Source organism: Stigmatopora nigra, chromosome 2, assembly GCF_051989575.1.
Source record: "Stigmatopora nigra isolate UIUO_SnigA chromosome 2, RoL_Snig_1.1, whole genome shotgun sequence".
NCBI lineage: Eukaryota > Metazoa > Chordata > Actinopteri > Syngnathiformes > Syngnathidae > Stigmatopora > Stigmatopora nigra.
Genome location: NC_135509.1, coordinates 16,087,204 through 16,231,382, shown reverse-complemented (window position 1 = coordinate 16,231,382; position 144,179 = coordinate 16,087,204). Strand labels below are relative to the sequence as shown.

Below are 144,179 nucleotides of genomic sequence, written 5' to 3'. Positions count from 1 at the left end.
ACTTGTTTTTCTAATTATCAGACATATTTTTTAAGATAGACAAGTAGCTTTACTTTCAAATTGTCTTCAGAGCCAAGAGAAAGAAAATATGAGACATGAGCGGAAAAAGACAAATACACGAATGATTTGGACCCTGGTTGGATGATATCTGTTTCACCAGAAACTATTAACCGGAGCTGTTAGGTAAAATGGAAAATGTGACAATACTACTACAGCTATGTTAAGATAAAATGATTCCGATTGTTTGAGGTCTGCTTTGGTTATATTTTTTTAGATACATCTAAAATCAGGCAGCACGTTGGAGCAAGTGGCTAGCGTGTCAGCCACACAGCTCCGGGGTCCTGGCTTCAAATCCAGGTTGGTCCACCTGTATGGAATTTGCATGTTCTTCCCGGGCCTGCATGGGTTTCAATCGGGTACTCTGGTTTCCTCCCACATTCAAAAAACATGCATGGCAGGCTGATTGGACACTCTTAATTACCCCTAGGTATGAGTGTGAATGGTTGTTTGTCTCATGTGCTCTGCGATCGACTGGTCACCAATTCAGGATGTCTCCCCCCTCTGGCACGGAGTCAGCAGCGATAGGCTCCAGCACCCCCCGCGACTTTAATGAGGATAAAGCGGTTCAGAGCATGAGATGAGATGAGGCATCTAAAAGCCAGTTTACACCCCCTGCATTATAATTTAATGTGCTTTGAGAGAGCACATCGTACCGCCAAATGGTCATTGTGCCAGGCGCATCACCAAGGACACATCTTTACAATCCCGTAGCACCTAATTTGTTGCATATGGTCTGCCAAATTCACAAACAGGTGTGTCAAAGTCTTGCCAACTCAAGATATGAAATTTACTGTGCCGTCTATGAAGATAGATTCTAAGGATCTTGATGATAATGGGATAAATGGGCCGTTTCATTAAATGAATATCTATATTTTTTTATAAATGAAAGAAGATATTTAATGTGCAGGTTCTGATCTCTATAAATTGTTTGTTGACCATTTGTGTGGTCCTACTGTGAATATGATCACACCAAAGCTACTTATTTCTTAAGATGGGAAACACAAATGTAGTCTCGTTAACTCCTCATTAATTGTTATCTTGAAGATATCAAACAAAATGTTGTAAAATCTACTAAACATTGTTAGTAATGCAAGGACACAAATAAAATCGCTCACCTTTCCAATCTGTTTTGTGGTATTGTCTGTTTTTTCCATCTGCTGCCCTGATCATCATCATTGTTCTTCATTGTTGTGATGGGAATTTTTAATTTTTCATTGTTGATGTTTCTTGTACTAACTGATTTTTTTCAGTTTTTCTCCTCCATCCTGGTGACAGCCATTTCATGGCTCTGTGTTTACCCTTACGGAGGGGCCTCAGCAGTTTCATTCAATGCACAAAAGGGATCGGCAATTTTCGTATAAATAGGAAAGGTCTTAAAGGATCAAGGAAGATAAAGTAGTAACACACTGGGAGAAGGAAAATAAAAGCCACTACCATTAAAGGGGACAAAATGCAGGCCATACACTCTGAGCCAGACTGCTGAGAGCACTTTACAGTTATATATGGGGCCATGGTTCTCCTTTTGTTTCAGAGGAACTACAATCAAAAATTTGATACAGAGAAAACCAACGTAACTGCACGATAGAACCCATATGACATATTTCATTTTGTTGTTATTCCATTCATGTTCACAAATCTGAATTTTTGCGTTCTCTTTTTCTTTTACCTGCGACAATAACCGACCAACTCCCACTTAGCTTCCTCTGTGTGTTACACCCTGTGGCTGTTTCTGCCAGTGCAAAATACTGGTGAAATGATTGAAGAGCTGTCCTGTACATCAGGGAGGTTTGTGGGGCCTGTCCGTGTTCTAATCAATCGTGCAGCCTTGCCACACAGGTAGAATATCAAACAGGCAAACCCGGAGGAGTGGAAGAAAGAACGACATGGTTGAAAAACCTCAAAAGTCATAGAACACGATAACGGACTTAAAAAGAGAGACATAATTTGATGAGTAAGGTTACTTGTTGAAGGAAAGAGTTCATGGCTAAATAGTTAAGAATCGAAAGGTACATCAACAAAAAATCAAATATAAAGACTCAGATAGATCAATAACTTGAAATTGTAGAATAAAAAATATTTTCTCCAAAGTTTACACTGATGATATCAAATTGGAAAAATGTTGACTTTATCATGTGATAAGTCAGAATTCAAAAATGAAAGTAGACCACAGGAAGAAGCCCTATAACTAACAATTTCAGAAAGAGTTTTCCATACAGCTTCAGACTGGAGGCAGAATCACCATCACAAAGTCCAAGAAAGATAGCGCTTGACACAGAATTGGTAGCTTTCACTCCATTTCCATCAGATCTCAGGAAACTACTGAATGGTAGATATGTATTTACGCCTTTTAACTCTATAAAACAGCTAGCCTTGTTTCAGTTCCAATGCCTTTGTCAACAAGTCTTCATGGGAAACAATTCATTTCTGCCTTGGTAAAAGCAGTCTTCAGTAAAATGTTTATCTCAATCAACAAAATATTCATTTGCAAAGTCTACTCTCTTGACATACTCAATTCAGTCTTTGTATGCAGTGTTCGTGTACCAGTACCAAACCATTGTTCCCTACCTAACAGATATTAACTAAGTAGGTATGTAAGCTTTATTCATATAATGCCTTTTTTAGTGAGCTGGGATAGGCTCCACCACCCCCCGTGTCCCCTGTGAGGATAAGGGGTGCAGAAAAATGAATGAATGAAAGATTGAAACTGGGATTAAAACGTTGCTTTGCGCTTATTTGATTTATTGTACAAACAAAAAGTTATACCTCAGTGAAGTCCGATCTATGTGATAAATACACCCTCATTCTCCGAGATGGTTGGATAAGTTACGTGATTAACAAGAGTTATGTTCAAACCAATTTACTTGATACACGTTTTAAAAGAGCATCATACTACAACAATCCAAGAACAAATCTTCACGAAGCTGTGAGTAATCCCAGCACATCTGATAATACTTACTACTGAATGAAATATTTTTTGCTAAACAATGATTCAAAATACAAGTGGTTATTTCCTCTAAGAAGTTATTGATAGTCATACTTGAGTGATGTGTATGGTTTATTCACCTCCTACAAAATCTAAAGTCTAAAATATCTTGTATGGATGAAGTTCCGTGAAAACTGATACTAGACTACCATGCAGTAGATAGATTGAACTCTATGCAGCAGCCATGATCTTTTTATAGATGGAACCACTCAAAAGGAACACTCGGCATAAGTACATAGCTCAGTGTAATGAAGGCTGACACCAGATGGGAATTGGCAAGCGACCCTTGAGACAGGTCAGTGACAATTCACAGACAGCAAATTGTGTGGACAGCATTGATTAATGGGCAGGACACAGCTCGTTATGGCTTTTCAGTGTCATCCAGCACCTTCACTTTGCTATCGTCTCTTACTGTGCAAATCAGGTTTCTGGCCAAGATAACAGTTGACCAAATGACCCCAGTCTTTAATTAATGGCACCATAGATCTTGTTTGCGAACCGTTTATGTCCCAAAGGAGGATTTTTATGTCAGTGTTAATTATGGCATGAAGTACCAGGGTAGGGTTTAGGCAGTCAAAAATACGTTATGAAGGGGCGTCATACTTTATGTACAACCCCAACCTGGAGAAGTGGCTTGCAGTATGTCATACTTTGATCTTTATACTTGCTTCCCACCTTAAAACTCTAGTTTACTCGCTGCACGCCAATCCAAACTAAAAGAAAAGTGTACATCTAAATTGTAACAATTAAAAATTAAGTTTATTTTACCTGGATGGCCTAAATCCAAAATATGTTTGCTCCTACAGTAGAATTTCAAACACTGCATCTAATATTTACCAAGTAGAATGGTAACCGTGTGAACCATATAGAAAGGGAAAAATTGGTCAGAGTAATTTATTAAGCAAAACAAACACAGGTTTGTTTTTTGTTTTTGTTGTTGTTGGTAATTTAACTGCTTTTTCAAGGGAATGGAAAAAAGGCCCAAAGTAATTTATTTTACTATTATTATTAAAAAAAAACACACACACAAATGTAGTTTTGTTTTTTCTTTGTTGGCAATTTAACAGCTTGAAAATGTACAGTCCCCACTTATTTTTCTCTTCAGACCACAACAGCAGTCTCCTGTTTGACTTTGCAATTCTCACAAATTTATCTCTGGTCCAAAATTAAAACACATAAATTATCAGAGCTGTTACCTTCAACTTGTGTAGCTCAGGAACGCCACCCCTGCATTGCTGGGGGTGTTTAAAGATGATTTGTATGATTTTGAAATTTCATAAGAAACATCTGTTTTGCCACACAGATTTCATTTTTCATACTTTGGCATTGTCTGCCACTGTGCCAGGTTGGACACAGCCAGAAGGAACTAGATTGAATGTACTAATGCAGTAGCTTCAAGCCCAGATATTACTTAAATCAGATGAAAATGTACCAGTTAAAAATCTTTCCATCATTGAAATGGCCTTGTCAACCATATTTTGCTTAGATGGATGATCTGATCAGAGATAGATGGGGTAGTACCATTTTACTTTGATTAAGATGTTTGTTAATTGCTTTCCTTCCCTACGGAGGATGACAATCACGTTCAAATGACACTGGACTTCAAAGGCAAGCCTTAGATAGCATGCAAAATTTAGTGAGAAGGAGCATTGCCATTTACTAGAACTCCCCAGGGAGCTGCTATGGTTGGAGGAGATGGTGCAGACGAATCAGTGAATACTGATGCTAAATGACTGCTAGCTGCAGAATTTCAGAGCGGAACAGATCGAAAAGAACAGTCGCTATAATATAGTTATTTAATTGTACATTATTAAATAAAAGCTAATTAAATGGTGCTATCACTTGCGCTTTTAAAACGGATGATTGAAAGGCAGAACAGAGCAGATGAGGGGGTGGCAGACATTGCGTGTTTTATTTGCATCATTTATTTTCTGAACTTTTTAGCCTCATGAGGTTGGTAGTTAGAGCTCGAGCCTATCCCAGCTGACTACAAGCACCAGGCAGAGTGAATTGGTGGCCAACCAATCGTAGGTCATATGGTTAAAAAAAATTAAATAAAATAAAAATAAAAGCACATTGCAGATTAACTTTATTCTTTTCACTGGGGCAGCATTTAGGGTACAATTAATGGTTTGTTCACACGATGTCTTGTGTGAAATGTCAATCGTGTCTAAAGTGCATTCCATCGGAACAAGTAGACCGTTCTTCTGTTAGTATCCCTTGGCCAATATATGCATACATTGCTGATGTGTCTGATGTGCCCTTGAAAAAGCACACCTTATTTTTGGGCAATGTGTCTGTATTTTGACACTTTTTCAGTGCAATTGAATGACAAATGTTTTTTAAGGTGTGGATATCAATGTATTTTGTTCCAATATGGTCATTTTCAGCCCTGATTGAGATCTTCACTCCACTTTAGCAGTTATTTGGAGGAAAGTAACAAACACGTTACAAGGCCAAAGAAAAAAAAGAAAACATTTTTATTTTCTGTTTTGGCTTTGTTTTACCAAATTATGCAAATTTTAGGATTGCTGTTTGCAGAATTATACAAGCACAACAAATGCACTACCACATGCTCTGCCACAGAATCATGGCCACACTGAAGAATGTTTATGATTCATGTTAACATCAATAAAATCCATAGTGCAGATGTCATTGAAAAATATGTCTGACCTGTTGTCCACAGCATTGACACAGAGTCTATAACAACTCTTTATTAGGTTATTTTATTACCGCTACCAACAGCTGTGACAGCTCAAGCAGTGATTGAGTTTGGCTTGTTTTTACTACAACCTCTGCAAACTCTTGACACCTGATTTCACTGAGAGATATTGGATTTGAAACATGGAGGACACGGGTCACCAAACAATACTTGAGATTGTCAGAGGATTTAACCTAAACAACTGGTTTGAAAAATACTTTTGCACTCCTTTGCACATGCTTTTGACAACAATCATAATGTTTTCCAACTAAATTGTCCTATTTCAAACATGGATAAATGGTCCTATTTCAAACATGCAAATTATGATTCTGACCAAAATAAAAAATAAATCATTTTTTAGAGGTGTTTCTCATTTTGGCTTAATTAGATTATATTTTTCTTTTTTGAATGTCATTTTACATGGTTTTGCATGGAAATCAGTATATCATTTTAGATCAGTTTTACACTTCCCTGGGCACATTCTAATTAATAGGTAACTGGCTGACTAAATTTTGATAACTTAAATGTCTTTGCTCTTTTTGACTCTTGGAGAAGGAAAGTGTCAGTGTGCAAGTGTCTATATCGGAAAGACTGTATTGATCGTTTGATGTTGGGGGCCAGAAGTATTAGAGCCATCGGGACACAGAATTAATCAGATGTTCATCAGTGAGACACAAGTGTGTATATTATTGGGAATTAAAGATTGCTTATTTACTTACCTATTTTGGAAAAGATAACTGTAAAAATATAATTAGGTGATTTCATTTCATCTGGTTGCTGTGTAAAGACCTCCTTTATTAACCCACTGTCTATAGCTTAAATTCATTCTATAGTGACAATCTAGTAGCCTATGCAACCTGTACGGGTGTTGAAGTTAAAGTGTCCTCACGGAATTTTTTGCCTGTGCAAAGTATAGTAGTTGCACTAAAGAGACTATCAAAGTAGCAATGATCAGTCTAGAGGACACAATAAAATTTGGATAGGTAATCATCTTGCTGTAAATGGCCAATCTGTTGAGTGAGGTGAGTCACAGAGAGTAATCGTCAAATGCAGGATTATAATCAAATACAAGGTTAACGAGAGTTTGATGGAAGCATATGTCTCATCCACAGCAGTTGTTTTGCTCACAATAACCAAGACCATGAGTTAATGGTGCAGGACCAATAGCAGCCTAAAGAAAACACGGCCATTTCAAAATGAAGTCACTCATGCACCTGTCTAACAACATCAGCCTAAATGCTAGCCCATCAACTATTCCAGTGATATGTGTCCCTAGATGCCATCTCTACCTACAAAGTACTAACACAGGCCCTTGAGGTGGCCTTGGACTACACAAAACCTGGGTGTTTAATGACTGAGGAGAAACATGATGCTCAGGCCATGTCATGGGGTGATTGTTTGGCTATTTCTTGTCTAGTGTCAGCATTCAACAATCCGCTCAAATGCCTCCTGACTTCCACATGAAGAAATTAGCAGTGCACATAAGCCTTTCAATTGCATTCAGAAATGTTTGATATGTTTCGTTTGATCAGGCTGCCAACAGCAACAGTTGTTATTATACGTGACAGTGGAGTGATTCAATACCTTGTTGTTGTTTTGTTGTTCTGAACCTTCCATTTAAAAAAAACACCAATATTTTGACGTAACATTATCTTTCCACAGGCTGATGAGTGAGCAACATACCCATTTCATTCTTACCGACAGGTAAGAATTAACTAAGCATGTGTGGATGATTGCATCAATAGGAAATTTTCCAAATATGGCTGATTTATCCTGTAAGGACTTGGGTTGAATGTGTTCTATGAGTTAATGGGCTCATGAATTTATTAAATACTGTATCTTCTGTGTTTTTCTCAAACATAGGTCCCGTCACATGGTTGGGGATAGAGATAGTGTGGTATCGCTTTCTTTTGGGGGGAATTTTCTCCTTTTTTTTACAAATTAAACTTGAGAAAACCATGATGTTTTCCTTTTTTCTTTAGAGTGTTACAAAACTGAGCATGTGGTATTTTGGTCTTATAGCCATTTTTTTTATAATGTTTGGACCGAACTCAGCAAAGATAATTTTTTGTGGTGTGTGGCAACCCATATTTTCTCACTTCTGTAGTAAAAGCATTGATGTGCAGCCAGAAGAGGCCTGTCCTCCTCTGCCATCAAGGAAATAAAAAAAAATGTAATAATAATATATAATAATAATAATAATAATGCTTCAAAGAGCCATGGTGCGTAAGAGCAAACCATACTAAGCTTTTATTTTTTGGAATGGAGCCTTGCATTATTGAGCATTTTCTTTGTAAAAAATGATTATATTATCAATGATTATAATGACTTTCATCATTAAAAAAGCTTTGTAATTGTTTGGCATTGGATTTATGTTTTTCTAATTTTAGTCTTTTTTGTTAACTTGCTCAAAATGCATCACAAAGAAATTCCAATGTCCCTTCCTGACCTATACCTGTGCAAATGGAAATTTTAAAAAACTATTCCATTTCATACCATGTTAAATGTGTGTGAGAGTGTGCATGTGTAAGGGTGTGCGTGCATGTGTGTGTTGTGTTTGTACATCCATATCTTTTTATTTATACAATTTAACCCACTGACCTCATGAGGACAGCATGTGTTTCTTTTCCTACTTGATAAAATAGGAGTTTTCCCATTTTATGAAAATGTTCCAAAACATAAACTAAAAATATAAAACCAGGGTAATAGTGTGTCTGTCGGCCAAACATTTAGGTCCCAGATGGCTCTTTTTTAATGTATAAATAAATATTTGGATTAGAATCACATTTGCTGATGAATAAGCTAAACATCGTGCAAGCAAAATAAGCAAGTTTGAAATTTTGGATATGGGGAGTTGCACCAATATGTTCATTGTTGTAAAATGTCTTGGTCTAGAATGGATGAGTTTGGATTTGTTGTAATAATAGTGTTTTTTTCCACTGCTGGCATAATGTTACAACCTATATAATAATCATCATACATACATGCATATGTACATTATCTCGATGGCCAACACTGGAAAAATTACCCCATAGTCACTTGGACCAGTCTTATGCCAGTACATGCATTTTCCTAAACCGATATTATTCACACCTTTGGGGTGAATGTGCAAGTCTATTACAAAGCCAGTTTGCTCACAGGAGAGAATGTGCACAAAGTAGGACCAATGAAGGTTGATGGCATTTAATTTATTGCGTCCTAAAAAACTATTGTTTGCCGTTCTATGCAGTATTATGGTCGATAAGTCACGCTATAAAAAGGTTAATGCTGGTTTTTACTCAGATGATAAATTGATATAATAATTATCATCAGAGCTCAAGTGCTGCAGGTTCTTAGCCACCTTGTTTACTTGAGGAAGCTATATCCTTCTTGAAACTTTTTTTATTTTTCAGGTGGAAATGCTTAGGTTTTGCATTGCAACTTTCTTTACAAGCAGGACAGAAGGGAGGGCACAATTTGGAATAACAAACTAGTGGCCTTGAGTGAATATGTATGGCTCTGGTGAGCATGGTTCCATTTGCGTTGCCTCCAACCTGGCGTAAGCTAAGGTCAATTGAAATGTCTAACTGATTGGCAGCAATAAACTAAATTATAATATCTTGTATGACTTCCAGTTCATTAGGTTTTGTTGGAGTGACCACATGATTGCTGTCTGTGTCAATGCAGTAATATCCTTTGCATTTGTTACATTACATAATGAAACCACCTTTTTTTGTAACTCTAAACCAACGCATTGCTTTTGAGGAATCTTTGACAACCATATAGTTATTGTATGAGTGTTATTGTGTTTCTTCCATGGCTAAATGTTTTGCTAAACATATACCCTAAATTTAGTCTTGTTATAGTGTTTGAAATTATTCTAGAGAAGCTCTGCATTCTGGAAATAAATTAGATGTGATTCTTCACTACACTTCGGCATAACATACTTCACATATAAAGATAATTCCGATTGTCATAATAGTCAACAACCTTCCAAAACAGCATCAATTTCACCAATAAAACACAGAACATTGTTTCTTCTAGTGTTGCAGTAGTGCTGACAGTGTATGTGTGTAGTCCAGAATTTTATGAGGTCGTAAGAAGGAAGAAATTCATACTTTGAGCTGTTGGGCTTATCTGATGTTTAGGGCAAGACTGACTCAGCCATTTTATCACAATGCTATTGTATAGTGAAAAGATTTTTTCCCCTGAAATTCCCAGAATGACATCAAGGCAAGTCAGCACCTTTCAAAATATGGTGCTATGCAAATGTATAATTAAAGAAACATTATTTGACTGCATTGCAATCCTATGGGCCACGATTAATCCTGGAGATCAATGTTTTTGATCATAAAATGCAGTTCACTGCAATTTATGTCAGTTTGGGCACATTATCACAGAGTAGCACACGTTACTATTTTTCTCCTCGTCACCCAAAAATACTTTTTATATTAAAATTATACAATTATATTTTTTGGTGCAAATTTCAATGCTTGTACTTATTTTCAGACTATTTTTGTCAAATACTGTAAATATTGCATTCAGATATTTTGTCTGACTGACGACATACAGTAGACATCATTGCATTGCACTGACAATCATTGAAGCATCCTGTGGAGTGGTAGATTCACCTTGGGCATACATAACTGCTTCACAGGGGGTGCTTTGGGACACCCTGAATCTGCGGCCAGCCAATTGCATAGCAAAAGGAGAATGACAACCATTCACACTCGTACTCATATCGAGAGGCAATTTAGAGTGTTCAAGCACCCTACCCAGCATATCTTTGAGATGCGGGAGGAAACTGGAGTAGCCAAAGAAAATCCAGGCAAGCTCGGGAGAACATGCAACCGCTAGGCTTTAAGATGATTGGCGAAGAGATTCATAAACAGGAGTTTACATATGGTAATTGATATTGAATTACTGATATGTGAGGTACAAACAGACAATGTGCTTTGGCTAAATGTCTGTAAAAGTTCATATTATAAAAGAGGTCCCTTACAGTGCCCCCAATGACAAGATTTCCTAAAGCATACTGCTGCTGAGTTGGAATTGATCCAATGCTGCCTGCAACAAAGTCAGGAAAATATACCACAACAACATTAGTAACCCTTCTGGAATCACCATGTCACAATCACTATCATTCAACCAATAGCAAAAAAAAGAATGATCATCTGACAGCATGCATGAAAAATCAGGTCCAAGTACTGAATACCCGCAGTGAGTACACAGTGTATATCTGGCATCAAGCTCCATAAGTGACAGACTTAAGTAGATGGGAATATCTGCATGCGTTTTACCTCTTCCATGCATATGCCCAATGTGAGGCATAAAACCGGCTTCCTGAAGCTCATATTGATGCCAGCAATTAATGTCAGCAGAATTGTGGTGTATGGATCCATGGCCCTAAATCACACTTTCAACTTACCGTAAATGCTTTGATTCAGTTGATCACTCTGTGCAATCCCTAAATTAGCTTTTTAAATGTCTTACTGTCATAAAGCTTTCACTTCTGGATATATTATTAATCATTACACAGAGCCCTTTACCTTACGCCCTACAGAATCCCTGTTGCCATCAGGATTACTGCTCCAACGTCAATTTGACAATAGATATAAGCTTAAATCCACAATTCCTTCAGATGTTTCGCTATGATTCAAATATCCAAATTTACAGGAGAAAACAGTATGATCAATTTGGTAACCTCAGGGCATGATAAATGGAGCTATAAATGCCAGTTGGTGTCCATTTGGCATTGTATTGTTTGAAACTCAGGTAAAATAAATTTGTGATAAATCTATGTGGCATAAAATTTGGACATGGGTGGCCTGGCGGATAAGTGGTTAGCGTGTTGGTGTCACAGTTCTGTACTCTTTGGTTTGATCCCAGGTTGGTCCTCCTGTGTGTGTGTCCTCCATAGGCTCGCATAGGTTTTCTATTCGTATGGTGATTACGTCCCACATTCTAAAACCATGCATGGTTTGAACACTCTAAATTTCCCCCATGTACGAGTGTGAGTGTGAATAGTAGTCTGTCTCCTCATGACCTGCGATTCTCTGGCCACCAATTCAGAGTGTCGGCCAACTTCGTACGCGACGCCAGCTTAGATAGGCCCCAGGACCCCCCACAACCCTTGTGAGGATAAACAGTTCAGATAATTAATGAATTACATTTGTAAGTTTTAAAACATGCAAGTGTCTTGTATTGTTTGAAGTGTAAAGTCACCATCATGACACTCTATTTTATGCTTCAAAAAGCAGAAACATTCTCTGCTTCCTTACATGAATTGCTTGGGGTTGAAGATGCACTTGGATTTTTGCTTTTCCATTTTCCATTTCACCATCATGGAAGAGAGCCTCCCTGTTTGCTCAGAAAGCCAATAAAGTGTGGCATTGGGCCACCCACTGCTGTGACAAGTCTAGAATGAAAAACACTCAAGAGCATGACACATAGAGCTGCTGCTACCCGTCAAAAGGTTGTCTTATCGTTGCGATGCGGGCCATGACCACTTGAGTGAAATGGGTGGAGAAACGCTGCAATACGTGGAGGAGAAAATGTGTCTGCTCTGGGTTTTTTTTTCTTTTGGCAGAATAGTGAGGAGTCGAGGCCAAAGTGGACGCATGTGGGTCAACATGTCTGTACAATTTCATAGTTGAGGTACATTTATGTAACCAAAGAATCTGGTGCCAGGTGCCTTGGTCCATACAGTCCCATTTAACTTGCACTGCAAAACTTGAAATGTGACAAAATTTGGGCTAACGTTAACCATCCCCTCCCTCATATTTCCCAATTTTTTGTCATGATAGTAGCGCCATTTGTTCAGCCATCACAGCAACACAACTTGGCCCAGAATTTGTATTGCATATTTATATGACAGCTTTGGAGATAGGGAAACAGATAAGACAAACAAAAAAAATCAAAGAGAGAATGATCTGTCAGAAAGATTGTCAACATAACAGGAAACTTTAACTGGATGTCTTTAATTACACTTATTTTGGTTCAGCACATTTTTCTATTCAGTTGTATGTTTATTCATGAATTTCTTCTTTCATTTTTTACAGTCGTTGATTAAGTGACATGCCCACTAAAGAATCCCTCCATATGACCATATCATTCATGAATATTGTCACTGTTTCATATTTTACATCTGGTCTGAAAGGTTTTATAATGCAATAAAAGTCACTGGCTAATCTTGGTTGATTTATTGCAGGCTACACAACTTCAAGTTAGTTGGAATTGCAAATGTCATTTAGACTTCAGCCTGCAAAAATTATAGCTTAAACTGTCATGTTTAATTCCCTAACAGTTAACCATCACTATCAATACCATTTGGTGGTGGCCTTGGGCACTGTGATGGTCTGGCAGCAAAATAATGTATACATCAATCGGATAAAGAGTTTGATGGAAGACATGGGTGAGTAAAAATCATCAGGCGTGTTGCCATTCGAATTTACAATTGGTTGACAGCAGTGTAATTAGAAGATGCTGTCAGACTTTGATGAAGTCATCCAGTCACATTAAAGTTGTAAGCCTTTGCAGTATGATATATGCAGAACAGAATTTGGTAGGTGTGACAGCCAGTCATGATTATAAAATGCATGTAAATTCTGTTTTGAACTGCAATGCTGCTAATATCCATTCTGCCTGGGTCTGTCATTTGCATTTCCATTTTTTGCTGATGATCATGATTTTTGATATCTTGCTCAAATTCCAAGTTTGTACCATACACCGTGATATTGACCCTCACGGCTGTAGCATCAGGTAAAACTAACATTACAAGATATTTACGTTATATGGATCAAATGGATCTATCCTAATTCGGTTTTACTGATTTTGGAAATACTCAGTGCACTATAATCAGAAAAATGGATAATGAAGGACCTTTGTGGAGTCAAATTAAAGTGTAGCTTGGATTGCTGTTTATTGTTGCCAGGGTCATTCATTGCTTTTGTTGTTGTTGTTGTCTTTAAACCTGATTTGGTGTTTACACAGAGTTTTTTCAGGTATATACAGTGAATGTAAACACTATCTGATATGGGTCACTTAAAAGTAAACCAACAGTATGAAAAAAGTCTAATAAGAATTGTGCATTATTAAGTTTGCAAGGCTACTCATAGTTATGTAGCACATACAGTTCATTGAATAATGTTTTTATGTCACTTTACCTCATTGTTTCTTTGTCTTCTCTCACCTCAGCACCCTCACGACCCTTGTGAGGATCAGCAGTACGTAACATGGATGAATGTCCAGTTGCATTATAGTGAAAAACTTGCACATCAAAACAGTTTCAGTATTTTTAAGGCATTCCGATTCACCATTCTGGATGGGATGTCCAACCGGCTGAGCAGGACGGGTTGGGGGCGTGAATAAAGACTTACTGAACAAAATTGTCAATGAAGATTTAGGTCAGCATTGCAGAAATTCAATCAGATTTTATTAATAGTAGTAAAATATGTGCATGACACAGTGATCTACAAAAACCTCCACATCAAACAGCACAAGGAGTGCAATGTTCCAAATCTCCGTGAATTTTCCTTTTAATAGGTCCATAGTAATTGTCCAGCACTCGGGTCAATGACGTGAAGTAATTGCCAACAACCTCTGCTCAGTCAGCACTGTTCCCCTCTCCTGAGAGCCCACAGGGCCTATGCCTTGCATCCTGGTGTTTGGCCCTTGGGTGGCCTCTCGGTGACAGTGAATGTTCGAAGAGGTGAGATTCAATTCACAGCGCATCGGATTGCTCCCATCTGTATGAGGTCAAACTTTTTGTCACACACCCATGGGTCAGTGTTTCCTTTGTCCCCTTTCTGGTTGATCTCCCCATTGCCTCTGCAAGCTGCTGCTCTGGTAGTACAAACCTGGTTGACATCAGCTGGTATTTTCTGCCCACCCCACGGCGTTCTCTGGTTGCCCTGCAATCCTTCACAGCCGTGCAGTTTTGACATGTCTTTATATAAAAGTCATACATCAAAGGTGGAATTTCAGTAGGTTGAAAAGTTGGAAACTGTGGCAAAGTGGAAGACAAAGTAAAAACAAAAGACAAAGCCTAACTTGATATTTATGTGTGTTCATGGAATAGTGTGTGTCAATGTAGTTTATATGAAAGTGTGGAACTTCAGTTAATTTTATCCATCCATAAGTATTGCTTTGGTGATTATATTTCCTAGTTACCGGGGAGCAGCAAGAGGGAACATAAACCCACATTTATTTTTTTTATAATTGGAGAAGCATTTTGATAAAACATACAAATAAGTTAAACACCTGGTTTGCACACAACACCATCGTATAATGGAAACAATGGCGTTATTGAATAGTTAACATTTATGTACCTATAAATTTCAGCATAATAATATAGTCACAGAACGCATGTTAGAAATAGGTGTAAATATAGGACGATAAAATATTAGCATTCGTAATCACGCCAGTGCATATTTTATACATGTGACAAAGAAAATTACTAAACAGTCAAAAATAGAATGTGTCCTGTTTAGAAAACTAATTAAAGAGCATTTAAATATCAGCAGAGTGAGTGTGAAAAATAATTTGCTCTTATCTTCTCAACGAGAAGTCCATAACATAACTAAAAAAAATAAAGAAATTGCTTAAAAGTTGGAAATATTTGATGGTAGGGGATTGGATGAGCTTGCTAAACACCCTTACACGGCACATTTGTTAATTTGCACACCTACAACCTCTTCAGGGTAGTGCAATTACCGGGTGTCTTATGTGTCATCAATGCTCCAGCTGCACGCAAGCTACAGCCCTCTCCCGGGGCCCAACCAGAGGCAGGCAGGGCCAGGCCACTGAGGTCCTGGCGTGAAATGTTTTTTAATTCCTACCACTATCTGTCCCACACAGATTTGTCTTTCAGAATGCATGAATTTTTCAGACTCACAAAAGTAGTATTTAGAAACTCGATAAGCACATGAACTCAAGGAGAACATGAGCTGTGTTAAACAAAAGCATATAATTGCAAAATAAAAAAATACCAACTTCAGCAACATTGAGTTAATATGCCAGTTAATGCACTCTTCTATTCTTGTCTTTTAAATTTGTAGGCACCGTTTTGGCATCGAAAATAAACATAGACTAGCATAAAAAGGCCAGGGGAATGAAGAAGAATGACTACATGATCACCATATGGAGCAGGGGTGGGCAAACCGATCTTGGAGGGCCGCTGTGGGACCCAACATAAAAAGTTTAACCAATGAGGCAAGAAGCACGTGACTGCAATCCACTGATTGCACTTCTAAGATTGGTGTAAAGGTTTCCTCTTATAAGTTGGAATGGCCCAGCTTGTGGAACGAGAACATGGTCAGATATGGGTACAAATATTCTATGCGCCACTTCTGAAAGACCTATCGACGTAGGTGAGCTTGGGGGAATGGAAACAGGGTGTGAATCTTAGGGTGTGAAAGTTCATCAGTTCAGTGTGAGCGTGTGAAGCCTATAGATTTGCTTCATCCGCGGAAAGGCCCAAGATAACACTTGTTGACTGCAATCTAAAGGTTGACAGATTTCCAGATTCTATGATGTGCAATTTGCCAAATTTCGATGCCTTTTTTTACCTCTGGCATTCTAATTGGGAGCCCTGCCAGGGAGGAAGTCGAGCATCGAATCCAGGCTGTAAAAATAGTGGTTGGCTAGGGTCCTCCCGACTACAACTAAAGTGAATCCCATGATCGTAACTCTAATCAGATAGGCGTGTTCCACATTTTCGAAGTGCAGGTTCAACATGCACATCATCATCCATTTGTTCCAGAAATCATGTACCCGGCTGGATAAGCTATGTTGGGACAGACAGGGTACGCTTCTTCTGCTCTCTTAGCCTTGAAAAATGGTCACTGAAGTTCGCTGAAGGAACGTGTTACAAATTCCATACTTTTTGGTCCGAAGAAAAGTGGCATGGAGGGAAGTAATAATGATGCAGCTCTAAAAGCGGATGCTTTCTTTGGGCAGAGAAGAAATCCTACTCAATGCGTACCTTATCAGCATTGTTTTTGTTGACGAGTCTCTGCTTTTGTTTGTCAGTAAAAATAGTCTTTCCCTAGACTGCGCTTGAAAAAATGAAATTTAAGCTGACAGTATGAATAATTTAACATAATGGCTGATAATAAAAGTTAACCGGGAAAAAAAAACTATAAAGGAGAGTTTTCCCATTGTTACCCAAAGTCATGACTTCAATGTACAATGTTCTTCTTCAGTTAACGGGGGAATGTATTGAGCATCCAGTAGGAATAAGATGTTTGGTTGGAAAATGATAAGGGTAAAAGAAAATCCGTTCATGCATCGTGCAGATAACAATGATAAATGGGTCTTTCACTCACACAAACATTTTAGTCTGATTTATTTGAAAGCATGCAATGCTTTTACAAGCCATGGAGAATGATCGCTGAACCTCTTCACTGCACAACACAAGTGAATGATATAGTTTCACACATCCTACACAACGTCTAGAAAGCACAGAACATCTTCATCCCCTCTTATCAATCTTAATTTTTTTCCTATGTGTTCCAAAGAGTGTTAAGTGTCATTTATCCACTACGGTACTCAGAGGAGTAGACTCTTGCTTTATTTTTAACTAGATGCACATACCTCACATTTGCTACAAGGCAACAATTACACATACAAGTGGTTTGCTTAACTCTTCTTATATTAAATTAAACTACCATCAATGCTACACAATTTTACTGTTTGGATATTTCTTGTTAGTGGATGGAAAAACTGTTGTAGTAATTGTAGTGTTGTAGTGTTTCAAACTACAACATTAGGTGTGCCATTGTGAGATCAGATGAGGAAAAAACCAAGGAGATGCATAAAATGAGAGAAAGGAATGGTACTGACATTTCAAACTAGAATAATAAAACAGCAAACCCAATGGTGTAAATGCTGTACTTTTGGCAACTCTGCTGGGGATCAAAGTATGATATGGTATTTGCTCTAAATAGAGTGGTTGGCAGTGGAGTATTGGGGAGCTTTTGTTTGTCCCTTACCTTATTTTTCAGAATACACCCCAAAAGGGTTGTGCTGTCAAGTGCCACGGGATCATATTGATGTTAATTCATAGGTTGACAGAGACAGATCAAGGGAAAAATGTGACTTCCTGCCGAGTGCTCGCTGGTGCTACTTCCCTTACTGTATTGTCTCCTCAGAAATCACAGCTTATTCCAAAAGCAGCATCTCAGCATGCACAGTGTCATTTTTCTGATGAGCATTTTATTTTCATATCCCAGTTGCCAGTGTTGACAGATGATGAGAAGATGTGTCTGGAAAAGTGGGGGTGCGTGCTGTAGGAGCTGCCCTTGAAGGAAGTATTTATGTGTGAACTATTCCCTCTCTGTTTTCCCTCTGCACATCTGAGAGGACAGGGCAGTAGTTCAAACATAAACACACACTTGTGTGCATTATATACACAACGAAAACCATGGACACACTGTATACAAGGCTAGTGGCAACACAACATCTTTGTGACGAGTTGATACTGGTATGGCAGAGTCAGGCCAAGGTCACAGTCTCATTTCTTTATTCCCTTAATCCCCTATGTTGGTTGGGTGAGAGGCCTGCTAATGGCCAACACTCTCCAAAATGGAAGCACAGTGTTGACATGAACTCTTGACACTCCCAAAAACATTTGCCCTATGAAAAGAGTAATGCATGTGTCCTCTATAATCAAAGGGCATGGTTCATGAGGCTCCAACCAAATCCATCTGAGCGACATTGTTAGTGTAACCAAAGATTAGGAAATTACAATGTGGAAAAAAGTAGAAGCACCAATCAAGTTCACCTTATCTTCATTCAAGGGTTAACTAATTGGCTTCACCTCCCAAACCTTATTTGATTAAAGCATTCAATTGAACATAGCAACACATCAATCTACACAAAAGACAGACATCGCAATTTGTTCCAATTTATATATTAATTAATCTATCATTAACAATATTATCCCAACTTAATAGACAGTTCAAAATTTATTTTTAAAGATATAAGCCCTAAATGACAATAAAAATGTCTTAAAAGGTTTCACAAGCATGACAATATCAGCAATTACAATATTATCTTATCTGAATGCACAAAAGGGCAAGGAAATGACCCCAATCCACAACAGGCGAAAATAGGAAAACCTGGTAAGGGCTGGCAGATACACAGATGGCAATTGTAGGGTGCAAGAATGGTGAAAAGGTGTCCTCTTGATGTGTTGGGATGAAAACCTGCATCCACTGGAATCCTTTGTAGAATATGTACTTTGCCCACCCCTGGGGTATAAGCAATATCAAAAGAAAGTCCATTCACTCTGAAACATCATAGTTAGGATCTCAGTAGAATGATCCTTGATATGACCAAATGCCAGAGTACATGATACATTTAAATATTTGTGGCAGGTCAGTTTGCTGAGAATTAAGAAGGAAATGAATGGATGGGAAATAAATGTTATATAGTACTATCGTATAAGTTTGCACCAAATTATTAAAAATTTAATTTATCGAAACTGCTGTGGAATGTATTCGGGGAGAAAAAAATCGCATGGCTATATTCTCCAATACAGAATTGCATGCATGTTGGCGCAGATGGATCACAGTATATTAGAAAACTGCATTGTCAGTTCAAACGTGCAGTCATCAACGGTGGCATAGCTTTTGTATTGTGATTACTTACATGTCACACAATTCACAGCTCATTATTTTTTTGTTACATAAAAGAAATATTGCTTATCGGCCAATTCTGTGGAAATGTGAGGTGCGTAAATAAGAAATTCTCAGTGTTCTCAGTCCTCAGCTCAGCAATCTGTCCTCTTCCTAGGTGAGAAGAGTCAGGCAGCCGGGAAAATGGTTTAGATTAAAATGGGGTAATGGCACATTTGCTAGGCCTTTTCTGTCAGCCGTGCGAGCAATTTAAGGAGCTGCAATACTGGCAACCTCTTAAATTGCCATACACAAGTTAATATTTCATTGCATGCCACGAAATGGGGATAGAGAGGAAAGAAAATGTACAGGGCAGAATCTCATTCTTCTCAGCAAATCTTCAAGTGTTGGTCTCATTCCATAATACTTTCTCCCCACTATTCCAAGCTTTCAGCAGCCATGATATCTGCACCCACTGATTAGGGAGTCAGACATATTTCATTTTTCATCATTTATTATAAGAATGTCCTTCTTAAATTTTGGAGAGAAATGTTTTTAAAAATAGATAAATTAAACTCCCTGTAAAGTGAAAAAATCCTGTAAATTTTAAATAACACATGACAGACTATAGTTTGCAAATTCTTCAAATTTGAATGATTACAAAAAGCAAGGCAATAATAAAATGAGAATTACAAATTTTATGAAAGTAAGACATTTTCTCTATCATTTAACTGTGGATAGGTACTATTGATATGGTTTTGAGGCATAGAGCCCCGAAGCCGGCATAAAGATAGCTTTACTCCTGGTGATGTCTCTTGATGTTTCTTTATTGCAATTCACCCTGACAGAGCGAAGGCAAAACGGGAGTCATGTAGGCACTTTAGGGAAGTTGGTGCGAGGTTCGAGAGCCTTGGAGTTCGTTGGAAAGGTCCAAGACAGAGGTACAGCATCCGTGAGTTGAGAAATGTGGTTGTAGTTGTAATCGTGGTTTCTTTTTGCTGCCTCTGTCAACACCTGAACGAATCTCTTTTTCCACCCACCACATCTTCACCTCTGCCTTCACCCAAGGCTGGGTGACAGAGCCTAGAAGTGGGAAAGAATGAAACGTTCTGATCGACTTAAACGCTGAGATTGAATCCTGTGCTTGCTAAAATTTTAAGTGTGTGTGTGTTTGTCTGTGCACAGGCCGATGTGTGCTGCTCAGTTTATTGCATCCAAAGCTCATTTGTTTGTATTTCAAACCTCATTTCAGCTCAGACGAACCAGTTTTCACATCATGGCTGTCACTGACCCACTTTAACTCTCTCCCTCTAATATAACCCCCACCATACCGTTCTTTTGATCCATTACTGTTACTTTGCACTGACTGAATGAGATTTAATGGAATAAGCCGACAAAGAAGTTCAATGAGGAAAATATAAGGTCTTCTATACCGCTGAGTTACTACTTTCCTCCATCGCTACAGGCGCTGCTGTGCCACACGTTTGCATGATAGTGCTGTGCTTGACACCACTCTGACAGCACTCAACACATCAGAAAGACTTAAGCTCATCTGGCCCGTCAAGGGCATAAACATTGGTTGTTCAAATTTAGTTGAAGAGGTTGATGTGAAAAGAAAAATACCTGAAGAGATTACGTACATATTGATAAAGTGGACTAAATTCACAACAGATTCCTTTTGGGGCTTCTTTTCCAAACAGCGTGGAAGTAGAAATGATTACTTCGATCCAAATAGTGCTTGTAGCTCATTGCTAGAATACCTTGTAAATATATACATACTAAGTCTTTAATTTCCTGTATTGATTGCAAGTCAAGCTTCATTTTTGTGCAAACAATTTCTCTTGAGAGCCTCAATTACGGCACCGCAGAGGATGGTGTAATATACAGTATTGTTCAAATATTGAACTAAAATTACATTTGGCGCAATACTTCAAATGAAACATTTCTGTACACTATAAACTAACTGTTGGAGAACACTTGTAAATGCTGTTTTGGATGCAATCTCCTTTACTAAATAACCATTTAATCTGAAATTTCAAAATGAAAAAAATGTGTGTTAAATGTGTAGCTGTAATAACTATACTTCTTATCTTACCTTCTTGTTATGTACTTTGCTGTCTACTAAATTGGGATGATTTGGGGTTTGTTGAGTCTCTAGTGCTTTTCATTGGCCTGCAAAGTTTTATAAAATCACTGTAAAAGAAATTACATTTAAGTATTTGTTCTGTGATCAAAATATGTCAATTAGAATTTTTATGCTTTTGCAAATACCCTTTTCATCTACTCTATAGAGTTCCATTACGCGGGTCTCAAAACGATTCAAGAATCCCAAAAACAAGTTTTCTACAATGTCATGGTTTCAGCGGTCAGTTTCAACTGTGGGCAAAATGGAATTGGAAACAACAGCCACAGTTCTAATTAATGAAATAAGTAGCACAAAAAGGAAAAAAAAGAATGAATCAAAGATAAGCAGAGGCGAAGGATAGTGAGAGCATTCAAAATCAACGCACAGACCATCTTCAAAGACCTAAAACGTGACTCTGTTGCAGATGGCGTCATTGCGCATCGTCTTACTATTCAGTGAACTTAGCGCAAGGAGGTGCTCTTTGGGATAGTAATGCCATAAACAGTGGTACTATGCTGAAGCGCATTTGGACAAGCCATCTTAATATCGAAACAAGTATTAAGAATTAAAAAATATGTATTAAGAAAAATAAATAAAATTATTAAAAGTGAAAACTAAAATATAATGATTAGAACATAACAAGGGACGGAGAATGAGAAACACAGCATTCTACGAATAACCCATGTTTCTCATAGTACAAATTTGATGGTGCTTCCATCATGCTGTTTAACCAGTGAAGGTACTGGCTTTTTTGATAAAGTTGAAGGTCGAGTGGATACCTCCAAATATCAGTAGACTGTTGAGAATTATGTTCAAGAATCAATGACTATGTTGCACTGGGGAGGGATACTTCAAAAAGCAACAGCCTTGAAGACTACTCAAAATCTATGAACACATTCTTGCAGAGGAAAAGTACAATGTTCTGCAATGGCAATCACAGTCCTCAAAATGTTATTGAAAACCTTTGGTGTGAATTTAAGTGGGCCTTCTATGATCGGCCATTCATTTTCTGAACTGCTTTCTCCTCACAAGGGTCGCGGGGGATGATGGAGCCTATCCAAGCTGACTTTCAGGCCCAAGTCGGGGACAGCCTAAATCGCAGACCAGCCAATTGCAGGGCACGCACAAAGAGACGCACAACTATTCACACTAATACCTAGGGGCAATTTAGAGTGTCCAACCAGCCTAAGATGCATGTCTTTGGAATGTGTGAGGAAACCAGAGTACCCCGGAGGAAACCCACGCATCTAAAATACCTTCAGTAAGAATCCAAACCTTAGGATCTATGAAAAGTCTTTGTTTTGAAATGTGAATTGAGCCACCTTTTGTTATAGTGGTTCACTCACCTGTCTTAGGGGCGGGCAAGCGTCGGCTCAATTCCTGCTGGTGGCAGTACGATTGTGAGTATGAATATCTGTCTGTGAGAACTTCCAGCTGACTGTACTTCTAAAGATTAATTAAGGAATGTCTTAAAAAATTATTAACAGTGCCGAAAACATTTAACACTATATATACTTCACAGTGTAGATTATCCATGCCTAGTTTCAGACGTGCAAAGAAAAGGAAAATGGCAACACATTTTATGAACTAAATGCTAATCCTTACTCCCACATTCTTGTATCTGAATTTCACTCACTTTGTTTAATTCATTCGCAATCCACAGTCCATACTTGTCCTCTCGCCCACTCACCTATTCCCTACCGCCCCTCATTCATTCCTCCACCACTTCTAGGTATAGCGATAGCACAGCACTGATGTGTAGTAACCTGACTGTGTGTCATCCATTATTCCTAGGCGAGAGCACATTAAAGATTCATCTTTGCAGCTCAACCTCAAAGGAAAGACTGCGACCCCTGGTATAGCTACTGAATTATGGAGACCGCCAATAAAGTTGTTTGCGTTTGATGTCATTCTCAGCTTTCTCGTTCCCAGGTGAATCTGGACAGATGGCATACGGTCACACAGCAGTCATAGAAAACGAGCAAAGCTATCACATGCTGAATATTCTTCTTCCGTTTCTTCTTTTTACCTTTGCTACATTTGAACCCATGTTCTTTGCATTCCTATCGCTGTCCCACTGGCTCCCTCTATTTGTTCCTTAAAAGTGTAGTATGAAACACACTTGGGTCTGACTAAAACAAACTAAAACTTCCAAAGAAAACCATATCTTTGAACTGAGGTAGATGATGAAGCAAATATATTCACAAACAATCATTGTCGCTGTTGTGCATACCAAGTACATTTCTACCACTGTAAATTTCTCTCGAGTTATCATTTATTCCCTCCCTCAACCAAGCTGAAAGGAATTTACAGCCTCAGTAGCTGAGGCCATTTTTACTGCATATGCTCAATATTGAGCAGCGGGCTCACCTTAAAATGGCTGGCATTTATCTCATGCATTAATAATTCATTTACATGAGCACAGAAAGGGCAGGCACATTCCAGCAATTGACTGTACAAGGAGGCTTTTCACCTGAAGCTACATGATTAATAAAGTATCCCTCGATCCATCTGCAATTAAAACAAAAGTCCTTATTTCAACATTTGAATTACTCAATCGGAGGTTTGTTCGGACATATTTTACATTTTGCCAGACAGTTTTACAAGACACTACGCAAATCTACAATTCCAACTTGGGGACATCTTTGCTCTGTTCCAGCTTCTGGAATCTAACGAATACCCTTTATCTTTCTTTATTCGAGCCCATTGTATGTTTTAGCCGCTTCGCGGTGTGGAGGTTCACTCGGCTGACTTTGATGCGGGCTCGATTCCCGCTTCTGGCGATATGATTTTGAGTGTGTATGGTCGTTTATCTCTATGTGTGCCCTACGGCTGACTGGCAACCAGTCTAAGGTGTAGTTGGCTTTTTGCCTGGCATTAAACTGACCAGTCTATGGTGTGGTTTGCCTTGCGCCTGAAATAAACTGGGAAAATCTCCAGCAACAGCTGGAAGTAGCGGTTCAGATAAAATGATGAATCGGTTATTATGAAGTAGCAAAGCTTGGTGTTATTGAACGACATTGTTGCCAAAGTCCATGATCTTCCCACTGACACATCCAATACACTGATGGCCAACATTATCAATCTTTCAACAAAATTTTGTGAATCCCTGGTAAAGTGGCATCCACGTCTTGAAATAATAATGAAAAATAAATTTAAAATAACAAAGCTACTATTAAAAGATTCACATGACAGAAGAAAAACAAGGCTACTTTTAAAAGATTCACATGACAGAAGAAAAACAAGGCTTCCTAGTTGATTAATGAAGTGTGACCAGTCCTCAGTATGCTGATTGAGTGAGCTCTTATTCTCATGGGCTTCCAGGGGAAAAAAAGAAAGCAATACACGTCGAAGCACTGAGCATACAACTCCCAGTGGAGTTCCAAGCTAGTCCTTGTAAAAGTGCACATGTTGACTGGAGACCACTAATGGTGTATAGTTGCTGTACAGATGTGTTATGTTGGTGATTTGGAAAGTGGTGTTCTTGTCATGAGGCAAAATGAATTCAGAGTGGCAACTTCACCAGTCAAGGGCAGGTGCTTGTTGGAGGACGCAGGGTGTATGAAGAGAATGTTGTTTGGGGGGGGGGGGGGGGGGGGTGACAAGAGAAGGACAACGTATCATACTGGCGGTGAAGGGGAACAAAACAAAGTGAGAGCACTAAGAAAATAATGGCCATTTTATGTTGCTATTGCACATGAAGAAGAAAAAGGTGATAAAAAGCATTCCTAAAATAAGAAATGCATGAACATTATACTCCCGGGGGATAAGGAAGATGTTTTCACACCACTTTTTCCCTTCCCTTTTATGCCACATATACTGAATGTAACAGCATGAAAACTCATCCTCTATTAGGATCTCTCTCTCTCTCTGTCTGTCTTTCTGTCACTTGGTCTTTCTGTTCTAACGACTACTCTCATTTACAAATGTAAATATTTATGGTAACAAGTACAAAATCAACATGGGTAATATTTTAATTTGATGAATGCATTTGTTTATATACAGTTTCTCATTATTTATTATCATCAGCTACAGTATGTTACATGAATTTATAGCAAGAAATACACACTCAGGCAGACCTAGGGGGTGAAAACTCCTTGTAATTATCAGACTACTGGCATCAACACACAGTAACTGCTGAGCTTTGCCATTGGCCCGGAAAAAATGGGTAGATCCCGTAAAGTTGGCTTCTTGAGAAGTAGATCTTTGAGCAAAAAAGTATGAGCACCAATGATTTTGAGGAAAATACACTTGAAGGTTAGAAGTGTGAATTCTGCCATCTGTGATGAAAATGGCAATGTTGATTGGAAAACAATGGCAACGGGATTGAGAAGAAATGATTGGCTAATAAAACAGCTGCTGTATTTTGCGTCCAGTATCAATTTGCTTCCATTGACTACAAATGTTTGACTAAATCCGCAGTTGCAAGCGTTGATGTAATAGGTGCATGTGTGTGCACATGTGGCCATGATCGTAATGCCCATCAGGAGATGTTTCTCTTGGGGACCGTTTAAACATGCAGCTGTTCTATATGTTTTATAGCTCTGCATCTATTCAGTACCCCTGTCTGTAGAATGCAGATAAGCACAAATATCACATTTCATTTCTGCAGTACAAATACCCTAGATTGGTAAATTTGACAGCACCATCTTGGTAATGATAAAATATGGTAGCAGCAATAATATAAGACCAGCAATGCTGTCTTTTGTCTCATCATCAAGTTTTCCAATGAATCAAATGGAAATAAATTAAGTGAGGAAGAGACTAACCTCAGACTTTTTTAGTTTGTAAAATAAAACCCAAGTGCACATTGTTCAGAGAATAAGCTAGGCACACAAAAAGTGTCCCATTTTTCTTTCATACTAATACTAGACACATTCTGAAACTCAATAAACTCACTGTCATAATTTTTTTGGAAAGAACAACATACATGAATAATTGTGATCGATAAATTAAGCAGGTTTGTTGAATTTAAAAAGATATAATTCCATGAATACATGTCGATATCTTTATACTCGTAAATACGACTAAATCAAACTACATCATTTAATTTAACAAATTTTCTTCTCCATACTCAACACGAATGATTTTCCTCGATATTTTGTGGTAGGTACAGTTTACCCTTCGGTGTCCCCTGTGGTTGAGAGTGGTGGGTGGGCAGAACCACTGATTCGAGACTGAAAAGACCACCCCCTTGTTCTCCCCTAAGTTAACACATGGAAATGAAAGACAAACTTAACATTGGTCTCAGAGTAGAGCGAGCAGTGGACTTAAATCAAGTACTGGATGTAAGGTTTTCTGTCATAATTTATCCTTCGAGGATTGTGACAAAATCACATCTAGGAGAATTTTTTTAATACACTGGATAACTTTGATGAATTGTATTTTTCCAAAAAAAGCCTTGTTAAATAGTTTTATCATAAAAAGAGAAACCAATATCCCCCTTTTAAATCAAGAAACTATTGACCATGAAACTTGGAGAATCTCCAAGGTCACATGATGATGGAGGAGATTGAGTCCTTTAGTAAGTTTCCCTGACAGCTTTTAACGATTGTGGCCCACAATAATGAAACAGATACAAATGACCACACAGCAATGACACTTTTTCACTTATTTAAACAAAGAAAGGAAATGAGGGATCAAATTGTGCAGCTCTGCCAACCTAAATTTACAGAACTGGATGATAGAGTAGCCAACTATTGAGAATGGCATTAAATACAGCCTCACTTTGACAAAGTTCAAAGTCAGCAAGCTGAGCTTGGCAAACTCTGGCTCCTTAAATCAGAGCAACTAAGCCAGCTCTAAAAAGAAAACACAAGCATGGCAGCACTTTAGAAAAGGCCATACACAATTCTTCCCTAGCCAGGGCAAGAAATGTAAATGATTCATCCACAAACATCTACAGCTGTACTTTTAAGTCTACTGTTCCTTTCATGTTTTGGATGGATACATAAGCATATGCAATTAGTTTGCTTCAGCAGAAATCATGAATGGGAATTTGAATCCATCCCCACCGGTGGAGAAAAAAGATAGGTGATATTGTGCAGATGCTATGTACAGGTATGTGAGTTATATATTTTTTTAATCAATTCTTGTTCATTCTTGAAAAGAAGTCATTGGGTAGAGTTAATTTGTGATGATTTAAAAATATTTATTAAAGGTTATAAGTGGTGGTTGTTATCATGTGCTTGAAAACCAGATGCGAAACAGTTGCTCATCAGGACAAACAACCATAAAAACACACTTATTCCAACTGACAAGTTGGAGTATTCATTCACCCTACCACACAACTTTTTTGCTTTTTGGGGGAAACCGGAGTACCCAGGGAAAACATGCAAACCTTTTTCTTAAAATACCTAACAAATTTCAAACATACTTTTAAGAAAGAATTCTCTATGTCCCTCTCAGTTCCATCTATTGTAAACAGCTGGTATGCTGTCTTTTCTAGAGCACAGTAGGAGAAATAGTGTCTTTTTCAGGAAAAGAAAACCTAATCTCTGACTTTGACAATGAAGAGGCCTGATTACTTGTGTTGCTCTTTGGTTCCATTGGGGCATGGGACTGTGAGTCTTGTCCCTATAGATGAAAGGGGACATCACGAAGCTCAGTGCCTGTCATCTTACATCTGTCCTTTCCCATCCCCTTTTCTTGTCATCAACGACTGAATCATGGACAATGACTCTCCCAGGGACCCTTTACTCTAGGATAGTGATTACGCAGATACGGCTCGTGGAAGAGCAACAAATGTAGCTATTACTATCATGGTTAAGAGTATGTTTAACTCATGAAAATGAAAAAAATGAGTACAGTGTACCCTCATGATACAAGCACCCTCTCTCATGAGTTTTTTGTAATACCTGTCGATATCATGGATGACAATAAATCTTATTATGCAATATACAAGCGAGTTCCAGAAAAGCCTCTCTCTCTCGCCTAGCTTGTCCGAGAGCCTCAGTCTCCTGCCAGGTAACATGCAATCTGACTATTTTGCTTCATCTCCCTAAATGTCTTAACATTGCCCCAATAAGCATCTCTCATCAACGAAAAGTCTCATTTGTCCACATGCCACTTATATCCATTGTTTCCAGTGTCAAAGTACAACCGAATTGTTAGAATTTATGCTTACATGTGAACATTAACCATGTGCTCCAGTTTATTTACATGATAAAAGTTGTTGTATTTATGGCTACCTATGCTTTTTCTTCCTGTTTGGCCAGCTTGCATTCTCGTTATATCACTGAAAGACCTCAGCCTTCACATTAGGTTCTCATATATCCACTAACTGACCTTGTTTTTATCCTTTTGATTTCTTTTCAGATGGTTTTAACTTAAAAAAAAAGATTCCTTGCATTATCAATGTAGGTATAACATGGGATATTGGTAAATTCAATTATTTCTCATTGAGATGCATTAAAGATACGACTACATGTTACAAGCTTGGTCGTGGGATGTATACTCGTACCATGAGGTTCCACTATACACTCTGCGTTATACATTATTTTATTACCCTTAATATCTACCCTAGGCATGTGAGTTGCCAATGAGTATGTCATCTACAAGCAATATATCATTCTAGAATGTTTCAACAAAGTCAGTCATGTTAAGGCCCACCATAACTCTATATAAAAAAGAATGTACGAACAAAAATAAATCTTAATCAACCTTCTTAGCCCCCTTGTACATTCTAAGGGTGGGAATGCCTTGTCTAAAGAGGTAATGTCAAAGAATAAGAAGAGAAGTGGTCAGCCAGAGGGGACAATGGGTAAAAGCAAAGCGACTGTCAATGTGAAGAAAAACCTGGTGATTGTGTTTGGAGGTGACAGAAGCTGAAGAGGTGTTAGTATCCCAGTGCGCATGATTGGTGAGGATATTCGTTGTTGTTGTTTTTCAAATCTCTCATCTTATCCCTCAAATGTAAATTAATATCCAGGCCAGTTAATGAAAAATAAAGGTTTGATTAATATGACAACCAATCAGTTCTTTTTTTTTTTTTACTATTATATACTTTCTCAGCAGCAAAATATCCCGACAAACATCCTTTATAAGCAATCATTTGATCTAAAATGTATGTAATCTAAAACAGAATCAGATTAGACAAACTTTAATAATTGAATTAAAGAACTCAATTTGTATGAAAAATACTATTACCAATTATCCTTTTGCATTACATTAGGGCTGCTTTTGCACAATTCGTTTCTGGGCCCTAATTATATAATTGTACATTTTAATGTTTAATATCAACAATGCTTTCATTTATTTTCTGAACCCCTTATCCTCACAAGGGTTGCACGGGGTGCTGGAACCTATCTCAGCTGACTTCAGGCCGGAGGATAGCATGAATTGGTGGCCAGCCAATAGCAGGGCACAAGGAGATAGACAACCATTCATGCTCACACTCATACCTAGGAGCAATTTAGAGTGTCCAACAAGCCTACCATGCATGTTTTTGGAATGTGTGAGGACACTGGAGTACCTGGAGAAAATCCTGCCAGACCCAGGGAGAACATGCAAACTCCACACTGAAGGATCGACCTTGATTCGAACCCAGAACAGTGAGGCTGACACGCTAACCATTTATCCGCTGGGCTGCCCTAATTTTAATCATTGTGTAAAAAATGTTCATCTGAATGGTAATAATTTGAAAAGGAACATATGCATTTGAAAAAATCCATTGACCTCGGGCTAAAAGCGAGCAGTTTTACCAAAGAGGCCCTGATTAACCTCTCCAAATCAATTTTGTTCAGCTCCTCCAGGTGGATGCCAAGGTATTTCCATGGGAGCCAGGAGACATATGTCCCCAAGCAAAAGTCCCTGAGGCATCATAACTCGATCCCCTGAGCCATGTCATCCAGATCCTCTCAATCCACAGAAACAATGGCTCTACTCTTCGTCATTCCAAGATGATGATCAAGCTAATTGATACACACGAAGTGGAGGAAACTCATTTAAGATGTTTATTATCTTTGATTTCTGTCATGACCTATGGTTTGTGACCAGTACTCAGGGCAGAAATGAAGATCAAGAAAATATAATCTCTTGTATTTAGCTTCTCTTACCAACGCCAGACCGGTGATTCTATATTACTACAAATGTCACTTGAAGCTGTACCTCACCTGTCTACTTTAATGAAATCTGTCCCTGGTAGTGTGGTGCCATCAGGTCTTGGTGCAGGTCCCTTTGACATCTCTGTATTTTACCATTTTTGACAGTGTGAACAGCTAGAATTTCCAGGACTGTCACAACCATTTTTATTGTTTTCTTCACAGAGTGAGTTTGGAATCCTGACTTTGTTCAAATTTCAGGCAATACTCGGCTAGGTAAAGAGAAAGATAATCAGTATCTATCTCAGTACATCCATAAGTTTATTGATATGTTGTTTAAAAAGCTTGGCTGTGCGAACTGCCACCATCTGCGGAACACATGGAAAAATAATTAAATTGTATTATGCTTTAATCACCCTCTATTGTCACCATTTCTTTTCTTTGGATTAGAGATTCAATTCATCACTTAAGGATGGAGAGTAGCATGACTGCAGCACATTTATTACCACAATTCATCCACAATAATCAGAGACTATGTGAAACAGAGGTCCAGTAAAGATGGGCACTGTCTCGGCACTCTACGGAGGAGGGTAATTTTTTCCTGTCTCACCTCAGCGCTTTACCCATTCTAGTCTGATTAGCTCTAATATTGTATGTCAGACTCTCCATCTGTTCAAAAAGGACAAGTGATTGAAAGAGGTGCAGGGGGGCGGCGGTTGAGTACTTTTTTTTCCATTCACAGCTCTTCCACATCATTAATATTTCTTTCCTTGCAAACTTTTTGGGAATTTTATTCAGAGGCTTTTATATCTATGATAATGACAGTCATTTTGTTAAAAGGTTTTTCTCACTGCAATCCTCTTTTGGGTGGCACAGTGAAGACTGATTAGCTTGGTGGCTCAAAGTTTGGACTTTTTATCCTTACTCTGTACTTTTTCCATGGAATTTACATGTTTTGCCCATACCTTCATGTGTCATATTTAGTATTTAGATGAAGACTTTTTAGTTAGCTTCTTTTGTATGTTGTATGCACCTGAGAAAAGTCTGAACCTGACCAAAGTGAATGTAAGGAGTTGAGGCGAAACTTTGAATGTGGAGGAGCTTAGTCTTTGTGATGTAGAAAAGTTAAAGAACTATTAAAACAGGCCACGCAACAACATTTCTGAACCATTTTCATTCAATTCTTAAGGGCGCCCATTCTCCACCAGTGTCATATATTTGGGTTCAATAGCGTAAATAAATATGAAGCATATTTCTATGGAGATAACACCTTTTTTAAGACTGGAAAAGGCAAGGCAATATTTGGACAATAGGATAGTTTTTTATGCACAGTTAATTGTAATAAAAGAAAACAACTGTTTAGAGAAATTGCCAAGAAAGTGTAGTAGTTGAAGAGCTAATATTGTGGCTTCCATACAAAAGGCCAAGACTCCTAAAGTTATGAAATAATGGTTGACATTGACATTACGATGCTGGACCTAATCCAGAGGGTTGTCCATTTTTATCCCCAAGAGAAATAGGATGTCAATAGGGGGCTTTAAAAAGTCCTTAAATCATATTGGGGTAAACATTTGTACTCTCAAATAAATCTGTATATATGACAGTGTGCCTAAATTGCAGCATTTTCATTTTCTACTCAGAATTTAAGAGGTAAATTAGATTTTATTTTTCCTTGATTAACACATATTGTTCATATAAAAAGTATAAAATATACATGTGGTACTGTTTTTGTAAACAGCTAGATACCTTCACATACCCTATAAGCACATTCTAAGTATTCAATCAGATTGCTTACATGCAGTAGCTTACACTTTTCACAGCCCTGAGGGAGCATATTTGAATGCTGTCTCTGGATTGCATTACCTTGCTGCGAAACATTAATCCATGTGATATTCCTGAGGGGTTCTCTCTCTCTCTCTCTTTTGCCCAAACAACATCATCTTAGAATTCATGTGAAATTATTGAGATTTTTGAGCTAGCATACACTCTGAATTGCATTTGCTAAACAGGTAAAGAACAGTAGTACAGAAAATCTGAAGGCACCAATGTAATTTACATTTTATCCACTAATGATTAATTAAAATCCTACCAATTGTTGTAACAGCAACAGTGGTAAGTGGTTAGCATGTCTGCCTCATAATTCTGGGATCATGGTTTCATTCCTTTGTGGCTTCTTGCCTTCCTATGTGAAGTTTACCGGTTCTCCCCGTAGTTGCGTATGTATTTTCTGCATTATACGTTTTCCTCAATTTTCATCCGAAAAACATGCATGGTAGGTTGGTTGAATACTCTAAATTGTCTCTAGGTTTGTGTGTGAGCGCTAATGGCCTTTTGTCTCCTTGTGCCCTACGATTGGTTGGCCACTGACTGATTCAGGGTATCCCCCGCCTATTGCCCATAGTTGGCTGGGATCGGCTCCAGCACCCCCGGCGACCATTGCGAGAATAAGCGGAAAATACGGAAAATTAGCTGTGTCATATTGTGCAAATTTTTATAAACTAACAAACATGCCACGTTGTGAGTTCGAACACTAACAAACACCATGCCTAAGTTCAGGCCTCTATCCAAGGCTATTTCCTATGGAATTATTCAGGGTGTGGAGGCTGATTCGATTAAATGAACCTGGCTGCATGGACAATGATCAGATAACAATATACATCCTTTTTTCAATTGTATTATTTTTTTTATTATTGTTTTGGCAGCCAAAGTCAACACAAAGCTGATATTCCACCATTAAGGAGGTGCTTGAACGTTTGAAAGTTGGCAACTGTATAAAATGTTACACTACCACCACCTACAGGACTTAAGTGCAGCTCAGAAGATTTCAAAATAAAGCATGGCCTGTTCTGGTTACTATTTGATAGTAGGTTTTATATAATTATGTTATGTATTATTTTTGTATTTATATATGTATTCATGCTTCATTTTAAACGAATAATGAAGGTGTGTTTTTTTCTGGTCATGATAGAAGGAAAAAAGAAGTAAACTAAAACCTTGTATTCCTTTCCACGTTCTACTTAAGTCGTGCACTACACACAACTGGTACTTTCATGTAATGAAGTACCTGCTGTCTATATATATACCTCATGTCTCTATCTATAAGCCACTGAGAAAAGTTATTTTTTTTGATTATTGTATTTCATATTTGATTTATAAACTCTACTGTTTGTGCATGTGTTTATATTACACAAACTATATATATAGTTTCTGTGATATAAGCACATGGACAATACTGTAGAGTTTATAAATTATAAAATAAATACGAAATACAATTTTTTTTAAAATAAACTACTTTGCTCAGTGGCTTATAGAAAGACATGAGATAAATCACCCCCAGTTCAATTCAGAACAATGCAAAATTACGTTTGTGGAAAAAAATTATCTGTTTCCACTCTTTTAGAATATGTTGTAGTTACCAAACCACAATTGTTTGGGGAATGACGGTGTTTGGGCGAATACGATTTAGTTAGTGAAATTGTCTCTTGTAGCAGTGCTTGGCACTATTAAAATGATTTTTCCTACTTTCCATGCGAATCAAATGCTAATCAAAATGTGAAGTATGAAAGATGACACCAACAGGCGTTAGATAAGAAGCTAATGAAAGACAGTGGGCAAGTGGGACAGTAGGAGATTCTGCCTAATAAGTTTATTGTTCATTAGAGCATGCAGACTGCTTCCATCTTGACTTTTTTACTCTGACTGACAAGCTTGACAGCCTGTCCTGGCTTTTAGACGTTTGTCTGCCTCTTGTACATTTTAATTCATCATAGTGTCACCAAGTATATTAATTTGAAAAATGGGTTGATGTGTTATTATTGGCTGATGACGCAACCCACGGTGTGACTCAGTGTTTAAAAATAGAAGGCATTGTCTGTAGCCCCAGCAATTTGATGACATTTTCTTACGACTGAATGACTGCCTGTTGTGCAGCGCTCACAAGGAGTGGAGTCATTGTAACTGACTTTCGTTCTCACTGTTCCTTCCTGTAGCTTGTCACCCAGTAGACTGCTGAAAAAAATAACCAAAGAAGCACAGAAATCAATGAAATCAGATAGGAAAACATGAAGCTACATTGTCCTCTTACTAATATTAAATAGATGAGGGAGAAAATGAACAAAAGGAAAGTAGATTATTGTGGAAGTACGTGGGACACTGAGCTGTGGTTGTGAGTCACAAATATGATTTCCACCATAACTGATTGCCATGCATTTTTTTAATTTAAAAAAATGCAGTATTTTTCTGTAAAGACATTGTTTAAAATGTTATGAGAGCCAGATAACATTTTGCAGTATCTCTTTCAAAACGCAACCGTTTTTCTTGGCTTCTATGAAGTAAGGTAACAAAAGAGTTTATGTTAAATGTGTAAGATATGGCTACTCTAGATGAACTTGTGAAGCTAAAGTCTGTCATTATAAAGGATATCTTCCTCGGCCATTGCTCCAGTGCCCTTCATCTATTGTGAAAGAAATTACTTCCTTGACTGTGAATAGTACAATAATTGTTGGCTTTAGGCTTTCATTTCCCACATGCGTGTCAATAGTTTCATTTTTAAAAGATTTCATTAGTATGATTGTAGTGTGGTGACCTCATTTATTTGTAGCGTTAGAGAATATTAGTCTGTCATTTAGCTCAACTGCACTATATTAGAAATACCATTTTAAAGGTTCATTATGATACTGTACTGCACAAGAAATATCATGTTTAAAATGTTCTTTTCTGTTTTATAATCACCTATATTTTTTAAAAGTTTAGTTAAAATGACCGAATAAGTAATTCAACACACCCTATTAATCAATATTGAATTGGAAACAAAATCAAATGAGTAATTGCAAAACGCAACGTTGTTTCAAGTATTTATTTAAGCAATTCTAAGATACCCCTGTGACATTAGATCCAAGCATGTTAAACGCGTATACTGGTTCCATCAGGTGCTTTTTTTCTAATTTAATTTTGAGATAGAAAGGAGGAGCAGAACCAACAGGAATAAAAGATTAGAAATTGTGCCCAGCGTGTGTGTGTGTGAGTGTGTGTGTGTGTGTGTGTGTGTGTGTGTGTGTGTGTGTGTGTGTGTGTGTGTGTGTTTATGTAAATGTCTACCTTTATAGAGCCAGCAAGGACAGCAGCCAATTGGAGTAGTACAAGGAAGTTAAAAAGATAAAATATACAGTGTGGGAAGCACCTATTGTTAGCAATTTAAACTCTTCATTCGTCTTACTGCAAACCCTTGTGTCAAGACCATTTGTAACCTGCAAGAACTTGAAAGATCAGCAATCAAACAAAGTGGAAGTAGCAACACACGCAGGTTGGATCGATCTTCTTTACTGGTAGGCTACCAGAATACTTGAGTATTAAATATTATGACTAAAATGAGTCATTTATGAAAAATAATCAGGTGTCATTGATTATTAAATTATTCATTAAAACTGAAAACAGAAATTACTGCAATGTTGAGTTTTGCATTAAAAGTCAATATATATATATATATATATATATATATATATATATATATATATATATATATATATATATATATATATATATATATATATATATATATATATATATATATATATATATATATATATATATATATATATATATATATATATATATATATATATATATATATATATATATATATATATATATATATATATATATATATATATATATATATATATATATATATATATATATATATATATATATATATATATATATATATATATATATATATATATATATATATATATATACATCATTGACAATTTTAGAAATAATTATTTTAATTTGAAACAATATTTTCTTCAACCTGTAGGTAAGGAATATTCTATTTTCACCAGCAACAGCATAGCAGATCTTTGGCATTTTCACTCTAATTTGTTTTGATTATCTGGAAAAAAGCTCCACAGGGACATTGGCTTAACATACGGTCAAGCTGCACCCACAACAGCTCAATAGTGTTGAGATCCTGTGGTTTCTATTTCCAATGAAACCAAAAAAAAATTATTTCGTTTTGAAAGAACTTGGATTGTGTGAACTTGGAAGTGTGAATTTTTCATTGAAAATGGAAAACTGTCTGTGTTATCTAGTTTTGTTTCTACTTACTAAAGTTGAAGCACCACCATTTTATAAATACACTGTAATTAAGTGCACCGGAATGCATCAGGGAGATTCTTGGTAAAGCTGTTACTAGAACAATGAGGAATTGTTCATGTTGTTATTATTGCCTTTGCTAACGATCAGAGTGATTCCACTCATGTTCAGTATTGATTAAAAAAATGAGATTGTCTGCATCAGATATCTCTATTCCATGTATTCCATTGGATTAATCTAAATTTTGCAAAGTGCATCATATTACATGTTGAAAATGATGGAAATCATTTTAAAATAAAATGTTCATCAACATTACAATTTAATGAAGTTGTTTTCTCTTTTTAGAAGTACTATATATTTATTTGCATCATATACTCTGAGTTTATTTATTATATACTTAATCTCCTAATCTTTCAAATTCATTTAGCTGCCTAGGGAAAATCATTGTTGCAGCAATATGAGCGTAACTACCAACTCCACTCTGGACAGTCAGCTAATCAATAGCCACTGGTCATCTTCCGAATGTTGTCATCCTGATGGTAAGGGATATATATGATTTACACCAGTATAAACATATGACATTTGATAAATGTATGTGATGATTTTATGGAGTAATCACCAATGATTAATGAAAACTTAATATACTGTCTAAAGAGAAATATATGTCCTTAGTTCCGAGAGTGATGTCTGAGTATACCAGTAGCCACCTATGGCCACATGATTCTCAGCCACAGTTCTGGAGTAAATATCAAGTATGGGAGTGGCTGCAACAGGTTATGGATATAAACCAGATTGATGCCTTTAACATCCCCTTTCAAAATTTTGATATGGATGGTCACCAACTTTGCAACATGACTTATCAGGACTTTGTCCAAGTTGCTGGAAATATGGGGCCGATTCTTTTCCACAGCATCACACAGCTCAAGTGGGCTGGTGAGTATGAACGTCTTCGAGTAAAGTTAAAGTAAAGTAAAGTTAACAGAAAAGGAATTCAGTGAATAGTGCTATAGTTAGGCCATTATCATTTGTAAATGAAGTTGCCTTAAAAAGTGAGGTGTAATGATTTTATGTTTAGATTTTTGTGTATGGTACAATCATTATTATGTGAATAAATATACATTTTAATTGTATAGATAATTATATGCAGGGTAAATAGTAATTAAGATTAATATCAAGGAAGTCTTTGCACAATTTTTAACCTCTATTTCATGTGCAGGTTGCCACATGGAAATCGGTCAACTAGAAATAAAACCGGAATGTAAGGAATTACATTTTTTTTGGTGAACTAATTTGAATTAATAAATTTAAAAAAAATATATGTACTTTGTAAAATAATGTCATTATTTTCTGATTGTATTTTCACAGTAGACATTACCTATCCTTTTTCAGAAGACAGAGACAGTTATCCGCAAACAGGTGTGGTTAGTGTACAAATTAAATACAGTGGTACCCCCATTATCCTTCTACATTCTTTAAAAATGATCAAAGTATACCAATTTTGTATGAAATATGTTAGGTCCACACAAAAAAGAGGAAAAAAAGATAAGAACATTAATCATTAAGCCTTTTGAATGAACAGCAAACACATGCAAAAATATTTTCTATTGTTGTGGAAGGGCAAATGCATAGATGAGAAGATGAGGGGAATGTTTGGCAACTGAAAAACAAACAACGAACACATGCACGAAAACACACAACTTCACAACGTATTTATTCAAAAGACTAATTTTCTAGAGAGCCATTATGAAAAATAAAGAATAACGTTCTTTTAAGCACACTCCAAAAACAATACACTGTGTTTGAAATATGTGATGATCGAACAAGGGTCAATAGTATATGAAAAGCAAAGGGAGGTCAGCGGGGAGTTAGGAGATAGCCAATGGCAGGCCAGGTGTTGGGAGAGAGCCAAGGGGAGATGAACTTCATCATGCCAAATTCAAATTAACATACAGAAAGTCTATTTATGTTTTGGAGATGTTTTTTTTGGTTTGGTTTGTTTCAAAATCTGTGTTTGGTCACTTTGAAACATTTCCTTCCCTGAATATTTTGTAAATAGAGCAATTTTAAAGTAGAGTTACCACTGTATTTGATTTACCAAGATTCAAAATCAATTTAGTTGGCACAGCTACAAAACAATATTGATATCTGTTACTTTTTATTATGCTAACAGAAATCTGTGACTCAACAACTCTCCCCCATATACTGCCTATCCCATCGAGTCCTTCCAGCCATGGTAAGGATTTTTTTTTAACTATAAAGCATGTTTTAAATAGAGCAAGAACACAATATTGATTTAGAAGTTTTAGAAACATGTTCACATATTTATATTTTGTACTTGAAAAATGCATCAAAGTAAAAATGTCTTTTAAATCTGTTTCTCAGGAACCAAATTGTCCTGCAGTTGTCAGAATCAAGTCAAAAAACACAGTAAAAACAACATTAACTATCATTCATATACAGACAAAACTGTTGGGACAATTATTAAAAATGAAATATATTTCTATTTGAAACTGTAAGATCACATGTTGTATATAAAACTAAAGCCTTGGTATGTGGCCTACCAGAACATAGTTGCCTATTGTAATTTTCAAATATACAGCCTGTAGATATTGTCAACAATGTCAACAGTAAAACAGAGATTAAATGAATTTGTATTCCACATTATTGGATGTCGCCTACCAGAACATAACATGCTGATTGTAATTTTCAAATATACGGTATGTCGATATTATCAACAATGTCAGCAGTAAAACATATGTTAAATGTATTTGTATTCCAAGTATAAAAAATCAGATGTTGGCCCCGGTGGATGAGTGCCTGTGCATCGGCCCCACATTTCTGAGGTCTAAGATTTGATCCCATGTCCAGACCTTCCTGTGGGGAGTTTACATTTTCTTCCCGGGATTGGATGCGTATACTCCGGGTACTCCGGTTTCCTCCCACATCCCAAAAACATGCAGGTTAGGCTGGTTGAGCACTCTAAATTGTCCATCAATTCAGGGTGTCCCCCACCTACTCCCGTATGTTAGCTAGGATATGCTCAAGAACCCTCCCGACCCTTGTGAGGATACGCGGTTTGGAAAATGAATGAATGAACATCAGTTTGCCAAAGTGTTCTCTTCTCACACTTTTTGATTTGAAAACTACATATAACCTATTTATCCATTGCGTGATGATGGATTAAAATAAGTATTTATACTTCATTTATTATGCTGATCTGACAGATTCTTCATTGATGAGATCCTACACCAATTATAAGTATAGAAAGTGTAAAACTTTGGTTTAGGTAAACATCAGTGGTTGACAAGAAGATTGGTGCATCTCAGACTGAAATACTCCCTCTGTGCTTAAGAACTGAGCTTAAAGGGCAAGCTTTCATTATTTCTGTCTATCTCAGTTCCCACCCTCACCTATATTACGAGCTTTGAGTTGTGTCACCCCCCACACAAACACGCATACAATTCAAAAGTAAAAATAGCAAGAAAATAACCTTCCTCTGCAAGCTGTCTAGGATCTCTCAGAGTTGAGTGAAAAGTGTAGTAATTGCAGTGGAGCAAGGGGTGAGCGTGGGTGTGTGTGTGTGTTGGGGGGCCCATGTAGGCTTATAGTTGTTGCTCCTCCACGTTGACAAGTGCCATAAGAGCTGGCTTGGCATTTGGTTAGATTGTATCCCATTAGAAATGTTGTTTATGAATTTTGTAGTTCTTAAAAAAAGAATTACATTTTTCTGTTGCCTAATTGTGAAGACAAACATCAACAAAAGTCATTATATTCAGGAAGTACACAAAATTTCTGTTCGCAGACATTTTTAAATACCAGATCTGTTTTAGCCAATCAAATGCATACATATTTAAGATACAATCTTTCTACTTGGATGCACAAGATAAAAGTGTCATATGTGCTTTTGATGATGCTTTCACTTTATAAGTGAATGTTTTTAGTGTAATTCTATGTGGTTATCTTTCACAATAACCAAAGGCTCAAATGCAGGTGGTTAGCGTGTCGGCCTCTCAGTTCTGGGGTCAAGGGTTTGATCCCATGTGGGCCTTCACTGTGTGGAGTTTGCATGTTCTCTAAGGGGTTGCGTGGGTTATCTCCAGCTTCTCTGGTTTCGTCCCACATCCCAAAAACATGCATAGTAGGCTGGTTGAACACTTTAAATTGCCCCTAGGTTCAAGTGTGATTGTTGTCTATCTACTTGTGCCCTGAGATTGGCTGGCCACCGATTCATAGTGTCTCCCAAAAGGTGCCCATAGTTAGCTGGGAAAGGCTCAAGCACCCTCGCGACCCTTATGAGGATAAATGACACGGAAAATGAATGATTTAATGTTGTAATTATTTCAGTTACTGTTAATATGAATATGAGAGTCAAATCCCGCTCTAAGCTCAAGTTAGTACTTGCAGTTTTTACTCCTACACACATGCTGGAATGAAGTACAACTGTCATTCATTCACCTTCTTTGATTCTCTTATAACAAATACATCTGACCCCAAATTAATCTACCACCTAAATGAACAGTAAGTACCATAGATAAGGCTCAAAATATTCACCCTGCTAAGAAAATTCCATGTACTCAATGTTGGTTGTTTATTCATTTATTTAAAGAAATTATTGTCCCAGCACTTTTGTCAATTTCATTTGGTTAATAAATTGGACTATAATTCCGTTGAATCAGTTCATGAATGCTAATTCTTTTCATTCCTTTTTTTCCTAAAACAGCCCCAAGGGGGGTACATTTGTGGGAATTTGTCAGAGATATTCTTCTGCACCCTGAAAGAAATCCAGGCTTGATCAAGTGGGAGGATCGTAAGGAAGGGGTGTTTCGATTCCTTAAATCAGAGGAAGTGGCACAGTTATGGGGCAAGAAGAAAAACAACAGTAGCATGACCTATGAGAAGCTGAGTCGAGCAATGAGGTAAAACATCTCTACTAGTAGCAAAAGCATATACAGGAGTATATACATGTGTGTGTGTGTGTGTGTATGTATATATATATATATATATATATATATATATATATATATATATATATATATATATATATATATATATATATATATATATATATATATATATATATATATATATATATATATATATATATATATATATATATATATATATATATATATATATATATATATATATATTCTATACGTAGTTATTTATTATGTACATCTCTATGGTCACAGGTACTACTACAAAAGGCAAATCCTTGAACGAGTAGATGGACGCAGGCTGGTATACAAATTTGGCAGAAACGCAAGAGGATGGAGGGAGTCAGAAAAATAATATTATTCTTCATTTATGGACTTGAATAATGAAGATCTATGACTTTTGACCTATTGGATGAGTCTTGGGGAGATCTCTAAAAAAAGTTTACAATTTTGCTGCAACTACTATAGTGAAATACGTTTACATGAAACAGTAAATTTAAAAAAAAGGATATACTATTTACTAGACTGTGTTGCATGATTGTAGATCTGAAACTCCTTAAAGAAGGTGATACTGTTCAGATACTGAAATACTGGTCAGTTAAATGCCTGATACTGTATATCATGCCATTTATGGAGAAAATGAGGATCATTGACTAAAAACTAAATCATTTAACAAAGCAAAGTAAACACCATAGTTATATATAACCATGCTGTAATGTAATTTTTAAAACATAATTTTTGGCATGATGTATTTTTGTACATGTATGTAACTGTGTTTCAATGTTTTATACAACTAAATATTTCTTTGTATCTTTCTAATGTAATGCATTACAATGTGACATCTTGGTGTTGGTAGTGGGTCTATTCACAGCCATAACATTGTATTAGAATGACTTAATCTTATAGGGTTCATCTAGATAACTGTGGTATCATGGTGATAGCACAATTTATATTATGGTGTTTGGCACACAATGGTGGCCAACAAGATAACAGTCAAATTATCAGAAGGCGCTATGGTTCTAACATACAAATGTGTTAACTTATCTTAAGTCTGATTCATCGGGCTTACTTTACACATCATTTGTATATTAGGCTTGATCTGCACTTCATTTTGTTACCTGATAGCTTCAAATCTAACCACTAACATTAATGCACCTCTGACTTTTGCTATCTTGTATGGCCATCAGTGGCACATATTACACTACCAAACCTCAAATCATGGGTTTTCTGTATGTGTTATGCTTGTTATTCTAGTGGAAGTACGCACATACACTTTTCATTCCCTGTGAGGTTTGCCTTATCCTGACATTACCCATCCATTTTCTTTCACATATCCAGGTTCCCACTGCCACTTAAACCACTGAGAGTTCAGGAGACTGAAAGCTCAGTCCATTCCAAATAGTCACCTGCTCTTTAAAACCTATTCATTTCCTCATGGCAAGCAACATCTTTAAAATAACTTAAAGAGAACTCCTGACAAACGTGACAGGTTGGTGATCAATTCCTCAGTTTAATGTTAGTAACTCATCTATAATACACAATCCTTGAAAATAATTCAAAGTTCAATATAATACTAAACACAATATTTCAATGTAAGTTTTCTTTGCTGTTTACATTGCAATGTTTTTGGGTAGTGATTTATTATAATGCTGCCGGATGTAGTGGCTATTTGTAGCGAAGAACTCAAATGTTCAGCTTTTCTTTTTCACAATGAAGCTGACAATGGTCCGCCATCAGTACTGTCGAGAATGAGAAGTAGTGGGTGGATGCTCCGAAGCATAATTTCTTCCATAATTGCCCATAATTGTTTTCATTTTGAGCCAACAAGCCTGAAGTGGAAGCCCTTGAGACTCGTGAACTGGCATTAACTCACTGGGATGCTTTATTTTAGATAGCAGGTAATGTTCATTTAGGAAAAGAGTTGTACACACTGAGCGCTTTTATTTAAAAAATAATAATTATAATTTGATAGAGTCCATTCACTCATTTGTTTATTTTCCATGCCACCTTTTCTCACAATGGTGCAGGAGCCTTTTTCAGGTCACCATAGACAACTTTTCCACAAGACACCTTTTTCTTAGATCTTAAAAATGTACTCAGTTGATTAAAGTCAGTTGCTCTGTTTCAGAACAACCCCTATTAATTAAACTGTCTGCAATGGATGGACAATAATGAACCATTATGAGTCGTCAGCTGCAACATCCCAAGTTCCAAAAAATCAATTCAGGGAGATATTTGATCTTATCCACAAGCACTTTGTGTCACTTCTTCCCCCTCTCTCTCTCACCAGTACACACACACTCTAATTGAAGTAGGCATTATGCAAGAATTATTTTTGCCTGCATGCTCTCATTTTCAAAATCTCCAGTGTCAAGTTGAGTCGATTCAAATATATTGTTCAACTCACGGGATTTAGGACCCACTATTAACATCAGGTAGAATCCCGAAACTTTTTGAGAGACTTGGAATGTTTGGACATGTATAGATTTTCTGCTGATTTGGCTAAGTACTGGCAGAGGAGCGTTAGGCAGATATACTTGGCAGGAAGACCACTAAACCTGTCTTTCAAGTATGTAGAATGAATAAGGAAAAAGAAAACAATGTGTGGTGTGATGACTGCAGCCTATTCAGCTCTGATATTCTGGTTGACAAATAACGAACGCAGCTCTGCTTCTTTACACCAAACTGGCATAGCCAGAATTAAATGATTGTTAAATAACACACACATATGACATGTTAATTGGTTGATGATTAATGGTTTTCTGTTCCCAGGAAATTTGACAGAAATCTAAAATAAAACAGGTTTTAACATTTTTTTAAATCAAGAACTAGTACAAAAATCAACACTGAAATAAATATCTGACTTTCATAGAGACTCATTCACATGATTAGCTATTTTATATATATATATATATATATATATATATATATATATATATATATATATATATATATATATATATATATATATATATATATATATATATATATATATATATATATATATATATATATATATATATATATATATATATATATATATATATATATATATATATATATATATATATATATATATATATATATATATATATATATATATATATATATATATATATATATATATATATATATATATATATATATATATATATATATATATATATATATATATATATATATATATATATATATATATATATATATATATATATATATATATATATATATATAAGCAGTGTCAGTTAAATCACCAAAGAAAACATTTACAATTGTGTTGGTATGTAAATTTGCCACATACAATATGGCAACTGAACTGATTCATGTCTATGCGAATGGACAGTCTTTTTGTCCGTTACTTGCGCCTGTTTAAATGTATTTAAATTTCTTGTAAATTTTATAACAACTCTTCGATTTAAAAAGACTTGGTTCGTATGTCTACAATTATTTTCTTATTAAAAACAAAGCATTTTAGTCTATCTGAAAATAAAAACATTTTGATCAGGCATCTGCGTGTCTCCCCGAATGAGGGCATCAACATGGCAGCCTCCTTGCGTCTCGGTCGTCAAGGAATTTTACTCGGTCTTAACTTATCTAACATAAACAAATTTTTATGGAGCACGCAGTCAATACCAGAGAATACAAGACACTTTTTTCAATCGCCATGGGTCTCCGGTAAGTTGTGTGACGCTAAGCAATATCTTGTCATCCGATGACATTTAGGGTTATTATCTAACCTATTTTTTTTATCTATTTTATTATCTAACCTATTTTTTCCTCACTTCTGTGACAATAATTGCCACTTTTATGCCTCCATGCAAGACAATCAAGTAGTGACCGTAAAAACATGCAACCCCGTTTGTTTTTAGTATATAGGATGACATATACAACTCATTTGTGTAATCAAAATTAAACTGCTCTTCATCAACCTGCTACATTTGAACGTCAGTGGGTTACGGTGATTAAATTATCTTTACTTGGAATTTTTCTTTCTCTATTGCTGAAATGTCAATTTACATTGTTAGACGATCAGATCTAGTAGATGACAAAGTTGTGGCAGTCAAGACGATGTGTCACAGTTAAAAAAACAACAACAACCTTAAAAGGTCCTGGAATATAATCAGTTTCCTAAAATTAAAGTTATTGTATGTATCAAATTCCTGGACAGTAGGTGTATTCATCTGAATGAATCACAAGGGCATAAGGAGTCAAACAGTAACAACTGTGCATCTTGACATACATTCAATAATTCATCTTCTGTCCTGTTTTTTTTCCCCACAAGAGTTGCAAGGGTGATGATTTTTATCCCAGGTAATTGTAGGAAAAAGGTTGGGTTCAGCCTGAAGCCAGCCCATTGCAGTATATTATAGAGCAGGGGTACGGAACATACGGCTCGAGAGCCACATGTGGCTCTTTACATGGATCTATAAGGCTCTCCACTAATCTGTGAGGTAAAATATGGAAATCACTATTGAGAGAGCCGAGACCCGAATGCACCAATAGGAGCGTGACGGAGACACTGTGGCTTTGAGACAAGCACTAGCACCACTTTAATCATAATTTAGTTTTGCATTACTCATCTCATTAATATGGATTGATTAGCAACAGCATAAAAATGTTGTCAAAAGAAATCAGAGACTAATTGTGATTTAAAAGTGGTGAAATGACAAATAAAAAAAAATAATTGCAGATTTTCATGTATTTTTATACATATATTTTATATTTTTGTGTTATATAGCTCATGTTTCTGTTCATTCAATGAGACCCAAATTTCTAATAGTGCCGCACAAATTAATGACAGATGGTTAATTGGAAAAATTCATTGGGAACGGACTACAGCCTTTGCAGTGTATTAATATATCCAGCAGATGCCAGCACAATATAATAGAAAAAAATAAAAAAAACTGGGAAACTCTGCTTGCCAAATGAAACTTAAACTTCTCTATTTTTATAAAGGATTAAATGTACATTTCTGCAAATGTGGATATAATAATTTGTTTTGATATATTCATTGCAAAATATCAGCATATGTAGAGACCATCTAGATAAGATAGTTTAGTCTACAATAATTTAAGCATGTTTCTATTTTAAGTGTTTACAACTGGAAGCATTAATCATAGAACTTTAAAAAATATGTTTTGTTCTTTGTTTTGTGTTATCTTTTCTATACAATATTCTTTCTGTTCAGATGCACTCAATCATCTTATTTTGTGCTCTCATGTAAACTCATACTTGGTACTATTTATACACTTGAATGAAATGTTGTCTTAAAAGAGCTTCAGTAGATTCTTGATATTATACGCCAGATTCAAGTGAACCATTGCTAATGCACAATTTTTTCTTATGCTTTAAGATTTTGTGTCTGGGATCACTATGCATGAAACAAGTTCTTTCAGCTGCATAGTCATGTGATGGAAATGTTGTCTTTTCATGACATGTGAGAGCTCTTTCACTCAATTAGGATCCAGTCCCTGTTGCAGCCACTCATGAACAAACATTAAGGTCATAGTTTTGTTGGAATGGGTTTTGAAACAAACCACTGACTGGGCAACCAAAAACCACAGAAGTGTGGATAATATCTGGTCATGCTGAGCAATTCAGGCCGCTCATTGACAGCAAATATCCTTGTCAGGATTTTATTTCATATTATTATTATTATATATTTGGTTGTAATGAAGAATATGCTTTCCTTTTCTATTAAACTTGTATTAAATTTAGATTATTATTATTTCGTTGACTGAGCATGATTGCTGGTATTGGTATAGCTTTTTCAACTTTTCGTGTTTTGGTGTAGCCAATCCCAGTTGTGTAAATGTAATAACATAACTCAAAATATTATATTTTTAAATCACAATCATTCATTTTTAATGGAACACCTCCTTTGTAGTAATACACCTATCTATGGATAGGATTTTTTAAAAATATTGTTGCATTATTGATCCTATTCAAATGCTGTTATGATATTTCTGTTCAGCAGGTGTAGCCCCACTAAATGTGCAAATGCCGGCTCTCTCCCCCACGATGGAGGAGGGAAACATTGTAAAATGGCTGAAGAAAGAAGGTAAATATAACTTAATATATAGTGTAAAATACCGTATAAGTATGTTTGTGAAGTACTGCAAAATTTCCTCCATGTGAGAAAAATTAAGTTATTTGCAGTATCATTTCTTTTCTTATCTTGTAGTTGTACTTTTTTGTCTCATTAAAAAGGATTATTTTGTATTTTATAATGTAATTTACATTCTCTAAACTCTTACATTGCAGGTGAAGCGGTGGCAACAGGCGATGCACTCTGTGAAATTGAGACTGACAAAGCTGTAGTCACCATGGAATCCAATGAGGATGGCATCTTAGCAAAAATTTTGGTGAGAACAAATTCCAAAATCACAAAGGCAATTGTGTTTATAGCTATTGTTTAGGGACAGACAAAGACAGGCTCCTTTCGGTGAAACGTCTTGAGGTGCCTTAGTTGATGAGATAAACGATCTTGATGTTGTAATTTTCAACTTCATGTTGCTATTCAAAGAATACACGGGATTCAAAATACGTACTTATTTGGCACAGATATTTTTTGTACTCAATTCTGTGCAATGTATAAATAAAATAAAAAGGAAATTGCGAATAATGTAAGGTTTTAAACCACAATAAACAATGAAATTCAAATTCTTTTTTAAATTAAAATTTCACAGATCTGGGGAAGAAGCTGATGTTCTTCATTTGTGGTTGCTGTCTGTGGCTATCTAACAAGCCCATTTTGAGTATATTGAGTCAAGGTACGGGAAAGGACTTATCAAAATTCCCTAAACAGTTCTCACCATCTGAGCAGTCTTTCCTGTCTTGTGTGGTGCAGATTTTATATCACACCAATGCACACATACAGAGGATGTGTCTCTTTAGTTGCTCTGTAGAGGTTTTTCAGAAGTTCACTCCTTTGAAGCTTCCTGAGGAAGAGCCTTTGTTGGGCTCTCTTCACCTGGTCATGTGTGTAAATATGGATTTTGCGATGTGGATGCCCAGGAACTTGAATGTTTTCAAGCCTTTCCACCTCCTCCCAAGAAATATAAAGGCAGGTGTTTTCCATCCTCGGCTCTTAGTCTCCCCAATGTTTAAAACAAGGTTATTTAAGCAGGATCTCCTCTCTCTAGTGCCTCTTGCCCTTGCCTGGTATTTTCCAAAGTGCACCATGAAGGTGTTAGCTTCAAAGGTTCAATAAAACATCAATTCAATGCAAGATTTTATGATTGTGCATTTCGCAGCGTGGTAAGCTTTTAAGGCTCACGAAAACTCAATAAAAAAACGAAATCGCAACAGCCCATACTGATTGGCCTGTGCTTTTTGAGCACGACAGAATGCTAGGAGGTTGCGGTGGCCAGTTAATCGCAGGACACAAGGAGATGGATAAACATTTGCACTGACATTCCTACAAAGGGACAATTTAGTGTTCAACCAGCCTGCTCTACATGTTGTTGGAATGTGGGAGCAACCAGCCTGCTCTACATGTTGTTGGAATGTGGGAGGAAACCAGAGTACCCGGAGTAAATCCCTGCAAGCCCATACATTGAGAACATGCAAACTCCACACAGTGAGGGGCGACCTGGGATCGAACCCTGAACCCCATAACTGTGAGGACGACGCACTAACCACTTATTCGCTGGGGTGCCTTGAGAAAGAATGCTTGCAAGATATTTACACATTAAATCCATGTTGCAACAATACCCTCTGATTCGCCAAATGTCACAATTTTAGTTGGATCCACAGTAGCAATATGGGCAGAAATGCTGCAAACTACACCCCTGAGATTGTCTGCTTTCGTACGTAGTTTACTTTGTTAATCTGCTTGGTTTTGTTCATTGATTGGACCATATTAGTGCATGCGTATGCTTGTTTTGAAATCCTGAGTTAATTACAATGTGAAAAGGAACCACACCAAACAATTCGGGACCAGAGAAAACAAACTATGTGCTTTAATGTTGTGAATTGGCCCTTACACTTTGCTTTTTGTGATCAGAGATGTAAATTTCCTTACCCAGGTTTATGTGGCAGACTTGCTACATCCTTAACATGCTGCCCAGTGTCTCACGTCAGCTACCAGCTGCTCTTGGTTTCTGTCGAGAAGCTTAATAGGAAAGGATGCTTTTTTTTGGTTGCTGGTCCAAAACAAATTGAATAACCCTTCTGGTTTACTTCAGACAGTACATTATATGTCTGATGAATCATGGTTCAATGGTTCATTTTGTCCATATGTGAGCACTTACTATAAATAAAAAATACTGATCGTTTTGATCGATATTGTTTTAATGATCAGCAGCTCGCACTCAGGGAGAATTATATCTCAATTTTCAGCATAAACACTCATCAAACCACTCTTTCTTTTAACCATTGGTTTTATGTTGTTTTACTTGGGCGTTTCCCTTCTCCTAGATTCCCTTACTCAAGTCTTTCTTTACTACAGTGGGGATGGTAGTTTCCATAGCAACCACTGAAGAAGTGGGGGACGTAACTGTAGAGCCGAGTCAAAGACTGACAGACTGTAAAACCTCAAGGCTAAAAATGTGATGTGTACACTAGCTTATACAATAACCATCAGTATAGATGGCCTGTGTTTTAGCTCGACCACAGCACTATTAATCATTTAATTGTGTGTTTATAAGTACCTTTTTCTACATGTAAATTGTATTGACAATTATCTAAATTTGACCATGTTTTAGCATGCCGTGCTTTATCATATGTGTTTGGGTCATTTACTAAAATCTGAGCATACCGCATGAAATCCTAGGTTGGCCTTGGCGATTGGGATTGAGGGGATTTATCAAATACTGGCTATAGATTACCTCGTTTCATAGTACTATTCCAGCAGTGGTCCAAAGTACCATGATCAAGGATCTTAATTTTGAATTTCCTCTTGTTAGAATCATTCAGACATCTTTGTAGTGAGAAATGTATGTATTTGTATTTAATTTACTGTTGACATTATTTTGATGGTCTAATTCTGCCATTTTAACTGCTGCAGTAGGATATAAGGATTTTCAAATCACAGTTTTTTTTTAATCCACATTTTAGAAAAAGTTGGGACACTACAAAGTGTAACTAAAAACTATAAACAATGATTTTCCAGTGCCAAATTTTAATATTTTACTCAAAATACAACATAGATTGTAGGTGAATTTTTTACACTGAAAAATATGTATCAGTTTTACAAAAAAAATTCTTAAATTCCATGGTGTCCATTGTCCACAAATCTCAAAAAAGGACAGCCATTTTTGCCACTGTGAGGCATCCCCTGTTCTTCTTACAACAGTCCGGAAATGTCGGGGTTCCGGGGACACTGGTTACTCAAGATTAGAAAAAGGAATGCTGTCACATGTCTAATACATGCCTAATTTAGGTTTCTAACTGTTCAACTGCCTTTGGATTTCTTTGTCACAACTTCCTCTTTATGACATGCCAAATGTTCTCCATCTGTGGTAGATCTGGACCCACATCCCCTTCCTCCATATGATTTTGTAACTAAACCACTTCCATTGAGCAGATTTTAATATTTAAAAATATATATATATTATTAGTTAGTTTCAAATATGCAGGAGTAACAGTACATAGTGTTGATTTCCCAGGTCTGCCAAAAGCTTTTGTTTTCTGCTTTACATTTATTTGTGTCCTTTAGGAGAATATTTTGTCACACTTTCCAAATTAGTTTGGGCTATATTGCTTGACAACAAAAAGATAGGTCATAAAATTGAAACCAATGAACTGCAACAACCAGTATATTAGCCATGGCCTTTCATTCCACTGAAGTGCTATAGATTGATTGACATTGTCCAGTAGACCATGTAGGATGTAGTAAAAGGCACACAGTATATTTGGATTAGTTCCGAACAGAATCTTGAATCATTGGTGACAGCAAATAGAAAAAGTCACACATTACACCACAATTCTATTCCGTTGGTGGGTCTCAATAAATTTAAGATACAAAACAGTAAACCTTGTTATTTGTCACTTTGTTTTATTCTGATAATCCTGTTTTTGTTCAAATGATACTACAACTTAACTGCAAATGACTTTTTTCCCCTCCTGTGCTCCAGGTAGAGGAGGGAAGTCGCAACATCCGACTGGGAACTCTCATTGCTGTTATGGTGGAGGAAGGACAAGACTGGACAAAGGCTGAGATTCAACCTCAATCTGCACCTCCACCTACTTTACCTAAAACTGTTGCCACTGAAGTGTCCTCTGCAGTTCCTTCACCACCTTCTCCACCAAAAACAGTCCCAATAGAATTGTAAGTGCCATCAATCAGATGAGCTGCAGTCGCTTTGGTTTTTTACATTTTTTTTAATGATGTATTCATATGAAAAACTAGTCAGCAAAGTACAAAAAAAATGTCAGTTGGAATAGGACCGAGCTCCCGTTTGTCTCTTTCAGATGAAAACAGTGAAGTAATGCAAAATACATGTGTTTATTGCCATAATACATTGCAGAATTAATTCGGATTTTAATAGATTGAGTATTAATAAACATTGTGGCTTTATTATGCAAGCAATTAGGTACTTTTTGTTGGCTCAACTAACATTACATACATGAGATGAGATTTTCGAAAATAGGAACATCATTTACGAGAGCAAACGTCAGTAAAAGTGGTAGAATTGTAGAACAATGTAGAATTTTGACACAACATTAGGAAGGCAATGAGATGAATCTTTTAAAAGCCTTAAAGTATAACGTATCCTAATGACACATTTTCTTGCAGGTTACGACTAAGCCCTGCTGCAAGACATATCCTGGACACTCACGGTGTTGATCCAAAACTTGCCACACCTACAGGACCAAGAGGACTTATCACTAAAGAGTAGGCTTTTCAATTAGGAATATGACTCAAAAAGTTTATATTCGCTTTTTTTTACCACCTCTATATTTTTTTGGGGGAAAAAAACCATCTCTTGTAGCTAAATCTGATCAACAAAATGAATACAGAAGTGGGCTTTACTGTTGCGAATCGATTCATATCCCAAGTCCAAGACCAATTGGTCGCTCTTCAGTTGTAGTGCACAACATTATACACTCTTGATCCCACACTGCCAGAACTGCCAATGGAATATTCCACCTCACCAAGAGCGACACATGAAAATCTACAAAAATTTAAATATAGTGTTTCATGAATTTCAATATGAAACATTATTTTTTTAAGCGAAAAATATAATAGTCATAATGCATGTATCACATTTCTACGACCACCTATTAGTACCACTAAATTAATATTAAGTATGTGCAAAGCACTACTGTGTTTGTTTTTTTAACCTTAAAATATTTCAACAGTTTATCCGGTTTCCAATTTACATTAATCCTTCCAAATGTCCCTCGTATCAGTGGCATATTTGTTCTGCCGGACTTATAATCATATAAGAACAACAGAGGGTTCCGTGGTGAGGTCATAGGCAGCTGAACCAGACAAAAGGTTGGACGCATGTGTGTATGACCCCAGTGCACTGAATCGGAACTGGAACTCTACAAATAGAGGCACCTAATACATTCCCTTTCCCACTTATTTTCCTGCCAGACTCAAAACTACCGTGTGAACATCTTGCGTGGGTATTTCCAAATATTGCCCCTTTGTTTTTTCTCATTAAAAGAAACAAGTAATACAATGGTTCCCATAATTTTGACAAAACTGCCTCGGTTGAGTCTGCGATAGTGTAGACCTGCGGTCAAAGGTTTTTGCGAAACATCACCATTTTGTCAAATGAGATTGTTTTTTTTAATTTATTTTAAATTTGTCTGCATGGATAAAGCAGAGGTGGGCACACTATTCCGCAAAGGGCCGCATTGGGTGCAGGTCTTCATTCCAACCCATGAAGAGGCCACCTTTTCACCCATCTTGTGTCCTGCAAGTGCAATCAGTGGATTGCAGTCCAATGCTTCTTGTTTTCTGCAGAAATCTCATTGATTAAACTGCCTTTGCTGAATCGGTTGCAACAAAAACCTGCACCCACAGCGGCCCCCGAGGAGCGGTATACCCACCCCTGATTTACAATCAAACCTTGTGTTTCAATTACTTATCTTTTGGTTGTATTTTGTGTATCCATAGAGATGCGTTAAATCTTTTAAAGAAGAGTCCACTCTCAAAAACGGCTGTCCCACCTTCTCCAACTCCTGTCCTGACCCCAGCAGCTATTGCACCGCCGCCAGGAAGCAGGCCAAACATCCCTCCTCTTTCTGTGCCTGGAAAACCAGGCACACCGGTAGGTTTTACATTATCTTACATCTTATCTTGTCGCCCCTGATGGCTTTAGACTTTTAGAGCCTTCACTGCAGGCTTATACACTACAAGGAGTGAAAGTTTTAGTAACAGCCTTTTGGTTTATGTCAGTGTTAGATGATTTTGACTTGTTTGCAACATCCATTTTGCTGTGATATTTCAAACCAAACCACTTTCTGTTAAACATGACTTTGCTATAATGTGAAGGTCTGTGCCTAACCCATATCAATGACTCTCTTCAGATCTACCATCAGTTTACTTAAAGTTTGTCAATTGGTCATTGTGTGAGTGATGGCAGTCTGCTTGTGTCAACATTAGAATAATTATGGTCTTTTACACTGATTTCTCTATTGACTATCACGCTTGTTTTTCATGGTTTACAGTTGTTCAAAGCTTACTCCCTTTTACTGTTCAATCTTATTCCTCAGGGCACTTTCACAGAACTTCCGGCAACAAATGTCCGCCGTGTGATTGCCCAAAGACTAACCCAGTCAAAAACTACCATCCCACACGCTTACGCCTCTGTTGACTGTGACATGGCTGCAGTCATGAAGCTACGTAAAGACTTGGCCAAAGGTAAAACAAAACAAATAATTAAAAAAAGAACACGCTGATTGGAAAAAACACTTCAGAAATGAGTAAAACATTTTTAAAACTACTTGTTGCTGAAAAGTAAAAATTAAATGAATCTACCAATGCACCAAGTATTTTTTATAAGGGATTTTATCTCGTTTTAAAGGTCATGATATATAAATTCACTTTCTTGGGGTTTCCTGACATTTAGGACACTTGTAAAGTGTGTCCCAAACCAAATTCTAATCAAAACATGCAATAACTGTAGATTCCTTAAATAATCAAAATCGCAGCCTTTATTTTTTTGACTTTGTCCTGTTGTGCACCTTGTGCATTGTAGATTTAGGACCAGACACCAGATTTAGGACATAGAGTTCAGGCAGTTCCTCACCAACTGTCTTTCGGACATTGTGTCATCTTAAAATGACTTATAATCTATTGTTCTTTTTTCTTTGTCTTTTCAGATCAGATTAAAGTTTCTGTTAATGATTTCATTATAAAGGCAGCGGCTGCCACACTAAAAGTAAGTATATCTAAATGATTTTTGTTTGTTGTCCTTAACACGGTTTTAATCTGACCTTGTGTATATGTTAGTAACTAATAACAAAAGAGGGCGACCCGGTGGCTCGAGTGGTTAGCGCGTCGGCCTCACAGCTCTGGGGTCCTGGGTTCAAATCCAGGTCCGAGTTGGCATGTTTTCTCCCCGGGCCTGCGTGGGGTCCTCCGGGTTCCTCTCACATTCCAAAAACATGCATGGTAGACTGATTGGACACTCTGAATTGCCCCTAGGTTTGGGCGTGAGTGGGCATGGTTGTCCGTCTCCGTGTGCCCTTTGATCGGCTGGCCACCAATTCAGGGTGTATTCCGCCTCTGGCCTGGAGTCAGCTGGTATAGGCTCCAGCACCCCCTGGGACTCGAATGAGGTTAAAGCGGTTCAGAAATTGAGATGAGATGAGAGATAACAAATTAGAACCGTAAAATCCTAATAAAAGACAGTGGTTTTGACTGAGATGATTGAACAAAAAAGCAACATAATAACAGTGAAGCAGTGTTGTCAATTTACTCCAGAAGAAGACATCAAAAGTTGGATAGATCGTGTCAGTGATTTTAGAAATTTAAAAAAGATTATTATTTTGTTTTTATGTTTTTAGATCAAACCGGCAGACACACCCCTGATTGTGTAATTTTCTGACGCTGAGTCATTGACCGTTTGTAAGCTCAGGAAAGCTCTGCAAGTGTTTGACTATATCCTATAAGAAACATAGTAACTAAGTAATGAGCCGCCTGATGATGTGGTTGTTCATTCGCATGACTTTGGTGCGGGCATGCACGGAATTGATTCCCACTGGTGGTAGTATGATTGTGACTGCAAATGGTCGTTTGCCTCTATGTTATACGGCTGCCTGGCGACCAGTCTAGGGTGTGGTCTGCCTTTTGCGCGACGTCAGTTGGGATATGCTCCAGCAACCCTTACGAGGCTGCACGGTATGGAAGATGAATTATTTAATCTATGTGATGATCATATGCAAATTAGTTTTGGTTTCTAAAACGGGTGACAAAACCCTTTACGTAAATGTTTTATTTCATTTCCATTCATTTTCCTTTTTAGATTACGGGCATTTCACTCAAATGGAACTATTTTTGTAAGACAGACCCTAATTTGGAAAATATGGGTTAACTGACATGTATATTGCTGTTTTTGTCACACTGCCCATTTCTTTATTTATTGCAGGAGCTACCAGATGTTAATGTGAGCTGGTCAGATAACGGACCCCAGGCACTTGATTCTATTCACATTTCAATTGCTGTTGCAACTGATAAAGGCCTCATTACTCCCATCATCAGAGATGCTGGAAACAAAGGAGTTCAGGAGATCTCAGCTAACGCAAAGGTTCCGAATTTAAATCACTTTTTTTTTTTTGCGTAACACCTCCCCTCACTAGGATATTGTCACCAAAAAATCCCATTTTTAAGTTCAGATGATAAATTATTAGATTTTTAATTGCCAGGTCGAGTGTCGTGGGTGTAAGATATTTACCATTCACTAGTTCCTATGTGAATGGAACCCAAGATGCATCCGTGGCGTGACGGTCTCTCCTATTAATGAGTCACGGGGACCACGCAGTGGTGCTTCAGCCTCTAGCTTGAACTTGTGCATTACAATCTCATGTTTTCAGAACTCATGACCAACTTTCAATTTTGCATTCAACAATGAAACCAATACGAAGTATTTAAATACTTTGTTTATATTGAGATATACAATATCTGCTGGCTCCTATGCTCTGTTATGTCATGTTTTTTTTAACTGGCAAAAATCAGACCAAAAGTGTTTGTCTTCAACTTCCTGACTACCAGGAAAAAAAATGTTTTCCAATCACATTAATTTTGAAATTCCCCAATATATGTGAAGTAATTGCAATACTGTTAAAGAAATTTGGTATCATTGGAAAGCTGTGAATGTCCTCTATGGAGCAAAAAAAATAGTTAATGTGATTGGATACACTGCGTGGGAGATATTTAGCTTTAAAATGTCCTCTACAGAGGACAAATTTGAACTACTGGCAGTCAGGTTAGGTCAGATTTTCAGCACTCACTTCTTCTCAGTTTATTCCCAGCCCTTATTTTCAAACAGACTGTATGTATTTAAAAGTAAATCATCAAAGTAACTTAAGAGCACCCTTAAATATACCTTAATTAAAGCAAATGCTTTTATTGGTTCCTCAGGCCAACTGTTGGAAAAAAGTATGACATCCAATGCCACACACTTCTCTATCGTGTAATGTGTATTTTTTCCGAGGTTACACCACAGTTAGTCACACTACTATAAAACCCTGGCCACAATAATGTGTTAGTTTTTTTTTTTTTACCAGATGTCTCAACTTTCCCTCTGGGTTATTTCCGTTCCCTATCTTCATGTTTGCAATGCAAAAGCTGATGGTTTCTATTCGACTCAATTGCTCCCATTGGACAGTTTGTCATTTTCGGGACGCCATGTTCCCATTTGTTTGTTTTTTCATTGGGTTTTTTTTCGCCAGCGTTATTCAAAACAAGTTTGATACCATAATTGTTTTGTTTTTGAACTAACATTTATTCAATTTTACGACTACTATATTTAAGCATGTCTAATTTTCTTTCAATGTAAGTATTTTTAAATGTCTCATTTTGATAAATTGATTGTTTTAATTAAAAGTAGTCAGTAGGTTGTTGGTTTTTATGGACACCCAATACCACTGCTTGCTAAATAATAAATTGATTTCCAATCTATGAAAAAATGACAAATAATATATATTTCATAGGCATTGGCTCAGAAGGCTCGAGATGGAAAACTTTTACCGGAAGAGTACCAGGGTGGCTCATTCAGGTAAAGAAACCCCAGAAAAATATCTGACATAATAACATTGTTTTTCTGTGTGATCGAGCTTTTGTGTGGTGTTAGAAATTCTCGATTTTGAGTTGCCTGACGTAATTGGTGTCATCTGGTTATAAATTGGGTTTCTGTGTCAGCCAGAGAGCAATGAATACCTGTGGAGATGCAGTGCTCATTGTCCTCTTGAGGTTTGCACGTACCCTTGGGCTATTGCTCTCATTAAGTGAAAGAAGGAAGTAGCCTAAAGTGTCCGTCTTAGACTCCCTGTCAACATTAGCATTGACTGAATCTAGAACCCAAGAAAAAAAGTCTTTATATTAGGTGTGATTCAGAAAATTCAATCTAGTGTGTATTACTAGGAGATATCAAGTATCTTCCTTACTATATTACTGTTATTTGTTTAGTAATGTATATCCCAAGAATGTAGCCATATGTTACAACTAATATGTTATTCATACCTGCATACATATTGTGTCTGCTTGTTATGGATTTCTTTGTAAATGTCAAAATTCATAATTTATCAGACCGTTGGTCATGTGCCTTTCATATGCAAATAATTAACAATGAATTATCTTACTTATTGTCATACAATTATTCCACAATTTATAGGTACTATCCTATAACTTCATATTTTCCTACCAGCATCTGCAATTGCTTTTTACAATCTTTTTTTTAATTTACATTACGTAGATTTAAGTTTTTTTTAAGTCGGTATTATGTGCACTACTCTTTTGGGGGCATAGAGGCACCAAGTTCTCTCATAAATAGTCTACATCTGCAATTCAGGATATTTCTAGGAGCCAAGCGCATAAAAATACTACATTTGTTCTTTATCTATTAACATTGTAATTATTGAGTAGCCTTTTTTTCCCCTTAAGATTAGTTTATTAGGGTGGTATTTGAGTTCCAGTATAGGGTGCTGTTTATTTTAGGAATCCAGTATTTGTTTTTAGGTTTTTTTTCTTCTACAAGCAATTTATTGGCGTCTTCTTTTTCTTTCTTTTCATCTTCCACTTCCCTCAGCATATCCAATTTGGGGATGTTTGGCATTAGTGGCTTCAGTGCTGTGATCAACCCTCCCCAAGCTTGCATTCTCGCAGTCGGGAGCTCCAGGGCCCAATTAAGCCTATGTGAGGATAACCAGACACTACGCACCCGACAACTGATGACCGTCACCTTGTCGAGCGACGGGAGACTGGTCGATGACGAACTGGCCTCAAGATTTCTTGAAAAATTTCGTGCTAACCTGGAGGAACCTCACCGTATGGCCCTAGCTTGAAATATGCAGATCTCTTTAGATATGAGGCAGAAACATTCGCATTAGAAAGCCTACTTTTTCGCCTCATTACTTACTACCAAGTTTAAGTAGATGCAGGATCTCCTTTGTGCTCTTTGGCAGTCACCATGGTTTGTGATGGGTGTGTGAAATCAAGCTACTGTTAGAGATTGAGGAGGATACCATCTGCCTATATGAATAGAAGGGAACATCAAATGTGTTTGATATTTCTCCATCACAACACTCATGGGTATGTATCCATATATTTCGCCGTTCTGTCATGTCTGTACACTGTAACAATCTTAACAAATCAGGCAAATTCCACTGCAAACTTCATTATAAGTTATTGTGGTATTTATTGCACTGATATGACACATTTCCATTTCGTTCATTATTTAATGTCCAGATATTAAGGCAACTGATGCTCAAGTCCATTATGCGGACACAGTCTATTTATGTGAGATCCCCTTTATTGCAAATTAAAAGTCTTGTGATTGACCATAAATGTATTTTGGGAAATTATTTCAACATGACTCTCAACAATGTTACCACTAATACTAACAGCAAAACCCCAGATGTGTTTTAATTAGAATGAAAAGGATCATCAGGGGAAAGATTTCATAGAAGCCAATTAGGATAACCCCTCTGGCAAGCACACTGGTCAGGCTTTGCCAGCAGATGTTGATGTTTGCCCCTAGTGCACTGGACAGCTGTTTATGTACAGATCTGCTTCAGTTTGTGGAGCAATGTTTATTGGATTACACCCCTAAATAGACATGAGTGTGATATGAAAGTGGTGTGTGTTTTACTTGATTTGAATATGTTGAATGCAAACCACTGTTTTGTGTGTGTGTTTGTTTTGGGGGTTGTATTACCATTCTCCCAAGCCTTCACAGCATCTTCATACTTTGCCTTATTGTCAGTTCTTAGCTGTGAGCGATACACTAGTAAAAACTCAATCATGTGGTGAAATACATTCCAAACACATGAAGTATTTGTGTACAATACACAAATAGGCTTCTCACTTCAGTCCAACAAAATGCAGCATTTTATTTGAGGATAAATGATTATTTTCACTTGGATTTTCCCCTGGTATTTTCTCAGTGCCCATCCTACTGATATAATATTCATGCATTCATTTTCCGAAGCGCTTATCCTCACAAGGGTCACGGGGATCAATAGGAGCTTATTTCAACTTTGGGCACTAGGCATTGTTGGGAAATCAATCAACGAGACAACCATTCAAATACTATGTGTAATTTATGGGGAACTCAGCACTATATGAAAGTACCTCAGATCCAAAGTGTGTGTGTGGTGTGGTGGGATAGGGCTCTAAAGAGATACATATATTATTATTTTTATAACCTGTCATCAAAACAAGAAACAGCCTCATGACAACAGTTAGTCTCATTTTCTCTATTCTTTGAATGAGTCACTTGTTTTCTAACAAAAGTGTCTTTGTTCATAAAGTTTAACCATTTTTCTCTAATAAAATATTTAAGTGAATGATTTACTATGCTAAATTATACAGAAAAAAATCGACTTGATGAAAAACAAAAAGTATTCACCACCAGCTTTTGGTCCTGCTGAGATTTTTGATTAACTATACACTAGGTTGCAAAGATTTTGTTGGGCTCAGCAAGGAGTGTAGGTCACACTCATGGTCACACAGCGTGGAGCAGTATGGAAGCAGTTGCTTTGGCAACGATAATGGGCAAACCTGCACTTCCTTTTCTGCCCATTTTAGATTTTCAGTGATGGTTTACCTTGTGCATGTAGATGTGAATGAGACCCCTTGCCAGTGAATGAGCATCAGATCCATTTGTAGAATTTATTGCTTGTGGTTTTCATCCAGCAGATAAATAGTACTCAAAAGTAAAATGTGGTCATTTTGGTGTGGACTGTGATGTGTCATACTAGGGTGGACATTTCTCCTACTCCAAAACCAAAGAGACTTTCATTCAGTGAACATAGGACAAATACAGCATCCATAAATGATGATTTAGGAATAATTGTAACATAAATTCATTTGGGGAAGGCAATTTTTATTTATTCAAAGAATTCCTTTTTTGCCATTGAATGCTTCTTACAAAGTTAATGGCATTTCTTAAAGATTTTTCCCATTTTCAAGAGACCGCCACTATCTGTAAATCTATGCCAAAATCTCCAAATCTGCAAAATTTGGTGCAAACTGAAGCATGTTAAGCCCTCCAAAAATGTGATTCATTTTGAGCCTGTAAAATAATTATGATAATCCTGAGTATTCCAAACATGTGACACATTTAAAAGAAGAATACTCCTGCATAAAGTAACCCTACAGCATACTGAGACATGTTCTTTCTCTTAAGAGTTGCTATCCCAGAACTGGTATAAGACCTTTCCTCATCTACTACATTATGGGGTCAATGTTTTTTTTTTGTTAACATTTTTGACAGGATATCCTCTGCATTTGACATGTGTGGTATATATTGGATTTTAAGAGATGAATGAAATTATCAAGGTTATTACTGCCTGTGTTGATTCAACATGACTGGAATTGGAAGGAAGCTGGCTTGTAACTCAGGGCACTCCTTTAGGCTGTATACAGTGTTCTATGACACTGTCCAAACGTATTAGGTCTGCTGTCCCAGCGGCCAAATCCAAGCGAGCCGCTTACTTTGTTTTCATTGTACAAAGCCTATTCCTACCCTACTCATGCTGATCTAACAAAGACACAGTTGAAACCATGTGTAAGGCATTCTTTAACCAAGCAAAATCTTTACCATATCAGTCAGAATTCAAAGGATTCATGGCTTCTCCTTTTCCATTTGCATACACTCATGCATCTACAATATTTCCTACATTCTTTGTTCTCATTATGGTTGAGTTGGAGATTCATAGGAAAATACTCATCTCTCATTTTCTGAACTGCTTCATCCTCATTAGGGTCACGAGGGGTGCTGGAGCCGATCCCAACTGACTCCGGGCCGCCCTGGGAAAATAGTGTTAATTTTCTTTATCGGAAGAAAAGCTCAAGCTGGTGTGGTTTGGTCAACTGTGAGTATACTATCTTGTTATTACCACTTGCTAATTTTCTTGGATACAGGCTCTTTTCTCTGCCCAGAACAAGTATTCTTCTCATGCATTTATATTTTAAATGTATCTTGTTGTTGGTTTCACTGTGGTTTTATTATATGTTTTTGTTATAAGATTATCAGGCATGTTTAAATGTGATTATTGATTAGCATGTTAGTAAAAAATGCTGCGTATAACGAAATTGGTGGTGCTAAAATACTATTCTCCTTTAAACCAAATGATTGCGTTTGTTAAAGGTTCCCTCAAATATGAAATTGTAGCATACTTCCACATTGTGGATGTTGTGAAACTAGTGTCGATCAGTTCTCACTCACTGTGAGCTGCACAATTGCTTCATGATTACTATTGATGAACTAAGTACCTTATTTTTTGCACTCCAGGGCGCAACTAAAAGACCTACATTTTCTCAAAAGCCGTGCACCATGTATATGGGTCAATATTAGTTAATCATTGTATGAATTTCCCTTTATCGCAGCTCTTAGCTGATCCATAACACAACGCCCAACCACTACTACTACTATTCCATTCTATTATCTAGTACGCCTTATAGGAAAAACAAATTTTAAGATAGGCCATTCATTGAAGTTGTGCCTTGTAACCCGTTGTGCCTCATAGTCTGGAAAATATGTTGTCATACATTGGAATCATGCACATGCTACTTTGGTCATCAGATCTCTGCTTGTCTGGTGATTATTAAGCACAGAAGAGAGGGGGAAAAAGACACCATAAAAAGGAATGCTGAAAACGTTCCATTTGTTTCCCATCGTTCACATTTCTGACCACAGGGATGTCTGATGAGAGAGTATGTGTGTGCTTTCTCAGTGACTCGCCGTCATGGAAATGTTTGTCTTTGCTCTATTGGCTGAGTCAGCAGTCTAGTTTAGGGCTCAGTCATTCAGTCTTTGCCCATTACCACAGCTACTGTATATCTTTCCTATCATGATGTCATAGATCAAAAATAAATAAATTAAGAAAGAAAGAAAAGAAAAAAAACGGTTAAAATGGTTACTTAATCAACCTTTGCAGTAGTTAAATGTCATTGAATTTAAGTGGGTTCAAAAATTAGGTCTTGCCTGATGATGTGACAGCGATTGAGTACTTTAGTTAGTTTATTGTATAAGGGGGTTCCAATTAATCATTAACCAGCATGCAACGGCTTGTCATCATTGAAAACACAAAAGATCATTCTTTACTTTTTGAAAAATAATGAAATATAGTATAGTAAGCGGCCCGGTGGAGCGAGTGGTTAGCCTGTCAGCCTAGACTGGTTGAACACTCTAAATTGCCCCCAGCTATGAGTGTGAGCATGAATGGTTGTCCGTCTCCTTGTGCACTACGATTGGCTGGCCACTAATTCAGGGTGTATTCCCCGCCAGCTGTGATAAACTCCACCACCCCCCACGGATAAGAGGTACAGAAAATGAATGAATAAATGCAAAAGAAGAGAAAGAAATATTGCATTTTTACTGGCACAACATACATTTGTTATATACTTGCAAGAAATCTGTGGATTTTAACAAAATTAAATAATGTTGGTGATCCTGAGTGAACTGAAACAAGGAATAAAGTGTATTAGTGATCAACTTGTGTATGCTTGGCTTTTGTAAAGTGATTTAGTCACCAAAACCAAAGTTACACAATGATCTTTTAGTCATCATTTCTTTGCGTCAATGGTTTCCTCCCTGAGAGAAACCATAATAGACATTAATGTGGCATAGCAAAAGGACTTTGGTTGAATCATTATTAAATTTACTAGATAAAATACATTTTTAGATAGAGAAAGAGAAGGAGAGAGAGTGAAAGAGAGAGAAAGACAGCGAGAAAGAGAAAGTTTATTATACTACAATTTAGCCGTTTGTGCGAAAAGCAGAACACAACTTTTATATGTATCCAATGACGTCAAACATTAGACATCCTTCACTACTGGTCGATAAGGAAGTCAAAACTACAAGCATAAACTCATGCTTTGTCACCACGTGTTATGAGCTGGTTGTCCTGAAATTGTGTTGTTAGGAACCCTCTGCTGACTTAATTAGGTTTTTAGGCAGCTTCGAAATGATTTGATGAATTGCATTATTTATTGTCGTGGATTGTAGTAGACTAAGGTCATGGTAGTTAAAAGAAGGCTAAAGTTGGTGTCCTTCCACATTAGACTTTTCCAAATATATACTGTACTGTTAACCTTACTTGGTGCAATGGGTTTTAATCATTCAGGAATTTGAAGAATTGATAAATCGGCGACATGGTGTATCCCAATACTAGCTACATGCTCTTATTTGAGTTTTTTCCAATTTTGATATTTAATCTTTGTCGTTTTATCCTAAAAAAAAGTGTGTCTGTGAAATGGATATGACCAGTCCCTCATTGCATTCACCACATCACACAGCGAAATGAACAGACACAGTGAAAGGGAGCAGAGACGAGAAGCTATATTGAATTGAAAATCATGTGAGTGGTGAACAAAAGACCAGATGGGCACACTGAAACTGTTGCTGCTTGAAAAGAGAAAGCAGGGGAGCAGAAGATGGAGTGGGAGGAGGTAGATAGGCAGCCAGAGGAGAGGGAGACATCACCTTCATCTTTGTCTGTTTCAAACCGAGGAGGCAAGCAAAGGGAAGAGGTGGGGCAAATGAGGGTGTGTTCACATGAGGCACTCTTCCTCTTCTTGTGTGGGTGCAGACAGCTCTATGGTTTGCAGACAGAAAAAAGTTGGTCAAAGTCTGTATGCTCTCCAACTGCCAACTCACACACAGCAACTCCCTCATACAGAGGAGCCTTCCTTTTTGAAGTTTCTTTTTTACTCATTCAATCTCTTTCACACACATCCTGTCATCACTACAAGCTGAGGGGAGACAGGACTACCGGGGAGTTTACACACAACCTCACCTTCACTTACTCTACCGACTATCTAGACAAGGCTTGGCAAGAATGTGGACTCTTCTCTTGGGGGTCATTTTAGGACATTTGTCCTTTTGTGGGGCAGAGCAACTTCAAGGTGAGGCAACCACAGCTTCTTCCAGTGCTCTTTGTTTGAAATGAGTTACTTCTTATGCCTTTTTCATCTTTTATTTGATTTCTGACTGAATTGATGGGTAGCAATGGTGAATATCAGGATCTTAATCAGAACATGAGAGTAAAACTAAGTGCTAAAACCTCATATTTGTGCCGCTAGTAAAGATGGAAAAAAAGAAAAAGATTGCATGCCGGCAAGAGTGAGTGTGCCTTTGCTAGACATCAGTGTAGACAGCCAATGTCTGGCAGTGTGAGACTACTGGCAGACACAAAGAAAATGTGTTTTTTCTGTGTCTGTACTCACACACGTTAATGTGACAGGTAATAAAAGCTATTTATTTATGTAAATGCTAAATAATGCTTCCAGAGGCAACAGAAAAGAGTTTTTAAATCTTTTAAGGGAATCATATATGCTTTTTTCTTTTTGCTCCATCACAAAGGATGCTACGAACTACCCCCACACCCTCTGTGTACATCACATTCTTTTATTATTTCACATTTATTGCTACATTTATGCTTGGTTTTGTTGCCTCAAGCAATACATGAACTTGGTGTTGAATCACACAGGTCTGAGTGCATCTGGTTGCGTCCCACAGGAGATGCTTGTCAGGTTGTTCACAAAGACTCCCTCCGGCACCGCAACACTGAGCATTACGCTCTTAGATGAGTTGTCATTTAAAGGCAAATAAGCAGTCCCTTTCTGATGGTGTTCATGCCTGAAATGTGTGTTTTGTTACTCTCTCAAAGCTTTATTCTTGTGGAGATGAAAGAGAAACTTTTATAGTCGTGCTGTGTATTTTGTGCTATTTCTTTTGTTCTATTTAAGAGAGCTCATCATGGCAAAGGACAAAGTCTCTGAATATTATCTCTGTTGGTTGCATGTATATCATTAAGGTCAGGCAGTTGTATCCGGTTGCCAGGCTAACCCTTCATATAAAGCTCAAAGTACATTAACTGGAGGCTTTACCATCAGATCTGGTATTCTATGACATTTAACAGAAGGGGTATAGTAAGAAGGAAGTGACAGTCAACCTTTATCTATTTTACAGGCTTCCTGTTTGCTATAGACACTAATATACTTTCGAGATTATTGCTTATCGGATGAATGAAACCAGGTCTAAACCACAAAGCCTTCTACCAGTGCCTCTGATGTTTCACCATGTTTGCTTCCTTCACTAGCCAGCTTTATAGTAGAGGCTATTTTTTAAACCATTTCTTTCTATGGGCTAAGAACATGTTTTGGCATTGTTCATTGAATGTGAATTTATTTATTTATTTTTAAGAAAAAAAAGCATTTGAGTGATTATTCAAACACATGTCTTGATACAAGGAAAAATGAAAGTGGCTGGAGCAGTGTGATGATAATAACGCAGTTTAGCGAGTGGTAAAATGGGACTACTAGATATCAAATGTTGGCAGTCCTTTGCTAGATTGGCATTACAGCGTGTTGCCCTTGAAATTTGACATAGTGCCACTCATTATAGTATAAGTATTAATTGAATATATATGCATAGATATATTTCGGCATTCTCCATAAAATACCCCAGTTGTTCACAATAATTCATGATGAATTTTAATTTTCATTTTAAATAATTTACAGACAAAAAAAATGTAAGAAATCAGAAAATGAGCAAAATTATGATTCATTAAAAATTAAAATGTTCTTTTCTCTAAAAGACAAATATTTCCCAAATTGAATCATAAATAGCATCCATTTTTTGTCAGATTTCCCACTAATCACATCAGCCAAATTTTGATGGTGTGGCTGCAGTACATTTATTGATACCTGTGCACTGCAACGTTTTGGCAACAGATTAACATGCATGTGGATGGTTGTTCTGTTCGTACTGTGACATTATAGTGTTGGTACATGAATGTATATGCATCAAACATGTTTTACTAAAACGTGTGAGTCATGTAACTGCTGATAATACCATTCATTCATGATAGTGGAGAATGCTGTGGTGGTAAATGAGGCCTACTTTTAAACTCACGTTTGAAAAATGATGTTAATTTGGAAAAAAAAGTCAGTTTGAGAATGCATTCCATTCCTGCTGCAATTTTAATCCAGAATGTGACCATGAAAGGGAAGTAACCCAGAGATGAAGCATTGGGTGAGGATGGAATGTTAAACTATGAAGGTGTTTGTTATACAGTTTTTGTAAGTTGTTTGCTTTCTTAGATACAAACAGTGTGAAGGTGCTTGCTATTCTGATTTCTTAGTTTGCTCTTTATCTGTAAAATGCACATGTTTACTCAAACCTTAAGTTAATGTCTATTACTTTTACTGAAGCTTGAGACATGAGGAATGATTACTCTCTGTTTTGAATTTCATTGGGATGGCAGGCTCTGGGGCTACACAAAGACCCCCATAAATGCACCATGCATACCAATGAACCCCCCATTTTTGCTGCCCTTGATCTCCCTGGCTAGTTCTGTAAAGCCACATACTGTGGTGTTTTCAATTTACTTTCATGGACACCATGCAATGTGGCAGAATGTGTTAAGGTTCTGTCAGGTGTGCGTCAGTTTTAGTATTTGTGAGTCTACTGTGGGTGGAGGGGGGGCCATAGGAAGTTCGAGTCAAAGCAGTATTGGCAAAGAATTGTTTCTCAACATCCTCTAACAACAGAGAACTAAACTGACGGTTAAAAATGCATGATGAGCAGATATGATATTATGGAATAGTAATGCATTTTTTTCAAAAGGGCTGCATGGTGGGTTATTCATCAGCACGACACTCAACAGTACTGAGATCAAGTGTTCAATATGAGGACCTTGTGTGCCTGTTTTCTTCATATCGGTGTGAGTTTTCTCCAGGTGGTCGTTTTTAGTTTTTTTTCAATTTCTTTTTTTTTTTTTTAAACATGCATGGTTGCTGGATTGAGAAAATCAAATTGCCTCTTGGTCTGAGTGTGAATGGTTGTTTGAGTAATTGTGCTCTGCAATTGGCCGGCCATCAGTTCAGGGTTTACCCTGTCTTCTCGCTGTGGTAAACTGGGATAGATTACAGCACCCTTACAACTACCGTGAGAATAAGATATTTTTGAACAACTAAGGGATTCAATGGAAATAGTATCATGCATGTTAATGTCATCAGTAACACATTCAAGACCAAATGGTTCAAGGCATTCTATTCTTTCAAGGCCCTTATAATATTGTGTTCTCTGGCTACATCAACACAAAACCTACAAAACTATTAGATTTCATCATAAAAAAATGATTGTCTGTTGTTCATTAGTCATGAGCTGTTGCACATAACACAAACATTGTTTCTTTTCTTTATTTTTTTTTTTGTTCTTTTGTGTTGAGTTAGTTAAATAGAGAATGAACCTAGGCTCCAACACATAGTGCATAACTGGTGTCGAAAATTAATGTGTGAACTTGGGTGAGTTGTGTGTTAGCATTTGTCAGAGGCCCCACCCTGAACAGTCCCGTGTTTAACTCATGCGCATATCCGTGGAACATGGTATGCTTCCTGTGTCAAATCATTTATTCTATGAACAGTTATTTAAGAGTGCAAGAAATATGTCAAGATTGGACTCGAGACAGGGCAGAGTTGTTTTTTTGCAAATAAAATGTCTTTAATTTCAAGCCCTTGTTCTATGTGGAGATGCAAGTACAATTAATGAAAAACACTGGCACGGGTGGAAACAATAAATGATCAGCGATTACATGAGAAAGTGTTGTGAAAAGGGGTGGGTAATGATTTCAAAGTCAAATAGGAAATGAAGTCACAAATTTAGATATTTAGTCGTGTTTTCAGATAATCCACAAGTCCATACATACAGGAACCCTTCATGTTATTGGTACATTTGTTTCCATACCATTAGGTGCTGTTTTGATAAATAAACAATTCTGTAAATCTTAACTATCTTATTTTTTTCATTCTACTCACATGCACAAATATTCTTTAATGTGATTATGGCTATAGCAACATTGTATTTTCACCTGATGCAGGAATTAAGTGCCATTTATGAATATTTATGCAGTTAGGTTGGTGTGTCTTTCTGCTGTTTGTGTTATTTGTACATTATAGGTGTGCCATGTTGTGTGTGTATTCATCCCATTTCTTTTGACCTGCCCAAATTTAGCACCGTCTATGCATTGGTTTTGCAATATCCCCATTAGGTCTGCATTCAGATGCCTTTGTTGTGCTGTTGTTAACCATTTTCTACTTTGGAGGTTTGTGTGAAATGTAATTTCATTGTCCTGTATGTCAATTCTGTGCATACAAAATTTGACATTTAAGTTGATTTTGAATTTTGAATTGACATTTTCCTTTTAATTGTCTTTTGGGGAATATAAAAGTTGGTTGGTTGATGGAGAGAAAATACACACAAGCATCGGGAGATCAAAGAAAATCCTACAGAACAAGACATTGATTCTAATTATTCAAACAACAAATCAGTCACGTTTGAAGCCGATATGCTACACAATTGCCCATTAAGATGCTCTTTTGAATGGCCACCCCTGTAAATAGATATTTGTATTTAACTATGAACCCTGTTGTGTCTTATTCGTTCACAGTTAGTCCTCGCAGCTGCAGCTATGCTGGAGTGTTTATTGTTGAGGGAGAAGCTCGTCACTCTTTGAGCTTTGAAGAGGCTCAAAATTTGTGCGAACAGCTTGAGACGAAAATGGCAACTCCTGAACAAGTCCAACAGGCCTTCAACGAAAATATGGAAACCTGCAGGTAAAACCACATAATACTTTCTCTTTTATTTTATTTTTTTTGATCACTCACAATTTCCAGCTCTCTTTTTGACTTGCTCTTTGTTTACAGTGGAGGTATTTTTAATTGTTTCCACCTCTCTTCAAATTACTTTTATTTGCATTTGGCTCCAAAATGTGTCACCTGATGAAATCTTGTGGCAATCATCAACACAGTAGAATTTGTTACTGGGGTATCCACACCACAATCATGTCAAGAAATTTTATTGCAACAATTTCTTAATATTCATTCATCTTCTTTGCCACTTATACTTATATACAAATTTGATTTTTTTTTCTGTCAGGAATGGCTGGATCAGCAACATGAGCTTTGCTATTCTCAGACACAACCACCATGAAAACTGTGCCATAAACATGACTGGTTTAATTATCAGTTCTCGAAGTAACCTAGATGAAAATTACGATGTTTACTGCTACGATGAAACAGGTAAGAATATAAGCACTTATTCCTAATCTTAATGGTTACATTTTATTTCTGCCTAAATTTCTAATCCTCCTACTTTGTCTCTTAAATAGCTGGGCTTGGCATCAATTGTGATAAGGAATCTAAAGGAACTGAACAAGGTGAGAACAAACTTCTCAAATAATATGATTTCCCCTTTCAGATTTCAGATAATCCACAAGTCCATACATACAGGAACCCTTCATGTTATTGGTACATTTGTTTCCATACCATTAGGTGCTGTTTTGATAAATAAACAATTCTGTAAATCTTAACTATCTTATTTTTTTCATTCTACTCACATGCACAAATATTCTTTAATGTGATTATGGCTATAGCAACATTGTATTTTCACCTGATGCAGGAATTAAGTGCCATTTATGAATATTTATGCAGTTAGGTTGGTGTGTCTTTCTGCTGTTTGTGTTATTTGTACATTATAGGTGTGCCATGTTGTGTGTGTATTCATCCCATTTCTTTTGACCTGCCCAAATTTAGCACCGTCTATGCATTGGTTTTGCAATATCCCCATTAGGTCTGCATTCAGATGCCTTTGTTGTGCTGTTGTTAACCATTTTCTACTTTGGAGGTTTGTGTGAAATGTAATTTCATTGTCCTGTATGTCAATTCTGTGCATACAAAATTTGACATTTAAGTTGATTTTGAATTTTGAATTGACATTTTCCTTTTAATTGTCTTTTGGGGAATATAAAAGTTGGTTGGTTGATGGAGAGAAAATACACACAAGCATCGGGAGATCAAAGAAAATCCTACAGAACAAGACATTGATTCTAATTATTCAAACAACAAATCAGTCACGTTTGAAGCCGATATGCTACACAATTGCCCATTAAGATGCTCTTTTGAATGGCCACCCCTGTAAATAGATATTTGTATTTAACTATGAACCCTGTTGTGTCTTATTCGTTCACAGTTAGTCCTCGCAGCTGCAGCTATGCTGGAGTGTTTATTGTTGAGGGAGAAGCTCGTCACTCTTTGAGCTTTGAAGAGGCTCAAAATTTGTGCGAACAGCTTGAGACGAAAATGGCAACTCCTGAACAAGTCCAACAGGCCTTCAACGAAAATATGGAAACCTGCAGGTAAAACCACATAATACTTTCTCTTTTATTTTATTTTTTTTGATCACTCACAATTTCCAGCTCTCTTTTTGACTTGCTCTTTGTTTACAGTGGAGGTATTTTTAATTGTTTCCACCTCTCTTCAAATTACTTTTATTTGCATTTGGCTCCAAAATGTGTCACCTGATGAAATCTTGTGGCAATCATCAACACAGTAGAATTTGTTACTGGGGTATCCACACCACAATCATGTCAAGAAATTTTATTGCAACAATTTCTTAATATTCATTCATCTTCTTTGCCACTTATACTTATATACAAATTTGATTTTTTTTTCTGTCAGGAATGGCTGGATCAGCAACATGAGCTTTGCTATTCTCAGACACAACCACCATGAAAACTGTGCCATAAACATGACTGGTTTAATTATCAGTTCTCGAAGTAACCTAGATGAAAATTACGATGTTTACTGCTACGATGAAACAGGTAAGAATATAAGCACTTATTCCTAATCTTAATGGTTACATTTTATTTCTGCCTAAATTTCTAATCCTCCTACTTTGTCTCTTAAATAGCTGGGCTTGGCATCAATTGTGATAAGGAATCTAAAGGAACTGAACAAGGTGAGAACAAACTTCTCAAATAATATGATTTCCCCTGCCTCTGGCCTGACGTGGGCTGGGATAGGCTCCAGCACCCCCCGAGACCCTAGTGAGGATAAAGTGGTTCAGAAAATTAGATAAGGACGAGTTATATTAGTAGTGGCAGAATGAAATGAAAAGATTGCCATGGAAAATGTTTATACTTATCTGAAGCAGCTGTGCAATAGTGTCTTTATCTCAACTCTAGCTATTGTTTCATTTCCAGAAATTATGAGGGTGCCTGTTATTCAGTCCATATAAATTCGGCTCTAGCATTGAAAAAAGAAAAAAACTCTAAACCAAAACGATGACTTTGGGAATTACTTATGTCATGTCATCATTTTGGAGAACCGTTGTGTCAATGGATGCTTGTATCATATGATGCAAATCTCTCTGCACCATATTACATTGAGCATAGATGCATGACAATGGAAAGAAACAATCTCTACATTTACGACACTGAGTTGCATGCAACCGACACACTACTCTCGTGGCAAATTGGTGTTTTGCTTTGGATCATTACCTTGCTCTATGATCAATGCACTTTGTTTAGTGAGTGTATAGTTCTAGTGAACGGGACTTGACCATTGTAATGTTAATTTCCAGCTAGTATACTGTATTATTTGAATGTACAAAGCCTATCACATACAAATGTGAAAGTCAAAGTTCTCGTCTTTTATCAATCTATACCATATTGTTCCAACATGTCATGTTTTGTTCTTGTTTTTCCACATTTCTACCTTAGTCTTTCTTTGTGATTGTCCATTGTGTTTTGTTGTTGCCTCCCTCTTGTGTCTCAGGTTATCCGTTGTCTCATGTGTCACCCACCCACCTGTTCCTCATGTCTTCTTAGCCCATGTCTGTGTATTTAAGTTCCCTTTGTTTGTTCATTTCCTCTTGCGTCTTTGCCAATGCTTTGTGTGGTTTGGTACTAACTACTCAGTGCACTGGTATGTTTGTTTGATACTCTAGTCTTCAGTTTACCTTTGTATTTTTGGATCTCCTTCCTTTGTTTGCGCTTTTTTATCACATTAATTAAACATTTAGAGTTACCACTATGGCCTCTGTTTTCCTGCATTTTGGATCCGTGCCCTCTTTTCTCACCTACTCACCCGCACAATGTGACACAATGTCCCAATTCTAACCTATAGTTAGTGCTCTGGTATCCATGCTATTTACAACATTAGTTAGTTACTCTATAAGGTAAACCTAGCAAAACTCAAATCTGAAAATGTATTCAATTTGTGTCAATGCAATGGGATACAACAAATATTTATTTTAAATTCTGTATCCAATCCTGTTGTTAATAATAATAAAAAATCATTATTGGTATCAAAACACTGGTTATAAATGAACCACTATCGAGAAAAAAATAGATGATTGACTTCTACAGGGTGCATAACATTCAGTCGATATTGTATGCCAATTGGGTTGTGATGCTGAAATTAACTCATAACCCTTTCTTCTACTTTGTCAGAAACCAATTCATCAGAGGCTTGGCTAGAAATGTCTACCCCTGCAGAATTAGGACTCCCTTTGAGCGGAACCAGAATATCATCACCTGTATCAGAGGAAACCACAAAACAGCCTGCAGTGGAAGCTAGTTCACTTGAGTGGGGCAATCACCAAACTCCCCTATTCACATTGCATAACAGCGATTTGGATCAGACCACTGGATCTGGTCAGCAGCCCACCCTTTCTGAAGAAGAAACACTGCCCAACTTCACGTCTTTCATAGGGGCTGATGTAACTCAATTTCCTCCGGATGAGAAGCGAAAGGATGTTAAAATCACACCTGAAATTGAGGCTACTACAGAACTTTGTAAGTCAATTACACACAATTCAGCAAGAGTAAATATATGTGAATAGCCAGTATGCACTTCACTGATTGATTGGATATAGATTTGAAATGAATGTTCACAGTATACAACCTTAATAAGACTTGGTGCCCCCCCTGCTGTTAGGGTGTGTGGGTATGCATGTCTGAATGCGGTTTGCTTATGCCTGGAGCTTGACAAACTAAAAATAAACTTTTAAAATCCAATTTACAATTATGGCACACTTAGAAAGAGCTTTGTAATCAATAATAGGTCATGAAGAAACTTACTGGTACATTGAAATATTGGGCTATTGAAAAAAAAATAAAATTATTTGCTACGATATCTGAGATTTAACAAACTAATTGAATAGACTGACATTTGTTCATTGTTAATTGAATTCTAAATAAACTAAAACATAATTTAGATATGAAGAATTTTTGTAAACGACCAACAAATATAAGCTGCAAACTATAGTTAGAAACATTGTTGGTTAAATTGAATGACCTTTGAGTATGGCAATAGTAAAATGGTTATTTATTTTATTTTTTTTATTGACATGAAGCTACACCACATCCCCCACATGGCAGGAAAAGGATGAATGTGGTGGTGCCGCAGTCAGGCCAACAGGAGACGAATGATTCATCAAGTGAGCAGCTATCATTGTTACCGATAACTCATTTGTCTGTCCTAAAAGTCATGATATATTTTTTTCTTGATCTTTCTGCAGACTGGCTTGTCATCCTTGGGGTGTGTATAGCAGTTGCTGCTATCCTCTTTGTGTGTGTGGCTGTTGCCAAAAGAAAGAGGTACATTATTACAATTCCAACCCATTTTTCATACACAAATGTGGACAAATCTATTCCGGTTGTGTTCTTACAGCTGGTGTGGCAAGAAGCAAACCCTGATAATCAACGAGGGGACCAACGGTGGAGCAGGAGTTGTGGCCACCAGCTCCCAAGATCAGGAGAAGGAGCAAGAAATGGTGACCCTCATGAACAAGGAGAAGATCCAAGAGAATGGCAATACTGAGGAGTTCACCGTCATCACTCTTGAGGAAACGCCTGATAAGGAGGCATGAGGGAGCAGGTGGAGGCAGTGATTGGATGAGTAATGTTTTAAACTGCTTTTATTGTCAGCACTGGATGGACATGTGGTGGATGTTAGCTATTAGATATGTGTGTGTACAATAGAAATAAATATGGCACTATATTGGACTGAGGCTGCTAGGTCATGACAAACATCATGCAAGATATTGCATGTTTCAATGTGCCATATTAGTGGGGTTAGTAAGCATAGGTGTGAGTGTGATGTGAGCCAGTTTTTCTGTTTGTATTTTATGTGGTAATGACAAATAGGAGGGGTGTGGGGGGTGCAAAGGGGGTTAGGGGGGTTAGTTATATGGCGTTTGTCTCAACAGAAAGTCAATCTGGATTATAGTATTGTTACAATTTAAAGAAAATTACCCTTGGAGTAAAAAACTGGATTTGAAATAGACTAGTTTTTTTTTAAATTGAATGTATTAATGTATTTTAAAAGTCAATCAATACTGTATATGGAAATCAATGGTGAAACACAATGGTTGTTTCGCCATTGTCCATCAATGCAGATTTTTATATGTAATCATTTAAGATTTTAATTGTAAAATGATCATTCCGCTTCAATGTCACACAACACAGATGTAATTTGAGTGGTTAATTTGGGGACAAGTGGAACAAGATTATGGATTGACACAATCATTTGACAACATTATGTAAAATATGATTCTTTACACAGTATTCCTGCAAATTTTGTATTCAATTTAGCAATTTTAATTTGAATTCAGGGATTTAGAAAAAACATTTCAGGCTCCAGCACCCTCTGCAACCTTAGTTAGGATAAATGGTTCAAAAAATAAATGAATGAAAAGTTTTCATTCAAAGTCCAACATCAGACCTGTGGTTGGAAAAAAAGGTAATCTAAAGTCACTTATTTAATCCACTTATTTAAATTTAAGACAGAAGGTGGTTAGCGGATCGGCCTCACTGTTCTGGTGTGGAGGGTTCGATCGCAGGTGTGTCCTCAATGTGTGGAGATTGCATGTTCTCCCTGGGCTTGCGTGGGTTTTTTTCAGGGACCTCCGGTTTTGTCCCAAAAACATGGAGGGTTAGGCTGGATAAACCCTCTAAATTACCCTAGGAATGTATGTAAGTGAGAATGATTGTCCGTTTCCTTGTGCCCTGCGATTGGCTGGTCACCAATTACTGCCCAAAGTTGCATGGGGTACACTCCAACACTTCCCATGACCCTTGTAAGGATAAGCAGTTCAGAAAATGAATGGCTAAATGAATATTCATATTTAGCAATTGGATTTAGTTTCTGGTGGTTGCAATGACCTAAGCAACATAGTTATTATATTGATTGTTGTTTTTAGACGAGTGTAGAGATGCACAACAGCCAAAACGAGCTTTGACAATGAAGTAGAATTATTTAATTTTGTTTTTCTTCCCCAAAACAGCTTGATGTATCAGTATTTTGATGAATAACCCTTTACTTGGTCTGTATATAGCTTTTTTTATGCTGAAAGAATCTAGCCATATAACTGCCAATTATCCTTTTTATGGAGAACTTTGTACGCCCATTTAATAAAGCAAAGTCTCAATGTCCTTTTAATAAAGTAATTGTCTGTGATGATCTGAGAATGTAAATTGTTAGCCAGGAGAAAAATAAGAGTCAAAAAGACATTTTATAAAATACAGACTTTGGCTGATTTATAACAAAAGAGCTCAAGTTTTTTTGTATGTTCGTTTTGTAGCCATGATTCCAGGCCCATTATTTAATAATGAATTATGTAAATATCTGTTGCTAAATTATATATTCTAAACCTGTAAAAATCAAAAGGAATTTTAGCCCACAAACATTTTATCCCCTTGAGAAGTAGCACATGGTGGTCTAAAGTGTAACTGCACTGCCCTACTAATGACCAAAGAATGTTACTGAATCTTAGTAAAGTATCCACTATCCACTGTTCAGTCAATAATTTAATACCTCAAACTTTTTTGATGGTTTTACCTACGGGACTATACATCAAATAATTTGGAAGTCCAGACCAGAAATAGCTTACATGACATTTGATTGGTGTGCAGAAGGTGATCGCACTTTAAATATGTATCACATTGAATAAATTATGGGCATTGTACACATGATTTTTCTGAATGATGATTAAAGAGTGATAAAATATTGTGCTGAATATGACTTCTTCCTTTAATGAGTTCAAACTTGAACTTCTATACATTCACTGTAAAACTGAAGAAGCCTATTAAAGGTGAACAAAAAAATAGAACGTCCAGTTGGCTTCGCTTTACCTTTGCGGTTTACCATGACTTGGATGATTGACAATCTAGAAAACTCAATCGCAAGGCAGTAACGAAAGAGAAAGCCGGGTTTCCATGGCAGCAGGGATGGGATACAAGAGACCCTATTTGAACAGGAAATTAAGAATGAAACAAAGACACATATTGTCACAGGAAGAGAATTGTTCTATCTTTTGTGAAGCAGCATAGCAGCTCATTAGCAATGATTGACAGGAATCCATACGTTTTAACGGTCCTACTCCTCATTAGCAGTGTTAGTTAGCTGGGACCCATGCATGGCTTTGTGGCAAGAGGACGTGCAAATACAGTGTTCCCACTATTATTCAGGTAAATGAAAGAGGTAAAACTGCAGATACTACCTATTTTTCTCAGAGGGTGGTGGCCCAGTGGATAAGTCATCAGTCTCCCACCTCAGTGGTCCTGGGTTCAAATCCCAATGCCTGCAAAGATTTTCCCACAATTGTTCAGGTAAAAGTATAAGTATTAATGCCTAAGCGTTTAACTTAATAAGTCTTCAATGGTGGATGAAGCATTTTGTCCAAAAAATCACTAAGTGTTTCACCCCATTTCCTTGGATAAAACTATAAGTACTACTGCTTTCTCTTATAGGTTGGTGGCCCAGTGGTTAAGTCATCAGTTTGCCAATTCTTTGGTCCCTGGTTCAATTCCCAGTGCCAGCAAAGATTTTCCCACAATTGTTCAGTTAAAAGTATAAGTATTAATGCCTAAGTGTTTAACTTAATAAGTCTTCAATGGTGGATGAAGCATTTTGTCCAAAAAATGACTAAGTGTTTCACCCCATTTCCTTGGATAAAACTATAAGTACTACTGCTTTCTCTTATAGGTTGGTGGCCCAGTGGTTAAGTCATCAGTTTGCCAATTCTTTGGTCCCTGGTTCAATTCCCAGTGCCAGCAAAGATTTTCCCACAATTGTTCAGTTAAAAGTATAAGTATTAATGCCTAAGTGTTTAACTTAATAAGTCTTCAATGGTGGATGAAGCATTTTGTCCAAAAAATGACTAAGTGTTTCACCCCATTTCCTTGGATAAAACTATAAGTACTACTGCTTTCTCTTATAGGTTGGTGGCCCAGTGGTTAAGTCATCAGTTTGCCAATTCTTTGGTCCCTGGTTCAATTCCCAGTGCCAGCAAAGATTTTCCCACAATTGTTCAGGTAAAAGTATAAGTATTAATGCCTAAGTGTTTAACTTAATAAGTCTTCAATGGTGAATGAAGCATTTTGTCCAAAAAATGACTAAGTGTTTCACCCCATTTCCTTGGATAAAACTATAAGTACTACTGCTTTCTCTTATAGGTTGGTGGCCCAGTGGTTAAGTCGTCAGTTTGCCAACTCTTTGGTCCCTGGTTCAATTCCCACTGCCAGCAAAGATTTTCCCACAATTGTTCAGGTAAAAGTATAAGTATTAATGCCTAAGTGTTTAACTTAATAAGTCTTCAATGGCGGATGGAGCATTTTGTCCAAAAAATGACTAAGTGTTTCACCCCATCTCCTTGGATAAAATGTTTCAACACCTATGTATAAGTGGGGCACGAGTTGGTGTAGTGGGTTGCACACTCGCCTTTGCACCGAGAGAACGTGAGTTCGCTTCCCGGTGTCGGCGGTTGACTGACCAAGCAAGCGGTCGAGGGTCGGCCGAAGGCCGACCCGAGAACGCCTTTCGCACAGACAGGTCCCTCCAACATTCTTCCGAACTGCCGAAGGCAGTTCGGAATATAACCTTTTGCTGAAAAGTATGACTAAGTGTTTAATATAAATTAAAAAGATTTTTCTTTTTTTTTTCTTCTTATTCCATTTACTGACTTACATGGTGTAGTGCTCAACCAAAGGACGACAGCGGGAATCGAACCCAGGTCTCCCAGACGGGAGTCCAGTGATCTAACCTCTGCGCCAACCAAGTGACTACACTTTCCTTAGTAATCATTTGAGTGTCTTGAGAGGAAGTCCACAGAAACAACTAAGTGAAAAAGTGTCCCAACCGGGAATCGAACCCGGGTCTCCCAGACGGGAGTCCGGTGATCTAACCTCTGCACCAACCAAGTGACTACACTTTCCTTAGTAATAATTTGAGTGTCATGAGAGGAAGTCCACAGAAACAACTAAGTGAAAAAGTGTCCCAACCGGGAATCGAACCCAGGTCTCCCAGACGGGAGTCCGGTGATCTAACCTCTGCGCCACCAAGTGGCTACACTCTTCTTAGTAATCATTTGTGTGTTGACAAGAGGTTCACAGAAACAACTAAGTGAAAATATGTCCCAAACGGGATTTGAACCCAGGTCTCCCAGACAGGAGTCTGGTGAGTTAACCACTACGTCACCAAGTACCTACACTTTCCTTTGTAATCATTTGAGTGTCTTGATTGCAAGAACACAGAAACAACTAAATGAAAATGTGTCTCAACCGGGATTTGAACCCAGGTCTCCCACATGCGAGTCAAGTGACTTAACCTCTACGCCACAATTTGGCCACACTTTCTTTTGTCATTAATGGAATGTCTTGACTACAACCATATAGAAATAACTAAGGGAAAATGTTTCCCATCTGGGAATCGAACCCCAGCCTCTCACTTGGGAATCACGCGAGTTAACCTCTACACCACAAATATATGTATTTTTTTTCCCCCAAAAAATCTGCGAAGCTCTGAGTCCACCAATTAAACATCCATAGCACATTGGAATTATGTCTCAAACAAGTTTAATAAAAGAAAACAACGCAAAACAGTCAATTTTAGTTATGAATAAACATTTATTAGTTATATTTGTATATGTACACCAAAGGTACAGCACATTGAGATATGTAGAAACAGATTTCTTTTTATGTATAAGAGAGAGGAAAGGATAATATGCTTTTTTTTCTCTTTTCTTTTTTCTCGATATCGCCCCCTTTTCTTCTTGTACATCAAAATAAAAGCAAATGCTTTACAAAGAAGAGAGCCTATAAAAGTAATATTAGGAAGGCAACTTATTGTCAGGGGTGTTTCTTTCGCAAAACACATTTCAATAGAAAACGGTGAAGGTGTACTTCAGGGCCCTTTACAGCAATGTTGTTTTTCTTTTTCAGCTCAGCAAGTTCCAAGTGGGTTTTTGTGCATATTGTGCGTAGAAAGTGAAAAAAAAGGCAAGTGGGTAAAGGCAGGTTTACTATGGGATACGTAGGCAATGGCATGCCAGTCTCACTATAAATTGTGGCACTTTAACAGAGAACCTGAAAGCAGTTTAGAGATCCGTGATATGCTATTATCAGAGCATCGGGTTGAACATGATGCCTATATTGTGTATGAGAACATGCCAGTCCTCGCCATCAAACAAACATAATGGTTCACCTGAGGAACGTTGCTCAATTTCGTGAAGTGATAATTGTAAAATATGATACTTGGTCATTGAGTTATCAACTACTTGGAGCCATTTGATTCTTCACTCTACCCTACGTACAGTCACGTCACTTTTCTCACCATCTCCACCAAATAAAGTCATATTGGCCGTCGTTTACCAAACTTCTCCACCCCTCTCCTGCTTTTTCCTGTTCACACCCTCCTGTTTTTTTCCCTTCTCATGCAAATGTTGCTTCAGGATATTCAGCATTGCCACGGATCAGAACATTTATATATCTATTTATGTACAATGAAAGTGAATGCACGCTGCTTATATTGTCATGGAACAAACATTCAAAAGGCTTACATTAGATACAAAAAAAAGATATTTATACTGTATATTGTTGAGTGACGGATAAGTAAAGCACCTAGTTATTAGAGAATAAAAAAATGAACAAACAAGCAACTTAATCCACAATTTCCTGCCTATACATTTTTGTCTAATCTAGTTCTACACAGGATATAGATGATATATCTTCTAGAGGATTACATTTAGAATGTAACAGCAATAAACCTAAATTCCTACAAACCATTTCAACACTCCCCCAAAGGGAAAAAAGGGTGAAAACAAAGAACAACAACAAAACACTGTTGACTACAATATATACACAAGAGTGCAAGGAGGCACTTCAAATATATCATGCTTTTTAAGATAGAGGTGCAAAAAATGTTTCATTTTAATCATGCTTCTAAAATACCTTGAACAAATAAGTGGTCCAATGGTCATTGCAATGGTGATTGTAGATTCCTTAATGGAGATACTTTGTTCCTGAAGGTAACAAGGCCTTAACGGCCAAAATGGAAGGGGGTTTTGGAGTGTCAATCTTGTGCTCTTTACTATATTATAACCTTGATGGTTTGTTTAAGTGTGGCCAAAAGTTTACCATAAATTGTGTGGTGTGGAAGCCAACTAAGATATCATGTGCTTCAGGATTGCTATGACTCTTAAGTGGTGAACTATATTTTGTGCTTCCATGGTTTTGTGACATGCCTTGTATGTCTTTTGGATCATTGGGACGCAAACATTTTCAAGGCTGGGTTGGAGTCAAGCACAAATGAAGAAAAACAAGACAGGAGAGAACAATACAAGACTGAAAAAGACATTTGAATTCTCACTCATACGGACACACAGTCGTCCATTTGTGTTGTTGCTTCGATGAGGGCTGATGTATGAATTAATATTACCTGATCCTGGTGAAAAATGAAGAAATACGTGTCCACCATTCAGAGTATTGGCACACAGCTGCAGCATTAAGGGTTTATAGAAACAGTCTAGGGCTCTGATGGCTAAAAATTCAATCGTTGGCCTGTATTTGGCAAAACAAGTGTCTTCTCGAAGATAAGTACAAGGATCTATGGTCTGTCTCTGTTCATGTCATCCCACCTGTCACCGTTTGACATCTGTCTTTGTTTTATCCAATCAATTTGGCCCCTTACACAGATAAAGTCTTTCTTGACCAACAGGACAGTAAACATTTGTGCTGATAGTATTTTTGTACCAAAAGCTTGCCATTGTCATAATCAGAATTTGGATTGTGCTATTAAAAATATATTTTTTTATGTGACTTAGTTCATTTGAGGAAGTAAACATTAGGATTTCTGCAAATGTGTCCTTGTATAGGAGTAAACATCAAGGCCTGAGAAGCTCAAGGTATCTCTTTTAATTAAGTTGTTTGCATAATTTGAAATGTGCCACTTACCCCCAATTACATAATTGACTCAATATCTTTTTTTGTGCTTTGTCAGTCAGTCAGTCAGTGCCTTATTTCATTTCTGATTTTTGGCATAATTGGCTTTGACAAGTTGATTTTTCAAATATTCTTTGAATGCTATTGGGGTCACTAAATCATTTTGGGCAGTGATGTGCTGTTTTCATTCGAAGTTTAGATTTTATTAATGTAGCAGACGAGTAAACTGGTCTTGATATGATTGTGGCAGTTTAGGGACTTTTGCAATGCCCCACCCCACCTGTTTGGCCCCAGTAACTGACTCAGTCATATGCCATAACACTCCTCAATGCACACACACACACACACACACACATTCAAGCACACACACACACACATACAGTGTTATATCAAAGACAAAAAAAAGTCCCTTCTTAAATTATAGCGAATTTAACAGGAAATATCATCTGATTTGTGCTTTGTACCAAAGGGAATGATGTGGTATATAAGAGCCATCATCAAAACCTGCCATTTTCATTAATTCTACAATTCTGGCATTCTGAGCCAAATGATAAACATTTCACAGGTGTACTTGAGATGGTAATGAAAAGGAAGTAAAGCAAAGAAATGGTTGCCATGTTGACTCACACTATCATTATAATAATCAATCGCCTCTGAAACGCTTCAAGTGGAATGTATTGCTAGCAATAGTGTATAGTGGTCATGTGTTCTCTTCAATCCCTCCTCCAACTTTGAAGCATATTGTGCAAGAGTCTGCTAATAAGGACATAATTGTGCTCTTAACAGGAAGAGTGTGCTGCTGTTGCCTTTTCACAGTTAAGTGAATTAGTAGTATTTATCAGTCAGAGAGAGACGCAAAAAAAATAAAGAATCTTAAAGGGACTAATGATAATGACAATTAGACTACATAATAAACATTAGTAGTTCTGTTCATATGATATTTTTTTCATTCACTCTTTTTTTTTTCATCACCAGAAAGGAAAGCTTGTGGAGCCCAGGAGCAGGGGATCTCTGCACTGCCATTATTCAGCTTTCCATGGTTCCTCCTCAACGAGCGTGCACTCCGCAGCAGAGCCGTTTGTGGCTGAGGTTACCTGCAAGAAGGGAACATAGAGAGCTAAGAAACATATCTGGGAAAAATGTATTACACTCTTATGGCCACTCTGCAATTAGATTTGTTAATTAAACGAGACAGATTAGCAATTGCGCTGGGGCAATTAATTTTTTGGAAATGTACTATTGTGGAACCTTTAAAGTTGAAATATCCAGAAATTGTTTGAATTAGATGACAGTTTTATGTGAGGTGAAACTACAATATCAGAACATTTTTAAAGTTTCGCCTGTAGTTAACTTGGTGAAACTCTAGTAACAATATGAGTCTTGTGAGGAGAAATAGTGCAGAAAATAATGAATAACACAAACTGTTCAAGCTTCTTTTTTGTTTGTTTCATTTTTTCAACGTTTAAACGAAAGAAACAGATAAAAAGTGGAATATAAATCACAAAAACACTTGCATTTAAATCAATATAGAAAATGCAACAACCTACCCTTCATCATGTGTGATTGAGAAGGTAGTTATTATTTTAAATGTTCCATTTTATAGTTGTGTGTCATTTTATCTTAAAACATTGGGTTGAATTACTACATGTTAAGTGTTATATAGTTTAAAGTTTTAGGATGTTTTAAGGGCTACTTTTTAACCAGCATCCCAGTAAGGATTATGTTCAACTTTAGAGGTTCCGATGTACATGTTATATTACATTCAAACCAAAGTTCAGTTAAGTCCATCCATTTTTTGTAGATATTATGTTTCAATGAAGCCAGAATGGTGTTGAAACAAACTATTTTTCATTTTGGTTTCCACAGGCTACTGCACTTGGAATAGTTGGACAACAGAGCAAAATTAAATATAAATTATATCACTCGAAATGCACTGATCATGACTAGAATGACCTGGGGAAAGACCAAACATTCATGCGGACGCAAAACTAAAAAAAAATACCTTAATGCAACAAAAGATGTTGCAACCATAACACACTGCAGAATGAATGCATTTGGCAAATTCTATTACTCCCTATTACGCGTTCACATTTAAAAAAGTGAGCCATGCTATGACATCACTAAATGCGACCATAGAAAATTGAGATAACAAGCCTCTGGTCTGTTTGAAAGAGGATGTAAATGATCACTGTTGGTAATTTTGTAGGGCCAGTGTTACCAGGCAACACCTTCCATCCTTCAATAAATAAACAATGATGTATGGATTTAGGTGCCCATAACAGTAAATGTAGTACATGCTCCTGTACTGGTGTGAAACCCTTAAAATTCAGGTAAAGGATTGAATGTATATTGTTTTTACATTACACAATCCCACAATCCTAAACAATGGGCCAGAATAGCATTATTTTAAAAGTACTAATCTCTATGTAGTAGGTGTACTTCAGGAACACATTGTTCCTAATTATCTGCACCATTTCCCATCTTTGAATTTCTAATGCCAGCAAAAGGTGGATCATTAGAAACTGTAAATAATTAAAAATAAGCTATAATTAGATGAATGGAAGGGTCCATGAGGGATACTGAGCACAGGGGGAAAAAAAAGTCCACAAACTGAAACAGATCAGGGAGCCAACTACATATTTAACTGATGTTTCAAAATTGAGATTTGGTTAACTTTTAGTAGATGTTAGGTCTGACAAATAATTGTCCTACATTGTTCAGAGAAGGCCTTTAGGAACTGATCCAATCCAAGAAAAAAATGTAAATAAAACTGTCCAAAACTTAAAAGTAACAAATGGAACACGTGTTTTTGTTTCAGATTTAAAATTTGTTAATGGTAGCTAGATTTTGGGTGTGAAATCAAAAACTGATCACAGTTTTCTCCATATCACATTGAGTTTTGAACTTTAGGTATATATTTTCTAATTGTTGTCCAGTGTAATTAGATAACAAAAAATTGGTGAGATGGTTAGGTCATATTTCTATACATTCACAACAAAAAAGCTGCTGGTCACTACTGTAAAACCATGCATTGTCCACATGCATAATTTCCAAATTGGTGTTAGTGAGTTATAATGTATTACACGAATATGCAGTGAATTGAAAAGGAGGCAAGCAACAACATGCAACAAGAGAGATGGTTATATATAAGTCTCTAGATCAGTAAGCATTAATTGTACCTTGCACTCATCTACTACGACAGAATTGTTAGCATTTGAGGTAGGCGTTAAGACGCACTGGTTGGAATTGTTTTCATGGTGATTCTTCATGTCGTCGTAATACGACGGGGTCTTTGTCATTTCAATGTCGTCTGACTTGGCCGCGTGTGCGTCCAGCTCTTCAAGCTCCGCCTTGGACATGTGGTACACGATGCCTGCACCGTAAGAGTCCCCAACCACATTCACAGAGGTCCTGAACCGGTCACTGGGAAGAAAATATATTGGTTGGGCATAGTTAGTGGTGGTGTATTAAACCAAGTAGAGAAAATACACTTTAAACTTCTACTAAACTATTAAAGCAAAGGTAAAAAAAAACTCACAGAAGCCAGTCGACAGCAACAAGCAGACTGATGTCCTGGGTGGGCAGCCCCACAGCAGTAAGGATCAAGAGCATGGTCACTAGTCCGGCACTGGGAATACTGGCAGCTCCAACACTGGCCAGAGTGGCTGTAAGACTGCATGAATACATGATAAAAAAATATAAATAAATATATAATAAGAAGGAAATGATGAACAACCATCCCTGTAAAAGGGTACCTGATTTTTTTTTACAACCCTGAATCACATGGGCTTTCCATGGTGCTAATATGAATAGCAATGATACAACATGCCATATTGGGTGCTTCACTGAAGAAGTCCACAGATGAAAGGTGGGAGGTTTCACTAATGAGCAAGTAGAGTGATATGGTAATGAATTCTAGAGATGAAGGCCAACCAGCCTTGACTCGCATGGCTGACCCAACTGTGGATGACTTTTTTAGAAACTGAGAGAGCAGTTTTTTTTCTTTTTTGCTTCTGTCTAGTTAGTCTTTTATCCTTCTGCCCAGTTAATATTTAGGAAGTCAATTTTTCTGTAACTTTTAAAAAACCTTGAGCAATCATACGTATCCATCTGGGTGTCCAAATACGAGCAGGTCCAATCAGCTCTTTCCCTTTCCTTGAGGTATGATTGAAAGATACTACTGCCGGCTAATAATCTGAATGTCATTTCAACCCAAGGTTAACATGAATGAATGACCCTCCTCCATATAACTAAGTGTGGTTTCTGACCTCACAGTAACGATCTGACCAGGGTCCAAGTGAACACCGTTCATCTGTGCAATAAAGATGGCAGCCACAGCCTCATACAGAGCAGTTCCATCCATGTTGATGGTGGCACCAACTGGGAGTACGAAACGAGTGACTCTTCTGTCAATTCCCAAGTTCTCCTCCAGGCAGCGGAAAGTAACTGGCAGTGTACCGGCACTGGAATTAAAAAAATAATAATTAAAAATAATAATAATAATAATAATAACACAATTTTGGTTAGTCAACATTTTAAATGTATGCAAAGATGCAGAAATCATTGATCATTGACTCCCTTCAATGTTTAATGTTCAAAAATGAATCTCATCTCTCATCTCATGTTCTGAACCGCTTTATCCTCATGAGGGTTGCGGGGGGTGCTGGAGCCCATCGCAGCTGTCTCCGGGCCAGCCGCTCGCAGAAAATTAATGCCATTCAATAAATAAACAACTTGCTAAGCGACATTTCCAAAGAGAAACATAACATTTTCTAGAGGCAAATACACCTTGAAGTCAAGTTGAACGCTGGGTCAAAATGAGTCAGAAATTTTGAGTGGAAGAGGAGGCGTTAAATACTGACCTTGATGCCGTGCCAAGGGCAGTGATCCATGCCTGGAAGATGCCCAAGAAGAATTTAAAAGGGTTTTTCCTGACGATGATAAAATAGATACTCGGCAGGAAGATTGCACCATGAATTATGAGGCCAACAATGACAGTGACCATATACATTCCCAGCTGCCTAGCCACCACCTCCAAATCTTTGATGGAGATGATCTTACCACAGATTAGGCAGGCAATACCGAATGGTGAATACCTGGCGAAGAGAAGACAAGGCTTAGATACATGTATTGTCTTTTAACATAAATGCAATTGAAACTGTTTATGTAATAACACCCCAGAAATGTATTTCTCACACAAAATACAATTGAACATGGGCAAGAAAAATACAGTACATTTAGTAATATATAGAAATTTTTCAATACTTACCACATGATCATGATAACGAGTTTCATCACAATCTCATTGAGAATGTTGAAAAATTCAATCATCAGTCTGGCCCGCTCACCCATCTTGCCCATGCAGATGCCAAATGCAATGAAGAAACCAATCAGACCTGTGAAGGGGTGGGTGGGGGTTGGGGGTGCATTACAACTGTCAGTCTTTAACAATAAAAGTGGACAATAGCAGGAATTGCTATCAGAAACCAAACCAAAACAAAAAAAATTAAAACCACAGCTTCACTTTCAGACATAGTAATTTGATACAGACCCAAGACATTCATTCCACTCTTGAACTGCAGGGACTTTTTAACGATAAACTGAGGCTCCTTGGTAATATTTGCCAATAGGCCCTCCATCGTGGTGGCATTGACATCTTCCTCGATAACCACTTCCACCTTTTTAGTCACTGTCTGGATCTGAGATGGAATTTGAACATTAAATGATAATCTTGTACAGATTCAACATGTACATATGTATATTCTCACACTCTGATTTTCTCTTACCAGTGCTTACTTTGAACAAAAGAGGATGCTGTTTTTTTGTTTTATTACAAAATTCCTTTCATAATGAATACACACTGTTACTTCAATTTCAGTCACCATCTATTGGCTAATTCTTTCCTGTTCCTTTTAGCATGCATTATTTTCTCACGGACCTAGGTAATCTCCTTGGTAAAAAGTGGTGAAATAAATATCTGACATGGTCAAAAAAAAAAATGGAAAAGCTAAAATTTCAGTGTTTCCATTTAGATAGTTAGCTGTCTATTACTCTGTAAACAGAATCTGCTATAATATTTCTGTTTAGTTGCCTTTCCATTTGCAGTTGTATAATTATTCATCTGTGACTGGCTGACTACTGATTAAGTGTGTCTGGAATTGGCTCCAGCACTCCCCAAGACCTTTGCGGGGATAAGCGTTTCAGAAAATGTATGAATGAATAATTATTCATGAATGCACAGAGTTTTCCTTGATCAATTTCACCCAGACAGGCACAAGAGTACAATTCTGCATTTCAATTGTGGAACGGGGGGGATCCACAATGTTGTCCTACCTGTTGGAAACAAGCCTGCACCAGGTTTTCAGGGAATAGGTTTCTGATTAGATCAAAGAAGGCATCCAAGCTGGAAACCTCATCATTCTTCTGTCCTTCTCCAAGATTCTCTTTCAGTTTGGGGTTTCCAGGGTGGATAACCAATACTAGGATGACTCCCAAGATGGCAGCAATGACAGTGGTGGTCATGTAATAGACCATTGCTCTGGTACCCAAACGGCCACTAGATTTGGCATCCAAACCAGCCAATCCTGAGACCAGAGAAAGACGGGGCGCGAGTTGTTTTAATGCCTCAAAATAGACATGCACAAAAATAAGCTATTTTTTAATCATTTCTGATATAATCAACATACAACGTAATTTCAAACCACAAAGAGTACCTGCATGTAATAACTTTAATCCTGCATGAAGGATTTTACCAGATCTAGCTTTTGATAAAGCACACATTTTTAGTTGAACCTTTTCTACCACAGTACAACTTAGAAAGGCATCATTATAAAGGTTGCTTTGTAGCCACAAAAGTTAGTGAATTAGAACTTCATAAAAATTGTGCATTATTATTTTTATAAAGGCTACATTTTGATACAATACAAATGGACATTAACTGAGGTTTAGGTGCCTCAATTGCACAATTTTGAATGAAAATTTAAAATAACTTAACAAGGATAAATCAAACATGCAATAATTACTTAAATATATGCAATATACAATTATCAGCAATTTTCGATGGTACAATATTGTAAATCTGGTATACCTGTGATTAAACTGGAGATGATGAGTGGCAAGATCAACATCTTCAGCATCCTCATGAGGATATCACCGGGAAAGGCAATGACCATGACTATGTCAGGGTGAATTGGAGAGGCAACCCGAAGCAGCATACCTGACACTGCTCCTAAAATCACACCTGAAATAGACAGACAAGGAGAAATATTGCAGTGAAATGTCTCCTTTTGCACTAAAGCAGTCGTGACACTGTGGAGACGAGTGTGGTATATTCAAACTGTCATTGAATTAGGATAACTCAGGCATAAAATAGAAAATGAGCAATTGCTTCATCTATAATGAACCATTTCATTGTCAAGTCATTCTCCAAATGAAGTCACACAAGAAGTGACAAGGACTGATGAGCACAAAATAGAGGGTAGGGAAATGCACAAATCACGGGAGTTTAACTAATCACATTGTTGCAGAATGACTACTAGTGGGTATAATAGGACATATAGAATGCTATTAACTTATTAACCCGAGCCTTGGATATGTATACTTATAATGAAAGACATTGTTTGGAAACTTTTCTTTTCAAATAATCTAATACAACGGCCGGGCCGGCGGCGCGAGTCGTTAGCTCATCGGCCTCACAGGGGTCCTGGGTTAAAATTCAAGTCGGTCCACCTGTATGGAGTTTGCATTTTCTCCCCGGGCCTGTCTGGGTTTTCTCTGGGTACTCTGTTTTCCTCCCACATTCCAAAAACATGCATGGTAGGCTGAATGGACCCTCTAAATTGCACATTGGTGTGATGAGTGTGAGAAGGAATGGTTGTCCGTCTGCATGCGTCCTGCAATCGGCTGGCCACCGATTCAGGGTGTCCCCCGCCAATGGCCTGGAATCAGCTGGGATAGGCTATAGCACCCCCTACGGCCCTAATGAGGATGAAGCGGGTCAAAAATTGAATGAAAAATCTATTACACAGTTGTTGCAAAGAAGGCATTATGTGTGTCATAGAGGGTTGTTCAGGACGGTTGTTAATGACAGCTTTCCAGTTTGACTTTTGTGCCACCTCATTTCACCACGAGAAAATATCGAGTCCATAACTTGCCTCCCGAAACATCAATCCCAAGCCCACCACCACACTTCCTCCTCTTCAACTTCTTCTGCCAAGGATCACTCTACCCATGTGAATGTTTTATAACACACTGAAATGAAAAGCCTCCCATCTTTTGTAAGTTGTCCTCAATCCATCTTCTCGGGTAGCTGGGTCCTGCGGATCCTTAACGTGCAAGTGTTTTTTGGATGGCACTTGATTTCCTGTGCCTTCTCTTTGGCACACTTACAAGTTTCCCATTCAGGCTCTTGTGTGCCTCATGACAGATGATCAATGATACTGCGATCTCACTCCAGGCATGAGAGTAATGCCAAGCAGCGGCAGGAGACTCATGTCACATGACCTGACTCGAATCCAAACCTTAACATTTGTGTGCTTCAAGGCCAAAATTTAGATGGGAGAATGAGTACAGATTTTTAGGGCCTATTAGGGTTAAAAAAAAATAATTTGAACATAGCATTTGCTTTAATTTGTAGTTTTTAAAAGAAAAAAATAGTCTACATAATGGGTGCCCAAGTCCAATCCTTGAGGACTCCTATCCAGTCTGTCTTACATGTCTTCCTTGACCAACACACCTGAATTAAATAATCAGGTCTGTTATCAAGCTTATGGAGAGATTGCTGATGATTTGTTCATTTCATTTATATGTGCGGTTGAGGCAACAGACATGGAAAATAGACCGCTACTTTCTTGGAGTGTCATTGCTCATGGACGAAGAGTAATATAAGAAAGAATGGCGGGTTTTACTGGACTGTGCATTTTCTGTTGTTGATGTTTTATCATGTGAACCGCATTGTATGCAAGGTAGACTAAATGTTATCAAGCCAAATGTATTTCACTCTTGCTTTATCTTTAAAAATACTCTAACTAGGCAGGAACCTACCCAATCTGGAATCACTGCCTGGGATGTAGACATGCTCGCATAAATGATTAGAATTGCACCCTTGCTTTTTCCACCTACAGTATCTCTCCATATACAGTACAATGAGGGTGAGACAACATAGGTGTCAAAATCAACAGTTTTAAATGCCTTTTGTGGCTAGAGGCCTTACATTCTTTCTTCAGTGCCCTTTCTGAGTGTCAAGCTAAATCTCTGTTATATGCAGTGAGCCTGCTGTAATCGCAATAGTTTTCATGCACCAACAGAGACTATTTGGATGACTTGGTGGATGCTGCTGACAGCTTATAATTGCAACAGGTGGCTGGGAGAGGAAAGGTCAAGATATCTCACTGTCTATATAATGCAGATGGCTACTCCGACAGAGGTTACAGAGCAGAAATATGTTTAGCATCATTTTTTTTCCGGGAAAAGAAAGAGAAGGCTATTCGCTGTACTGACCAAGGACGGTGAGTGTGAGCAGAAGGTTCTTGAACAACTTGGAGCAGAGGCTGGCACATTTTGACTGAGGCCGTGCTTCTATTGGCTCTAGATGACTCTCGTGCATCCTCACCTCCACTTGTTTGGGCATACTGTTGGCACTGTGAAGTAAACATAGGACAATTGGATGGTTAAGTTTAGCAGCATGATTCAAGTATAAACATTTTCCTTAAAGCATCAGCGATCCTAGACTGACCCACCGTCAAAAGTGATTTTTGAGTGCAGGCGTATGACTTATATAATCGTGACCAATAGTACAATTTGACCTGTTTGTAAAGTTGAGAGATGCAAATGTACCGATAGCAAGCTCGTCGATAAATACAAAATTCACCAGTTATCGACAAACACATTGATTGTCAAACATTTTGTTGGCCAATACGAATCCAAGAATTGGTTCATGTGCATCTGTCAAAGTGATTGCTTCTGGGGGCCACTTTCAAAACAAAACCAACTTTGTATTATTATTTTGCATGCATTCATTCATTCATCATTCATCTTCCATACCACCCATCCCCAAAAGGGTTGTGGAGGTTGCTGGAGCCTAAACCAAATGTCTTCGGGCGAAAGGCAGACTACATCCCATCAGTCAAGCATAGGGCACACAGACAGACAGTCAATCAGGTACACTGCCACTAAGTGGGAATCGAACCCAGACTGCCCACATTAAAGTCAGGCAGAAAAACCTCTGCACCATCAGGTGGCTGCGTGCATTCAATATAAGTGAATAACTATGTCTTTGTAGAACTTTGTTGGAATGTCAAGCTGTTTTTTGTTCCAGATAATTACTATGCATGAGCTATCTGTCAGTCGTGAATATAAAAAAGATTCCCTCCTCCAGTAATTATTTTCAAAATCATAGTACTGCAGCCACTAGGGACCCATCAATGTCAGAGTTTGTGCAATATTTTTTTCCTTGGGGCTTTTGAAAATCTTAATTATCTGCAAGGTTTTGAATTTATCTTAATCTAATTGGATAAGCAGTTGGGGGGCAAGCTCGGTATAACTGAGAAAGTGACCTTAAAAGACAGCTAAAAGGAGAAAATAAAATTCAAAATACAACCTAATGGTTTCACGTCATCAAATTTCAAGGGACTACAAAAAGGATATATTATATATTATGAAATCATTGTTCACTATGACAATGCAGTAAAAAAATCAAAGCACTTTTTTTCTGTTTTTACATTAAAATATACTAATGCATTTATAGAGAAAACAGTTAAGCCACCCAAGTGTGATGATGAGCTGTCATTCCCATATTACCCTACACAGTTGCTATGGCAGCCAGCAGATGGAAGCTGGTGACAATCTGCCGCCTGCAACGTTGCAGGCTCTTAACACGATGTTTAAAACACTTGAGCCAGTTTATTAAATGCCGATAACTTAATGGTCTCTGGTGTGGCATTTTGTAATCGACAGGACACTTTATTAGTTTGAGCCGAGGCAACTATTCAGTCTTAACCTCTCCCTCTGGTCTATTGTTTGGACCTCCCAACAGCTGTTTCTTAAAAAACTAAAGACTCCCCACTTTGATTTTTTGTTGAACTTATTTACTGTTATTTTTTTTACGTTTGACATGCACGTTTGATCTCAATCATTTGCAAGCATCATGTACCTTTAGGAAGCAGCAGTTCTTATGTGATGCAATTAAGCTATCGTGATATTCTTGTCAGCCTATGGTGGACTGTAAACCTATCAGCATTAACACAAATCCAAATTTCACACCTCCAACATCTCAATGTTTGCGGCTAATTACTGCAGATGGAGAACTGCATCTGCACTCAATTTATTCCAGCTGAGAGCAACTTATTCCACATTTGTAGTAAGAAGCTAACCCCAAGAAGCACTAGATCTACTAAGAAGTTTATCAAAGAATATGGCGGGTTGCCAAGGACAGGTGAGTAAGAAAGCTGTCATTTATAAAATCTGGGGAGGAAAAAACTGGTTTTATTTCAAATATCGTAATACACTTATCTGTTTAGGTGTGTCATTTAAATACTGTTAATTATTTTATTTTGTTGGCTATGGTGGGAACAAACTTGAAGGGTAACGTTTCCCTTGAGCTGTTGATAAAACTTGTATTATAGAATTAAACCTCGCCACCTCATTTAACCACTTCTCTCCAAATATTGCAGAGTAAAAGCATGCCATTTTAGACAATAGGAGTGGCATCAGCAAAAATATGAAGTTGCCACCATTACAAAAGTAAAAGAAAATGCTTCAGAAAAAGCTGTTTCCCAAGCATTCAGCATTCATTAATGTGAGGCAATACTTATAGATGTTTGAAAGACCTTAAAATGTGTTCTAAGCACACAATGTGGCGATAATTATCAAGTTTAAGTAATACGATACGAAAATTTGCTATTTGCAATGCAGTACTGTCCCTGTCCGTTGCAAAAAAAATGTACTGTTCTTTTTGTAGGAATGTTCACAAATGCACATACATAGGCAGACAAACTCAAACATCCTTAAGCGTTGTGCATTATTGTGAGATTGACTATAGGAAGACCACCTGGGCAGCTTCCAGGCACACAGATGGAGCGTTCTGAGCTTCTCTTATTAACTTCAAAGTCAAGTGTGAAATACAGAATGAACATGCAAACAGACGGTGAAGTGTTCCCATTTAGCAGCTTGTTTAATACATCAGGAAAGAAAAGCTGAATTTTTGACAGCACAGAAAAATAGAGTGAAAAAATGAGTCATAACGCAAAATCTCATTCTGGAAGATTGATGGCAAGGCCATTAAAATCATTCACATTTATCTTGCTGTTTCTTTATTTTTAGCAAGGAGGAAAGAGGAAGGAGATGTTAAAATGTCATGGAGGTCATATATTATTCTATAATGAGCCCCTCATTATAGAAGCTATCCCACCACACATACACATGACAGCATGAACTTGCAAAAAACTACACACAATAATTACCATTAAAAAAAAACCCTTCCAAAAGTTGGAGTTGTTATTTGGTGTTGGGTTAGGTTGTGTGTTTGATTTAGTAACGCGATCTCAAAATGAAACATTTCTGATCATCGTTTTAAGGCACGTAACGTCATGTGTTAAATAAATCTGTCTTGGGTACCATCATCCATTCAGAGCATCTCATAAATCAATTATAATGCTATGCACAGGTGTTCATGCATGCCTACACACACACACTAGCGAGGAAAGGTCTCAGATGGATAAATCAATTAATCTTGGTTGAGCTCTTATTCAGGCTAATTGTATTTAATTAAGCCTCATATACAATAATGCGAATCTGACTTCTTGTGAAAAATATCATAAATTTGTATTTTAAATGGCATAACTCATGACTTTTCTGAAAATGAGAAAACCTGATGGACTTACTTCATTTCAAGTTCAGTTGAGGTAAGAGCTATGTACATAAACCAGCATCAATTCTCCAGCTTTGGTATTGAAACAATAAATCAGTTCCTGCAAAGTTACGACTGCTCCATGCAACAAAAAAGGTTTAGCAGTTGACGATAGATTCCCATGTATGGCTGTCGGCTGCAGCCAGCATAGATGTCCACCAGATGTCCACGAGTTCTTCCTAAGCTGAGGAGACGTCCGCTTGGATCAGACCACAAACAGCCGCAAGAGACTACCTGAATTGCCCCATCCTGACGTCTGTAGCCAGCCTACCACCCGCCCTGAAGCCAAGCCCCCAACTCTTGAGAGCACCATCAACACCCCATGCCAAACACACACACACATGTACAATTAAATAAATAAATAAGACTAGGGAAGAGAAATTAATACCTTATCTTACAAACAAAATCCCTTGGGACCCTCCATCCCAGGACACTTTAATCCCCACTCCCACTGATCCACCTCTGTGGAAAATGGCAATAGGAATGCCCACTAATGGCTTGATAAGCAGAGCTTGACAAGTAGACTTTTTGCTGGAAGAATTTACATCACTAATGTTTGCTGCCCTGATGGGCAGCAGATGATGGTTTATGCTTATGGATCTGTTGTGCAATAGAATATGGACTGTGTGGTAAGGACATCAAAATGTTATATCAACCAGCAAGCGCTATAGAAATGCTTATGACACTTGAAGGTAAACCATCAATTCATGTCTTTGTACATCACTAATATCTAAAAAAAAAAAAAACTGCACAAATGGCCATCATGATTCATGTGAAGATGGAGTCAAGTAGATTTCTGTCTTGTCTCCCAGCAGCATGGGACTTCACAGAGCATTCAGCAGTATCACATTATTCTAATTAGGGAAACGTGTTGGAAAGCTATTTCCTCTGCAAACAAATGGCCGGCCATACAACAAAAGCCGGTGGGATGTCATCCTTCCCGGCAATAGTTGTGTCATGAGAAATAGCTCATCCTGAATCTCTTCACGCCATACATATTCTAAAGGTTCTCTCAGGAAAAATGTAGCATTTTAATATGAGAGGAAGGGGTTAAAGGGAGACACTCCGGTGAGAAGGGGTTGGAGCGATCCCACCACCTTCTCTCAGCCAAACGAGGGGCCAGAGAAGGGATGGCAGAGGCAGCCATCTCTGCTCTTGGCCGGTACCATGTGAAGTGCTCCGTTTCCTCTCCCTTCCTTTTCAGGGTCTTTGTTTCACAAGCAAACAGTGGAAGTGGCCCCAAGTTGCCCGGCCAAGCTCTGCATCCAAACTGGCATGGGTGAGAAAAAAAAAACAGAGGGAGGGGAGTTCCAATTGGGAATATAAGAATAAAGCGACAGGGGAGGGCAATGGGCATGCTGGTTCTTTCAGGCCACTGATGTCATGCCTGTGCCCACCGTGGGAGAGCAGCGGCGAGACCAAGACGCCCCTTTCTTTTTCTCTTCCTCCACAACCTCTTTTTTCTTTTTCTTTTTTTTTTGGGGCAAGATGAATGAATCTTTCAGAAGCTAGGGCTCATTGTGAACCGTAATCGACGGCGATTATCCTGATTTTATGCTGCCTTTCCAGTGCGTGGAGGTTCCCTGAGTGCTGGCTTTGAGGGCTTTCTGCAATGCAGCCTGAACCACAAGGGGTTGTCTTGGTAACATTTTGCAGTTTAGAGAGAAGGGGATAAGAGGAAGGAGGATGCTTTCAGTCATACAAATACAGTATTAGCATGGCTAGAATGTAAAGATGACAGAGTATAATATAATGCCAAATACATACATGATGAAGTTGCACCTGTTAGTCTGTAAGTCTTGCAAATGTGTCTGGATTACAAAAGAATAGTGAGAGTTCAGTTCTGATCAAACAACTGATTATACCGTTTCCACTAACGTAAGGTTTTGTGTGTGTGTGTGTGTTTTAATCAAATGTCCTTTTTGAAAAGCAAGCACACTAAGGGAGATGTAAATGAGAATACACATTTCCCACTGGGGTCTCTAGGGCCCAATGCCCGTTCTCATGACTGGAGCGTTACAATATAATGTGAGGTAAAGACAACTGGAGCTAGGCCAGGCTCCGGATATATCTGGCCCCATTGGGCCTCACAGCTACTTTGTTATGTAGTGGGAAGAAATGGGCTCCCGTATTCTGGCTTGGAACTGTGAAAAAGAAAAATGAAGCCCCGAGCAAACACTTCTGGTTGTGCAGTGCATAGGAAGTGGGAGATAAATTCCAAAGTCTGAAGAAAGAAAAGCTTTGTCATTAAATGTTTCCATGCCACTTTTTTTCTCAAAAATTGCATTTCCCAGTAAGTGTTGCATAGTTGGTATGGTTAAGAAAATGGTTAATTACATCTGTAGGTGTGAGCCCTTTCAGGTACACTATACTCAAAAGCTACAACAGTACAAACTATATACCAATGTCCAATAAGAAACAATTCTGCCAATACAAATGGAACAAGATCACACTATGGTGTTTAAAAAGTGTTGTTAAATTATTTTCAACAACCAAGGCAGTGAAGAACTTATTCTCGTTTGGAATACCAACCAAGTATTGCATAATAGTAGTCAGTAAGCAACATATAACATAACAATATAACATGATAAATTGAAGGAGGGACCAGTGGGGTGAGTGGTTAACATGTCGGCCTCACAGCTCTGGGGTCCTGGGTTCAAATATTTGAATTGATCTCACATAGTATATTTGAAATGTGGAATACTGCTTTGATAGATAGATTTTATAGTTTACCCTCTAGCACTACTTTAATGCCAGAGAACTGACGAACTGATACACTATGTCAACTTGAACATGAGCCAAATAATTCGTACCATTCCAAAGTCAAAACAAACAACCACTTGTAACTGTTCTTCCGAGATTGTTACCAGGGCCATAATTCAGTACCATGGCCAGTGCCCATGTAGTGTTGAAGGAGCTGACCATCTTGCTTAGCATGTAGTTATAGTATCACATAGAATTATTTGTATAGAAATCCCTACTGACAAACTGTGCATGTTTATGTGTTTTTTGTTTGTTTTTCCACTCGCCGAGCTATGTGACTGGACCACATTTAGAGCCATCTTTCAAAAAAACAATACACCGCTGATGGTATTGAAGGTGTATTTATGGTGTTTTATTATCTTGTATATCCCTCGGTGTGGCTTGTGGTCTTCCCCTTTTTGTCTCTGCTGCTTCCCCTCATGTCACTCATTGTCTCATCAGTCCCTGTCTGTCTATTTAAACCCTGTGTCATTGTCAATCATTTTTCTCTTATGTTTTTTTTTTGGTAAACAATGTTTATGAAAATTTTAGTGCATGTCACCCTTGTTTCTGCCCTTCTTCCTTGCAAAGGAGTACATTTCTCTGTGCAAAACTTTAACACCCAACAATGTTTTTTGTTTTTTCATTGCTCCCATTTTTACTAGTCTAATCACCCAATCAGGCTGCATCTTGTCCTGGTGACATATGACTGCACAATGTTTCTCTACATGTCAGCATTCACTCAGGTTTCTCTTTGTTTCCTTTTGTGTTCATAATGAGGCAATCATTAGCGACACAGCCTCTGGGAATCCTCAAGCTCATGTTATCGTCTGTATTGGTCTCTCAGATATGACCAGTTCAGCTCTAATTATGTGCTAACAGCCTATTGTGCTGGAGAGAGTTTGGACTGAATTGGATAATTCCTTTTCATCTCAATGAAGTCCCAAAGACACCAAAGATTGAAATGTAATACAACCACGACCATCTTCACTGCTCTTTCCCAGTTTAGCAAATTCCAGTTGACCGCAAATGCCTTTACTGGAACGTGTGTTTGTTTTGATTTATGTTATTATGTTTGTCATTGAACCAGAATTTCTTTCATGGATTTTATATGCTGCCAGGTCTTCCAGGAAATCTTTGGAAAAATGCTTCACCTCGATGAAAACTGCCATCAATCTCTTATAGCAGTACAGATGAAAGGCCAGACGATAAAAGAAGAATCATCCATATTCATGGTTACCTTTTTTCTGCCTTGTGGAAAGTTTCCACAATGAATGGTGGTGTCCTAGTCTCTCATATTTTTTTTCTTATAGCTACCGTATGCGGCTGTTCATGCAAATACAATGCAATGCTGCTATCATTACCAAAAGGCACATCTGTTTAACATTTCTGGATCTACGGCAGTACGCTGCTACTGATGGCTTTGGCCGATTCCCCACAGGAGCTCATTAAATCAGCTAGTAAGGCAGGACCACCCCACCCCCAACTATATCACCAATATAATCCACCTCGTAGCTGAGAGGGGAATGACAGAGGATGCGGGAGAGTTTTATAGTAGGTAGAGGTAACAGTATAAGGACTGGAATGCCATCTAAGACGGATTTGCAGCCACGCATTAAGGAAGAGAGACTAATGAGGGGAAGGGCATAATGTGGGGCTACTCATAAAGGTAGGAGCCAAAGGACACAAATAAAGAAGTACTAAAAAATCTATAAAGATCAGATCAGAGCAATAAAAAGGGCAATCCGTGGACTATATAAAGAACTGACAGCTGTGTTGGGTAGCTCTGCCCGTGAAATGGCATTTTTGCACAAATCACATTTAATACATCAATACACTCACCTGCCATTACCAAAAATAGACACACAGGCAGCATGTACAAAGACTGTTTCAAACAATGAACATGTAATTGTAAGCAGTCATACATAACAACAATATGTTGACTCGTCTATTGCCATAAATCTTTGCAGGTTGCAGTTCAAGGTTTTGGCTTCATTCGGGATTTGCAAATAAGAGGACTGAGTTGGATGGATTTTCTGTTACTAATTAAACACAGGAGTCTGTTGGGACTGAGGACTGCCTGCAGTGGTAGCAATGCCAGGTTCTCCTTACACCGCCCCACAGTGTTGACACAAAGGGCATTTCTATACAGACAAGCCCTAATTATCATTAATACTGCCATTAAGGCATACATCTACACATTGACAGAAGCAGGTTTGTGCACACACACAAAGGGTGAACCCCCAAGGAAGGCACAAACCCAACTTTTTTAATATGACAGACTCACTTAAAACAATAGGAATATATTTACTGTGACAACGCAGCCCGGTGGCCTCACAGTTCTGAGGTCGAGGGTTTGATACCAGGTCGATCCTCTCTGTGTAGAGTTTGCGTGTTGTCCACTTGCATGGGTTTTTTCCAGGTACTCCGGTTTCTTCCCGCATCCCAAAAACATTTATGGGGGCCTGGCTGAAAACTTTAACTTTAGAGGCAATTTAGAGTGTCCAATTAGCCTACCATGAATGTTTTTGCAATGTGGAAGGAAACCGGAGTACCTGGAGGAAACCCACGCAGGCATGGGGAGAACATGCAAACTCCACACAGATGGACGTGACCTGGATTTGAACCCAGGGCTTTATATACAAATTCATAAAAGGCCATGGTAAGGGATAATCATTTACTGAGGATAGTCATCTGAGTTTTAATTAATAATTTGAGTCAAGATACAGAAAAAATTGTCATTTACCAAAAGCTTTCTCCATATTTTTCCTCGAATCAGTATTTTTATAAACTAGTCCCTCAAGATATCTGTAAATAATAATAATGATAACAATAATGATAATAATACCAACATTCAGCTACACACATGCCAAAAAAAATTCATTTTTATGTGTATATCCTTAGATTTCCAATGGTTTTTAACATTTCGTGATTAATTTCCTGGTTACTTTTAGTTCATTGTCATTCTTCATTATCAAAAGGTGATGTCATTTTACATAGAACTTCAGCTTCCCTCATATTTTAAGTCACACTGAAGTCACTGTAAATAATTAGCAGAGCTCAGATGTTTTAGCCTACTCTGAGGATGGTAAATCCCCTTCAGTTGAGGAGTAAGCTTACAAGATAAATTCTACAAAATCCTGGGTGGCTGTTATACTACTCTAAGTGACAAATTAAGAATTTCTGTCATGTAACTGTGGATGCATTCTTTACAGAGCAAAAGCTATTTTGAACAAAGTGGGAATTCATCAAAAGTACTGATTTATTTTTGGTAGCCGTCAAATATTATCAGAATGATTGTTTTTCTTATATTCAACATTCATTTTTACAGATCAGAACAAAATTCTAATAACTATTAGCTCATTACCTAACAGCAATATTCTTCCTCTAAACAAATTCAAAATAAAATTATATCTGGGAAATGTTATGCCTATATTACCTATGCCAATGTAAAAAAAATAAATATTCAATGCTGGAAATATGTTTTTACATTAAATTATTTTTGTAAGGTAACATGTAGCATTTACACACAAGCAAGTTGTGAAATATTAGCTAAGAATCCTTATTCTGATGGAGTTGTGTTTCTCTGATTGGAGATGAAAGGTTTATGGCCCGCATTCACATGTGTAAATGGTCCTGCTAACAGCCATGGAAGCTGTATCCGACAATATCACTGCAGAGTCATGCAGACGGTGTATCTACCAATTCATCAGATTCAATGCAAGTGTTGATGCATAGAGTCAAGCATATAAATATACATTAACAAACTGACAGGAACATCAGTGTTGCTATGCCATTATTATTTGCCTATAACCCGGTGCAATATTTAATGTGACATCACATATGTACTATATAGCTTGAGACAAAAGCGTATATCTAAGTTTTCTCTAAATTACAAGTGCAAATGTCTTATTTCATAAGGAATTGATAGTGATTCTCTGGATAGCATTATAATTTTTTGTGAATATCAAAAATTACCACTTTTCAAAATTCAAGGGCCTTTAATAAATTTAATACGGTTACATACATTTAGATACGTTTAATGCAATAATGACAGTGAGAGACAGACGGGCTGGCGGGCGGACAGGCGGGTGGACGGACGGGCGGGCGGGCGGACGAGCGGACGGGTGGCCGTGCAGGCAGAGTGGGTCTGGGTGGATGGATAGATAGATGGATATATGGATAGATATATAGATAGATATAGATATAGATAGACAGATAGATGCTAGTCCTAATTAAACAGTGAATAATGCAGTGAGCCAAAAGCTACAAACAAAAAGCCCTCTGTGTTAATCAGCCATTGAGGCGGAGCCCTTTTGGAACACGCCACCCCTACTAGAATAATGGGCCACTTTACAAGGCCTCCAAGTTAGTTCAGAGAATATCGAGCTGGGAAACCGCGAGCGTGGGGTTGGTAGGGAGGAGGGGTGATTTAATTGTTTCCTTCGTTTTTGTTTTTGCGGACCCCCCCCCTCCATCGCCTTTCACCCCGCTCGGTTCTGAAAGGGGTTTCTGACAAACAGGCAATGAAGGGGATTGTTTTGTGTTCCGGGTGAGGTAAACAAACTAGACAGTATTCTCTACTGGCTAGGGTGGTGGGGATGGTGATAGGCTGAGCGGTGGGGAACAGGACACAAGATGAAGGATGATTGGTTGAGCCTCATGGGGTAAGGGAGATACAGGGTGATGCGGCGGTAGAGTATAAATGGTGATGGTAAAGACTCTTGAGGAACAGTGTGAAAATGTGGTTATTTCAGAAGCAGTACGTGTGTATGAGTGTGTGTGTGATTGGGCTTTGGGGCATTGGGGGGATCACGGACGCAGGGGTCTCGCCTCTGAGTGTGGTCATTGTATTCAGTGCTGTGGTTCTCATGCATGAGACCCCTTAGACATCTGAAAATGTCCACGAGTGATGAAGCACACCCGCATCTGAGCGGACAAGTGGCAGCTCGGTTCTCTGCTCCCACAGCTCGAAGCCATTTACATGCTCAAGAGGAACATTAATGCCGGCCGATCCACTGAGATTGAACAAAGAGGAGCACAAACCTTGCTCAGAGGCCCATTGGATACTTAATGGAGGATTTGTGAAGGAGTAGAGGGGTGAAGGGAATGTGGGTGAAGGGAAAGCAATATTAAGACCCTAAAAAATGTAATTTCTTGTGATCATCAAAAAGATCTCAGCATAAAGTGGAGGAAAACTGTCTGTCGTTGAACTAATCATCTTTTTTGAACGTCTGTGCTCGAGACAAACATATGAAGAAACCCACTAAAGTAGAACTATTATTTAAGTTTTACACTTGTTTGAAAAAAACAATTAGTGTCCACCAATTTAGTTTGAACACAAAGGCTAGATTGTTCACAAGAGCAAGAGAAAAAAAACTAAACGAGACCCTCTCTATTTGCCCCCAGCCCCTTTGGCATTCATTCTCAGAGCATTTCCGTGACTTCCACTGCTGACCTGAATTCTGATGGAGCAGGTGCCAACGGGATGTGGGTGGTGGACAGTGGTAAAAGGATGTGTCTGCTGTAGCAACGTAATGTAATATTTGTGTTTAAAGTGAATTTGGTGGTGCATGTTTATGTTTTTGATTGGACATTTTGTTAAAGAAACAAAAAAATACTACTTATCCAAACCTGATTAATTTACATTTCATAAAAAACTGTTTTCAAAACTGTTTTTGTCCTCATCACTGTATACCAGATCTGACTCCATCTCAGCAATTGTAACAGTTCACAAATTTTAAGTGCAGTTTTCACTGGATCAATACTCACTTTCTATCCTGTTCACTCATGTACTGTGATTGATGTGCACTAGTTCAAAACCTTCTCCCAGTCATTTCATTTTTCATTTCATTTTCTGAACCACTTTATCCTCATTAAGGTCACGAGGGTGCTGGAGCCGATCCCAGCTGAGGCGGGGGGACAACACCTTGAATCGATGGCCAGCCAATCACAGGGCACAAGGAGACGGACAACCATGCACACTCACACCCATACCTAGGGGCAATTTAGACTGTCTAATCAGCCTACCATGCATATTTTTGAATGTGGGAGGAAAGCAGAGTACCCGGAGGAAACCCATGCAGGCTATGTTCCAACCCCATCCTTGTGACTGCATTAACTATAAAGAATTATTAATTCATTCATGAGGTAGCACAATAAAATAACTGGTCATTCTTTTTTAGTGTATATTTTAGTTAGAGTTCCCCCGTAACGTCCTTTATTTGAGTTTAATTTATTCTTACACGTTAACATGAAGATTACACAATTACGTATTACATGGTCTTAATTAAATAGCAGTTTTCTCATACTTTGACTAAAGAAATGCCCTAACTAAGGTAATAAACAAGGTCTATCATTTTTCCACCAGGCTGCAGCCTCAGTGTTGAATGCTGGGTTGTCCTGTTCCGGTGCAGTCAAACAGAAATGAAGGGAGCCAGGTTCTTTGTTTGGTCAACCCATGGGAAAGAACCTACTCTGTGCAAATCTATGAGAACTAAAACACTGTTTCTATGGGCAGGACTACATTAGTGACCCAATGATTGGAAAATACAAACTAGGAATCAAATGAACTAAAACTAAAGATTGGAAACTAAATCAAATCAAATCAAATAAAAAAATAATACTATTATAAAAAGACTTACATGACTGCAACTATGCACTGGCGACACTTCTAGTCACAATCTAGTCAAACATGAGAGGCTTAGAGGATGAACCAAGGAGTTGGGTGACGTTTTGGCATCCTCTGTGCGTTCCCAGGAGGATTACAGAAGCGGTGGACACTACACAAAGACAGCAACCCCGTGCTGTATCCCTTTGTTAAACTTACATTATCTAGTGGATTTGAAAAAATAAAAACAGGAATATATGACGTCTTGGTCGCCACAAGGCATGATTAGGCTGCAACTTAACATGTATATGCTATCTTCATTCATTTTCTGAAGCAGTTATCCCCACAAGGATTACGGGGGGTGCTGGAGACCATCCCAGCCAACTACTGGTACCCTGACCAATCACAGAGCAACCATTCACGCTCACACCTATACCCAAGGGGAATTTAGATTGGTCAACTAGCCTTTCCTGTGAGTTTTTTGGACGTGGGTGGAATCCAGATTAGGTGGAAAAATCCCACCCAAATTCAGGGAGAACATGCAAACTCCACACAGGAGGACTGACTTGGAATCTAACCCACAACCCCAGAACAGTGAGGCCGACGCGCTAATCACCGGGTCCTATCTGTGATCTGTACAGTAAAATCACAATCTAAAATGTACACTTACATGAAGATTTCTTATTTTATTGTCTGCAGTCCTTTTTTCTTGCTCACATTTTGTCACCCACTTTGTCACACGCCATTGTGTTACATCTCAGTTTTTTTCTGGCAAAAACAATATCTTGCCCACTTGCCTTTTTTATTCATTAATTTTTATTTAATGAACACAAACTTTAAATCTGACTTTGCAAAGATAGAAGAAATAGATATTAGAGTTTTGGACTTTTTTCCACTTCATTGAATTCCTTCTTGTTAATTTAGAATGAAGTTCATTTATAATCTCCCTGCATGTTTCGTAGTGTAGTATTTCACAGGCTATATTTAATGTATACATTATGAAGCTTTATTTTTAAAATGTAATCAATCTGACGGTGTCTATCCCCACTAAGTTGTTGTTGTCTTTTCTGTCTCTATTTAGCGTTGGACTTTTTTTTCCTCTCTTGTTGCCAATGGTTTCTGTCATGGAAACCTTATGTACAGTATGTCCAACTAAAGCCTTGACATAAAGATAACGCCCACTTACCCAATGCACAAACACACACAAAAGGTAACCTGAACAATGTCTACCCTGATTTAAGCATTGTTTTTCCTCTCATTAACACATGGATGTTTGATATAGTTTGACACGTCTATATGTTCCAATTTTAATTGCTTTTATCAGCATTTCTACTCATAGAATACACGCACACAGATATTACATATGCTTCATGTAATTGAAAACGATAAGTCTGCATATGATAGTTGCTTTAATGCTTACGTGTGGTATATACTTTTAGTTCTATTTGTCTTTTACAAATATGTTGAATGTTTACATTCCCTTGACATGACCAAAGCGTTACATTATAAAGAAAAACTAATTTAAATTGCACCCCTGAATAGGCAGCCTACAGCATTGCCTTGAAGGAAGCAAAAAAACACAATCGGGCATAATGAGTCCGAACTCCTAATGATGTGATTTTTTATTTTGGCTTTTCTAATCAACCAAGATGCCACACACACACACACACACACATGCAAAAATATAGGACATGTATGCATCCAAATGACTCATCCTGCCTTTTCTGCATGTGCTTTGTATGTCTGTGCTCATTCATGTAAGACAGAAAATGCCATAGTACAGTAGTTTAGAGAACAGCCTCTGGGAAAAGGACAAAACGCATTAGCTGCATGGACACTTTTCAATAGAGATTCTCCCGGCAATTACACTGAACGCCAGCTCCCTTCAGATCCCGCCCGTTTCAAAATGGACATGGTCCAGCTAGTATGTCTCACCGGGCAGAAGGTCTTGTTATTAACAAGATCCTCAATGATCTTCTCTATGGCCACATCCGTCAGGGCTGTTGAACAGAAGTGTCTGCTCAAACACCCTGTTCACGTTTTCTAAATTGATGAGCTAGAGGCGATCAACTGATGGTGCCAAGAGTGTTGGTTTCCATGGCGACTATGGTACTGCTGTTGGGAAACGGTGTGTGTGTGTGTGTGTGTGTGTGTGTGTGTGTGTGTGTGTGTGTGTGTGTGTGATTTTAAATGAAAGGCGAATGGACAGCAAGCATTGGTTCCTAAGGTGTGTGATTATTGCATACAGTAGAATGATCTTCATTCTGAGTTCTTTCGAGAAGTGGTAGCCTTATTTGTGCAAACATAAAATGCTTCTTTAAATGCACACACTCGGCAATATTAAACAATAAAGCTTTCCAGTTAAAAAAAAATCATTTGAAATGGATTGACTTTCTTTGCAGGAAAAGTTCTAACCCATAAATTCACAATGAGCCAACTTGTTGATTGCAGAAAATGGCAATTCTGCAAATTAACAGTGGGAAATAATGTGCAGAATGAAGCAAATTCTGAATTGAATGATTCCCAATACATAAACACGATGTGCAAAAGCATCAATGAGGCAAAAGAAGCACACATGTCCTCTTTAAACTGTAAATAAAGGTTAATGCGCATCAATCATCTGCAATTCTACATGCACGTCTGATCATTTTAAATGAATAAACCCAGATGAACGTGAGGCATCATCGCAGCTCTCTGATGGAATGTGTCGCGCACATTTTACTTGTATGCTCCACATAAATAAATAAACAATACAATTACTTGCAGTGAATGCACGTGTCAGTCGGATCCCTGATGTTTTTTTTTTTTTTTTTGGGAGATCAAAAGCAGCATCTTACCTTTCCAAATCTCACTGAAGAAAGTTTTTGGTGTAGCCCTTTTGCAGGGTCTTGTTGCATCCGCGTCACAGAAGATGAAGGCGCACAACGAGCCACTGCGGTCCACCACAGAAGCGCTTGACGGAAGGGGTCGCGTTGAGGGGTTTTGTCTCAGTAGAATCCGAGGAGCTGCACAGTTTAACAAGCCCACGGAATGAGCTATGCCTCACCTCACCCCTCGTCGCTTGGCTCCCCCACTTGCGTGCATGCGTGCGCCCGCCCCCACCTCTTTGCATCCTCTCAATTTGGAATGCCATCTCCATTCGGCCATAGATGAAGCCTATACTATCTTATTCATGCCTCTCTAACTCTCCTATTTAGATATGTTTATTTGCATCCCATTGGAAATGGATACATAATCAAATTCAACCCTAGTTTGTGGCCAACTTTCATCTAGTAAAAATTGCAGACGTCCATTTTTAGGAAAATGTATTTAAAGTCAAATTAAGTGTCCACTGTCACCAGTGGCGTTAATAGGATCTCTAAGGGGTCCAAGTAAGAAATCCCTGGAGCTATGCACACTGAGTTGGGGTTTATTTTAATTACACAGAATAAATTAAAACAAACTCTCTACAGGGCCAGATTAAAAAAAATATATATATATATGGGAAAGTAGCCTCTGAGTTGACCAGGTCTATGGACAAGAAAATCAGGCAGTCGATTGGGACCCTGGTCAATAATGGGGGGCATGAGGGCTGTCAAACTGTACTACGTACAGAAAAACGGTAAGAGTTGCCCACTTGAAATGACGTATCTGTGGCTAAGTTGGAGGCACTTGACTCTGTCAAGTGTATTTCGTGAAAAGTGACACTTAAGAGTGTAACACTGGTGAGCATGGTAACTGTGTTATGATCTGGATGCGGACCCCAAAGCAGGTGAGGGTTGAGCTTATTTCTTTTCCAAAATCTTTATTTGCCTAGTCACATGGCAGGCAAGCACTGGCGGGTTCTGGGTAGGTTGCATAGTCGTGGTCCGTCGATCTGTTGTCCGTTTTCTTGGTTCTGTAATCTCGGACCGTTGTCCTTTATTTGTAATCCTCGGCTCGTTGATCCTTGTACCATTCCTTGGTCTGTGGTGCTTGGCATGGTCGAATTCCTGAGTACAAACAGAGGTCGTTGGTCTACACATAAGCAATAGGAAATGTGAGCGGGTACTTTACAGTCAACTGATAAAATGATCCAGCAGCATGGCCAGGTTCCTGGTGGCCTTATATACTGCTTAATGGCTGATGGCTTGCACCTGGCATTACTCCGCCCATTAGGGGCTGGGCCTGTGATTAGGTGACAGGCACACCCAGCCACCAGTCTGGTCAGAGGCCTGACACACACTAGTAGCCCAAGCTGCTGGCATCCTTTTTTTGAAGGCATCAGGTGGGGGTTCCTCAGAATGCAAGGCATCCAGTGCCCCTGTTTGCAACTGTTACACAGTGTATTTTTGAGTGCATTATGGAATCTGTAATATATTAACTTTTGGAGTAAGAACTCCCAACATTACATGCAAGTCAGTATATAAGATACAATGATTAAAATACTTCCATCAAATGTCCTAACAGCGGGGTTTATCTGAAATAAAATACAGATCAAAATATGCATATGTTAAGAGATGATTTTTTTACAGGGTTGGGGTTAGGATACTTTAAGTCTTAAATCTTAAAGTTTAAGATATCTGGATGGATGAATGACATTCTCTAATCTCCTGCATGCAATGTTTATTGTTAATTTCAATGCACACATAAGGCCTAGTTAAAACAGATGTGCTTTGGCATGGTATTTGGATCAAGATCACCTATTGTGAAATCTTAAAACTGCTTGATCTTACAGAAATTTATGACTTGGGGGGTCATGGGGAACATTGGTTTACACCTGCATCACTACAAATCTGCAGCGCAATGGCAAAATTAAACAAAACACATAAAGCAATAAGGACACAACAGATTTTACGTAAATACAGTAAGGCTCTTATGTGATTTGACCTGCAAATTACACAGAATGTGTCTTGACAGACATACATGATTAGAGCATGTGCCTGATCATTTCCGGCTGACTGCCTTTAGATATGCACAGTGAACCGATACACTTCTAAGGGATAGATTCTACATTCAGACTGAACAGTGACACATATCAATGAAAATGTTTATTAAACCAATACAAAAAAATTGATAAAAAGATAAAAACATTACAAAGACTTGCACCTAGGCAATCAAATCACCAACCCCATACATGCATTCATTCATCAGCCACACATCCTCGTAATCGTTACTGACTTCGGGCAAAAGGGAGACTATACCCAAGACTGGCCGCTAGTCAGCCATAGGGTACACATAGAGACAGGCAACCATCCGCACCAAACCATATTGTACCGGGGTGACAAACTTAATCCATGTCAGATGCTCATTTTTACTCATGTCATACATGAAGCGTGGGGGGAAGGGCAACATTCTGCAGAAGTATACCTTTACTTTACTAAATGAATACACAGTTAATGGCTTCTCCAAGCAAATATATTATATCCTCTAGTAACTGCTTAATAAAGACAAGATTGAATTTAGTAGATAATTTGTATGAGTGGTAACTTTGTTTAAAAGTAATGTAACTGCATTTTGAAAAGACAAATTGCCATCACTCATACAAAAAGATAGAAAAAATTAAAGGGCAATGACACATGTCATATTTTTACATTGCATCTGGATAGATGTCTCAATGGGCAATCACAGACCACCAATTTATTGGCGAATCACAGTCAGATGCTACCTCTTACTGCTCTATAAAATGCTTTGTTGAACGTAGGACCTCAGAGCTGTGAGGCCGACCCGCTACCCACTAAAACCACTGGGCCGCCCTCAATTTAGAATAATTAGAATCATTTTTAAGTTTCTGTAGGCTTGCCGATCAGTTGATCAGTTGATTCCGATGTGCTAAAGGAGGTTACTGCTAACTAAAATTTCAAATGCTATTATTAAACCAAAGAGCTGATGGTTTGTTTGGGACTAGAAACTCTATTGGGATCCAATACTTATTGGAATAAGCCACATCTCCCACAAATTTGTAAAATATATTTTTTTAAATTATATGTGGATTAAACAAAAAATAATAATCTTGGCCCATTCCATACAAGATAGATATATACATAATCCTAATTAAAATCTTCTTTTAGTAATGCTGTAGATTTATTACAACTGACAGATTTGGAAGAAGTTGGGAAAACAACAACATAGACTTTTTATGTGGTTGTATCTAGTTTACCAGACTTGCACTACTGATATTGTAGTGATGCTTTCTGACAAGGTGCCTGGGGAGTTTGAGTATCATTCAAGTATTGCAGAGGTATACTATTTACAAAACACTGATAATCAATTTGAAAAAATTAAGAATAATTACTGGATGATGATTTTTTTTCTAGCTAAAAGCTTGAGGTAGACATTTACTAATTTGTAATGGTTGTAGATAAAAGTATGAACAAGAACACTGAATTTGAATACTTTTATGAGATGAACAGAGAATGGAAATATACAACTATTGCCTCCTTGAACAAATTGAAAACTGATGAGTGAAAGCAGGTCAGATTGGAAGTAATTGATTTAATTTGAGCACAGAGGAGTGAAATGATATGTGAATAATATGCTCTGTTTATGGTTGTGCAAATGTTGCTGCTCTGACCTGGATTCATTTGCTTCATAACACAGACAGTAGGCTTCAAACAGCAGGCATCAATGTAGTTCACTCTTTACAAAGTAATCATAATTGCATAACTATAGCACGCAGGCAGAGAAAGAATCATACTGACCAGAATTCCCTTTTTTTTAATTAAAAAAAAAGTTATTTTTTTCTCTGTCAATGTAATAAAAAGTCATATTAGTCGGCAATACATTACAATGTGCTGTATATACATACAAATGTGCACATACAATACATTACACGCTCATTTTAAAGATGAACTTGTGGTCATTTTCATGTCAGTAACCTCAAATTGACCAATGATATGTCTTCTGATGAAAAATCAAACACAAAAAAAACTGAATAACATCCCATACTTAAGGTTGTCTAGTGTTGCCCTTGTGCAAGACAGTTTAAAAAGGGATGAGAGTCATTACAATGCCAAAGAAAACAGGACAGAAAGATACATTGCATATAAATATGATTCCCACAAGTATATTTATTTCATACTACTCTCAATCCAGAGTTTGAAGTTTGCTACATGTGTGAAAACTGTGTAGAGTTCAGGATCACACTCCCCTTGATCATAGCCAAAGCTTACTAGTCCCAGAAGCCTCCAAAATCTTTTGTTTCCTCTTTGAGAGAGGGCACCAGAGGGATCGTCCTTGTTAGTAAGTGCAGGGAGGATGAGGATTCCCCCAGTGTCAGAAGGACATATATTAGACGGCCCATAGTTTGGCTTCTGGCTTGCACATAACATATTGTCAGTAACACTGACTGGTACCCCATTACGTGCGTATTGCCGCTCGCACGGGACAATGTCGGCCAGCTGAACAAGGCCAACTCTCACTTTTTCATCAACCCCCAAACCTGAGTCAGGAAGCGGGGACCAGCCTGTCACAAGTCCTTGTCCAGAGGTTTCAACTTCCTCCTGAATGTCCGACAAGCAGATGGGTTGCACTTTCTCTCCGATCTTTGCTTTGTCCAGTAATTTGATGACGGCTATGTCGGAGTCAAGAATATGAGGGTCGTAATTTGAGTGAATAATGATCGTGGCCACCTTTGAGAGGAAGAGAGAAAATTAGTGTTAAATACAGGCTTGTTATTATCCAATTGCTTTGCAAAAGGTTACCCTGCTGTGACTGCGCATGCGTGGAACCAGTAACTGTTCCTCTCAATCCATGACATCACTGTGACGGCGTCGAAGAAATCGCTTAATAATATAAATATCCATTGCATGTCATTTGTATGTAAAATCTATCAATGAGCATGCGTGAAATAAGTCACTGCCGCTTAAGACATGATGGTATAGAGACAGCAAATACTATATTCTCCACACTATAATGCGCAACTAAAAGACTGAATGTTACCAAAATCCGTCAGTGCGTTTTATAATCCAGTGGGCCTTATATATGGATCGCTATTGATTAGTTGATGCATAACACGACTCTTAACCACTATTACTGCTACTACTGCTCCATCTAGTGGATGTAGTATGACACAATCTCCTACTTCTACTACTTATTCTACTACTACTCCACTACCACCACCCACCACCACTATTAGTACCACTGTGTCTTATAATTTTGTGTGCCTTATAGTGTATGAAACAAATTTTAAGATAGGCCATTCATTGAAGGTGAACGCAAAATATGTTTTTTTTTTTTTAAACCGGTAGAGCATGAGTTGAAGAATAATGTTTTTTTGTTGTTATTTTTTTTCAAACTCCATAACTATAGCGCCATTGTGGGTGATAGATTTTGCATTTCCGTTGTTGTATCAATTGGGTTAAAGTTTAAAAGATTTAAATTAAGTTTTATGTCAGGTTGGATGTATGCCCATGTATTGTATGGCTCATAATTGCTTCACATGTCCTATCTATTTAGAATAATGTCATTTACAGTGACGTCACAATTTAGTATAGATGTGGGTTTGCATGTGCATAGTCAAAATCGGGTAACCCTTGCAATGGGGGTGGATTTAGTAACAAAGCCACAATAGTTAAACTTAGGCAAGCCTTTTGAAGCCTTACCCTCAAATGTTGAAGACCTTTATTTTCTCTGCGGTCATCACGAAAGCTTTTCCCTACCACCACCTTAATTTCCGTTGCATCCAGAGGATAAACCTTGCCCAATTGTGTCACACAATGTGCTGCAACCACGACAGTCCTTTGGTTCACCAGAGCACCACTGCACACTAGTTGCCAGTCAGAAGCCTGCAAATGGTTGCCCACTCTGGTCCTGCCATCATTCTTCATGGATCCAGTGTAACTATCTGCCTTGGTCACCTTGGTGCCTTCACCATTGATGGGATGGCGGTAGATGGCTACTAGCCAAGGCCAATGAGCCTCACCCGGCTTTTCGGGGTCAAAGGTTGGATGCTTCCCACACACTGCCAACGACATGACACGATGAGAAGACAGAAAGGAAAGACAGTGATGGAGAAGTTGGACAGGGTAAATGTGGCTCGCGTTCAAGTTTTTTCACACACAAATTATGATATGTTTAATGGCCTTTGAAATGATAATAATAATAATAATAATAATAATAATAATGATAATAATAATAATGATAATAATAATATTGACAATAATACTAATAATGATAATATAATATTAACAATAATATTGATAAAATTAACAATAATATTGATAATATTAACAATAATACTATAATATTAACAATAATAATCATGATAATAGTAAAAATAATAACAATAACAATCATCAAATTAACAAGAATAATCAGCAATTTAGCATGCGTTGAAAAATTGCTTCACTAAATGTTTTCCGTTGACAAAATAGAACGCTGCTTCCCTCACCTGGTGAACAAGATACATGGCGCCCACTCCATTTTCCCGTTTTGAGGCAAGTACGCCGAGGGCTGCCATTGTGGTGGTAGTACGGAGACACGCAGTCATACTCGATGTGTGTGTAAAGGTGATGAAAGCCAGCAGCCAATTGCAAAGGTACTAGTGGTCTTTTGGTTGGGCCGTCAGACTGGAATTGTCGGCCGATTGCAGTGGAGTAAAACTTATGTACTGGTGTCTTTCTGAGAAGAAAAAATAGAGGAACTAAACCAGTGCAAAAACTGTTTTCCCCCTCTCCATTTGATTGTGAAAAAGTATCAATTCATAAAGATTTTAACACGCTTCTTATCAATTTTCATATAATTTTAGAAAAGAGCCTCGATTAACGTTAATAATATTAAAGTAATAATGGTAATATCAATAATAAATAATAAATAAATAATAATAATGAAATAATTGCAAAAATAAATAGAAAAACAAACAAATAAATAAACACATTAATAAGGAATTATTCTCAACGAACCTGAATGGTGCTTGCGGGGCCAGAATTCGCTGCCTGACCAATTCAGAAACTTTGGGCTCTCGACATGCTGCAACAAAAATGCACACACACAAGTGCATGTCAATACATTTCAATATTGGGTTGGAGGGGGTGCTGGAGCCTATCCCACCCAACTACAGCCAGAGTACACGTGGAATCGTTGGCCAGCCAATCGCAGGACGTGAGGAGACGGACAACCATTCATGCTCGCACTCAAAGATAGGGGTCATTTAAAGTATTCAACCAGCCTACACTACATGTTTTGGGGATGTGGGAGGAAACCGGAGTACCAGGAGAAAACCCATACAAGTCAGGATCGAACTCAGGACTCTAAGTCAGGTGGGATAGGCTCCAGCACCCCCCATGACTCTTGTGAGGATAAGCAGTTCAGAAAGTGAATGAATGAAGATCACAAAAAGGCTTCCCATTGCTATATAGGCAACATAAGTAGAAGTTACGGCATATGCATGAATGCACAATTTGAGCCATTATTGTTTGTTTAAAATGTATTCTTACCAGTGATTTAGCTCATTTCTATTTTTGGAAGGCTGCTGGAATTGTTAAAATGGTGAAATATCTTTGACATAAATCAAATGTCTATTTTCAAAGAGGCAAATTCGACCTAAATCCTATAACGAATCCCACTAATGTAACTTTAATATATTGCATGGATAGGGCCTAATATTAGCAACACCTTCCAGTATGATATATTGCAGTTCTACTTCAAGCTGTGGCTACATTAGTAATCATCCACCCATCCATCATTTTATTCTTGTACAGCTTGTCCTCATTAAGTTGGTGGGTGTGGAGGAAAGCCCATCCCAGGTTTGTGTGAAAGTCTGGCAATATTTAAACACTTCAAAGTCACATTCACACACAATAAGAGTTTTTAATGTACCATAACTCATCAAGCGTAGCGACTAAATTGTCCCACCAGTCTTAATATTTGTGCCTATCTACACTATTGTGTTGCCATGCAGCATAAGAATATTATCGAGACAAGGCTTTGGAAATTTTGTGTGCATATACAGCATCTCTTCTTTGCTTTAGATCTATTGCATTCAAGTCTGTTTAAATAGGCAGGTTTCTAGCTCACAAATTGGCTACATACAGGCTGGTATCCATAACACAGGTGCTTCTGTGAAAGAAGATATTTTACTTTAGCACAGTTGACTAATATACATATATATTTATTTAAAAAAACACCTGGATTAGAAAACATCACCCAATTGCTGATCTATTTAGAACCATGGCTTCAACAGTTGTCTCATCAGTTTGAAACATTAATTCATTTTCCCTACTGCTTATCCACAAAAGGTTCACGGGGGGTGCTAGAGCCAACTATGGGCACAAGGTGAGACACCCTGAATTGGGGTGCAGGGGATGGATAATCATTCACACTCACAATCATACCTAGAGGCAATTTAGAGTGTCCAACCAGCCTACCATGCATATTTGGGAGGAAATCAGAGTATCGAGTGAAAACCTAGACAAGCCCGGGAGAACATGGAAACTCCACACATGAAGTTCCAAACCAGGAATTGAACCCTTAATCTTAGCACTGTGAGGCTGAAGCACTGACCAATCGCCCGCCAGGTCGCCGAGTTTGAGACAGTTGGCCATATATACATGACGCCACGGGACCAAATACAACGTAGGAGGATTGCTTTACAATTGCGACTGAAGAAATCTGACAAATTCAGGGCCATCCACACATTTATGTTTTCAAGAAACAATATGGTAGTCTTAAGGGGAAAGCATCCTTTTGATGAGTTAGACATGAAAGAAGATGCCACTCTCATTAACATAATAAAAATGCATACAAATTCCCATGCTTCTTTGGAGTGGAACCAAAGAGGAAGCAAGATAGGGGGAATTGTAAAATAGAAAAAATAAAGGCCTAGTGCCTCTAAAATTAAAATTCTTGGTATACAATAAGACAGTGACACTGAGGGAGACTTAATAGTAACAAAGGCCAGATCAAAGTTCTGCTTTTAGAATCTGCATCACTGTGGTCTATAGCACCACCAATATTGTCCACTAGATGCTACTAAACGTACATAGCATCGTGCGCTTATTTCAGGTCCACCAGAATTAAGGTACCCATACCCAAAGTTATTCTTAAGAGTTATTCATGAGAGTGCCTTTCAAAACTGAATATCTCTCCAATCCTGACCCTCAAAACCTGACTGAATGATATCCATGATATTGTGATTATCAAGAAAGTATTTCAATTACCTCTGCACTATTAATTCAAGGATTTTCTTTCTCCATATATATTTTTTAAATAAAAAGCTGCTTGGCATTGGCTCTATAAATTGAGAGCCCATACCCCAGTAAACACTAAAAAATGAGCCCCTGCACAATACATTATCTTGTGCAGAGGCTCATTTATTAGTGTTTAAGTGAACACCAACAGACAGACTACTCTTCAAAATGCCAAGAACCAAAGTCTAGAGTGTTTCCTTTAAATGTGGATGTGGTAACTTAAGTGGGTTAATTTTAATATCCCCACATTCTACAACCGACTCAAATCCATTCACAATGACAGTCAGTATGGTCAACGTTGGTGGTTGAAAAAAGACCCTAAGCCAGGGGTGGGCGCAAACTTTTCGGCCCGGGGGCCACATTGTCTTTAAACATTTGACAGATGGGCCGGGTCAGCACAAAATACGATACATATAAAAAACAGCATCCGTTAACAGTACATATGGTACATATGAAACATAAACAGAAAAAAAGGACTAAAGTATTAACATACTCATCACTCACCATTAAATTAAAAAGTATAAAGTACAAAGTAAATAGGAATGTATTAAGAAATATTAAAATGTAATTTAAAAACAAATAGAAGGGCTGTAAAACACGAAAAACAAATAAGAGTGGACAGAGCTACCGCCACTGGCTTCCGCGTGACGGCGCCATCTTGGAAAAAAATAAAAATATTTGGACAACGTCGGCGGGCCGGAGTAAAAGGCCTAGCGGGCTGGATGTGGCCCGCGGGCCGTAGTTTGCCCATGTCCGGTCTAGAGTGTTTCCTTTAAATATGAATGTGATAACTTAAGTGGGTTAATTTTACTATCCCCACATTCTACAACTGACTCAAATCCATTCACAATGACAGGGTAAATAGGGTCAACTTGGGTGGTTGAAAAAAGACCCTAAGCAGTAGCAACCTCAATCAATAAGAAATCCAGTAACCGAGGTCCTAATTCAACGCAGGTATGTTTGCCCTCTGAATGTTTTCTCCCACAATTTAATTACAATGAATATAATAATGTGTGGTTATTACCTCTGACACACAGGGGCTGTTTGCCACTCCAGGTACCATCTGCTCGACAACTTCGCAAAGCATCCCCACTTAGAGCATAGGAGTGGTTACAGAAGAACTCCACAGTTTTAGGCTCACCACCTGTCATCATCACGTGATAACCATGATAAAGACGTGGGGGTGGTGGGCAGATACTCTCTAGAGAAAAGCATTCAATGTTCAACCGGAGTAGAAGAGCAAAAGGAAAATTGTCTCATTGAAATTCTGTCTTACCAGTGAAGCGCTGCTGTATTTTCTCGCTTTCTTTCTCCATTTCATAGTCATCAAGTTCTTTTGGTTTCCCTGTAGGATTTGTTTCCACTTTATCCTCTTTAATGGTTGGAGTTTCTTTTGGTTTCCCATGTTCTTCACCTCCTGCCTTATACAGTGTAATATTGACTCTTGAGGGAAATATTTTCCTCTCTGGAAAGGCTATAGTATTATTGTTTTCCCTTACGTCAGTCATATCATCCGTGACTGTGTTGTTTTTTGCCATTTCCTGCTCATAGATTTCTACTGTGTTTATTTCCTCTGAGGCGGCCGGACGCAGCTTTGTGTCATTGGGTCCAACTTTGCCAGAGTCTTTCTTTCCATTGACTTGCTCCTGTTTTCTTTCTTTCTCGGCTTGTCCTTTGTCTTTTATCACCAATATTTCAGTGATATCGGTTTCTGACTTTGGAGTGCTGCTGTCTTTGTTTTTCCCAGGTTTGACTATTTCAGGCTCTTTATTATTGTCTGTGTCCAGGCCATTGTCTGGGGCAACATTACCCACTATATCTTCACTGCCACTTGTGGTTTTCTCTGAGCCATTATTTTTTTCCCCTTCATTCCTCTCCTCAGCCGCAGTTTTCCCCGGAATAATACCAGAATTTTTGTCTTCTGCTCTATTACTATGATCATTTTCTCGTTTTATACTAGTGTTCTCTTGGCTTTTTTCTTCAGGTGTAGTAATATGTTCCTCATTGTCTCTCCCACCTTCATTCATACCTGTACTTTTTCCCCTCTCTTTTGCAGTTTGGGTGTCCTTGTCTGCCTCCGTGAGTGTATTATTCACTGCAGACAAAGAAAATGTTGAAAGATGCATTGTTTCATTGTAAACAATTGTTTCATTGGATGTTGCGTTGTTTGGCAAAAAAAAAATCTTGCAGTAGAATAAAAAAAAGAGCAAGTACACTGTAGTATAATTTCTTAAAATAAACAGTTTTACCAAAAAACATTTGTGCATAATTTACTAATGGCTGTAGTGTTTTATGCTATCCTTAAATAAAAACAAACACCTTTTATTTTAGCATAATGGCTCGGATATGTCCAAATCTTACCGCCAGATAAACACACTAACCTTTGGTACATACAGGTTGATTACCACTCCAGGTGTTGTTAGGAAGGCATGTTCGCTGAGAAACTCCACTGAGTTCATATGGATAATGGCAAAGGTACTGAAGAGCAATTAAAACATCATTGGGACCATAAAACAAGAAGTGATCACCATGTGTTGGCTTTGGTGGAAGAGTACATTGTCTTTCCACTGGAACTGGAAGACAGAAAATGTATCCAATATCTCATTGATTTTCTTTCATAAGCTTCCACAAAATGAATAACTAAATGAAATGAGTTTTTGGATTACCACACTGTGGGGCCGGGGCACTCCAGGTCCCATCAGTAAGGCATATGGCAGTCTGAAATCCCTCCAATTGAAACCCGGCATCACAGTGAAAATCGATTCTTGCTCCTGTGTGATGAAACACTCCCCGCGTTGATCCATGGGTGGGCACAGGTGGCCTATGGCATCCCACCACTGGAATACAATGCATATTCATTGATCTCTAAGCATATTCTGTTTGAAAGAAGAATTCTAATAATAGAGATTGAGGGCACAACCAACCAACTAGAAAACATCAATTTACTGTATTATCCACAAAAACTATATAATACCCAATATTGTAAATACAGAAACTCTAAGATTTGTTCATCTTGCTGCAAGAATGTCCAAACTTGGAAAGCAGATATACTACCTCCCAGACTTGGTTTTGAATTGTGTGAACAGCTCACAATATGTATTAAAGCATCTGGCTTATACACTAGGTAAGAACATCCGATTTACGAACATGGGTTGTGTTTATGAAAAAAAAAAAGGCTGGGATTTTCCAGTTGATGTTAAAATGCATGAACTGCTTCACATTTTATGGGTAGGTTGCTTCAAGCGAGAGACACAGACTTGTATTACTACCTATTTCCTCGCCTTGACTGTAACAATAAAAGTGACACAACAACAAATACATGTTCTTGTGAGAGGTGTAAAAGGTATAAAAGCACAAGTTCAATTCTAGACACACTTTAATGTGAAACCATGAAAACCCCAAATGATTCCAGTCTGTCTGAAAGAACAAAACCTCATTTCTTCCACTGTGCTGTGGAACAATTTAGTGGTGTTAATAGAACACAACACATTTAATATCATTTTACTCTTCCCTAGTGCACTTTTCATGGCCAATTATTTTCAGGGAAGTTTATCTCCTGGAATTTAATTGTCTCCTAGGTTGTCTTTTTAAGTATGTGGCTTGATACTGTAGGGCAATTTGTGTCAAAGAGTCCTACAGGCACTACAATCACAGATTAACAACTCTGCAATGCAAACGTGGTTGCTTCTGATAAATTATTCATTAATTAATTTTCCGAACCGCTTATCCTCTCACGAGTAGCAGGGGGTGCTGGAACAACACTGCCCGTGGTGGAACCTATCCCAGAGAGGTTTGTCTTTTTTAGAAAGAAAAACATCAACATTTTTTGATAATAGGCATGGGTGAGTGCTTTATAAGCAACAGCATTGGGGGAAGAAGAACGAAAACATAGATAATGTGTGGTAAAAAATATATATATATCATTGTGTAGGTAACATGCACCATATCATAACATCATACTTGGCTAGACGGATAGTTCCTGTGACATGAATTGGTTAATGGTGACTCATTTGACCTAGGAATGAACTGGATACTCCTAGCAAGAACTAAAAACAGATGTTGAAGGTAAGGTGTCTTTGCCAAGTGTTAAGAGACTTACCATTTTCACACCTCTTGCCCGTATAGCCAGCCAGGCAGGCACAGTGGTATGAGTAAGAGCTATCGAGAATACAAGTCCCATCATGTAGGCAAGGAGAGGAGCTGCAAGCTGTCACACATTAAATATAACATTGGGGTAAAAACACAAGGAAATAATTGCTCATTCAGTAACAATGTTCACATTGGAAAGCCTGAAGTGGTGAGGAGTAGAGGGAGGGTACTTCAAACTGGCACCATTTCAATGTCAATTTTACTTTCCATTTCTAAATGTGTGTGGCCATATTGTGGAGGGAAAAGAACAGCTTGGTTTGCCTCTCTTATAGTTTATTTAGGTCTAATTTAAAAGAGAGTACAAATACTTACCATTGGTTGCATTTTTTTATTTTATTTTGTTTTCCCTAAATAACATCTAACACAAGGTGACTGTGCCTCTATAAAATATTGCACTCAGAATTAGCTAACTGTCCCAATATGAATACATCTATGAAACCATTACTATCAATTATGTATATAGATGAGGGTCTTACAGACCTTTGCTAAAGTAAAAGTCAAACATAGCTTCTACAGACAAGTTGTACTACAAAGGTCCATTGTAAAATTGGGTATCGTGATTTTTTATTATTCATTATTTTTTAATTTTTGTACAATTTACCATAAATGTGAATGAGAAAATTATAATGCTTTCCTACTCCTGGATTTGCAAGCATATAAAATTGATATTGGTGATAAGTCATCAAGGGGCAGCAGACCTGAGCCAGTAAACTACAGCTGGTTGAGCTTGATAAACACTGCACTTTTGTTGCTGTAAGAGTTAGTTACCATAGAAATATGATCACAGCCATCACAAACATGTTAAGGTGAGGTGGAGTAGAAGATGAATGTCACAAAAAAATCTTTTGGAAGAGTTGAATAGTTGTTAGGTGTTGGTTTTTGTACCTGTTTATGCCATTATACTGACTGACCTTATCAAAAGAATATTGGAAAGGCAACAGTAGGCTGTGTCGCTACTCATAGAAGCTTGAGTTACGTTTACAATCCAATCAATCAATTATCTAACAATGGAAAAGTTTGTCGGATCATGCTCATTTAACAATGGTCTCTATAACGCATGATTGGTCCATGGTCCTGTAGGAGGTGGAGTTTGACAAAGGTCAATTGCATTGAGACATGGTTTGTAGCAACTGCCCCCAATGTTAATGGATTGGATGTCTAGCGCTATAAATAGCAGCAAAATAGTCCATTATGGGGTAATGGGTCATTTTCCTGACATCTGTGCAGGCTGTGTGGGTTCAGTTTCTACTTGGTGGATATGAATAGGAATAGGAATACGTATTTAGGCACCACAGAATTAATTTGTGACCAGTCCATGGTGGAATCACCCATTTGGCACTTTCACAGTGTCTATAATTTGAAAATACATTGAGATTAGTACATCCAATGTACTCTTCGGAAAAAAAATGCAATGAAAAGTTCATTTCTTCATTTCAGTTCCTAATGGATATTTTTACAACTTTTTTTTATTATGTTCCGAATTAATTAGTTTTTTCATTCATGTTACTGAACATGACATTTATAATGTCTTGCTTGACATAAAACTACCACAGCAGTTTCATTTTAATAACTTAACTCATATGAACGCATATGTGTTGCTTTTTAGTCTTCAATGAGTTGTGTACAATTAAACATACCTGAAATTTCCTGGAATGTAGCAAAGAAGCCATCAAAATTCTTGTAACCATCAGACTCAAAATGAATGTGGAGACTGTTGCCAGAGCTCATAATGGGAGCAGGTCTGTTGTTTCCACAAAACCGACCTATAACACGGGAGTTGACGCTGTCACCATCTCTGATCTCCACGAAGTCATAGCGACACGAATGGTGTACCTCCAAACTCAGCATCATAAACCTGTTGACATGAAGACTAATATGAATTTTAAAAAATAGGAAAACAGAACACAGCACCTTAGAAACTGTTCTGACCACACTATGCTGCCTCCTGAGAGCACCTGTTTTATCTGGCATTCTTCCAGCAACTGCCACCACCCTTGTGATGCTTTGAAGGAAAACAGGTGATGCGAAGTCAAGAATGACATTGATTACTGGAACAGCAGCAGAGAGTGGCTGGAATTGCTGATGCATGCTTAACTTATTTAAAAGGTGAGTCAGATGTGTGCTCTGTTGTATTTTGTACTGAGCAATTTTGTACTAGTATTATATTGCGGCCCGGTGGAAGAGTGGTTAGCACATCCAGTTCTGAGATCGAGGGTTCAATCCCCAGTGGGTCACGGCATTATTTTGCCTGTTCTGCCCAGACCTGGTTAGGTTTTCTCCGGGTACTCCGGTTTCATCCCACATCCCAAAAATATGCAGGGTAAATTGGTTGAACACTCTAAATCAGGGGTCTCCAACTCTAGTCCTTGAGGGCCTCTATCCAGTGTTTTTTCCTTGTCTTCCTCCACCAATACACCTGAATTAAATAATCAGGATCGGGATCAAGCTCCTGAACAGTTGCTGATTAGTTGATAATTTGATTCCGGTGTGGTAGAGGAGGGAGATATGAAATAAAGACCAGATAGGGGCTCTCGAGGATCGGAGTTGGAGACCCCTGCTCTAAATTGTCAATTGGGTCAATGGTTGTCTGTTTTTTTTTTGTGTGGTGCGATTGGCTGGCAACCAATTCAGGCTGTCCCCTGCTTACTACCTATGATTGCCTGGAATATGCTACAGCACCCCCCACAACCATTGTTAGGAAAAGTGGTATATGAATGAATGAATGCATCCAATATATTGAACATTAATGTGCAAGTTTTTACTCCAGTTTTTGGAATATAAATCACTCCTGACTAATAGCTACACCCACCAAATTTGACACAAAAATCCCAAATCATCTACTTAGTATACGTCACACTGGACTATTTACCGCAGGTATCAATATTGTATATGGCTTATTGATACTAAATGACAGGAAATTGACCTCTCAATCATAACTGGAGCAGTGGGGGGCATTAAGTCAGAGTGGATCTTGTTTTACGCCTCCAATCCTTGTACCCGTTGGTGGAACCAGCTGTAAGGGATGCCATTAAGATACGAAATCCCTATAATGCCATTTTGACCTATGAGATTCCACAAACAGCTGATGATTCTTTTCATAGTCAAAAAATAACAGATCTTATTTTTGCTCTGTTATATTATACTCTTCAACACATTTGTTACTTTGGAAATACTTTACAACACTTGAATTAGACTTAGCTTTAGAATCCCTAATTAACTTTATTACCCTTGACGTTGTAAGGATATTTGTCATTAATACTTCTTTTGTGCCTATTAAATGGACAGAATGCACATTTAAATGTGTGTCGATTTGTAGGATTGATGATAATTACTGCTGATAAACAGCGTGATGGCTCTGGCCTGGATAGAATTCTTAATTATATCTAATCAGTGGCTGTTAAATGTCTATAAAACTGCAACGATAAATTGAATGGCCATTTACCAAACAAGGACTATTACTATTTTGGAGCCTGTATTGATGCTTTTGTACACCATGGATAAACGACGGTGTTATGAGCTTAGTATTGTCTAGTCACGTGTGATAGTAGAAGCCACCAAAACTAATGTATATTATTAATCCATTCATTTTTATACTAGCTGTATTTGTCAAAAGAGAATATATATCTACAATTTAGTGGATTTGTAATGAGTGAAAATACTTTGAATGTTTTATTAACAAAACGGAAACAGAAAATAATGTCTCCTTCGATGCAACCATTTTCAAATGCCAAAACTTGCACGTAACAATTGAAAATGATGTGTAATGGGGAAACTGACACAATGGTATGGTTATTATTCAGATGGAAATTATTTAGAGCAGATGGGAAGAAAAACAGGAATGTTACAATTTCCAATGTTACAATGTGCCTTTATTAATGATGCATAGTGTCCAAAGGCCTGAGGTGAGGAGACATCTGATCTATTGCAAGCTATTCATCACTATTACAGATTTGGCAATTATAGTCCAAGGAAATCTTTTAATTCCAGACACAGACAAGTCTTAACTTGTATTGTCATTATATGGTTTTAATTTCAAAGGGCACATCCATTTTTGTTCTTTATATTTGCTAATGCAACTTTGTCCAGAGACTTGAAGGTCAGCAACTGATTGAGCCATAAGGGCGGGGCTGTGCAACACACCTGGGGCCAATCAGGAGAGCCTAGAATTTAAATACAAAGGTTGCATTCTTTAATTGACTTGCCGGCTCAGCCGTGATGTTTTTATTTGTTCTCTGGTATTTCTGCATAGATTGTGTGTCTTTTCTTAGTTTGCTCGCCGACTGGATCGTGCTACCTTTGTTGTACTTTTCCATATTTCTTGTACATTTGGACTAAAGGTTACTGAAATGGATAACAGTACAACCATACCTGAGTTCGATTGTAAATGGATTGTCCACTTGTATGATCCAGTCACATCTAGCGTTGTTAGGGTAGCTTTCCAGAAGTAAATGGCCTTGACGTTTACGGATCACCCCACCACACTCTTTCATGGAACATAAAGCAAAAAGGTTCAAATCCTGACTTTGAACTGTCAAGAAGTCCCTTATTATGAGCATCCTTCCAAGAGGGCATAATCAACACAGATGTACTGTAGATATGTCTACAAGGAAGAAAAAAACACTACCAACAGAAATGTATACAAAATTAATTAGTGAACTGTAATGGTTTCCTTAAGAAAATGATATCACTCACTCATGCAATCTCCACCAGACCATCCAGGACGACACTCAGCACAGTATTGGCCGCGGATGAAAAAGTCATCTCTAGGAGCCCATGTCCCATTGTTGCACCGCTTGCAGTTTTCGAAAATACTGCAACCTGAGAAAAAACAAAAGAGGATTGAAGAACCAGTTAGTTAGACCAGTGTTTTTCAACCTTTTTTGAGCCACGGCACATTTTTTTACATTGGAAAAATTTGTGGCACACCACTAACCAAAGATTTTACAAAATGACACTCTGTATAGTATATTTAATTACAATATAATTTCTCAATTTATTTATACTCAGTCAGTGTGAAACCTGGGCCTGTTTAGATGAACACAAAGCCGATATCCTGGCAGGAATAGTAGAAAGACACACACGAAGCTCTTCTTCAACAGCTCTCAGTCTCTCTCTGTTTTTAGCTTTTATAGCAGTTAGGCTTGAAAAGCTCAGCTCACACAGATATGTTGTGGAAAATGGGAGCAATGTCAGAACAGCTTTGTTGGCCAGAATGGGGAACTCCTTGGCAGCAGTCAACCAAAAACTGTCCAAAGGAAGATCAGCAAATCTTAGTTTTAAACCACGATCCTGTCTCAGTTCAGTTAGTTCCTCCTGCTCTTGTAAAGTCATGTCCTTTCGAACAACTGATGCCGAGCTGTATGGGTCCCTAACCCAGTCAAAGCATTCAGTGGAGGCTGAAGAGAAATAAAATGACAACTTCTCCTCAAGACTTTTCAAATGTTTACCTATTACCTCAGACAGTGCAGCAGTGTTGCTTTGCTGTTTGTCTGTGAGTGGGAACATCTCCAGGTTGGCACGTTGCACATGTTGTTGCCAGAGGTGCACCTTTAAACGGAATCCATTTATTTTATCTGTGCTTGTAAGCAGGTTTTCATTTCGGCCCTGCATCCTTGTGTTCAGTTCATTAAGATGATGAAATATATCAGCCAGGTATGCCAACTTTGCGCACCACTCATCACTTGCAAACTGATTTGAGTAATCAGACCTCTCATTTGTCAGAAACATTTTAAGTTCCTCTCGCAGCTCATACACACGGGTCAGCACCTTACCGCGCGACAACCATCGGACCTCCGTATGGAGCAATAAGGCTTTATGCTCCGCTCCCATTTCCTCACACAGAGATGCGAATATACGGCTTTTCAGAGGTCGTGTCTTCACAAAGTTCACCATGCGCACCACATCGTCCAACACAGGAACCAGTTCTACTGGTAAAGTCTTCGCAACGAGGGCCTCACGGTGCAAAAAACAGTGCGTAATAATCAGATCTGGGTTTCTTTCCTTCACTCTACTCACGAAGCCTTTGGTGCGCCCGACCATGGCTGCAGCTCCATCAGTGCACACACTTGTGCAGTTTTCCCACGTAAGTCCTCCCTGGTCAAGATATTCCGATGTGACCCGAAAAATTTCCTCTCCAGTTGTTTTTTCTGGCAGTGTCTTGCAAAATAGGAAGTTTTCTCTAATGGCATCACCATCCACAAAACGCACATTGGCCAAGAGCTGAGAATGTCCACTAATATCCGTAGACTCGTCAACTTGCAACGCAAATTTCCTACTGATGCGTATCTTTTCCAAAACATGGCTTTCGATGTCTGTAGACATGTCATCAATACGCCTGGCAATTGTGTTATCAGAGAGCGGGACTTTATCTATGTCTTTAGCCGCACCAGGGCCGAGCATCTCGTTGACAATGGCTTTACAGGCAGGTAGTATTAATGTCTCTGCCACAGTGTGCGGCTTTTTTGATTTAGCAACAAGTTCGGCGACTAGGTAACTAGCTTTGAGCGCTTTCTCATTTACCTTTGTGGTTTTTCTCATAAACGTTGCCTGTTTCTCTGTGTTTACATGCAGGCGAACAAAATAGTCTATCGGCTTGTTTTGAAGCGACGGGTGTTTCGTTTGGAGATGGCGTTTAAGCTTGCTTGGCACCATGGCGCTGTTGGATAGCTTCTCGCCACACACCAGGCATAACGGAATAGGTGTCGTCTCATCCCCGGTGAAAGTAAATCCAAACGAAAGATAGCTTTTACTATATTGCCTTGAGCTCACCGTCTTTGCTTTGTTTTCTCCACCACTCATACTAGGGCCTTTATCCGGGTCAGAATCTTGTCCAGGGCGCAGTTCGGAGTTTGCAGTTGTCCTTTTTAAAAACTTCTCCATGACTGTCACCACGGTGCATCACTAATTTTCTTGGCGGAACGTGTCAATCAACTACGTGTTGCCACACGGACAAATATTACATTACGCTGCCAGCCTTTGCAGCACGGACATTGGACAATGACATCATATTTGCAGAAATCTATTAATAAATGTTAATTTAAAAAAAAGGATATTGGATAATTTCTCACGGCACACCTGAGGATCTCTCACGGCACACTAGTGTGCCGCGGCACAGTGGTTGAAAATCACTGAGTTAGACCATGGATCACCAACTCTCTGGTCCTCGATTACATCTATCCAGTCTAATTTCCATGCCTGTCTCTTCTAACATACCTGATTCAACTTATCAGAAAGCTCTCCAGAAGCCTGATAACGATACTGATTGTTTGAGTCAGGCTTATTGGAAGAGGGACACGTGGAAACAAACTGGATAGGTGGCTTCCAGGACTGAAATTGGTGACCCTCTGAATGAGGCATCATATAAAAGGCATGAATTACGGCAGCAAATGCTGGCTCGTACATAGTAAATATTGACTGGACACAGTACATTTTGGAGGTTTACACACCAGGTATGTGTGTCTGTCTTCATTCTGGCCATTTATATATATTCCTCTATAAATGTGAGCACATCCTTTTCATGTAGAAAAAAAATGGCATTCAACTGAATAAAAAAAGGTATTTCACAAATTGACTAAGCAACAAAACGTTATGATTTAGCGTCAGACTGAGCAATAGTGCTTACAAGGCTGTTCTTGTAAGTGCAGCACTGTTAAGCCATTACCTACTCCTTGTTCACTAACAAGCATAAACACATTGAATTTCATTTAAAAGTCTAGAGAGTTAATCTGAGGTGGTGTTGTGATGTGAGAATGCCCTGGAAACAACCTAAATCAGACATAATGAAGTTGTTTTATAGGTTTTCCATCACGCTTATTCGCCTCCCTGCAGAGTAAAGGCCAAAGGAGTCAGATAGCTCTAAGTGTTGTGCCAAGTACATGGCAGGCAGCATTAAAAGCATTCAAGATGAACAGGCTGATAAAATATCAACATACCTTAGCAGTCTCCTATTTTCATGTCTAAAAACATGCCAATCACATGTCAAATAGCAAGTAGATTGAAGATGAATTGACATACTCTGGCTTTTTGCAACGTTATTAAGGAATAGTTCATATCAGTTTCCGGCAAATACAGTACATTGTATGGCATCGTAACCAAATTAACAAATCAAAACCCTACAGAGGACCCACATAAAAGATGCACAATCACCCTATCTACATACGGAATACAAAAAAATACACAAATAACAAAATAACAGGAATCTCTCTTTGACTTAATCTGATTCTCGCATCTTAAAATCTGCTGCTTGCGGGAGGAACAAAATGTATCAAGGTTATTCAAGAAATTGTCCGCAAAGTACTTGGTATGAATAGAATAAATGTTTATATCAAATGCCCAACATTGATAATTGAGTGCAATTAATCAAGTATTACCTGGATGGATGATGCAAGGATCACACTCATTGATGGCATTACGACAGCAGGGTACGGCGTAACCCACTGATGTCCCTTGGAGGGGGCATTTGCAGCGAATCACATCATACTCGCAACAAGACCTGCACATCACGTTCCACTCTGGGCCTGGACAGTGGCTGTGTAAATACCTGTAATCTAAAGAGAATTTTGTACTTTAGCCTGTTAGGTATAATTTGAAACCACAAGTAAAATATGAATGGAAAAGGGATGATCAGAAGTGGAAAAAGAGAGGAAGATGAATATATTTAAAAGGATGTCAGATGTGTTTAATATTCTTGCATGCTGCCTGATGACACTCTGGTTATTTCTACAACCACCTTATGTGCCCTAAAAAGTCGAGTTAAGACATGGCTTTGTTTTTGTATGTTGCGTACTACGCAAATGTCACCACGAGTGACAAATGAATCCAGTAATCAGACTATTCGGATGGCCTTTAAGCAACGTGAACATTTTTGTGGGGCTATGTAAAGGTTGTCTGTTTAATTTTGGAAGCAGACAAGGAAATGTCCTTGTGGCAGAAGGAGAATTACCAGATGCAGCACTTTAGGCTTGGCAGGGTACTCTTCCAATAGTTAGCTCATCATTTTACTTTTTATAATGGACATTATTTGTGCATTAAAAACAGACAAAATAATGTCATACGTTATTAATTTTTCTTCATATGATAGAACTATTTCAGGAAAGATTGGACTGAATTCATTAAATGACATCAATTTGGCAAAAATGCTTTCATTTGGAATTTACATTATCGTAATTACTGCATTTTTAGTACTTTACGTTACAACTGAGCATCAATGGAACCAGCTCCAAAAAAATGCATACTGAAAACTAATTTTGGAGGTAATTTGTCTCTTCACTCAGAGTTAAAGCCTAAACAATACAACATACCAACTTGTTTACCAAACTCTTAATTTCACCCCAAATCCATACCAAATTCATCAAAGTTTTCATCTTCAATATAATTGGAGAACAAGTCTAAAAAGTAGAGGGCACACTTAGATTACACAGTTTGTTACTGTCAATGGGTGATAAAAAAAAAAGAAAACAAGTAAAGCCAGTTGTCAACTTACAACCACATTGGGTCTGTATTTTTTATTCTTTATAGGTATATGGTTTCGGAACAAAACAAAATCAGCATTTCTTTTGGTCGGCATCTTAACGTGGGTTTTGAACTGAGTATAGCATGTAAGAAAGTGAAGCTGTAAGATTCCGGGAGTGCAAAAAACTACCGTAAGCAACACTGTAATGTCGTGAATCATGCTTCACAACTTTTGCGATCGTAAAGTCGAACAGACGTAACTCGAATAGCTCATAAGTCGATAACTGCCTGTATAACCTACGGCTGAGTATGTCTCAGGTGCAGCCAAACAATGAAATAAGTGTGACTGTTACGCCATGAAATACTGTAATTTAAAAGTACAACAATGGGAGCCTGTGATTGGCTTGTAACCAGGTCAGTTTTGACCCCCTGCTGTTTCAGCATCCCTGTGACGTTCATGAGGAAAAGCAGTAAAGAGAATGCATGAATGGATCACACAGTACAAAATCTTAATAAGCAATCTTGCAATGAATTCAATCTCAATTGACAAGAGTCCGAGCAGAGCATTTCCACTACGTTAATTGCTTTGCCGGTTTTTAAATGGTAGATTGTATGCTTCATAAAATCCCTTTAGACTTTATACAGTTTTATTTCACGCCTCTTGCTGAAGTCATTGGAATATATTGAACAATGTGGCTTTGGGTGAATTTGTGCTTTAACCTCAAAAGTTAACCAGTCTTTGACTACATCTGTGTGTGTCTTTGAAATATATGATTAATGGCTTCAACTGTGCACACCAGGCTCCTCATACACACACTTAACGGTATGTGACACCAACCACAAGTTGCAGTCTCTTGTTGTGGCAACAAGTGTAAAATCACAATTCCATCATTTTTGTTTGTTTACAAGTGTCCCGGTGGTGTATTTTTATATTTTGGACCGCTTGTTTCCCTTTGACTAAAAAGGAAAATAGTATATTTCATCGTTAGATGGTCAATCTTTGGGACTTTCCATGTTGGAGTCATAACCCTTGACCAGAGAAAAACTAAACTTGTACTACACAATGTTTGTTTGTTCATTTTTTATGCCATTAAAAAACAGCAGAGTCACACTATTTTTCAGAGAAACCAAAAGCCAGATTTCGACCTGGCATGTGACCCTAAAAGAAATGCATTGAGGCAAAGGGTAATTATTTGACAGCATGCCTGACACCATTAACATTCATCTGCTTTCAATCACAATAGAAAAATACTATTTATTCCCAAGTACACCTCAGCTGAATTATGTTTTGTTAGAAATATGACTCAAATGAGATAAATTTTGCACTGTGGAGAAAAAAAAAGTTCAGCATTGCTGGCCTATGTTGCCATTATAGTGTTTACTGCGACCTATAACCAGTAGCAACAGCCTAATCCAGGGGTGGGCAAACTTTTGGGCCCGGGGGCCACATTGACTTTAAAAATGTGACAGATGGGCGGGGTTAGCACAAGATAGGAAACATATAAAAAAGTGCATCCGTTAACAGTACATATGAAACATAAACTGGAAAAAAGGACTAAAAGTATTAACATACTCATCACTCATCATTAAAGTAAAAAGTATAAAGTACGAAGTCAAGTAAAAAGGAATGTATTAAGAAATATTAAAATGTCATTTAAAAAAAGATAGAGGGGCTGTAAAACACGAAAAAAAACAAATAAAAGTGGACACAGCTACTGCCACTGGCTTCCGCCTGACAGCGCCATCTTGGGAAAAAAAATTGGACAATGTCGGCGGGCCGGATTAAAAAGCCTAACGGGCCATATGTGGCCCGCGGGCCGTAGTTTGCCCATATCTGGCCTAATCCCTCAACCCCCTCAATCTGACCGATTTAAAGGGGGACAGATGCAGAACTATTTGTTTCCTTCCTGTTGAGGATATTGGTCAATAAGAGTGGAACACTTGAATTATGGACCATAAACATGAAAAGTGGTAGCCTGCTAATGTCATTAGAAAGCATGGTGCTGTCTCTTTACAGAATATAAGACTCCAGGGGACTTTCAACCCGGCGAGGTAAAGAACCACTGCTTCAGAAAATGTAGTAATACACGATTGCAATTGTTTTTAGTATGTAAAACCGCTTTATTCCAGTTGTTGATAGGTGGATGTGTCAGAATGTCATTGAGCATTATGTTTAAATGTAAAATTAGACTGTTACCTGAGCTTTTGTTTAACTCCATTTAAAGCTCAAGTAACATTCTAAATCTGTTGTGTTTTGCACAATAAGAAAATGAAATGCAGTGATTGCAAAAGGAAACTTGCTTTAAGATCCATAATTCAGGGTAATATGATGATATCTCAATGGGGCTCTGTTGACTTGACAACAGAACCCACCTTCATAATAGTTATAGTACTTACCTCAAGTATGTGTGTGTATGGTAAAGTGACACAAAAAGCACAAAATAGCCTTTAAATAAAAGTTTCTACAAGTGCTTCTTTTTTTTTTTTTTTACCTCGTAGGTATTGTTGTCATCCTAATGATCCATGTCCAAAAGCCGGTTGCAACAGTTGAGTCGGTTTTATGAGAATGTATGCAGGGTCAGACAAATGGGAAATCTTATTCACAGGAAAAATCCCATCGTCTGGCGGCAAACTGTGAAATGCTTTTTCCAAATGGAGTTGGTTTCTTATTATTCTGCTTCATCTCACTCTTTTCAGGAAAATCCATTCCACATTTTGCAGTCAGAAAGTTAAGCAGTAAGCAGGGGATCCGTTGTGAAGACTTTGCAACATATAAATGACATTAAGGATGAAGCTTTGGTTTGGAGTTTCAGAGGTTTAGATAAGCTGATCCTTGAAATCATAAACCGGTATCTGAACCGGCTAGCCAATATGAGATCGGATATGCCCCATCCCCAGATTAAACAATTTCCTCAAGGCAGATAGCTGTTAATTATAACTATGACATATTGTGGAAAGTGTTGAGTGTGTGTGTAGGCGCAAGTGTACAGTTTCCTCCATGTAGTCTCCAGGGCAGCTGCCTGGTATTTTGAGGTCAATGTGATTTAGGTATCATGGAACAAGGAAAACCCCAGGGGACCATTGTGGGCAGTGCAGATCTGAATGCTCCCTTATCCCACCACTCTTCCTGTACATTACTTTAATGGACTTCCTACGATGGAAAATCACCCACGAAGTGTTGGCAAATGTCACATTTTACCCACTTTGATGCACAAAAAGTAGAACAATTTGTGCAGGGGAGCAACATGAATTCTTGGGATTGACAATTCGGTGTTGTAATAAAGAATATTGATTCTAAAAGAATTTTACTCTAAAATTGATTTGTTTTAACTCTTTTCATCCTAACACAAAGTCCCGTCAGGTACAGACAGTACAAAATAAAGAGGGATTACTCTGTGCATTTATATATAAAAAATGCATTTTAAAGATCCACATGCAGCAAATACAGTTAATAACAGTTTTTAGTTACATCTGCACCCTTAAACCGATCCATCCATCATCAGGTAATTGCACTAGATCAGAAAACAAACAATCTTCAGAGTGACGACACTGTTTGACAGCGGCAAAACTTCTCATGTCTGCCAGTAAAAACAGATGAGTTCACCCGCCAACATGACTTTATTGTGTTTTGACTACTTGAAAATTTGTAAATAGGACTCAGAGGGCAAAGGAGGTAATGGCTGATGCATCAATAGAGTCAGCATGATCGATTCAAATTTTGCTCACTGTAGAAGTCATCAAAAGCAAAGACAAAGTCAATATTTCAAGTTTTTCCCCCTTGAGACGCCACTTTGACATTTACAGAGAAATTGTTGCACAAACAGTGAAGAGTGCCAAAACTGAACAGTGCTATTAGGGTGCAAGAGCAATGTGTCGTAACAGTGTATTTTGTTTATTATGTAAGAGCAGATAAATACTATCATACAATTATGAATTACCTAGTGGCATTAGGCAGAAATAAAACACTTCACCTCTAACAACACAAGATCCATAAATCATCTATAATTTGGTTTGTAAAGCTTTTTGAAGGATTCTCTTTGTGAGTCCTACTTTTATAGAGATTTAAAAGAAAGTGTGGATCAAGACAAAGAGGTTAGGGGATCACTAGACAAGAAAACTGTATCTCTTACTGTTTGGCCAGGAGCTCCCTTGAGGTACAAAGATGAGGAGGTAAATAAGAATGAACCAGCTTGTCCTCCCACTGATAATAGCGCCGGTCCAAAGAATTGCGGGGGAGCCCCCATTCGTTTGCCCAAACTGTATTCCAGGTTCCGCAGACAGCATGCTGCAGTCTGGAACTCTGTTTACTTTCTGAAGTCAGCTGACATCACCATCTCAAACTCTTTCAATGTTTCCTGCCCCCACCTTCCAATTTTCTCTTGCTCACTTCTCCCTCAGTCTCTCTTTCTCACTTCTCTAACTATCTTTGGTTTCAGGTTACAGTCCAATCCCAAAGTGGTCTACCTAAAACTAACCCCCCAACCCAGAAGACCACAAGCATTAAATGAATGCAGCCGCTGGCCCTTAATACTTGACTCATTGTGTTTGTCATTCTTTCGCTCACTCACACACACAGAGAGACACACACACACAAACATTCAAAGCACATAACTGGTGTCCAATGTGAAACAAAGGATGTGATGGAATTCACGTCTGGTGGACTACTCAAGTTCTCTCCAAAAACTGAATGTCAGTGTAATTAAATTCCCCAATCTTATAATCCTGAAAACAGGTGTAAGACAACAGCATGTTTTATGAAGATAGCATGTAGTTGATTTTTTTGTAATGTTTTTTTATTTTTTATATTGTATTGTAGGCGGCCTGGGAGTCAAATGCTTAGCATGACGGCCTCGCAGTTCTGGGTCGAGGGCTTGACTCCAGGTCGGTGGTCACTGTATGAAATTTGCATTATATCCCTGGGCTTGCGTGTGTTATCTCCGGGTAATCCAGTTTACCCCCACATCCCAAAAACATGCATGGTAGGCAAGTGGGACACTCAAAATTGCCCCTAGGTATGAGTGTGAGCGTGAATGGTTGTCCATCTCGTTGTGCCATGCAATTGGTTGGCTACTAATTCAGAGTGTTCTCCGCCTGGTGCCAATATTTGGCTGGCTATTCATGGTCATACTCATATCTATGGGCAGTTTAGACGTTTTTGGTGTACCTGGAGAAAAAAAAACGTGCAAAACCGGGAAGAACATGCAAACTCCACACAGTGAGGAACGACCCACCGGGCTGAGCAAATTTTTCCTATCTTGTCCATTTAATCGCATCACATTTTTGTTTGTGAATAGTCGCCTTGGATGTCTTTTGAGGACTTCAATGTAAAATAAAATAAAATAAAACATTCTTTACACGCTTGCATTCATTTTTCAAGCATCCCATAATACATTTTGGCATTCCTAACATGATCGGTTACATTTTTTTAGTAAAGACCAACCTATTATGTCCTGTAAAATCTTTGCCTTCTGAAGATTATGGTTTGTTTGTTGATCATTGTCTCCCTCTGAGGTCATGATTTGAGTCAACGATGTCATGGAAGCACGGCCATGATTTCTCCTGACAAGGCCCTGGTGTGTTTAATCAGTCCTTTTGGTGGCAGGCCAAATTGTTCAAGTTGAGACGGCCTGGAAAAGAATTGTATTGTGATATTGAAAATGTGTTTTTTGGCCAATAGACAATTGTTTTTTATGGCACGTGTATGTCGGTCTAATTTATAAATTATAGAAATTTTGTTCATTTTAGTGCATGGTCTTTTTACCACTGTTTTGTGTTTGTGGTATTGCATTTGTATAAGTTTGTCTGGGTGTAGGTTTGTGTTCAATGTTTTAATGCTTCTCATGTACTCACATACCAAAAATCAGGCAAAAATGTAACTCTTCTTTCTTTACTAATCAAAGTTGACTAAGGCTTGGATTTCTCAGAAGGATTTTCCTTCATAAGAAATGTCAAAACTGATTGTATGTGAGTTGTGGGGAAAAGACAGTTAAAGGATAGTGAAGTTGTTGTGGAAAAAAACTGAAAAACAATAGCTAAGATCTGTATTTGTATGTGTTATGTGTCTGAAGTAACTCACCTAAATAAAAATTGATGGAAAGAAAAGTTTGCCACCGAAATGCATCTTTAAGCTTAGGTACTTTAGCAACACTACGGAAAAACCTCTGTTGTATTCTGTTTGTTTTTCAACAGATATGAAAAGTGACAGTTTATTTCACCACACATGACTTGTAGTAGACAGATTTAACTGAAAAGCAAATCTGTTTTTCACAGCCATATTTTGAAGCAGGCAGGTTATGATGGTAATAATGATGAAAAAAAGCCTCTGTAACTCTCACCAAGGTTTGATAATGTTTCCTCAATGTCGTCACTGCCTTCAAAATCCAGATTGCTTTCGCCTATTTTTTAAAATCCTTATTTCAATAAGTTTTATGAAACACTTTCTAGGTGTAATTACAAACAATTTTTGCTCTTGATTAAATTCCTTTTGAGAACAAAAAGAACCCACAGGCTACCTGAAATGGAAATTATGAAATAATGAGTTTACTGCCCATGAGTAGTTTTTTTGTGCGATCCAAAAAGACAAGGACATTTAATTACTTAAAATTGCCAGGCTCCTCGGGTATTCAACTTTAAATGTTACATTATACAATCATTATACAATAACAAATATACAAAATTGAAATTATGGTAATTATATCATGCGCACTTAATGCTTGTCTCTTTCGGGTATCTAGTCAGTCGCTCTTTGGGCTATTTTCTGCTCACAGTTGTGCAGTTATTGTAAGAAAAAAAATCTGTTCTTATTCCAATCATGCACTATTAGATAGAATACATGATATTTTTTTTACTCTCAGTTTTTAACACATCATTCCTGACTCAGAAGGGCTAAAAAACAAATGAACAATTTTCACACCTCTCTACAAGTTGTCCAGATCCATATGAAACATCCAAAATATGCATTCTTTGTAAGAAGTAATCAATGGAATTTTCTGAGTGAGTTTAAAGTAAAATTTTAAACAGTTTATTGATACAGAGTAATTGTCTTCCCTGTGCAAATTCAATGCGGTCGTTGGAAAGAAGTTTCTTTTCCAAATGCTGTCAAATCTTTCTTTCATCATGTCATGAATGCTTCTTGTTCCAACTTTATCACACTGTTAGCTTGGTCACCTCAGCAGACAAATACTCGCCTGTTGATACTATAATCCATCATATTACTGCAGGGGAGCAACGGAAATAATTTCCTATGACCCAAGGATCAGTTTCATCCTAGGCGTCCTGACTTGATCTCGCTAGGCTCTATTGACGTTTGAAACATCTCAACAAGCAACACATTAGCTATAATAGATTTAAAAAAAAAATAGCTTAGTCGCAAACTGGCAATTGCAATGGTTATCAACTACTTAAAGGTACTGTTTTCCATATATCTCCTTTCTCTAAGATGCCTGAATCAAAAAAACAAGGACTGAGGACGTAGTATTTAACAATATCAACCCAGGGACTACTTCCTAATGTTGGTAAAGTTAAGACATTTTATACAGGATCCTTTGAAAAATGCTGCCCCAAAGTTACATCCTCATCTCTTTTTTTTTAATTGTAAATCTCGACGAGGTCATGCTTATAAGATGATTTCAGTTTCTGCTGTGCTATGTGCTTCTTCATTTTATGAGTATAACTACAAATCCTTGAGCTGCTGACTAAGCTTCCTGCCTCAATGATGTCAACACACTGGAAGAATAAGAAAGATGTCATTCCTTTTAATGGCTATTTCAGACTAAAGCAGGAATCATTTTCAACGGGAAACCTTTCCAACAGGTCCGCCCACAGGTTGCTACATGGAGCAGTTTGTGATATGAGACACGGGGGTAATCCAGACCTCTGCCTGTTGTTTATTGCACACTACCATCCTCTTTGTTTTGGACTATCATAAAATGACTGTTGCTGGGTGAGTGAAGGAAATAATAGCTCATGGGCATGGTACCAGATATATGATGCATCCCATTTGACAATGTGTTGTTTGTGAACCATGACAACCAGCTGTTTATAGTGGGCATTTATGTATTCATTTTTTTTAATCCTTCCTTTGCTTTCAGCACCAGGGAATCAACCCTGTGTCATTAGATTTGAAAGATTGTTACACAGAGAAAGAGACAAATGAGTGAGAGTGACTTACAAAGAAGGAAATGGGCCAGTTGATGTCAATGTGGACCAAAATTGTACCTATTAAGCAACTGTAAGGTTGAGAAATACCTTCTCAATGGCCATTAACAAAAGCTCATTTTTTTACAGCACTTCTAGTTTTCTTACTCTTGTTCAAGGAAGGTAATTTGCATGACCCCCTATTGTCATTCACATCAGAGTATTACATTGTAGAGTAATTTGTGAGGGGTTACCAGACAGAAGCCGGTGATCTTTAGAATTGCTCGATAATTAAAGTGTTTGTGTGAACTATGGATGTCGAGGGGAGAGCACATTTTTAATTGTAGCCAGTCAACGAGACCTTGCATGGAAAAACAAACAGGAGTGAGATCAAACCGCAGGGTGTACCCTAGGAGCCTTTGTATATTTATAATGTGTTTAATGGGAGGGTTTTATTGTTTCTAACCAAAACAACAAAATTGGATTCTTTCTCAATGAAGGGAAAACAGGGCTAAAGTATGTATATGGGAAACAATAAATAACATGTAAATTGGATGCTGTCTAATGTAGTCATACATGTCATGATGGTGCTGGACTGGGATTCATTATTATTAGTAGTAGTTGAGATCTGCTCAATCTGCTTAAAAGATCAAATAAACAGTATAATAGTAAAAGTATTTTCAATAGTGCAGGCTTGATGTGTGTTAGTGATAAATATTGCATTTCAAATAGCACCTATTTTAATTTCCGATAAAATATTTTATATGTGCTTCCATTAATGCACAGTACAAAAATATATGTTAAAAAAAATTAAACTAATTCACAATTGTCAATTGCCACCAGAAAGTCACTGCATATTTATTATTGTTGACAGTGTACTCCAACATCAATGTGTCATTAAAAGAAATGGTTGGCATTACTTGCTATTTTATCCCTTTTGGGGATGCAGGTCGACACTATTGCAAGCTACAGAATAATCGCGTGCTTGAAAGTATTGTTTAAATAATTAAAACATCTCAATTTTCCAGGGAGTATGGTCATACACACATTTTTTTTCTTTTCAAATGTTTTATCAATGAGTATCCAACACTCCAACCACACTTGAAACCATCTGAAGTAGAGCAGACTCTTGTGGCAAAACATAGAAATCTACGGAACGAAATATGTGAAAAGTAGGACGAAGTCTTCTCATTACAACACAGAAACAGACAAACCAAGTACTCCTTCCTAAAATAGGTCAATTTTAGTAATATTATTATATTGGTTGAGATATATCGTATTTGGAGAACAGTGCAGAAAATGTATGCACACAGTACATAGACCTCACTAATTAAAAAAATATTATACTATAATATTTCTTATTATTGCTTAATTCATAAATGAATGCAAACAGGGTACTCAAAGATTTCTCAACTAAAAGGCTAGACCAGGGGTGGCCAAACTTTTCGGCCCGGGGGCCACATTGACTTTAAAATTTTGACAGATGGGCCGGGTCAGCACAAGATACGATACATATAAAAAACTGCATCCGTTAACAGTACATATGAAACATAAACAGAAAAAAAGGGCTAAAGTATTTACATACTCCTCACTCATCATTAAAGTAAAAAGTATAAATTACAAAGTAAAGTAGAAAGGAATGTATTAAGAAATATTAAAATCTAATTTAAAAAAAGATAGAAGGGCTGTAAAACACAAAAAAACAAATAAGAGTGAACAGAGCTACTGCCAATGTCTTCCGCGTGACCGCGCCATCTTGGGAATTAAAAAATAAAATAAAATAAAATGAAAAAAATTAAAAAACATTATTGGACAATGTCGGCGGACCGGATTAAAATGCCTCACGGGCTGGATGTGGCCCGCGGGCCGTAGTTTGCCCATGTCTGGGCTAGACATTGAAAGGACTAATCACCACTAAAAATCCTTCACTAGTGCAAAAACTTCAAAGTGCTGTCGATTTCTACCAGAAATAAAATTGTATGGTCTCTACGAACAAAACAAAAAATCCCCAGACAAGTGCCTGCGCTTTTCTCTCCCCAATTTACATTTACAAAACAGTTGCGTCATCCTTGCCTCAGGCATACACCATCAACAGTGGGACATATAAAATGCAGCAGTGTAAATTTGGTGCCTTGTGTGGATCTTTTTAATGCACATATAGATGCATACTATCATGCTCTCCTCAGCAATAAAAGGCCATTTGTCATGAAAGCTGGCCAAAGCACTATACAAAGAACTTGCTGACATGAATGAACAAGTATGCTTGCTCACAGAAAAGTAGGCCAATTTAGCAATTGACCCTATGAAATGAATTACCATTCCTAGTAAAATTTTCACAAATACGTCTTTTTTTCAAATAGCCACAGGTGAATAGTGACATTTTACTTCATGTTAATTGAAGGTCACTTTTAATCAGCAACATGCAGTGATGAAAACGTTCTCATGAGCACAGTGGAAGACTTATGTTGTTTTACTCTCACTCTCTCCCTCTAGAGGGAGTCAGAGACTATAAATCTATTAAATGGTCTACAAGGGCACATGAGCTGAATTTTAAGTAGCTTTTGGTAGTAAAGAAGATGGAATCAATGCCCTGACATTTATCCACGCACAAAATACCCAATGATCACAGTTCTAAACAAATAAGTACATAAATATCAAATATAAAAACAACAATTTGTCCATACTGTACAATAACAAATCACTTTGGAGTTTTTTTTCTCTAACAAAACATTACCTGCCAATCGAATGTAATTCATTACTACTATTATTTTTAGAATCCCATAGAGTGGAAAAATAAAGACATTCCTCAATGGACAACAAGGTACCGTATCTAATATGTTTAATTTAATTACTTTTTCTTTAATCCCCTCTTATGGCTCTGAGCGCTGACTGTTAGATCAATTCTTTTCGACCTCCTTTTGCCACTAAAGAGCCACTGCCTATGCCCACAATATTCCCTAATTTAATTGGAACTGCTTTGGTCTTAATGGAAGTGATCAATCTTCTTTAAACAACATAATCTATGTTCTGACAGACAACAGTGACACAGGCTTGTCCCCAGGGGCAGAAATCCATCACAAGTGATATTCCAGGCACCAGTAATGCACATCAAGGTACAATACATCAACACCTACACTTGTGAACAAGGTTTGTTCCACAAGGCCAACACAATAAATGACATACAGTAATTCTACCACCCACCATCCACGAATGAAATAAAGCAGATTCCAAGTGTTCAGCAATCTGACAAAATGTAAAATGTCAATAATGCATCATATTCCAGTGGGATGAAGATTAAATTATCAGCAGTAGTATAAAGTAGATGTCATTTCACAGCCATATTTGTTCTAAAATAGTATGTAATCAGGCTTTACCACATTTAAATTAAACATCTTTATTTTTTTAAGGACTTTTCCTTTCATTACTTCCATCTGCGTATCCTCAGGGTTGGAGGGGTGCTGGAGCCCAACCAACCATGAGCAGCAAGCAGGGACATGGTGAATTGTTTGCCAGTTTATCGCAGAAAACAATGAGATGAACTACAATTCACGCTCATACGTATGGCCAATTTAAAGTAATTATCGAGGCTATACTGCATGTGATAGTACAAACCCCACACTGGAAGGATGTAACACACTAGGGATTGAACCCTCAATCTCAGAACTGGATGTGCTATTCACTCCCTACCAGGCCATCCTAAAGACTTTTCCATATGGCGATTTTGTTTGCCTACCTGTCATCCCACCAGGGTGCTGTCAACACAGTCCATCTATTGGGTGACAACTGTCAAAGAGGTCATGTTTGTGTTCCTTCGTGATGTTGTTTTACGATCCTTCATCATGCCAGTGACCTTTTTTTGTCTGCATGTCTTTTATGTGCTGCCTTCAATTAGAATAATTGGTTTGTAGACTACCAAATTGTGTTGTAAATGCAGTTGTGGTGGAATGTATTGTCTAGTTAATTTATTCAAACAGTCCGAATGCACTTGGGAGGGGGTGGGGGGGTGGTATTGAGTTATTCAAGTTTCAGCTCTACCAAGTATATTTTTTTTAAGATGAGTGTAGATTTCAGGTCAAGTTTATTTGGACATTGTAAATGTTTATCAATGGGTATTTGTCAATTGATCAGTTTTATTCCTAGGCTCACAATTCTTCAAGAAAATGCCAGTTCCTTGCTAAGAGTTTGACATTGTACTGGCGCAATCTAATTTTCTCACCCAACCAGGTTCTGCGTTATTGGAGTCTTTATGAAAATTAAGGACATCAGGAACAATGTGAATTTTGTAAAAGTGGCTGTCATCATAACTCCCATGATCTTAAAGAATTTATACAAGAGTGCAAGGAAACATGACAGTGCATAATAGGATAGTCTTGTAGTATCCACAATGATCATTTATTTAGTAATTTCATATTTAATGTGTTCCAGATGCGGTTTCCCAACTTTAATTTACAAGTACAGTTGCATTTTATCTGGCAATGCCCCATCCTGTCCAGTGTCCACAATACTAACCACTAAACCTTTAAAAAAAAAATATATAAGTATATCAATTTGTATGAAATATGTTAGAAAGACACAAATGAGAAGAAAATGATCTATTAAGACATTGGAATGAATAAGACATTTTCCATTGGTGTAGTAGGGCAAGTGCATAGCGAAGTGAAGTTTCTGGTGGATGAGGGTGAAGGAGGAGCCATACACATGCAGGTAAATATAAAAAATAAAATCGAGCTGCGTTTAATGGAATATGAATCCAAGAAAAATTGCCTTTGACAACTATTCATCATTTTTCTAAACTGTGTAAGGCATATGTTGTCAAAAAGGCCATGAATTGTGAACACTTTAATAAGAGAGACCATTTAATCTCTTCACTCGCACTGCGAAGAACTCATGTTAAGAAACAGTGGCCCATTTTGCATTTTTGACATTATGGAAATTGATTTAGTTTTCTGAAATGGTAGCTCCCAGTGAAAAATCCCATATCTATTAGAATTCTTGAGCTGAAACTGTTTGAGAAGCTGCAGCCTGACATCAGTGGAACTGTTCACATCCCCCTAGAATCATGGTCACATTCCTGACCCTCAATGAACCATGAAGTCTACTGATATAGTATACACATACACACTTCTCTCTCTGATGTTCACAGTTGTGATCTGTATTCTTCGTTTACATTCAAACTATACAGTGTGTGGTCCTTATGGCACAGGTCAACAAAAGATATATGCTTATGGAGTGCAAGTTTATAGATCAAATCACACATAGCCACGCCTGAGCTCCCTTTGCTCTCAGTGTAATCTATGGTTGTGGCTCTTTGGCTGGAAATCAACACACAAAAAAGACATAGTGAGAAAACTATGAACATAGGACATGACGCATGACACAGATTAATTCCGGTCTGATGTAAACTTGAGCATGTCACGCTGCTCACCCATTAAGCCTCCAGCTGTATCCTTATAGCCGAAATGTTAGAAGGACATAAAACCATTACCTTAATTCTTACTGACTGTCTGACCTTTGGAGAGCAGTACAAGCAATAAATATGACATTTTACATTTTATCTTTTAAAACAAACACCAATGCAGTAAATGATTATTCTTTTAGATTACTATGAGCGAAACGACTATAGTTAGGTATTTAAACATGACAATAGGTAGAACATACTAAGCGCACTAAGTCAATAAATCATGCAGGTGAAATCCGGTATATTGGGCACTGTTTCTGTAATCAATACTTCTGATATCTCATGTTACGGAGAACACCCATGGGCATTAAAAATGTCGATTGCCCACTCTGCATGATGGTTAACCCCCCT

The 144,179-nt window shown here is 37.8% G+C and overlaps 6 protein-coding genes across 10 annotated transcripts; 4 read left to right on the top strand and 2 right to left on the bottom strand.

The window, feature by feature from the left end:
• Positions 1–35,677: 35,677 nt before the first annotated feature.
• Positions 35,678–42,386, top strand: ehf (ets homologous factor). The gene is made up of 9 exons (XM_077740076.1): positions 35,678–35,832; positions 37,032–37,143; positions 37,277–37,537; positions 37,821–37,862; positions 37,970–38,020; positions 38,775–38,837; positions 38,987–39,031; positions 41,325–41,520; positions 41,797–42,386. Exons 2-9 carry the CDS (start codon positions 37,062–37,064, stop codon positions 41,894–41,896), a joined length of 840 nt encoding a protein of 279 aa, XP_077596202.1. The 5' UTR covers positions 35,678–35,832; positions 37,032–37,061; the 3' UTR covers positions 41,897–42,386.
• Positions 42,387–45,066: 2,680 nt separating this feature from the next.
• On the top strand, positions 45,067–59,509 carry pdhx (pyruvate dehydrogenase complex component X). 2 transcript variants are annotated; one of them, XM_077711978.1, is made up of 11 exons: positions 45,067–45,216; positions 47,519–47,602; positions 47,806–47,906; positions 51,621–51,814; positions 52,283–52,381; positions 53,618–53,771; positions 54,217–54,364; positions 54,826–54,884; positions 56,094–56,252; positions 57,658–57,722; positions 58,752–59,509. In XM_077711978.1, the coding sequence occupies exons 1-11, from the start codon at positions 45,081–45,083 to the stop codon at positions 59,005–59,007; spliced, it is 1,455 nt and encodes a 484-aa protein (XP_077568104.1). In that variant the 5' UTR covers positions 45,067–45,080; the 3' UTR covers positions 59,008–59,509. The 2 variants fall into 2 exon arrangements, with proteins under 2 accessions (XP_077568104.1, XP_077568098.1); XM_077711972.1 differs by having other exon boundaries at positions 47,516–47,602.
• A 5,154-nt stretch (positions 59,510–64,663) lies between these two features.
• LOC144212303 (CD44 antigen-like) lies at positions 64,664–70,873 on the top strand. The gene is made up of 5 exons (XM_077740062.1): positions 64,664–65,074; positions 69,622–69,787; positions 70,110–70,252; positions 70,342–70,389; positions 70,803–70,873. The coding sequence occupies exons 1-5, from the start codon at positions 65,008–65,010 to the stop codon at positions 70,871–70,873; spliced, it is 495 nt and encodes a 164-aa protein (XP_077596188.1). The 5' UTR covers positions 64,664–65,007.
• Positions 70,874–71,158: 285 nt separating this feature from the next.
• On the top strand, positions 71,159–75,157 carry LOC144193381 (CD44 antigen-like). Its single transcript, XM_077712235.1, has 7 exons — positions 71,159–71,367; positions 71,690–71,832; positions 71,922–71,969; positions 73,465–73,809; positions 74,370–74,453; positions 74,535–74,613; positions 74,687–75,157. The coding sequence occupies exons 1-7, from the start codon at positions 71,171–71,173 to the stop codon at positions 74,883–74,885; spliced, it is 1,095 nt and encodes a 364-aa protein (XP_077568361.1). The 5' UTR covers positions 71,159–71,170; the 3' UTR covers positions 74,886–75,157.
• A 4,743-nt stretch (positions 75,158–79,900) lies between these two features.
• On the bottom strand, positions 79,901–107,540 carry LOC144210301 (excitatory amino acid transporter 2-like). Of its 4 annotated transcripts, none has more exons than XM_077736897.1 (11): positions 107,327–107,540; positions 91,732–91,871; positions 89,321–89,473; positions 88,567–88,817; positions 87,785–87,932; positions 87,503–87,629; positions 87,096–87,329; positions 86,502–86,696; positions 85,772–85,906; positions 85,413–85,656; positions 79,901–83,327 (listed from the first exon to the last, which is right to left on the bottom strand). In XM_077736897.1, the coding sequence occupies exons 2-11, from the start codon at positions 91,859–91,861 to the stop codon at positions 83,256–83,258; spliced, it is 1,689 nt and encodes a 562-aa protein (XP_077593023.1). In that variant the 5' UTR covers positions 91,862–91,871; positions 107,327–107,540; the 3' UTR covers positions 79,901–83,255. The 4 variants fall into 4 exon arrangements, with proteins under 4 accessions (XP_077593023.1, XP_077593031.1, XP_077593014.1 ...); XM_077736905.1 differs by lacking the exon at positions 107,327–107,540 and adding an exon at positions 95,526–95,620; XM_077736888.1 differs by lacking the exon at positions 107,327–107,540 and adding an exon at positions 95,112–95,391.
• A 3,246-nt stretch (positions 107,541–110,786) lies between these two features.
• Positions 110,787–134,517, bottom strand: pamr1b (peptidase domain containing associated with muscle regeneration 1b). Its single transcript, XM_077710246.1, has 14 exons — positions 134,365–134,517; positions 129,154–129,330; positions 125,477–125,602; positions 125,153–125,267; positions 122,422–122,639; positions 120,735–120,842; positions 119,302–119,472; positions 119,017–119,208; positions 117,912–118,730; positions 117,660–117,836; positions 114,350–114,416; positions 113,839–114,068; positions 113,051–113,409; positions 110,787–112,078 (listed from the first exon to the last, which is right to left on the bottom strand). Exons 2-14 carry the CDS (start codon positions 129,281–129,283, stop codon positions 111,518–111,520), a joined length of 3,273 nt encoding a protein of 1,090 aa, XP_077566372.1. The 5' UTR covers positions 129,284–129,330; positions 134,365–134,517; the 3' UTR covers positions 110,787–111,517.
• Between the last annotated feature and the right edge of the window lie 9,662 nt (positions 134,518–144,179).

Excerpts from the sequence above, each read along its gene's own strand:
- ehf (XM_077740076.1), top strand. The coding sequence starts at position 37,062 with ATGAGCGTAACTACCAACTCCACTCTGGACAGTCAGCTAATCAATAGC. Across the intron at positions 38,021-38,774 it reads AGACAGTTATCCGCAAACAG|AAATCTGTGACTCAACAACT; the intron begins GTGTGGTTAGTG and ends TTATGCTAACAG. Across the intron at positions 39,032-41,324 it reads GAATCAAGTCAAAAAACACA|CCCCAAGGGGGGTACATTTG; the intron begins GTAAAAACAACA and ends TTCCTAAAACAG.
- pdhx (XM_077711972.1), top strand. The coding sequence starts at position 45,081 with ATGGCAGCCTCCTTGCGTCTCGGTCGTCAAGGAATTTTACTCGGTCTT. Across the intron at positions 45,217-47,515 it reads TCAATCGCCATGGGTCTCCG|CAGGTGTAGCCCCACTAAAT; the intron begins GTAAGTTGTGTG and ends ATTTCTGTTCAG. Across the intron at positions 54,365-54,825 it reads ACGTAAAGACTTGGCCAAAG|ATCAGATTAAAGTTTCTGTT; the intron begins GTAAAACAAAAC and ends TTGTCTTTTCAG.
- LOC144212303 (XM_077740062.1), top strand. The coding sequence starts at position 65,008 with ATGTGGACTCTTCTCTTGGGGGTCATTTTAGGACATTTGTCCTTTTGT. Across the intron at positions 69,788-70,109 it reads GAAAATATGGAAACCTGCAG|GAATGGCTGGATCAGCAACA; the intron begins GTAAAACCACAT and ends TTTTTCTGTCAG. Across the intron at positions 70,253-70,341 it reads TTACTGCTACGATGAAACAG|CTGGGCTTGGCATCAATTGT; the intron begins GTAAGAATATAA and ends TCTCTTAAATAG.
- LOC144193381 (XM_077712235.1), top strand. The coding sequence starts at position 71,171 with ATGAACCCTGTTGTGTCTTATTCGTTCACAGTTAGTCCTCGCAGCTGC. Across the intron at positions 71,368-71,689 it reads GAAAATATGGAAACCTGCAG|GAATGGCTGGATCAGCAACA; the intron begins GTAAAACCACAT and ends TTTTTCTGTCAG. Across the intron at positions 71,833-71,921 it reads TTACTGCTACGATGAAACAG|CTGGGCTTGGCATCAATTGT; the intron begins GTAAGAATATAA and ends TCTCTTAAATAG.
- LOC144210301 (XM_077736888.1), bottom strand. The coding sequence starts at position 95,149 with ATGTACATAGCTCTTACCTCAACTGAACTTGAAATGAA. Across the intron at positions 85,907-86,501 it reads GGTCAGATCGTTACTGTGAG|TCTTACAGCCACTCTGGCCA; the intron begins GTCAGAAACCAC and ends GTATTCATGCAG. Across the intron at positions 83,328-85,412 it reads TCGTAGTAGATGAGTGCAAG|GTAACCTCAGCCACAAACGG; the intron begins GTACAATTAATG and ends CCCTTCTTGCAG.
- pamr1b (XM_077710246.1), bottom strand. The coding sequence starts at position 129,283 with ATGTGCAGGTCTTGTTGCGAGTATGATGTGATTCGCTGCAAATGCCCC. Across the intron at positions 125,603-129,153 it reads TCCTTGCATCATCCATCCAG|GTTGCAGTATTTTCGAAAAC; the intron begins GTAATACTTGAT and ends GTTTTTTCTCAG. Across the intron at positions 112,079-113,050 it reads AAGGTCTTCAACATTTGAGG|GTGGCCACGATCATTATTCA; the intron begins GTAAGGCTTCAA and ends TTCCTCTCAAAG.